Below are 144,179 nucleotides of genomic sequence, written 5' to 3' on the forward strand. Positions count from 1 at the left end.
TCCAAATCACTGCTGTGACCGGATTGCTAATTAATCACGCCTGGAGTTCTGTGTCAAGACAAACAGCAAGAACCTTTGACAGCTGGTCAAACAGTGATGACCCAGTTTATCCGGCAGACCCAGTGCAGTGAGATACAACCGCTCTGCAGCGGAACCCAGAATATGTGACGCTCATCATTCCTCAAGTTTTTTTCTTTTCTTTTCTCTTTGACAGGTGTTGATTCTGTTTCATGGAGGCTGCCTTTTGTGCTGCTGTTGAGCTGTATAGGTCATTATTTATTTATGTGCACTCACTGGCCCATTTGTTAGGTACACCTGCAAAGTATAATGCTGTGCAATGCAATAACCCTGTTATAGTAGTCATGTATACAAAGGTGAGTTTTGAGTGATGCGTGTGTCAGTACGGAATTGGACTTGCAGTATTTGTACTCGATATGTGTGTTATATGTGTTGTATACCGGGAGGTATTTACATTTTTTGTCCGTCTCATGTACAATCATTGTAACAAAAAAGACAAACAAACAAAAATCTGGCATCTTGCAAGGGGAAGTGAGCAGATGCACCAGATTGATTTGAACTACACAAGCATACACAGCAATAACAAGTGATTTAGCACACACACAGTTAGACAGACTTTCCATGTCAGGACTTTACACTAGGCTGCTGAATTTGAAGTCTGTAGGGCGTGTTACTACCCCCCCCCCCCCCCCCCCCCCACACACACACACACACACACACACACTCACAAAAATAATACAAAGACCAGGTTAGATACTGCTGTAGTATTAACACTATACAGAAACGAAAGGGTCTTATTTTTTTTTTCACTTCAATTAACATATTCTAGGAACGGTTATATGTCACCTATAAGTTTAAGTAACAGGTACTCACAGACAGGGGGAAAAACAACAACAACAAAATCCCCAAAAAGGAATAAAAATATTAAAAATGGTGTTCTCCCCAGCTTCAACTATGAGATGATAATAATAACATTTCCCAAAACAAGCCACCTCTTCTGTTTTACTCCCTTTCTGGTATCTGTGTGAGTGGGCTGCACAGTTTTCTGTTACTTCAACACAGAAAAGGAAAAAACAAACAAACAAACAAAATCAACCAATGTGGATTTAAATCAAACGTCAAACGGGGTCGCTAACAACCGGCAGTATGAGATACCTCAGTCTCACTATCCCAGGCGAGAAAGGAAAGGAAAGCGCATTTAAAACCTACCCTTTTCTTTGCGTGCACGGACTTGGTCTCGGCAGCAGCGGTCGGGCGACTTGAAAGAAAAACTATAATAAGAATTTTTAACAATAATAACAATAATTTAAAAACAAAAAGAGGAATTCCACTTGAAATCACAGCAGGGGAAAGCGTCGGAACATTGTTTCCCTCCCTCTGCCCTGCTCGCTCCTGGCTGGGCAGCGCTGAGGAGTCCACACAGGCTGAGCTGCTCCGCTGTAATTGGACGCTGCGAGCCGGAGGAAACTGCTCGCGTCTGCCAGGGCTGGACTTCAGTGCTGATGATGCTCCATTAAGACTTAAGACTCTTGTCTCCCTCCTGTCATATTATTATGCGGCTTTGATTCGTATTCCCCCTTTCCCCCTGACTTTATCGGTTGCTTTCTTCCAATAGTGACCCACTCTTCTAATTATCTCTGCTTGAACGGACTCCCTCCCCCTTCTCTCTCTCTCTCTCTCCTTCTCGCTCTGTGTGCATGAGTGAGAGAGCAATAGAGATGGAGATCCCTCACTCCTTTTACTCTCATTTATTCACTTTCATAACACACTAGGTGATCCTCTTGCCGCCGTCAACCTTTTGTTACAGTTATTTTTAAGTGACAGTTCCACAGCAGCAGGAAGGACGCTAAAGAAAAAGCGCCACGTTACTGTGAAACAACACATTAGCAGGGAGGGAAGCAGAGTGGTTTCAGCACCACGGACAGCGGCCTCGTCTTTTATTGTGAAAGGTTACGGGCGTGTAAAATGTGATCATCCATGGTCTACTGCTGAGAAAGAGACGCTCATCATATATTTCCGGCTGTGACGACGACAGGAATGAGATTCTGAGTTGAAAAAGTCCTATTTCGATCTGGCCAAGGGCAAGAGAATCCAAGCTGAACCGCCAGCCTCTCAATATCCTGAAAAACCACACTACTCAGTCATACTGCAGACACAGTTCATTACCGGCTGTGTGGCAGAGGATGATTTTGAGCACAGGTTACATTCTATTTTGCAGCATTTTGCAGTCTGCTGTCTTGTACTGTGGCACAATACAAACAACTTTAAAGCTACTGACAGGTAAATAATGTAAATCAATTTGTTCTGCTCCTCTGACAGGTGCCATCCACTCAACAGCAGCAGTCGTTCCCAGCAGGAAAACGTCCCTGCTATGCTGTTATTAATGGCAATTTTCACAAACAGTTATTGTATTAGAACACCAGTAACAGCCCAAGGCCTCCAACATTCCCAGATCCCAGTCTGATCAAGTTTGTATGCGACGTGCAAGAAGAAACCAGATCCATGGAGGTCCCACTCTAAAACCCACAGAACTCAGAAGGTCAGCTGCCAACGCCCTGGTGTCAGAGGTTCTCTGTTCATATCCTGGAATGGTGGGGACCTACAAAATATTAGACAGGTAATTTAAATATGGTCTGATTAGTGGACAGTTCTCATGGAATTTGGCATTCCTTAAAGTTTTCTTCCCATTGCCTTTCCTTAGGAAAGGCTTATTTACAGCCACCCTGGATCGCCATGGAAACAACACTGGTCCATCCTTTGAGTTAGGTTCCATATTTATTCTTAAACAATCATAGGTCAGTGTTAGGTGACCTAAAAAAATTCTTTGAAAACACGGACCAGACTAAAAAATTGGTGAAAACGCAACCAATGTCCAAAGAAAAAAAATTGAAAGACATTCAGAAAGCCTACACAACTATTTCCTTGACCGTTTCACTCATAGTGGTCACTACAGTGGACAGCTATTCAAAGGGTGTTTTCTTGTATTTGCGTCAGTGTTGATGGCATACTTGCACATAAACCACTACATTGGACTGATGTGACGCTTCATACCCTGCCACCCACTGGTCGTTTAATGCTACTATAGGTGTATAAAGTGTTTCACTGTAATTATTGTTATTTAACACTGTCATGCATGAATTATGACAACCTCAATCAGGATTTTTTTCTTTATTCATCTTTTCATGCCTAAAGAATAAAAATACTTAAGAAAAAAAAATCCTGATTGAGGTTGTCATAATTCATGCATGAAAGGGTTAAAACCACTTTTTAAAAATAACATGAAACTCTGGCTTCTTGGAAGGAAACTGTAATGAATTGAGGGGTGGTTCAAAACCTTTGCACAGTACCGTATATTGGACATATTGTGTCCTACTCAATGAGCTCCCAGCTCCTGTATCAACCATAGACTGTTTATAAATGATAGACATAGCCACCGTGGAGTTTGGACTGTAAAGTTAGCATTTGGAAAAGAACCATGACAATATTGTTTTTTAGGAATCAGATGTGACCATATCTAGATGAAAGGTTGACATGCATATTTGCCAGATGACAAGCTTTGTTAGCGATCTGATGAATATCTGCTAATGAGTGCTAACAGTCTAATTGATACCAGTTATTTATGTTCTAGAATCGATTCTCATATTAAAATATCGATATTTTAGTAATTTGGGGTAAATTTGTAGTTTATCATTAACAGGAACACAGTGGAAAGAAACTATATCATTTGGAAGGAACTACTTTCTCTTACAGCTGTATGAATGTGTGGCAGCCACTTGGCATGTGCACTCACAACAGCAGCTGAGCATAAACGGAGTTGTGTGTAGACGTATATTTCCTCCACAAACAGCCAAGATGCGGTTTGCGATACATGTGGCAAGACAGTGAGGTGTTGTGGCAACACTACTAACCTTGTCAAACACCTCAGAGTAAATCATATCACAGAATATGACGAGGCGAACTGAAGAGGAGGAGAGGAGAGGGACAGGTGCTGCTAGGGTGAGGCAGACGTCTCTTGGAGTCCTTTAGTGCTGCAGGCAGGCAGCGTGTTCAAATAGCTCACAACTTCAGGTTTTTTTTATTTCTATATGATAATTCTGCATTATTAATAATAATAATAATGGATTGCATTTATATAGCGCTTTTTGAGACCCTCAAAGCGCTTTACAATTCCACTATTCATTCACTCTCACATTCACACACTGGTGGAGGCAAGCTACAGTTGTAGCCACAGCTGCCCTGGGGCAGACCTATTAAACAATAGGAACAAGTAGTCTGATGCCCTGTAATCATAATGAAGCTATAATTTGAAATACAATAAAACATTAAGTTTTTGCACAAAGTATCGGATCCGTATCGTCGATACCACCCTGAATTTTACTTGGTATCAGATCGGAAAGGAAATCAGTGGTATCGTACATCACTAGTAATTCTAGTTATTCCAACTGTTTAATGGTTAAAAGCTAGATAAACCTGCTTTTAGCTGTTTTAACTGAACATATTACCTACTAATTTAAGCTAGCAGTTTTAGTCATGCTAATTATTTTAGCTATTTTTTTGATTACTTTTAGGTAAACTATCTTTGACACTCCGTTGTTATTGTAATTCTCTTAGTTAGTCTTTGTACATTTTTTTCCCAAAATCTTTTTATATAATTTTACGCTAGCAGTTATATAGCAGTTAGCTAACAGTTTACATCACTTTCTTTACTTGCTAGCCAGTTTCACACTCTTAGTTACAACAGGTGGCATGCCTTTAGGTGTTAGGGCGTGTATTTTTTATTTTTTTTAAGTACTTATGCTGCACTGTAATGTTACCATAAAACCCACTGCCACTGCTCAAGTCCACCTGGTGTAAGCTGTAGTTTCCAAACCTGGTTGTGAATCAAAGACACACATGCTCCTGTGTGTCTTTGATGTTGACTTGATCGCACGCTAATCACACAGTATTTAAATCCGTGCTGACCCATATTTAGCGTTGCTTGATTGACAGCTTGTGCGTGCATGTTCGAGCACACACGCATACGCTCATACTTAAATGTGCACTGATGCATAGCCATATGTGAAAAGGTTCCCATGCCTAAGCAGGTATATTAGCTGGTGCCTAATTGCGTGTCTTTGTGATGCTGAGCGCGCCGTACTGTGTGTTTGGGCTTGGATTTTAATGATCTCCTCTTTCCCCCTCTGGGCCAGGATGAGCCTATTTCGACCCACATCTGGATAATTAACATCACACTCAAATGTCTGTACGAGCACAGAGATCCTTTCACCATCTTCCTTGCTGCTCTTAACTCATCTCTCTTTTTTTTGGCTCACAGGAGAAGCAACAAATGCTAAATTACAACCCGCTGGCTATTTGTATGCATGCAAAGTCCCATACACATTTTATTTGCACATTAATTGCTCCATAAACTTCCCCAACAAGTTGTGTTTTCCAGCCATAAAAACCAAAAGCGCCTTATTAAACAGCTTAATGTGAGACAATCTGGCTTATGTCATAGTTGCCAGCATGAATCCCCGGATCTGCAGGGAAATCACTCCACTACACCCACTCACTATATTGCTCAACTGTCTAAGTGCACTTGAACTAGTCACACTTCCATTAGTGCTGCTCTCAGTCCAGCCTTAGAAGACTGAGGTTCTCTGGACTGTCTCCAGGTATGTGGGCATGTCTGTGTGTGTGTGCTTGAATAAAAACCCTTCATCCCTTTGCAGCTACTCCCACAGGGATTGACTGTAATTAGGAATGTTCTCTTTTCTCAACTTGCCTTGTAAATGAAAACACCTCTATATCAAAGGAGCACGTTGGATACAACCCTGCTACAGAGGTTTTCCCACCTCTGATCTTGCAATGACAGGCCTTTGTAGCTTTTTGCTTCCTCTGTAGTCGAGAAAATTCAAGTAGAAAAATGAAACATTGTTTTTCCTTTTCCCTCACAGCATGCGGAGGAGGCTTAAATTAAGACATGCAAACTGGCACAGAAAAATACACAAGCTCTTTGTCACTGCAAGAAAGATAATTGTGACTGAATCATTCATCTTTTTGTTACTAAAATTGACAGGTTTGAGCAATTTTCAAAATGGCTGGCAAAGATAAAGTCTGACGAATCGACTCACAGTCCGACAGGCAGATGGAGATGGAGCGATACAGACGAAACCAAATTACCAGTGGGGCAGTATAATTTCCATTTACATATTTTACGGAGCATTATAAATGAGCGCAATTTCCATATAAATGCGGGGAAGAAAATATCCAGGTGAGGAAATCGCCTTTTTGTTTGTGGTGTGGTCTACAAAGGTTAGAATCAATAACATGCACAGAACAGATGCCGGGATAACAGCAATTTAAGGCAGACCTGCATGCACACACACACACACACTCACACACACACACACACTCTGCTGTGTAATGAGATGATCTCCCAATGAAAAACATGCAAGACACAAGAGCTTTACAAATGGCCGGCAAAACAACAGTTGTAATACGACAGGCAGATATTTGTTCCACTAATCACTTAGGGGATTGTCAAATGCGACCGAATGGAGGCCAAGAGAGTCTTATGATATTAGGCTCTGCAGTCGGAACGCCACAACACAAACATACATGTACATTGTTGACAAGTGTGCAGTCCGTCATCCCTTGCCTTGGCCCTCACACCTTAACAGCTGTCAATGATTTTGACACGTGACATTACAGAATAAGGGGATTACACTGACCGGTGGAGAAAAGGAGAGCTTCAAGCAGATACATCAGAGAGCATGGGCTACACATCAAGTAAACAGCGGTGGATTGTACAAGCTTGCAGATTAAAGACTTAAACCTATTTAAATAAAATAAAAAACTAGTTATAAGGCAACAAAATCGAGTTTTCAACATCGTCAAAGGACACATTTCATATGCTATAACTTGTTTTGACCAACCCCCTAACCCATATGGCGATATGAGCCTTGAGCGTTTGTCCAGTGTGCAATTTTTATAGCTTTTTTCCAGTAAATTAGCAGAAACATTCATTACTCTATGACACAGGCATTGAATCGGTGCCGTTTCATTCTTGAAACTATGATACTGATCCTCAAAGTTGATCCTAGAAAAAATCTGTGCTGAACAAAAAACTAGAAGGCAGTTTTAGATTGTAAGACTTTAAACAAATGTCATCATCAGAGGCTGTAAATAAGACTTTGTAGTTATGGACCCCCTGTCCCCCAAGTTTTTGTTAGACTCCAATGGCTAGTAGTGCAATAAGAAGAACTTCTCCTTTTCGGTGTCCACTAAGGAGTGTCTTCTTGCCTTGAAAGCTAGGCCATCTAAAGTGCATCGGTGCATGGTTAAGTTTAAGCAGCTAAAACACACTTGGCTAAGATTTTGGTAAAGGTCAATGTTGCAATGAGCACATTGCAACATGAGGCAATGCATGAGGTTTTGGGGTACTCAACCTCAGCTTTCTCACCATTTGGTTATATTAATAAGCTTATTACAGAGCACATGTCTACCACTGACTCTGGATTAGGTTCCAAATTTTCCATTTTCCATTTGTGAATTAGAAACCATGAGTCTGGAGCTCTAAGGAGCTTTAGTCAATTCAAGGCGAGCTAGAAGTGAGCACCTAATGACCGAAATATTTGCTCACGGGCCAATGGCCAAAAACAGAAAAAAATCAACAAATGATTATTGCACTAACAGAAGACTGACTCCAACTGAAGGCTAAAGGAAACCTATTGAGTTTAAGAAGGTAATTATCCTGTCAGCACTACAAGATAGGGTTCGCTTCCAGTCTGGTAGATTTAGATTTTTCATGTTATGGAAAACTGATCCCTTAATAGGTTTATCTATGTGAGCACATTATTAGACAAAATGGTGCTGCCTGGCACTCACACATCCAAACAGATAACAAGGTGCTAACAATCATGGGAGCAGTGTCTCCCATCTTCCTCGATATCCCCTGATGCCTTTTCATTTGTGATTTCAGGAAGTCCATTACTATTGCAGACGGGTCGTGCTTCTGCACCACAATCAATACTCTTCCATTAAGGTGATGAACGGTCCGTTTCTCCAACCTTCTGCAGTCCAGAATAATTCGCAGGACCCACTGATCCGAATCAGTCAATGTGGGCATGACAGCCCAACACCTCGGCAAAGGGAAAGAGAATGACTGACCTGGGAAGTCTAAGCAAGTTCTCAGTTTCCACATGTGGCCTATGCAACCCACTCCCCCGTCAACCTAAACCTTAATGCAGTTGACTTAAGCACTGTCAAGGCTTTCTCAAACTTCGGCCTAGCAAATAAGTTAATTACTTTACTAGTGGGTGTTTACCCCCAAAAAGTTGGGAGGTAACATCCACCAGACCATTGCATTGCAGGGTTTTTGTACAACATGAATACTTATACCCACAAACAACAATATTCAGAAGATATCAAGATGTTAAGTGGTTTAAATGTTCTTTTTGTATAAAATAATAGGTCATATGAGCAAGAAAAACCCTAGGAAGAATTATTTTCACTCTATTCTGGCATCAGAGGTTTGGTAACAACAGACTTGGCACATGTGGGGTTTAAACGCTAATGCAGTGCCAAGAAAACACATTTCCCCACATGCTCTATAAATATTTGCATCAGCACCAACAACAACACTCGCTGTTCTTTAATTCATAAGAGATATGCTGAGTCACCCTTCAGGAAACAGGAATTAACTTTTCCTGAGATGGACATATTGTGAAAACCTTGGCAAAGACAACACTATGTTAATTCAATAAAGTCTGTGTTGTTAGCTTACTACAGAGACTGTTTTCCTTCAATTTAACAGCTGACATGTTCTACTATCTTTTGGTAATCCGAAAAGAAATACAGAGTGGCAAAGCAATTACTGGGAGACTGACAGGTTTGCGGCTGAACATTCAGCTCAGCCAACATAATGCTCAGACAGTGTTCAAATCTGTCAGCAACACAGACAGATTGAACAAGGCTACACTACATTACTGAATGAATCAGACAAAGTAAGTGCTACGTCAATTAAATCAGTAGTTTTTACCAATTATAAATACAAAGCAGCTAATTAAAAAGAGGCAAACGTAATGATCAAGTGCAGTCATCGGGTTGACATGTTTACTAGCCACAACTACCAAGCTTATGAAAATGGACGTGTGGTCATTTGTAAAAAATAACAAGAGAACAACAAAGTTTTTGAGATCGAAATATTCAGAGCCAAAGCTGGAGTGTCTTAAACTTGTATTCTTTTAACAACCATCAGGGGGCGACTTCTCTGGTTGTTAAAAAGATTTCTGATTGTAAACAACAAGTCCCTGCCTTAAGAGTGTGGAGTGTCCTCGGTTTCCCAGTCAGATCTACGCCCTTACTTCTCACATGTGGTTTCAAAACACCAAGATGGAGGTAGCCAGAAAGTCAATATTGGGGATTCAAATATGGATTTCACAAGGTAGTCATGGTAGCCAGTACATGTTATTTTTTTTCTAATATTTTATTTATTCTAAAACTAGATTTATCTGAGGGTAGGTTTATTTTCATTTTAGCTTGTGAGAGTTCAAAAAGTTCAAGGCTTTAAATATAATGCAATTAATTTAGGAAAGATATTGCCATGTAACAAATTATGACTTAAAATCAAATGACAGATCAGCTATTTAACAGGGACTTGTTTCATGAACAGCTCAATGAAAGCAACATTCTTGTATTCATAAATATAATTATGTATTAGAATCACCAACTACAGTGTTTATCCTTGAGCCACAAATCACTGATGTCATAGTCACTGATTTCTGTGTCGGTCCACAGTAATTTAGGTCATAATATTCTTAAGGGCTCGAAATGAAGGCAGCTGGACTTCTTTTTGGTCCAAAATATAATAAATGGGCCTGTCAACATTAGTATTAGGTGTAATAGGTATAGGTGTAAATAATTAAAAACCTTTCCATCTGTTAAATCTCTGAACTTGAATGGTTATTTGATACTTTCGCATCACATTTTCATTGCAGTAACATGTTTTTGTTGCAGTTGTCTGTAAGACTTACTCACTTTTACTACTGGAGAATATATAGAATCCCTTACATCAGTAATGTCATCTTGTCCACCACATTCTCCACAGCAGGATCTTCTCAGCATACCCTGATCTCTGGTAACATGTTGTCATAGACAACATCACAGAACTACAGCAAATTTGTCTTTTTTAATAAATTATTAAGTGAATAAATGAGCAAACATCATGCATTCCCATACTAGGTAACACAGTGATGCAGCAGTTAGCACTCTTACCTCACAACAACAGACCACTGGGTTCAAATCCACAATCTAGAGTTTGCATGTCCTCTAGGTTTCTCTCCTGGTCCAGAGACGTACATGTTTCACGATAGCTAGGCTTAAGCCCAGCAGGGATAAATGGCATTTCCATATTCATTTCCACCTGGCCACTTTTTTGTACATAAAGAGTCGTGTCCCACTCTGGAATGCTCGATTCTAGACCCCTGACCTTTTGTAACCAACAAAAAGTTACAAAATCGGGCCAAAATGTGGTGTGAGCTTCATGCTAACTTCATGCTAGCATTCAATACTTCAGTATTCAGTTCCTACATCAAGCTGTAAAACATCAGCTAAACTAGTATAACTAAGCTTTCTATATTCCTCCCATATGTCATATTTGTGGAACTTATTCTGAGGTCAGCAACTGCTGCTAATCAACAGAATATATAACTATGCTAATTAGCCAAGGTTAGCCAAGGTTTTTGAAATAAAAAGGCTCATAAAAGAGTTCTCTTTTAAAAAAGGAGAAAAAAGTTGCATGCTTTTATTTGACAAATGATTTAAAGAATGGATCCATTATACAAAATATACTGTAGGTTAACACTTAAGGTTGAACTTACTCATGTGGCCCGCAGTATTATAAAGGTGTCACAGCAGTGGGTATGTCATATATTACTCCTGACAAAGGTGAAGGACCAATAGCTTGCTTGCCTGTGACCCTGAATGAAGGCTGTTTTTCTCGTAAGATGGATTCCCAGAACTAAAGTCACCTTTCAAACAACAAGCAACAATAGACCCACAAGCAGCAAAATTACTTTCTGTCAAAAATGAAAACCTCAGTCTGGGAAATGTCCTTCAGCCACCCCTCAAAACAAAGGCTGCAACACTCCACTGCTGTTCTCAGTAGAATATGGTAAGTATTCGTGGATAACAATCAGCAGTTACGCCTCCACAGTTGTCCTCTGTCTGTTACTGTCCAGAAAGGTACTTAGAATTCAGCAGCTATGAGGCACTTCATTGCATCATGTTGTTTTTCTAACAAAACTGCTGTAACTGATGGGATTCTGGAACTTATAAGCAGACCTGATAGTTCACCAGCAAAGAGAATAACAAGCCTTGTGTGTGTGTGTTAGCGGCTAACAAGCCAATGACATCTAGTTGTGTTCATTATGTAGCTTAATCCTGTAGTCTGGTGGTACTCATGATGGATGTTATGACCCAGTGATAAAATAGCTTGGCTGCAGTTGCTGTGCCTGTAAAAGAGTCTGTTGGGTCTTACAGTCACACTCTCACTGCCCTTTTCTGATTACACTTGATGAAGGACCTGAACATTTTAAGGATGATGAATCTGATGTGTCCATTCATCTATCCTACGTGACATTTCAGCCACTTTAGCCCAAATTGCTGCGGGGTCCGGCAGTCATCAGTCTCAGTCGATGATTCCTTTGGATTTTGGTCTCTTAGCACAGTGGGGTTAATGCTTTTGGTCTGCGACAAGATGCCTCACAAATGAAGAGAATGTGCTGTCGAGGTTACATGCTGCACCTATGGTGACTACTGGGCTGCTTATCTCAGAATCTTGTCTGATGTGTACAAAAAAGATTTGATATTTATGATATCTTGATGTGTTACAAAGGTTTTGGAAGAGGACAGAAGCGGTGGATGTATCTGATATAATGCAATGAATATCAGCATAAATATAAAAAACATTTTGGAAGCATTCACACTACAAGCCTTCATTTGGATGAAAAGGCACAAACTTTAGCAAAAATGCTGAAACAGAATCTAGAAATATTACAACTGAGCTATTAACTGAGGGTTTTTTTGAAAGGTTTTTACTGATGACTATAATGTAATTAATTTAACACTGAAGAAATCTTTATATCCTCAGGCTAATTCTGAAACCTTACAATCCCTGAGCCATTAATCAGTTACGCACTGTACTGTGTTTATGAGTTTCCTTAGATCAATGATGAGATATTTTTATGCCAGTGAAACAAATGGATGAATGAGAACTTAGTAATACAGGTTATATATCAAGGATGGTTTTTGGGGCTGTTGTACCAGTGAAGATAAATAAGACAGAAGGCTCTAAAGGCATCTCTTTTGTATCTTAGGTGTCGATGAACATTACACCACCACGCATGGCTTCATTTTAGGACTCAACTAAGATATTAAAATATCCATATCCAAATAAAAGAGAAGTGAAAGCTACAATCTTTCCCCCCACATGAATAAAAATGTGTCTTTTTGTTGCTCATCTTTTGCTTGTACTCTTCACATCAGTGCTGACTAAGAAGGGTAAAGCTTTGCCTACGTGTTGATGATTTTCTTTTATATTTACAGCCATACTGCCCTCTTCTGACTCCACATGGGTAGTGTGATCATTACGTCCAGCATCCAGGACATACAGTGGAGTAAGTGATCACCTGTGCAGCTTCATTGGCATGGGTGCATATATGTTGAATCACTGTACATGCACTATTTAAAAAGCGTGAAGAAGAAAATGGATCTAAGCTTAGCCGTGTTAAAGAATTAAATGTTAAGAGGTTAGCAAGACTGAAAATTTTGCTTAACAGTGGAAATTACAGTTTAATACCCTTTCCCTTTAAAGTCCCTTTATTTCCCAAGACTTTCTTAAGTCACCATGTTTAATTCTAGGCATTGTATTGTAAACCTTGACCCTTTGACCCATAGAGTGAGGAGAAGATTGGTTTGATCCCACTCAAAATAATTACAGAGCAACCCCTTATTTCCTGTGATGAAAGTTTTCATCCTGATACAAGTCCTCTGTTCTTAAAATTGTAACATTGTTTTACAGTTTTGCCTCAGTACACCTCCAAAGTGGATTTTAAATCAAACAGTTAGTGCAGACTTTCAGCTTAAATTAAATGGGTTTTTGAACAACAAAAAAAAGTATCAAGTGTTTAGTGAATTGCAGCAATTCTTTTACATGTTAAGAGGCTGAAAGTTAAAATTTAGGGACAAGTAGTTTCATGACCAGGTTAGATCTGTGACCTTTTACTATTTCATGAAAAATAAAGCAAACATGATATCTCAAGTTGAATCAAAGTGTTGATTTAGGAGCTGTACACTGTAATTTTAAACACGAAGGCTCTATTCAATTCAATTTTACATATATAGCACTAAATCACAACAGTTGCCTCAAAGCGCTTTATATTATAAGGTAAGACCCTACAATAATTCAGCAATCAAATGACCTCTATGAGCAATCACTTGGTGACAGTGGGGGGGAAAACCCCTTTTAACAGGAAGAAACCTCTAGCAGAACCAGGCTCAGGGAAGGCTAGTGTAAAATTATGATATTATTTTATGCCATGTTATACCCCTAATTAAAGATTGTGAATTATTATGTAGTTTTAGTTTGCATTATTCTCCTGAATTAGAAGAAGCTGATAACTATTGCATTAGTTAAACTGATTTGCATTACATTAAATTGCTGACTTGTTGTGAATGAATGATATTGTTTTATGATGCATTATATTGCTGAGTTATAAGAAATACTGTTCGCAGAAGGTTATTGTCTAATTTGTCTGAGTAGAAGAGAACAGAGTGTGCTGGAGTTTTCTGCCCCATTTCAGCAGGAGCAGATAAACAGGGAGCCAAGGTCGTAGCTTAGGCGCTGTGTGAGAGAGAGCATGTGAATGTTTAGGCTTTTTATGATAAGGTGGAGGCACCAGAGGTTATAAAAGTTTGAGCAATGCTCCACCATTTTGAGATTTTGAGGCTGTCTGCATCAGTGTCCATCTCCCACGTGTGTGATCATTAAATCATCGTTTGACTCAACCCGACCGGACCAGTGTTGTTATTGTGGTTTTTCTCTTGTCTCCATCCCCAATATTTTGAACCTTAACACTAGCTATATACTGCGAGAAGTTCAAGGATAATGGAAGGAAGATTTAAGTTTTGCTGTTGTGTTCAGAGACTTAAAGAAAAGTTGGTCGGCCATCTGTACATCTTCAAAATATGATGCAACAGGATGAGCAGAAACAGTGTGTCCAAACTAATTGTCAGCAGAAAGATGTAAAACTAACATTAGTCCTAATACAGTGTATCAAACTGAGTAAAGGTGCATTTTACACTGCATGCTATCAACTTTAACTTTAGTCCATATTGCACAAAAGGATGAGACTGCGATGGATTAAGTGGAGACTGCTCCAGGCCAGAAAAATCTAGATTAAATTGTTAACATAACTTCGGCTCTTCACAAGCATCTGTACAGACAGCATGCTAACGCTAAGCTAGCCAAGAACATCCATCTGGCCAAGAAGCCAGAGTGACGTTAAAGCTGAGTGATTGGTAAACCCAAGCCCAGCACAGTTATAAAGTGAGCCTTCATTTGCAGTGAAGCGGATGAGCAGTAAGGCTGCAGCCTGTTTCTAACTGTTCATGTTTCTGCAGTAGAATCACTGTGACGATCGCTTTAAAGTTTGTGTTGTCGGCTTTATGTTCATACCTAAATACTAAGGGAAAGATCACAGGGTTAATTGGTAATTATGAGACAGTGTGTTTAAGATCATTTTACAGAGTAACATGAAAGTAACGAAAAAAGTAGTACAACGAATGTCTTTTTCCTTAGTGTAATTAAATAACGTACTGCATTACCTTTAAGAAGAGCGTTCTGTATAACATGTGTAGTAACTGTTTTGAGTAATAACCCCAACGCTGATCACAACAAAGAGGGGAAATACCTCCAACATGTTCAAACATTTGACCACGCAGCATGTAATTCATTTGTATGAATGCCTTTGATATGCTGGTGACTCTCAAAGTGGAGCCAATGAGAATCGATAAGGGAATTGATAAGGTATTGAATCTTTAAGCGATATCAATAATAGAATCTGAATCGCTAAATTCTTAGCAATTCCCATCCCAACTCGCAAAAAGATGTGAACATTTCAATCTTGTAGCCTCTGTACTGTGATTTGTGTGTGTGGGAGGTGGGGGGTTGTAGCTCAAGTCATTTCCATACATATAAAGTACGTGCATTATTTTAATGCACGTGCATTAAAATCAACAAAAGTTTAAAAGACAACACCGAGCAGTGATCTTTAAAATAGATTTTATTTATCATTTTGTAACAGTTTACGATACACAGCTGACAGGACTAAGACATTTCAATGAATTTTGGCCCTAAAGGTTGAAGAACACGAAGAACAGACATGGTTAGATACACAGACAGATATGATAGAAGGTACCAGAAGAACTGTGCTCTTTTCTTTTCATTTTTTCTTTTTACTTGTGCTTTTTCCCCCTCCACTCCACCCATGAAACAATTCACATTGGCATATCAACAACAAAGCAATGTCCTTCAGCCAGAACACTGAACGGACATGATTTACTTTTCTTGTTTTGTTTAATTTTTAAAAAAAATGGACGTTTGAGTTATTATTGTAATTATATATTTATACATTGTGTTGCTTATATAAACACTCATGATCTCTTTAAAGTGCTGTGACATGACATTATGCTTTTATGACCAGTAGTAAGAAATACAAGAGGTAATGTTTTGTAATTCACAGAGAAAGCAATGCAAAATGCAAAAAATGTTTTGTTTTTTTCACTACAGTGGAGCAGTTGTCCTGCAAACCTTTGCCTAGCTAATGTTCTTCATCAACACCAGTGACTTTCTGCACAGCCGCCAGCAGTGGAAAGCGATGGTAAGTAGTCAAGTTTTATCTTTCTATTCATGCAGTTATCAAGAAATCATAGTTAATCAAAACCAAACAATAGATGGACCCATTTCTGAAACATATGCCATGTAATTTGCCTACATTTCCACACAAAACAACATTACACGCAAGAATAAAAACTGTGTATTCCTGATGCCGATTCCATCGTGGTTGCTGAGTAATTTTGGTGTTTTGATTTCATAAATTTTTTTTGTTTTTAAGGACTACACAGAAAAAAAAGCAAACTGTTCACACTGAGGGCCACAGGATATTAAAAGTAAACAGTGATGTATGACTGTTGGCACTGCACAGATGAAAGTCAATGTAATACTGTTAAACACACACACATACAAAAAACAAAAAAAAAAAAAAGCATTGTCATGTAGTGGCTGCCACTGTCTACACCAGAGCACACAGTAAAAACTAACCACTCTTTTGTAGTTCAAGTTTCAATACAAAGCTTTTTGTTTGGCAATGCTTTTGTTAATACCAGCTGGCTTCGTCGGAATTTCTCTGTGGATACAGTGTCAAAAACCAACAAAAAGTTGCGTCACTGAACGTGGATAAACGACAGTTAAAATCAGAGGATAAAATATGTACTTGTCCTTCTTTTAGTACAAAAGATAGACTGTATATGATTAGCAGAGTAGGACTAGATTAGAGGTACATGGACATCAATACTGACACTACGCCTGCTCTACATGCAGGCTCAGCAGTTAGAGCTAATCCACTACACGCAGTACACAGTACACTCGACATTTTCTACATTACACTACAAATCAGGGGGAAAAAAACAAAAAAAACAAAACAAATAAAAACTGAAAACAACAACAACAACAAACACAACAACAAAAAACCTCAGTCGATATCTGCCCCTCAAGACCCAACCCCCCAAAAGAAAGAAAAGAAATGAACACCCACCCCAGAAATAAAAGCAAAGTAAAACACGCACAGTCTGATTATATATGTTTTTCTTTACATTACTGTACAATGTGAGGAGGAGATGCGGGGGCCAGCAGAGGTGGCCAGGGTTGAAATATATAGAGATAGCATTGCAGCAGGCTGGCTAATCTTCACTTATTACAACATGAACACAACGAGGCAGGCAATCACAGACAGGACGTGGTCTGAGCTACAAGCTGTCCCGACATACACTGAGAATAATCAAGTTCTTCATCATCTTTTTCAGCAAGCACGACTTTACCTACAAAGCAGACTTTCTAACCTATCCAACGTGGTAGGTTAAGCTAGGTTAGCAGATGGTGATAATGTATTGTTTCACAGAGCACCTGGTTTTGGAGTAATTTAATTAGAAATAAACACTGATCACCCCCCTGCCAAAAAAACAAAACCACATGTAGCCTGATAGTTTAGGAGTAAATCAGAACCAGAGGGTCCAAACAGTCGGCTAACCAACTGAAGTTCATCTACAAGAACAGCTTCCTATCAGCTTTCCTTTCCTGTTCAAAAGCTCCTTAAATACGATCAGTAGAATTGTGCTCATCTTAGAATGATCACTGTGCTTATTGGGCTCTCTTAATGTTTCTTTCAGGATATTTAGCCTCTTCAGCCAACTTTTCCACCCCCCAATCTTGTGCTCCATCTTGTGGATTACTGGAGCAACTGCGCTGATATACTAAAAAACACTTTCTGCTTCTGAAGAAACAACTGTGGGGACCTGAACTTGTTTCTTGACATTTTATTGGTCACAGATGCAATTAATGACGGCTCAGTTCCATTAAGAGTAGAAGTAAGCTGTGAAAGTGCTCTGGCACGGTCAAAAGAAGGCCCTCCAATAAAGCAGTATGTAGCTTTTCTGCGCTTTTCCTAGAGTCACAAGAATATGTGCAAGTCCATGGTGACATTGTGCTTAAATACATCTGATATAGGTATGTACTGAATCATTTACCATTTTTGGGAGTGTGCTTACTCTAAGTTCTTACTGAAAGTTAAAGACTGAATACACTACAGCTTGTGTTAGCTAAGCTTACAGCGTTAGCTTAGGCAACTGTGACTGTGTAGAAAAATTCACATCCTGCTCTTCAAATGGCCACTAATTAAAAATGAATTTGCTATATTTCTTCTTAATATTACTTTTTTTTTTTAAACCGAAAATGAAATAAGTTGCCTGTTAATGACTGAGACACCAGTCAAGGCACAGCGCTGGGCTAGCTGTAGTCCAGTTGTTATGCTAATGTAAGCCAACTATAGCTATGAGATTGGCATCGATATTCTACTCTAATTCTGAGCAAAAAAGTGAATATGGTTTCTACAAATAAATATGGGGAATATAATAGACAGTTTGGTTTATTATACTAACATGTTCACTGCCTGCACATCACAGCCCTCATTTAACCAGTCTGGATAATCTGACAAACTATAAGAACCTGGAGAGACAACTTTGCCTTTCAAGCTAAAAGCATCTCACAACATCTAAGGAGGAGTGAATAGAAAACCCTTGCCTTGTTCTTCCTTCACACCACCATATAAATCTCTGACATCACACTTATACAGCAGTCTACCAGAGGCCTTCTGGTCTCCGGGGAAGCCCGACCCTGCATGCTAAAGAGTCCACTCCCTAATGTGTGTCACCCTCCGACATAACCACAATAAGTCAAGTAACAGATGAGGAATGGTAAACACGGTTAAAGGTGATTCCGTAGTGTCACTTCTTTTGTACAAAATAAACATATGCGGCCGTTACTATTTACTAAGTTTACAAGAATGAGAGGTAATAAAGAGACGTCTAGCGAGACAGTACTATGCAGCTACATGTAAAACTACATCAATGAAAAGGTTTTCCTTCTGGAAAGAAGCAGCATCTTCTCTGCTTTCCGTCTCTGCCAGTTACAGCACAGCTTGGCTCAGAGCTTTTAAAAACAAATGTCTGTAAATACATTAAAGGTTTACACTGACTGTAAGTGACTGACGTTTCAGTCTCTGAGAAACATGTGTTACCAAAAACATGTGTAGGACTCAGGTAACTTAGGAAATGTTTTTGGTAACATGCCTGAATGGGGCAGATTGCTACGACCCATAGGACACACAGACTACGGCACACTTTTTAATACTTCCTAGCCTGGATTCTCCTTCACAGATCACATCTCATGATGAGTTTCACTCAAACAGAATTTCTGGAAGACTTAATAAGAGATGGCACTTCTATATATATATATTTATATACTTGTATATACGGAGTTGCATTGACCTGGTTTGCGTGTATGTGTATGTGTATGCGTTTTTGGACAACAAGGAAAGTCCCTAAAATCTAGAACAGGCCAGCTCAGTCGAAGCAAGGTTTCCACTAGCGAGGAACCACAAAGTTCACCTTCGCTTCGATCCAGAGAATTGGGCACTGGGACCTCTTCTGTTAAAAACAATGATTGCATGTCTGTTTATGTGTGCACATGTATGCGAATGCAGAGTTACAGTACAGTTCACTGATGTTTCTCTGCTTAAGGTTTAAGCAGCTTTAGTAGAAGGAAAAAAGTTACCAGTGGAGAAAATTTCCAGAGAAAATAAGCCCTAAGTGTCAGTTGTCATCTTGGGTGTTTGTTAAATATTTGTGCTCTTTCGATTTTTTTTCCTTTATAAGAAGAAGCAGCATAAAAAAAACAACAGGCTTAGTCTTAAACTGAGATCAACTACGGTTGAGGTCACTGTGTGCTGTAAAATATACAGATTGTATGAGTGTGAATGAGAGTATTCGCCTCTTTTTTTGTCTGGCTAAACAACAGAGCCTTTTACCATCTTTGTCAGACTGTAAATGGCCCGTACAGGCACATTTTACCCTTCTCCTCCATGTTACAGCACCACAACAAGTCTCCAGCTGCCGCTACAAAGTCGCCCATCCCAAACAGAACCAGCTAACGGTATAAAGGAGAACAGTGTGTGTCTCTATGCTGCTGCATGCACAAAAACATAACCATGCAGCATCACAATCTACTGTACCTCTAATGGCATATGAAGATGACGTATACAAGTTTCACAAAAAAAAAAAAAATGAAAGGAAACCCCCCCCCCCCCCCAATATTATTAAATTATGTAGAACAAATTAAAAACTCACTCACGCACATGATGCCATACGCACAAATCTTTTGGGTGATGAGCCAATTTTTCTTTTTTTCTTCCTTTCATTTTGTTTTTCTGCACTTATGTGGAGACAACACACAGATAGATAGAAGAGGTTAGGATAGATATAATAAGCCCTTACAATATGTAAAGGTCTCCAGTGAATGGGATCTCCCCCACAGAGGACTGTGGGAAAGTGGGGTTGAGGATGAAGGAGAAGGGAGGAAAAGGGAAAGGTGTGAGGCTTTTGCCCCCTGATGCCGATAGAGCGGAGTGCCGTCTATGCGCTGGGGTTGGGGTTGTTGTGTGTGTTGGTGGAGCCGTTGCTTCCCTGGATGGTGAGGCTAATCTCATCCTTCCTCTCCTTTCCCTCCTCCTTCTCCTTCTCTTTCTCCTTCTCCTTTTGTTCTTCCTTCAGCTCATCCCTCTCCTTTAAGGGACGGGCCTCCACAGTGTCTTCGGAGGCCATAGGGGCGTAGCGGCCTGTCCGGTGCTCCTGGAGGGCAGGACCCCACTTTGGATGCGCTCGGCACGCTGCCTTCAACCTCTGAGAGAGAAAGACAGACGCGCCTTTTAGAGCAGAAACATCAAGACTTATGAAGTCAAATTAGGTTTTCATTAAGTGACGCTTTCCTTTCTTCAGCTGCTCCCACACATAACCACTGTGACTAAACTCCACTTAACTTTCATTTTCCCTCCATGCTTTTTAGTTCATCTGATAATTTAGCAGCTGCCATTGCACATTCACATCTCTTAAACAAGATTTATGGCCTGTCTAATTGTCAGAAATTGCAGCATTCCAACAGCAGGGCAGCTTTGTGCTGACACACATTATACTTTCTATACTTTCTCCCATTTGTTATTAACAGTTCTGCAGCACTTGTGGTCTTTATAAAACCAAACATGTGGCATCAGTGTGGTTACAATGTCCTCCAAGGATTGTATAAAAAAAGTGCACTGTTATAGCCTGCTCATTTTCATGTGTGTGGGTTTTTTGTTATTCTTGTTCCTTTTTAAAAAAAATATGGCACTTCACTTGCGTTTCTTAATTCAGTGTTATTTATATAGCACAAGTTCACAATAATAATAATTTCCAGGCATTTTATATTGTAAGGTAAGGGTGGTGCAGTATTAGAGAGAGAACATCAGTAGACCAAAAATTCCCCTGTGAGAAAATGCTTGACGATAGTGGGGAGGAAGAACTTCCCTTTAACAGGAAGTGAGCCAGACTCAGACATGCAGAGAGAGAAGGAGAAAGAACGAGAAGGAAGCTAGCCATGTATTCACTGTGAGGTCATATTTTTCTGTTTATATCTCGTCATATCTTCTTGCTTTTTCAGTTTTGTTCATTGTTGCCTGCCTGTTTGCTGCAATGTTTGCATTTAGGCTCTCTACCCCAAACGAAGACTTAACACATGTGGTCCTTCCTCTGTTTTCCCAGTCTCTATGACAACCAGCTTTTCCCTCCTAGTGTAGCTATCGGCAATAAGGATCATAAAATTTCAACCGGCAGTTCAAGTGACGTCATCACTATCTGACACCAGCAACAAATTCTTTCCTCCTCAAACTAATTTGCCAAAAGCAGAGATGCTTGGATTGATATTTAAACGTCGTTTATGGTGTAAACTAATAGTTCGTCTGCTTTTAGAGCTTACGTAATGCAAACGGGCAATTGAATTATGGAAAGAGCTCTTTCCGTTATTCGGCAAACATACTTCAGCTGATATGCAGTTGAGAGCTTTTCAGTTGCTCAGATGATGTTAAAACTTTAAGTGCTTTAATTTGTAGTGCAGCTCTTGCATGCAAAAATGTTTTAACACGTTGACTTTTTTGAAAATTTGTTTAAATGCTTCAGAGGGAAATTTAGCCTTTTGTATTGAACTATAGAGCTGTTTATGTCAGCTGAATGGAGAGGAGACTTTCGGGGGAAGCTGTACCTCTCTAAAGGTAGCTCCTGGTGACTTTGAGATCTTGTAGAGGGCGTAGATGGGTATGCAGACCACCGAGGACAGAGCCATGGCAAAGCCAATAGCCAAGGACCAGCCGGGATACACGTAGTCATTGTAAGTAATGGGTTTGTACTGGATCACTGTGAAGATCAGGATGAACTGCAGGGACAAAGAGAGAATAGAAAGAGCCTGAATGTGTGCAAAATGCATGTATAACACAGTAATAAAGACATATGTCACATGGGTGGGTAAAAGCATGAAAATTAAGCCAGTGCAGGTGAAACCACCGTTGACAGCTTTATTTAAAAGTTGCAGATGATTGGGGCAGCACTCTGTGCAAAAGAAATGAAAGAGAGAGGAAAATGACCAGTAAGCCACAACAATGAATTTCTTGGTTAGCCCAGCAGCTTAGTGGACTAATACGCCTGCTTGGGAAATACCATTGATATCAGCTGCATGTGTCCATTTCCCAGTCAGAAAGCTTTGCTTTTGGAGGTTTTAACTGGAAACAAAGCCAAAAAGATTAGCACTGATGGCAGCTCAAATGTAGGTCGGGTCCATAACAATGCGTCAGCAGCACAGGGAAGTTGAGAACCTTCCACTCAACATCCTGCAGACTATGCAAAATATTGACAAGCTATTTCGTCACTATGTCTGGTCTTAGATCAGTGTGCTTGTGTGTGTTCACTTACAGAGATAATCACAGGCGAGATGAATCTCCAGCAGACTTTGAAGAAGAGAGGAGGAGGGAAGCCCAGCATCATCTCTACATCTTTGAAGTAGTTCCTGTGGCCTGCAAAGGAACAAAAACCCAGCATTCGTCATCATCATCAGCTTTGATTACTTGTACTGGATTATGTGACTAATATTATGACTCGCTGTGGTAAGTGGTATTCTAGTTTTTATTAGGTCTGTTAACTTAGCACTTCAAACTAGAGCTGGGCGATAGAACGATAACGATATGTATCGCGATATAACTTTTACTCGATAGAGAAATTAAGCTATCGCGATAGACCTCGCCGCTCTTGTCATCTTAAAAAAAAAAAAAAAAAAAAAGGTCAGCCAAATTCAGTAGCGCAGAGCCGAACCAATCACAGCCGCAGCGTCACGTCGTGTGACTTGTTACGTACAGCACAAGTGCCAAGCCGCACGTGTGTTTGTTTGGGAAGCAGCCAGCGGGTAATGGAGGAAATGAGTGTGCCGACTAGAAAAATCAACCGAGCGTGACCGAAGAGAAAACAGATGATGGTTCCAATGCCGGAGAGATTGTCGAACGGAAGAGCCATAGAAGTTCCGTAGTGTGAAGGTATTTCGGCTATTTCAAGTCTGACAAAAGACAGAGTAGCGTGCACTGTAAATTGTGCCGAAAACAAGTCTGGAAATACAATAAACTGGTGCATGCGTCACACTGCGCCACGTTATTGTTTCGGTGAAATGAATTTCTACAATACTGTTAATTCTACTCTCTGCAGTGTTTAAATGCTTACACATACACACAGTTACTGTCCCTCCACACATACGACTCGGTTCTGCTTCTATGCCCCAGCTTTGTTTACTTTTTCCCACCGAGGCTTCTAGACTTCTGATTGGCCAACATTTCTGCACGGTTAGGAATCTAGCGCCACCTGCTGCTTTGGCATGTTCATAGCAGCGTTTTCCTTCATTTCTGCCTTTATGTGTGGACGGGATTCTTTTTTAAAACGAAAACGGAAAATCTCCGTTTTCAAAAATACCCGTGTACGTGTGGACGTAGCCTCAGTCTCTGACTGGAAGCGCTAATTCGTCATTCGGCTTTTGTCAGACTAAAGTAACTGTTACAACTGTTTGAAAAGCTCAGCTATACAACAAGGAGAGATTGAGAATTTCCTTTTAGTTCTCAGTTTATTTGATATTGACAAAAGTTAGTCAGTTTTGTCTGTTCTTCTGTAAAACAAACTAAGATTTATTTTTAGAATTAATATTTTGTTTCTAAGTGGAATTGACAATTTAGTAGTCTGTTTCGTTTGTTCTATTTTGAAACTTAAACGCTTTAGCGGCTGCCTTTTGTGTATTTTGCAATATTTGCCTTTTATCTGAAAAAGTCTCATGTTCCTTAAGTACATCTACCCTGTTGAACTTATTATGAGAAATAAATATTTAAATCAAAACAAGCTGCTGATTATTTCACATTTTACTTGTGAGCAACGGCACATTTAAATCTTACAAATATAGTTATTTGGCTTATATCGTGATAGATATCGTTATCGCCTGAAATGAAAAAAACATATCGTGATATGAAAAAATCTCATATCGCCCAGCTCTACTTCAAACTATGGAGTCCAAAACCACTGGGTGACATCACAGTGACCACGTCCGTCTTTGATACTGTCTATAAATGGTGAGTCATAGGGATAAAGGTCAGGTAACTGTTGAATTAGTTGTTTAAGGAGTTCTTTCAAAGCCCTTTGGTGTATTTGGGCTCATACTGAACCATGACCCCTTCTACACACAGATGGAGAACAAAGCCATCTATAAACGATGGAGTGATACTTGGATGGAGTGACCCATGGCCAGTGTTGAGTTGAATCAGGGGGTTCAGGGGGTTGGGAAGCTCATCTTGTAACCGGAAGGTTGCCGGTTCGATTCCCTGCTCTGTCTGTCTTGGTCGTTGGTCGTTGGCCTACTGGTGTTGGCCAGAGGGGCCGACACCAGTAGGCAGCCTCGCTTCTGTCAGTCTGCCCCAGGGCAGCTGCGGCTACAACTGTAGCTGCTTCCACCAGTGTGTGAATGTGAGAGTGAATGAATAGTGGAATTATAAAGCGCTTTGAGGGCCTCCAAAAGCACTATACAAATACAATCCATTATTATTATTATTATTAATCAGTGCAGGTGTCCTATTCCTGAGTAGGCAAAATGCACAACACCTACTACCAGGTTTCACTGTGGGTATGGTCCACTGTGGTATCACTATCTCTCCTGTTCATATTCTGAATGACACCCCACTGTTCCTGCTACTCATCTATAACTTGGATCCATAAGTAAATTAGACCTTTTTCCATCATCCACTGAGTGTTGGTCATATATCTGAGATCAGCTTGAACACTTATTTAGGTGTGTTTCAGTTTGTGCCTGTGTGATTACATATTTGTAAAATTGAACTACCACACTTAGAAAGTGCACCATGTTCACTCTTTTTCCCTCCTTACCGTAAATATACATGATGCAGATGCACATGATGCATGAGATGATCACCAAAGAGAAACTGGCAGCATAGTTGTCCATCAGTAAAAGCCAATAGATTCCTGCCTGCGCGTGCGCGCGCACACACACACACACACACACACACACACACACACACACACACACACACACACACACACACACACAAAGAATGAGTAAAAAACATCAGTCCAGTGAGAGAGTGATTGTGTTTAAGGATGTGCTCTCCATATGTTTGTACCTGTGTCGTTAGCGGCACTCCCAGTAGAAAACCAGCTATGGCCACTGACAGCGTGACTACGGTCTTGTTCTTGATGATCCAGTCTGTACCAATTTCATCGACGATGGCCGTCACTAAGGTCTCCAGCAGACAGAACTACATGAACAGGGAAAAGAATTTGACAGGAGATGAATTCTTGATCAAACTTCTGCTTACATGACGACAGACCAAAAGGAATCTTGACCAAAGGGATAATCCATTGATGAGTAATTGTGAGAATAAAAATTCCTCAATTTCATTGTCCTGTCTATTTAAATGTATTTTTTAATGAAATACAATTGGTTTATTACAGCATTCCTTAAGACCAGCCACATATATATCCACTGAATTTGATCTGTAAATATTCAATATATGGAAGTAAAAATCCACCTCTGAAGCATAATGTCTATATTTTACCAAAAATACGCAGAAAGTCAAATAAATGTCTGAGAATAAAACACCTCTTATTCATACTGGCTAAAAGGTTAGAATAGTACTACAACCCTGATTCTGAAAAAGTCAAGTACACACAAGCAATTTCTACAGCCAAATGTTTTCCTGTTCTACACTCAGTGGCCACATTATTAGGCAGATACTGGTAAGTATCAGGTTTGACCCCCTTTTCCCTTCACAACCAACTAAATTTTTCATGGCACAGATTCAACAAGGAAATACTCAGTGGAGGTGAAGTGGACTCAATTTCATGTTTAAGAAACTAACTGTAAGCTGACTATAGCCACATTGATGGACCACTGTGGCTATAAAGGGATGGACATTGTTAGCAATGATACTACTGTAGGCTGTTGCATTTAAACAATGCTCAGTGTGCGTAGAAGATATCCCCCATACCATTACTGCACCAGCAGCAGCCTGAAACACTGGCAGGATGCTGGTGCCTTCATCTTGTTTATACCAAATTGTGACACTACCGACTGAATGAGACTCAGACTATTTTTCCAGTTCTGTGCTGGCCAATCTGCTGGAGCTCATCTGCTTCAATGTGTTGGCCATTTAGAGACGCTCTTCTGCATACCATGATTGTTATGAGTAGTTATTTTAGTTACTGTTGCCTGTCCATCAGCTTGAATCTGCCCAATCTCCTCTGACATCAAACAAGGGATTTTTGCCCAGAAAGCTGCTGCTTACTGGATATTTTCTTTTTTATGGACCATCCTTTGCAGAGATGCTTGTGCTGGAAAATCCTAGCAGATCTCCAGTTTCTGAAATCCTCAAACCAGCCTATCTGGCTAACAGCTATGCCACATTTAAAGTAATTTAAATGGCCTTTCTTTTCTATTCGAATGCTTGGTTTGAATGTCAGCAAGATGTCTCGACCATGTGCTCGTGCCTAAATGCTGCCGTGTGATTAGCTGATTAAACAATTGCGTTAATGAGCAGTTGGTGCACCTAACAAAGTGGCTGTTGAGTGCAGCATATGTTGCTCCAAACTTGAATATATCCTTTAGCATTAATAGCACTGATGCCACGGTCACTGATTAACTTTACATTGAGAAATGTTAAGGAGGGTGAACGCCCATCTTTACTTCTGAAACACTCCATTTCAGCTTCTTTCCACTCGATAGTTTTGTTTTGCTGGCATCAAATACATCATTCCAGATACAAATTTCCCAGTTTCACCTAAATATATAATGAAGTAAGATGCAAATGGTTAGCAGCAGAAGACCACAGAGCGTGCCACTCCTTTATTTTAAATATTTAGCAGTTTAGCAAGTCCAAACTTGGAATCAGGGTTATGAGAGGTTACGTCTATTAAATTCAAACACTATTATTTAGTGGGACATAATGTTCACCATCTCATTTTAGCAGGAATATAATTTTGTAGCTATGGGGCCACAATCACTTCAAAAAGATAGCATCTAAGTTATACCTACAAACAGCACCTATAGTCTCCCTGAGTCAGCAATGAAAAACGTGGCACACAGGCAGACTAACTGTTGACTGTAAATGACTTGTAAGCTTTTTAGCATTACACATCAGCAGATCCAGATCAGATCTAATCCTGATTTCCCCACGCAAACAATTCCAGTCAGTTCTCATTCCAGTGAGTTTATTTGGTCTATTTAGAGTATCAGCATGGAGGTTCACTCAGCATGCAACAAATATGGACTAAAGACAGCATTTGCACGTTGTTTTGTTGTTTGAAGGTAAACTGGAATTCGGTAGACCGCTCCAGCTGAAAACATGAAAAACAATCTATACTAATGACTGCACATATACAGTCACCTATCTATACGTCTGTCTCCATACACATTTAGTGTAATGTTTAATTAATTATATCCACAAGGTCAATGCATATTAATTACTTATACTGATTACTAAGCTTAATTAAGAAGTTAATTATATGATTTCACACAGTTCATAATGAAATCTTTGAGCGGTGCGTGACGCTGCAGTTTCTTGCTCTCACCTGAGTTCCCAGTCCCAGAAGGATGAGCATGAAGAAGAAAAGCAGCGACCACAGCGGCGAGATTGGAAGCAGAGTGAGGGCTTCTGGGTAGGCCACAAAGGCCAGCCCCGGACCGTGGTCAGCCACCTCTGACACGGGGACGTTGAGGTGGTGGGCCATGAAGCCCAGGATGGAGAAAATGACAAAGCCAGCATAAACGCTGGTGGCACAGTTGGTTATACTGATGATGATGCTGTCTCTGTATGTTGAAAGGAACAAAGAACAAAGCCAATTATATGAATACATACCGAACACATTTTAAATGGTTAAAGAAAAACAAATGGGATCAGCTGATCTCGATCTGTCTGCTGAAATATCAGTGTTTAATAAAACCGTGAATTAATATAGAAGATGGCTTCATTAGTCTTAATAGGCCCGATGTATGAGTCACGATAGTGTTCCTAAGCTCATTTACTCTGTTTACACTAATACACTAGTGCTGGTTTTCTGCTCTTTTTTTGACATCTGACTGTTGCCCGGGAAACACCTTTTCATCTTCTCTTCCTCCGACACAGACTCGGACTTTGACCGTGTTCAGATCTAAACAAGGGAATACTGTGTTTCCACACTGCTTTCCTTTCTCACATTTCCTGTTAAGGTTACTGCAGAGGATGTCTTTGATCACTTTGATGCCAGTCCGTTTCCCCACGCATACGGATTCTGTTCGATCCCACTCTATCTGCACTTCTGCATGCGCACCAACTGGTGGTGTTACAGGAGTGCAAAAAGCATCTCCACCAGGGATGGAGCTGCAGAACACAAGCTGATTAAGTTGCCGTGCAGCTGTGTGCACTGATAGCACAACTTCAAGCTTCTGGCAGAGGAACACATTATATCTTTAGCTTCTCTCCTTAGCCCCCTCCACCGACACCCTCACTCCATCAGCATGTGTGGACAAGCTCAGGAGAGTAAATGACATCGTTTTCCCTCCTTATCTCCTTCTCTGTCCTTTTTCCTCCATCTTCACCTTCTCTTTGGCTTCTTGCACGCTCCCCTGGTGTTCAAGCACATGGCAACCAGCCTCCTAACACAAGTCCAAAAGAGCATTTATCTCTGTGCCCACTTACCTCACCTTCTCTTTTTGCGAATGACTATTTTACCCCACTGCTCATAGTTGCTCCTTAGCTCTTGCTCTGACTCATTAGGTCATCTGATGCATAAACTCAAATAAAGTCAGGCTTTTTTCCCAGAGCGAGTTATACTCAGCACAGCACTCACCACAATGACAAAACCAAACCTATATCGTGGTAATGTTTTTATAGGTGTGCTTTTAAGGTGCTGGCAGTTGGATTTTAATCCCATTAGACAAAGCAAAGTCTTTTCCTCAGAATTTCTTCCTTAGTAACTCATCATCGCCTGGCCCTGAATGTGTATTCTTTTTTATTTAAAGCATAGCTTATAATGAGTTTACTCATCATCTTTACCAACCTGAAACAGTTGTTGTGGAACTTGTTATATGAAGCCATGGTAATGAGACCACCCCAGGCACAACCCAAGGAGTAGAAGATCTGTGAGGCGGCATCTCCCCACACCTACACAAACAAACCCACAAACCGTCAGAGGCAGTACAAAGATGGGGGAAAAAAACCCAGTTCAGAAACATTTCTACATCCAGCACATCTCATTTATCTACATGCTAATGGAAGTGCATACCTTTGCATCAAGGACTTTCTGCCACTGTGGAGTCAGGTAGTACTTGATGCCGTTGATGGCTCCATCCAGGGTGATGCCACGGATGAAGAGGATAGTCAGAACAACATAAGGGAATGTGGCTGTGAAGTACACCACCTGAACACACAGATGATCACACAAGCTGATAAAATCATCCTATACACAAGCGCCTTAAAATGCCATCAAGCCAGGGTGTGTGTGTGCATGTGTGTGTGCTCTAGGCTCACCTTTCCAGAGGATTTAACGCCCCTGATGAGACAGAGGAAGACAACAGCCCAGGATATAGCCAGGCATCCCAGGATAGGGAGACGGACCTCTCCAAAGTTCCCAATATCATCAGAGATGTTCAACACATAGTGTCTGATAGACAGACACACAGACAGAGAAGGTTTCAGGTGCTTGAAATACTTTACATTTACACGTCTGACTAAAGTTGTGCAAGAGAAGAAAACTCTGAAAGAGGAAAAAAAGCCCAGCTTTGCACTCTATCAACAGTCTTCAGCACATAGATAATAGAAAACTTTAAGCAGAGCCACAAAAACCTTGTATCTTGTGATCAAACAGATCCATCAATCTGAAATGGTATTATATGTGGTATTGTAATTAGTAATGAACAGGTAGTCTGTACCGACAAGCTGAGCAGTCCCACATTACATAATCATATGTACCCTCTGTCATTAAAATGCCAAGAAAAGCATCAGGGAGTGCAGTTACAGGGCTGCTCCTTCTGCAACACATTTGAATAAGAGGCAGCAGATAATGACAACACTCTGACTTCCACTTTGATGGCCTATATTAATGCTACTAATTATGGATGTTAAGTGATGCGAATGCCACAGGAACTGCTACACTGGCACAAAAATGATGATAAAATTCTAAAGAAGTTGACAGTGAAATGCTACTGAAAGTACCAATGTTTTTGGAGATTTCTGCAAGCACTAGAGATCCTGTACAATAACAATATGTGGAATGGCAGCGGCAGGTGCAGGACAGGTCTACCTCAACTTTAGTAATTAAAATCGTGATATTTCTCTTACACTTTTGCTCCCTGTGCAACAAACTGTGAGGGCAAAAACTGAAGCCAACGCGGAAGTGCCAAAATCTGTAGTTCCTGGAGTGTCAAGTCAGTCACCATAGGATTAAAAGCACATTTCCAGCCTTTCCCCATCATAACTGTATGCTTAGAGCTGGGCGATATGAGATTTTTTCATATCACGATATGTTTTTTTCATTTCAGGCGATAACGATATCTATCACGATATAAGCCAAATAACTATATTTGTAAGATTTAAATGTGCCGTTGCTCACAAGTAAAATGTGAAATAATCAGCAGCTTGTTTTTATTTAAATACTTATTTCCCATAATAAGTTCAACAGGGTAGATGTACTTAACTCATTCACTGCCATTGACGTCTATAGCCGTCAATTGCAGTGAATGAGTCAATGGGTTTAACTCATTCACTGCCAATGGCTGGCAGTGAATGAGTTAAGGAACATGAGACTTTTTCAGATAAATAAAGGCAAATATTGCAAACTACACAAAAGGCAGCCACTAAAGCGTTTAAGTTTCAAAATGGAACAAACAAAACAGACTAAATTGTCAATTCCACTTAGAAACAAAATATTAATTCTAAAAATAAATCTTAGTTTGTTTTACAGAAGAACAGACAAAACTGACTAACTTTTGTCAATATCAAATAAACTGAGAACTAAAAGGAAATTCTCAATCTCTCCTTGTTGTATAGCTGAGCTTTTCAAACAGTTTTAACAGTTACTTTAGTCTGACAAAAGCCGAATGACGAATTAGCGCTTCCAGTCAGAGACTGAGGCTACGTCCACACGTACACGGGTATTTTTGAAAACGGAGATTTTCCGTTTTCGTTTTAAAAAATAATCCCGTCCACACATAAAGGCAGAAATGAAGGAAAACGCTGCTATGAACATGCCAAAGCAGCAGGTGGCGCTAGATTCCTAACCGTGCCGAAATGTTGGCCAATCAGAAGTCTAGAAGCCTCGGTGGGAAAAAGTAAACAAAGCTGGGGCATAGAAGCAGAACAGAGTCGTATGTGTGGAGGGACAGTAACTTTGTGTATATGTAAGCATTTAAACACTGCAGAGAGTAGAATTAACAGTATTGTAGAAATTCATTTCACCGAAACAATAACGTGGCGCACAGTGTGACGCATGCACCAGTTTATTGTACTTCCAGACTTGCTTTCGGCACAATTTACAGTGCACGCTACTCTATTTTTGTCAGACTTGAAATAGCCGAAATACCTTCACACTACGGAACTTCTATGGCTCTTCCGTTCGACAATCTCTCCGGCATTGGAACCATCATCTGTTTTCTCTTCGGTCACGCTCGGTTGATTTTTCTAGTCGGCACACTCATTTCCTCCATTACGCGCTGGCTCCATTACCCGCTGGCTGCTTCCCAAACAAACACACGTGCGGCTTGGCACTTGTGCTGTACGTAACAAGTCACGCGACGTGATGCTGCGGCTGTGATTGGTTCGGCTCTGCGCTACTTAATTTGGATTGGCTGACCTTTTTTTTTTTTTTTTTTTTCTTGAGGACAAGAGCGGCGAGGTCTATCGCGATAGCTTAATTTCTCTATCGAGTCAAAGTTATATCGCGATACATATCGTTATCGTTCTATCGCCCAGCTCTATGTATGCTGTTTGAGTTTATTTTTTTAATTCATCTTTTTGGGTACCGATGGCTACTGTGACTGATAGTTGTTCTTACACAAGCAGCATCTGCCAGTATAATATATATTATATATAGTACGGTACGGCCTCTAACATAGTAAGAGTCAAAATGCTAAAGTTGAGACAAAATGCAATTTCCAGAAGCCAGCTACTAACCTCATGGTTTATGCACACTCTACAATGCAAACCACCAAATTTCTAGCATTGTCACATCCCTGATAATTGATGCATATACACCACTCTCACTTTTACATAACATAGCAAAGCCTGCACTTAAACAGTAGATGTACCTGGATATCCGCTTAAAGATCTCCTACTTTATGCAGATTTTTGTGACTGTGCTGCACAACAGAGTGCGCAGGGGTATGGTAAACACCCTGCATGTCAGCTGAGATGATGCAGACCCAACACTGTACAGAAACTTCTGCTAGTCCAGTCAAATCTAGTCCAAATATTTGAATACTTTCTGCAAACATGAGGCCTCTTTGAGTCAAACTTATCTGATAGGTCTGAGTCAATTTCGACCTCTGTTAAGAATGATAGGCCTACACAACCAGGTTCTAAGAGGTTACTGGTATAACTCGGCAAAACAAAGTGCATTACAAAACTCAATCATTGCATGAGCAAGCATTCCTGATTTATTTTATATATAGTACTACTTCGCAGAGAAAAACTTTTGGTTTAACTGTATTTTTAGTGTCAGCCTAAGTGCATCATATACTTCCTGTTCTTACTTCCAGTACTCCTCGCTTGGGCTGGTCCTCTTGGTCCGGTTCACTACCTCAGACACCCCAGCTACCAAGCTACTGGTAGCATTTGCCAGGCTAGCGTTCAACTGGTAACTGCTAACGACACCGCTGCAGTCTGGCGTGTTCCACGGGTTGTTGCAGTAAGTCCATGGAAGCAGGTTTGTCATGGACAAGAAAAAGTAGTAGAAGGCAATGCAAATGACCACATTGTAGTATATCCCAATGTAGGTGGACACCACCATCATGCCGTAGCCCACGCCTTAAGGTAGGACAGGATGGAGAGAAAAAGATAACCAGGTAGAGAACATTAGAAACTAAAATGTGAAGTGGATGTAACTACTGCTGCCTAATTAAATTTTCATATGAACAATAAAATCAATATTCACACAAAGACATACACACGCATATACTTACCTTTAAACATGGGGCTGATCTTCCAAACCCCCAAACAGCCCAAGCTGGCAAACTGACCAAAGGAGAGCTCGAGGAAGAAGAGTGGAATGCCACAGAACACAAGCATGATGAAGTATGGCAGCATGAAGGCACCTGGAGGAGAAAATTAACCAGGAAGTCAATTTCTCTGGTCCAGAAAGACTGGGAAGGATACACGAACACATTGATTTAAAGGGACATGTCATATTTGTTTTCAGCTTTATATTTATATTCATGGATTTTGCTAGAGTAGCTTAGTATGAATCCCAGTTTAAATGTGAATCATCTACTGCTGGGCATTGGTGGCCTTATTTCGTCCAATGTCTGGAACAAGCTGTTTTAACTCTGTCAAAGCCAACTGTCTTCTGATTACAGCAGCTGGATGGGCCTTGTGTGCTTACAGTTAGAGCTATTAAGATATATCAGAGAAAATGAAGACAAGCATAACTCGTCCCCTCTGATATAAATGGTGCCCTATTCAGTGTTTTGTTGCTAGCAAACTCTTAAACAGCTAGATGAATGGTCTGTACAAATTACTGTGTTGTTGTGAGAACACTTTTTGTGTTAGTCGTGACAAAAATATCCAAACCTACGAGGCAAACAAAAGTCAGCTGCCTCCTATTCTGTTACCTGACAAAGATAATAACTACCATGGAGCCAGATGAGCATAATTACTGCAGAGATGCCAAGTCCACAGACACCAGCAGACAAAAGAAATCAGGCACATTATATAAGCTGGCAGACGTAGTCTATAAGTATTCTACATAGGTAGGCTCTCCAGCTACAAGCCAGAGAGGCACAATGGACCATATGTTGTCATTAAAAACAGGCTGTGCTATTATACGGTTTAAAATACTTACGTGTAAGCAATGACGTGCAATTTAAAACTTAACCAAATCAAGTCTTACATGAATTGGACCCATGCCATACAGACTTATAACTGAACCTGAAATTATTATTATTTTTTTTTTAAAAAGCAAATGAATTTCATCTGTTATATAACCTCCCTAGAGTGAGCAGAGAGGTCACTAAATGTCTGTTCAGCAGTGCAGCAACTCTCTGGTGGTTCAGACTGGACCAAAAACCAGACGGTCAACTAGAGGGACAATCTGTGCGTGTGTGCACGTGCTAGTATGCTTTCATAAGATACTCCACATGTGAACTATGTTGGTGCAACCAGCTGATACTGTCCAAACCTTTTCACTGCTGATAAAGTGAACGGTCACTGCTGCAGTATCTGCAGCTGTGTGTTGAGCTAATGCATGGCCTCCATATACAAAGTCCTTGCGCAGGAACTCAAGGCTCCTGCATGCATGACACAAATCCAAATATTTGCACTGTAGGCTTATTATCTGCAGCTGGGGTCATGCCAAGGAAATCAAGCACTGAGTGAGGAGAACTGGACCAACACTGCTGCTTTTCACTACACGTTGGTACAATTCTTGCGCATGTTTTCAAAGGAAGATGCAAGGTATTTAAAACACAATTTAGGCTGTTTAATGTTTAATCCACAGCTTTTAGGATGCATCAGAGTAGGGAGCAAAATACTGACAAAAGAGCTTATTTTGCTGTCACGATGTTCTTACGCACTGAATACGGTAGCTTTATTATGAAAGCAGCATAACAGCAGCAGCACCTGGATCTGTTCTATGTGCTCAGACATATTTTGACAGCAATCACAGCCCAACAAACAATAACTGCAAACCTTTATGCCTAAAAAGATGTTTTGCATTGATGTTGAGCACGTAATGTGTGAGCTATTGTGGAAAAAAGACAGCTGCACCGAGTATAGGTCTATGAAATATGTTTGAAACATCCGGCCTGCACAATGATCTGACTTTATATCTCAAACAAATACACACAATAAAAGATCTTGCTAATAATGTTAGCACAAATAAGTAATCATATCTGCTAAATTTCCCTTTTTTTTTTTTTAGATTCTAACCCCAGTTTAACTGTTAAAGACCTATTATTCTTTTCCTTTTTACTGGCACGTATTCAGTGCCGTGGAAAAGTATTTCCCCCTTTCCAGATTTCTCCTTTTTTGTGCATATATGATATATAAAATAAAATGCAGCTTTTAAATTTTGATTTCATTTATTAAGAGGGAAAAAACTATCCAAACTACCTGGCCCTATGTGAAAAAGTAATTACCTTCCCCCCCTTGTTAATCATGAATTAACTGTGATTAATCACATTTGTTTGGAAAGTTAAGTTCAATTTCACGAGCCAAACCAAAGCCTGATAACTGCCAGACCTGAATCAAAAAATCACTTAAACAGAACCTGTCTGACAAAATGAAGCAAGGTAAAAGATATCAAAAAGCAACACATCATCCGAAAGCTAAGAAATATAGTCATTGACATCTTTCAGTCTGGAAAGGGTTACAAAGACATTTCTAAAGATGTGGTACTTCAGGGAGCCACAGTGAGAGCCAATATCCACAAATGGAGAAAACTTTGTGGTGGACCTTCCCAGTAGTGGCAGCCCTACCAAAATTACGGTGAAAGTACACAGATGACTCCTCCAGGAGGTCACAAAAGAACCCAGACCAACATCTATAAAACTGCAGGCCTCACTTGCCTCAGGTAAGGCCAGTGTTCATGATTCAAAAATAAAAAAGTCTCAGCAAAAATGGCATCCATGGGAGATGTCCCAAGAGAAAACTACCCACAGATTAGCTAAAAAAAACAAAACAATTTTTTTTTTTTTTTTTTTACTGTTCCCCAAGACTTGTGAGAAAATATTCTGTGGACTGACGAGACAAAAGTTGAAAACCACCATTTCATATAAAGAACATCATACCAACAGTCATATTTGTTTTCAGCTTTATATTAGGGGCAGGGATAGCTCAGTAGGTAAAGTGGTCGCCCCATGATCGGAAGGTCGGCGGTTCGAATCCACTTAACGGCTACCCTGAGGTACCCCTGAGCAAGGTACCGTCCCTACACACTGCTCCCCGGGTGCCTGCTTAGTGGGCTGCCCACTGCTTCACTGAGTGAATGGGTCAAATGCAGAGAAAAACAAGTAATTTCCCCATTATAATAAAGTATCCATTATTATTATTATTATTATTATATTTATATTCATGGATTTTGCTAGAGTAGCTTAGTATGAATCCCGATTTAAATGTGAATCATCTACTGCAGGGCCTATTTCGTCCAATGTCTGGAACAAGCTGCTTTAACTCTGTCAAAGCCAACTGTCTTCTGATTGGATGCCCCTCATAAACAGAAGGTTTGTACAGCAGCTGGATGGGCCTTGTGTGCTTACAGTTAGAGCTGTATGCTGACAATAATAGACAATATTATTATATCCCCTCTATATGAAATCACTCGGAGCCAAAAGTAGAAAAAACAAAACACAAAACTGAAACTGAGTGTTTAGTGAGTCTACTCAAAAGTCTGAGCTGACCTGATTATTGTACCACTCAGTGGTAGTGTGATGGTCTGAAGCTACTTTGCTGCTTCAGGACTTGGATAACTTGCCATAACTGATGGAACAATGCATTTTGCTCTCTACTGAAAATCCTGAAGAGGAATATCCGGCCATCAGTTTGTTCCCTGGAGCTCCTGCACACTTGGGTTATGCAGCAGGACAGTAAACCAAACCACCTCTGAATAATAATACATTTAATAATACATCTTATTTGAAAGCGCCTTTCAAAACACTCAAGGTCGCTGTACACAGTAGAATAAAAGCAACATAAAAGCAAGAAGTTTACAGAATCATAAAAGCATAAGACATAAACAAATAAAATAGGAGAGTGGAAAGGTTATGTGGGATAAGCTATTTTGTACAAGTGGGTTTTGAGTTGGCTAAAAAACCCAAAATGACATGGAGTGGCCAAGTGAAAGTGCGGACTTAAATCCAATACAGATGCTTTGTCATGACCTTAAACAGGTCAATCATGCTCAAAAACCCTGGGACAAAATTTCTCCATGGCGATGTGAAAGACTCATTCCCAGTCATCACCAACGCACAAACACTAGTTCTTAGGTTTGGGGGTAATTACATTTTCACACAGTACCAGACAGGTTTGGAAAGTTTTTTTCCCCTTAATAAATAAAATCATCAATCCAAAAAAGGATTTTGTATTTACCCGGATTTACTCTGTCTAATATTTAAAAGCGTTTGATCATCTGAAACATGTAAGAGTGGCTAATTTGCAAAACAAATTGGAACTCAAACACTTTTTCTTGGAACTGTATATCCGATTACAGCGTTGGATTGTCATTTTAAACAACACTTAAACAACGCTTCGAACAACGATGTAAAAGTAGTTTCCGTGAGTCAGAACAGAAGGCTTTGCAACCAATTAGAAGAAAATAGGTTTAACCTCCTGAGACCCGAACTCTTTCATGGCATGTATTTTTAATTTCTGTTTGCTATTTGGGCTGATTGGGACCTGTTGAATATAAAAAAAAAAGAATTACGTGATTTTTCTGATTTTTGTTTCTGAGAAAAATGAGATCCACATATAAGGACATTCGCTTTAAATTTCGATAGGACAGTGGCAGTATAACGGCCTCATAAGTGGATAGCAGGCCCTTGTAGAGCAAAATTTTGTATGTTGGTCTAGACAACCCAAAGTGTGATGTCCACATACAGTATGTGGACGCCAGGTCCTAGGAAGTTAAAGGAAGGGGGGTCTTAAAGGGAGAGGAGCCATCTTGTTTCAAACAGAGGATTTCTCAGCAGCTGATAAATTCTTAGTATCTTACTACACTAGGGTTACAACCCAAAATACAAGTTTGAAAACACCCAGTAGTTGCCATGATAGGAAACATATCTATTGAATCCACCAAGAATAAAACACTGTCTAACATCATCTGATTAAATAACAGTGGTATTGCCTCTGAGCGACTGAATTATTTCTAAGTTGACACACACCTGATCATATATACAGTGTAGAGAATATAATGGCAAAGTACAATCTCAATACAACAAAAAAACCAGAAAAAGAACCCTGAGAAAACCCGAACTTTCTCAGTTCTCGACCTATAGACTGTGTCCATCTGCATGCCTATATTATGCACAGGAACCCCCTTTTAACAGAAAGAAATCTCATTCTACTTTTGAATATCCTCTGAACCACAAGTAACTCAGCAGTCGGAGAGCAAACTCCTTCGTTAGGATAACATGGTACTATGGAGGTCTTTAAATATGATATCATTATTCCAGTACTTGTATGTGAGGAGGAGGATTTTAACTTCGAGCCTGTAATAACAGGGAGCCAATGAGGAGCCAATATAGGAGAAATACACTCCCTCTAAAGATATTAACAGCTCATCATAAGTTTATAAAAGTCGATAAACAGAACAATAGTACATAACTGATATGGAAATATTACACCTGCTAGGAAGGTATGAGAGGGAAGCAAGTCTAAAGGTTCACAAGTCTATTTTCTTTTGTTTTAGTTAGAATTCATTCTTAAATTATATATGATATATACATAGTAAGCTTCTTTTCAGCTTCACAGTTTCATTCTAGTATTCCAGTGCAGTAATTTGTCATCATTTAAATGTACAAAAATAAATAAATAAATGAATGAATGCAGCCTGTAAACGATTGCCACTCGTTTACCAGAGGTGTGGACTCGAGTCACATGACTTGGACTCGAGTCAGACTCGAGTCATTAATTTTATGACTTTAGACTTGACTTGAAAAAATGTTCTAAGACTTGTGACTTGACTTGGACTTTTACACCAATGACTTGGGACTTGAATTGGACTTGAACCGGTTTACTTGAAAAGACTTGATATTTTACCCCAAATACAAAATTTAACATGCATATTATATGGAGATTGAAAATGTGACGTCATTCACGGGTAGAACCGCAAAGGATTCTGGGAACTCGTGGCAAGCGGTACTAGCGCACGCAGGCTTTCAATTAAAATCAGTCACACAGCGATAAAAAGAAACACAAGAAGCCGTTGTATTATTAACTGCAATAGCCGGTCGCATGACAGCCACGGGAAGCCGACGGGTAAAGAGATCGGTTGTTATCGGATTACGTCGTTGAAGAGAAATTGTTCGAGCCATGTTTCCGAAGTAACAAAGAGGCGACGGGTGGCCTGGATTGCAGCCATTCAAAGGTCAATTATAACGTCCCAGAACACTCCAGCTCACAGGTTAGTCTGCTCCAAGCATTTACACAAAGGTCAGTGTTTTTTAGTAGTTAATACGTCACTTTCATAACATAACTGGTGATATAGGTTACAAGCAAGTCTGGCGCTGAACAGAAATTGTCGCGCTATGCTCCTTTATTTATTGTGCATAAATAGTGAATTGTCCTGACACAATATTGCGTTTCGCCTCTGTTATTATGGTACATTGACAAAAACATATACTTTTATTCACAGGATAAAACAGGTTTTTTGTATCACTAATTGCCCAGTACGATTACAGCATACAGTATTATTGTCACTGCTACATTTCTGTGATGCTACCAGAAATTATTTCCACTACTAATTAATTACCGTTGAGCTCAAAGGTCCTATTAATAAACGGTTAAGGAATGTGTATTTATGACGACGATTTGTGAGACTGGTAAACTTATGATACGTACGATGGTCTTTACTTTCTACACGGTGCATTTCAAGGTCCTGCACCCATCCGTCGGTAAACTGTACCTGGGCTTGTTGCAGTGACCTGAAGTTACTAAACTTCATGAGTGTATGCACTCACTCCAAGAACCGTATGATTATAAATATGCATATAAATATGCTACGATGAGATAGCTGACTTCATCTAACTAGCAAATGTTTTCCAGGCTACGTTGGTGATACAGTTTTTTTTAATGTGTATGATATTTTTGTCATGCGATTTTAAAGCCGGTCCTACAACCGCATCCAAGAATAACATGCAGCTTATCTCAGAACTGTCGGTGAAAACTATTCTTGGAGCTAAGTTTAATTGAGCTGCATTTTAAAGAGGTGCAATTTCACAATTTGTGTATATTTTCTAAGTTCACTATTTTGTCATGTGTTGAGAAAAACACAGATTTTAAAATTACATGGTCTAATATTTACATTTAGCATAACTGCAACATTATTTTTTCGTTGTTGTTTTTTTTTTAAAGACTCGAAAGGACTTGAAATTCAAAGTTTCAGACTTGTGACTTGACTCGGACTTTTACACCAGTGACTTGAGACTCGACTCTGACTTGCCTGACATTACTTGAGACTTGACTTGAGACTTGAGGATAAAGACTTGAGACTTACTTGAGACTTGCAAAACAATGACTTGGTCCCACCTCTGTCGTTTACATATCTGGACCTCATTAATAGAACAATTATAATAAATGCGGCTTCTGATGTTTCATAAAAATCAGTGTCTGTATCATATTATGAACATGGGTACACTGTAGTTTAGTTTGTCAATGCAAAGATAATGGGCTCAGGTCGTCATTGTGATGCTTACCTCCTCCATTTCTGTAGCAGAGGTATGGAAACCTCCAGACATTGCCCAGGCCCACAGCATAGCCCACACTGGTGAGGACAAACTCAATCTGGTTTCCCCAGTTCCCTCTCCGGGAGTTTTCATCCTTCTTCACTGGCTCTCCTGGAACTGCTCCGTTCTACAACAAAGACACACAGAGAGATAGAGGTGACTTCAGGTGACACAGAAGCGAGTGTGTTCCTGAGATAGTGCTGCTGCAGCAGGTCCGGCAAGTGCACCAGGCAAATGAAAAATCAAAAGGGGAAAAAACCCCATCTCATTTAGAAGCATGAATGGGAAATGGATGCTATGACAGAGAGAAGAATCCTGAGAGCCTCTTTTTTCTACTTTTTTAAAACTTATTTGGCCATCGGATTCAAATGGATTGAAAGGATTGTTAGCAATCATCTTGGAGTGCATGAGTTTAATTATTCACTGCTTGCACTCCCGCTCATGGAATATATTCTGTAAGCTACTATCTCGTCTACTGCAAAGTTTAACATAAACATAAGGTGGGTGCGCTGGAGCAAACAGGATGAGAAGTGAAATCAGTGCCTTAAGAACAGCCGATAAGCTTTCGGTCATGTCGTCCTGATTTGCAGCTTCTCCTCTTCCTCCACTCCCTCCCTGCATCCCTCCATCTGCTGGCATCAGATGGTCGTTCTCCCCTGACCTCCTCTATAACCTCAGCTGTGTCTGGCTGTGTGTCTGTCTGTGGGTGCACAGCAAGGTACTTGTGCTCTTTCAGTGTAATAAATGCTGCTAATTTAGGATGTACTTTATTTTAGTGAAATTTGAGCACTGCCAGAGATGCATTCCTTCACCTGCCTCGCTACGATCTACGAAGTCTTGGGGTTTTACATAGATTTGCCTTCATTCTGGTAATTCAGTTAGACCAGTGGTTCTTAACCTGGGTTCGATCGAACCCTAGGGGTTCGGTGAGTCGGTCTCAGGGGTTCGGCAGAGCCTCCGCCATGACATGCATGGCTCATTTTGTGCATCAGTAAAAAACATATCTATGTCTTGAATTTGAAAAAAATCCTATTTTATTTTTCACTAAAGAGGGGTTCAGTGAATACGCATATGAAACTGGTGAGGTTCGGTAACTCCAACAAGGTTAAGAACCACTGAGTTAGACAAAGGCTTGGTCAGTACAACAACACAAAACTATTAAAAAATTTTGCTAAGTTTTCAAGAGGTAAAATTTCTGTATTTATGTATGGTTCTGCTGGAGGTTTCCTTCTGTTAAAAGGGAGATTTTCCTTCCCGCTGCTGCCAAGGGCTTGCTCACAGTGAGTCGTCTGATCTTTGCTCTGTATTATTGTAGAGGGATTTGGTACTGTATATATATATATATGAATACAATTTTTTGAGAGATTTGTATGAGATTCATAATGTGAAATAAGTGGAAACTTTCTTTTTGATATTGACCTGACAAAGCATCATTTTCATACATCTAAGTTTTTTACCTTTGTGTTAAAAGCAAGATGGTTGGATGGACTATTACATTAGGATTTACTTTGCCAGTTTTTTTATGAATTTTCCTTGTTTTAAGATGCTTTTATACAGCAGTCTGGTTCTGGCCAATATAAATATACGTCTTATAAGCTCTTGCAGTCTGCTGTATGAATGACACCATTCATTCATCTGGACTCCCTGTGTTATCTATGTGCGGCAGAGGCTGCTCTCTGAGACTCGTTGCATGAATACCCTGGTATTTTCAATGCGATTGGCTTTGAATCTGACGAAAATGAGGAATACTGGTCATAAAAACACACCCCCTCAGTGCAGCAGCAAACTGGTAATTCTTCTGCAATGCCATAAAAGTTTAAAAATATATATTTTTATTTCTTAGATTTGCATGTTTGGTTTTAACATTACAAAAATATTTCAGGACACGATGTTCTGGAGAGAAAACTGTGCACAGACAAAGAACCACGAGCCTCACACTTCATGCTTCCAGAATATGGCGAGACATCTTGTTCATAAACAGAAAATTACAAATAGAATTTTTTTAAAGTCAGAAACAAAACAGCAACAACCGCACAAAACAAACAAACAGCTGTGCTATTTTCCCCAAAGCCCTGTAGTTTGTCTTTGAGTCTAGCTGTGCTTGCATGTTAGAAGAGCAAAACAAAGATCTTTTTTTTCCCCTAGCATCCTTGACCTTTCGTCGTGCTAGGCTAAAGGCTGCAGGTGGGACACACAGGAAGATCAGCAAACACAAGTGTCGTGGACAAGGAGCTGTTCGCAGTGAAAACCACGGCCACAGCGGCGTGCAAGTGGAAACCATCAGCGGTGGGCCTGCCAGCGCAGCGTGTCGCACATTATGACATCTCCGTCTGGAGTTGACTTTGGAAGGAAAAGAAACATGCGAGACAGCTGCGTGTTCTTGCTGTGCCTCTTGTACGTCTTTCCCTATTAGAAACCAGGTGTGGGCCTTTAGAAGATACACACAGGCACATGCACACGAACACAGGTTGACACACGCTGTGTGTCCGAGACCAGACAAACATGAGCAAGAGACAAAACACTAGGAATAGTACTGACCCCTAAATCTTAGGTGTCAGCTCTTCAAAAGTTCAACCTGATGTTTTAAGACAGGCACGCACACACACACACACACACACACACACACACACACACACACACACACACACGCGCGCGTGCGCGCACGCACCTCTCTCACAGTGAATTTGAAGTTGAAAACAAGCAGTGGACATGAATCTTTTGAAAAACAGACACTGTGTCAGTGCAAAGTTCATACATTTAAAATGCAAAAATCATTATGTACTGTGAAAAACCTGATTATTCTTGTAGCAATAAAATACATTGGAATGAATTGGTATCCAATTAGGTCAGACCTTTTCTGGGAAACACACTTATTTGGTCACAGTCAGATGAGAAACCTGATACTGCTCTAACGTATGCCATATGCAAACGGACAGCCAGCAGTAGCTTAGCTTGGCTAACTTGCTGTAAACAGGAGAGACTGGGCGCATAAAAACAACATGCTTGGGATTAAATTTCAGAGTATTTGCAGCTATCTGAAACATGCAACCAGACCTGACTGGTTGCTTAGTAACACAACAGTATCATCAAGACAAGATTAAAGGTCACACCTAAAATCACTCTGAAGAAAAAGCAGGCAACTATTTAATCACAGGGAATAGTCCTCATCGATCAGACAGCAGGATAATTATGAGGCACCATCTTTCTTTTGCATCATGAGAAACTATTTTTCATGCAGCAGTCTCCATCCATCCAAGTCCACCAATTCATATAAAAGTTGTGGGAGCATTTATAGTTTTAACTGGGCAACTTGAACTTTTATATAGTGTACCTTTATCATTTTGAATATAAAACCCTCCCAAAAGTAACATTAAATGTCAGATGTCACCATCTTAAACTCTCAAAAGCTAAATTAACCATTTGAGAGCACTTAACATGTAGATGTTTAGAGGTTGGGCTTTAATAGCATACATTTTCCAGACTCGTTTGCTCATTTAGATGCAGTAAAGCCTCCTTCATCTGCTTTGTTGGGTCCTGTGGCTTGCTGGATTTGTCCAGAAATGGATGCCCAGCAGCAGCAATTGTTGGATTAACACTATGTGGAAAACACAACATTTGTTTGAAGATGTGGACGAGCAGACTGAGATACGTCACTTTAAAAGTGCTTTATCAGAAAACGTATAAGGCAAATGTATAGTGTTTGGAGATCATTGTTGGGCTTACTGAAGCTGACTTTAGGCTCACTTTGTGTTTTTCATGACCCCCCTTGCTTCCTTGACTGACCCCAATATCTGTATCTTTCCATCCAGGTGTTGTAGCCTTCGGTCACTCAGTCAGATGCACAGATTCCGCTCTCTATTTCCCTCCACCCTTCCATGTCCCCATCATGCGCTTCCCTAGAACCATCTGGGCTTTATGTAAGACCCACGCGTGCCCTCTCCCCGTGGCTCTCCTTCTGTTTCGCTTTAAAATTCTCTCTCTTTCCAGGGTCTCTTTCGAGTGACGGTGACTTCACTGAGACTCATGACTGTATCATCTCAGTTGCTGCTTCGGTACTCCAAACTGCTCATAAAGACTTAAAATGAGAACCACTAAATTTTGTTCAGCTTAAATCAGTTCTTAAATCGTGTCACATTATGCTTCATATAATGAGTGCATTTCCTGACCAGGGTCACAAAGAGCGTGCTGTACCAGAAACCTCCTTGTGACTTTACTTTGGTTGAAAGCAGATTACTGTCGTCGCCCGCGCTGTATGTTGAAGACGCCGACTTGTCTGCAAACATTTGCCATTTACCCTCCGAGCCCTTGCTAAACTTCAAAAAGCGTGATGCAAACCAGAAATTGCCTTCAAAGAAAAGATAGTTGGCAACTTTTACTTTGAAAGTAAATAATTTCCATTTCTGTTTTCCAATGTACATTTTGAATTTTCACTTGGAAGCTTGCGAGCATCTGCAGACAAGTTATCATTTCCCATACAAACCACAGTTTGTAGTCAAACCAGTCACAGGGACGTTTTTGGTGCAGCACCTTCTGTGTAACTAATTTCACACTAGAGACTTCAAGTAATCTCCAGCAACCACTTGTCAACCGGTCTGGAAATATGCTTTTTTCTTAGTGACTGGTTGTTTGTCAGGCGCTCACTGACCTGATGTAGGCCTCCCTGAACATGGCTTTCACAATCGATTTCACAGCAACCAACAGCAAGCATTCACAACTGGTTGGGGAATACACATTTTTTATTGCAACTAGTGGTCAGTTGGTCACCAGCTGGGCTTTAAGCCTGTGTGACTGAGGCCCATTACTATCATTATGTCAAACAAAGAAGACAGGAAGTAGATCTGACTAAGAAACCAAGGGACGGTGAACGCTCATAGGCTAGTTACTTGTCAGCTACAAAGAAAAGCATAGCTGATTTATCCTCCTATTTGACTCTAATGTGGAACCAAAATTTACAACATCAGCATTGTGTTGTATTTATTAAGACATTAAACTATTGAGGGAACTGCAGAGTCCCATAGACTTCTGTACAACCTCATGTTATGTTTAAACCAGAGGTGTCTAAGACATTTCCATAATAGCTTCATTTTTACAGCCTTTGTTGTTAAAAAACAGAGACTACAAGAATAACAAATTATTATTCAGCCTCATTGAGGAAACTGACTCGTGGAGTTCAAAATATCTTAATGGAGTTTTATAGCAATAGTTTAATGAAACATAGACATACAAAAACATTATTTACATTTAAAAAAAAAAAAAGTAATCTACCCTTAAATATAAAAACTACCAAAAAAAGATGGCAACCAAACAGAAACTAAAATACAAAAATATATTTAAAAATGACTTTGAACCATTGACACACTGAACCTGTTAGACACATTCAGTAAAATATCAAATGACATCATTTGTGGCTGCACAACACAAGTTGCATCACTATCATTTTACTAAATGGTTTACTAAACAAGGTGACAGGAAGTGTGATTAGCTGAATGCTCTGCACCAGCACCAAATAAACAGAATAGATGGAGCTGGGGCAGGTTTGTACTTTTGCTTTCACAAGCTGAAATCAAGTATTGATTCAGCTTGTGTCTGATTCATTTCTGATTAGCCAGTGTTTAATTACATTCAGAGCCTGCTGCATATGGGCACTTAGCAGTAACAATTAGAGATGGCACGATACCACTTTTTTATGTCCGATACCGATACCGATATCATAAATTTGGATATCTGCCGATACCGATATGAATCCGATATAATGTTTTTTAATCAACAAAACTGTTTTTTAAAATATCTTGCTGCATTTTGCAAGTCTGCAAGTTCATACTCAAGTTTAAAACAACAACTACACTAAAGCTATTCTGTTATACCTGTATGCAAAAAAAAATATTTCATAGTTCAGCAATACTGATCAATCTAATAAACTTAAACCTGCACCATCCTCCCTATTCTGGTATTTTAAAGAGTACTTAGCATAAATATTAAGCAACCTAACTAATAGGGTTCCAACTCCCAGCAACAACAAAAATAAATAAATAAAAAATAGGGAACCACCCCTCACGCTCCACCTCATGATGCTTAATCGACGTAATCAACCTTAATTTGATGCAGTGTGAAAAAAAATGCACAGAAATCAATTATTTTTCAAGAAATAAGTCGGACTCGTTCCTGGTGGGTGATGGGCTCCGCCAAGGCTGCCCTTTGTCTCCGGTTCTGTTCATAATTTTTATGGACAGGATTTCTAGGCGCAGCCAAGTGGCGGAGGGCTTTCGCTTTGGTGGCCTCAGAATCTCATCTCTGATTTTTGCGGATGATGTGGTTCTGTTGGCTTCATCGGGTGAGGGCCTCCAGCTCGCACTGGAGCGGTTCGCAGCCGAGTGTAACGCAGCGGGAATGAGGATCAGCACCTCCAAATCTGAGGCCATGGTTCTCAGCCGGAAAAGGGTGGAGTGCCCACTCCGGGTCGGGGATGAGTTCCTGCCCCAAGTGGAGGAGTTCAAGTATCTCGGGGTCTTGTTCGCGAGTGATGGGAGAAGGGAGCTGGAGATCGACAGACGGATTGGGGCTGCGGCTGCAGTAATGCGGACGCTGCACCGGTCCGTCGTGGTGAAGAGGGAGCTGAGTGTAAAAGCGAAGCTCTCAATTTACCGGTCGATCTACGTCCCTACCCTCACCTATGGCCACGAGCTGTGGGTAGTGACCGAAAGAACGAGATCGCGGATACAAGCGGCGGAAATGAGCTTCCTCCGAAGGGTGGCTGGCCTCTCCCTTAGAGATAGGGTGAGAAGTTCGGCCATCCGGGAGGGGCTTAGAGTAGAGCAGCTGCTGCTCCACATCGAAAGGAGCCAGCTGAGGTGGTTCGGGCATCTGGCAAGGATGCCCCCTGGGCGCCTCCTGGGCGAGGTGTTCCAGGCATGTCCCACCGGGAGGAGGCCCCGGGGCAGACCCAGGACACGCTGGAGAGATTATATCTCTCGGCTGGCCTGGGAACGCCTTGGTATTCCCCCGGACAAGCTGGAGGAGGTGGCTGGGGAGAGGGAGGTCTGGACCTCTTTGCTTAGGCTGCTACCCCCGCGACCCGACCTCGGATAAGCGGATGAAGATGGATGGATGGATGGATGGATGGAAATATTAAATAGATTCAACATCTTTCTTCAACAAAATTGCAGACTGCACAGATGGTACCTTCCCAAAGGAAAAAGTACTATAGCTTACTAGGGTATATATATTAGACGTAATAGTTACTATATACAGTAATTGACTTCTATTCATTTTACATCAAATTAAAACTTTGGGTGTCAGATAATTATTTATTAAAAGCTAGACATTTTAAATGAGAATAAGAAAGAAAAGTATGTCTTTGTGCCCCCTTTTCCCAGTTAATGCCCTATCGGCCCCCCTGGTTAAACTTTGCTAGATCCGCCCCTGCACAGTTACCAGCGTCAGCTACGTAGAAAAAGATCCTGGAGTAGAAAGTAATATTAAATACATTCTAACAACAGCTGATCAAGCTTAAACGTGCTGCTGTTGTTCAGCCGCTGGTTTCCTCTTTCTGGTGCAAAGTGGGCCAAAAGCAAACTAGAGACACGGACTCGCGACAGAAAAGCCGATCAGCTGATCATTTAAGCAGTTTCATGATTGAAGTAGCAGCAGGAGAGGCAGTCGTTTGTTAAGCTTAACGCAGGAATGCTTTACAAACATTCAGAGATGGACTTACACACTTGCTTTACTTCTCTCGGGGATAACTTTGTCGGAGATGAAATGCCGGGTTGCTAGCGAAGCTCCACATGCTATCCAGACCACCTACAGGTCCCGCATGCCACAGCCGCTCTATCACGTGATGCATACTGCTCCGACGTGCTAACTTCTGAGGTGAGTTACGGCGTGTTGCAAGTTTTGTGAGGTGCTTTCGTGATATTTAATGGATCGGATTACATTTTTTATTTTTCTCCGATATCCGATCCAGTAATTTAGGTCAGTATCGGACCGATACCGATACGTAATATCGGATCGGTCCATCTCTAGTAACAATACATCGATACTCGCAATATTACCATTAGTTACCTATTCTGCAAAAGTAATCTCACCAGTGGGACTCCAACATTTTGTCAAACTGCAGCTGACAAAATAAGACCATCTAACTCTTCTCTCCCAGAAGCTTAACTTGAAAAGACTGTCAGCTCAGTGCCTGAAATGTAAATGAAACGAGAACTGCTGATCTGCATTGTGCAGGCTTAGAATGGAAAGTGACATAAGGTGGAATCAGTGCGATTTACACAAACATGCGTAACTCTAAAGGCTTGCAGGTGTTCTGTGAAGAGAATAACTGCTCTCCAGTAGGACGGATGTATAGCCCTTCAAAAACTCACTAAGATGTTTTTCACAGCATGTCACATGTCTGCTGCAGGTAATGCTTTATCAAAAAAACAGAACAAAAAAAACATAGACGTGTAAATAAATGAAAAGCATGTTAGGATGTATCACATTCAACATCAGTGTCAAGTATCACCGCCTGCTCGTTTTGGAAACCCGTCATAAATATTAAATAAATGTAATAGACCTTATTGGTTTGTGTTCTCGCTGCAAAAGTAATTCAGTTTTATCCCGCCGCTGCACCTCTCCCCTCATGTGTTTCCTCTTGAAGTTGCTGTTGCTCATCCTCCCTCCTCTCACAGCCCACAGAGAGCACTTCAGCTTTGTGGACTATACACAATATCACACACACACACATGCGTTTAAATGCACACACTGGGTCAATTTGACAGACAGCAGCACAAACCTTCAAACCGACATCTCCTGACAGCTGCAGCCATGTTTGTAAGAGATACTGTCCACTGGAGTGTGGCAAGAACAACAAAATTCCTTTCAGCTTATGGAAACGCACATGCACGCACACACGCACACAAAATTTACTTTGGCTTCTACAACCACAAATGTGGTTAGGACACTATGTTCTTAGAGCACAGTGTACTGGCGCTTCTCTTATTTTGAAAATTCCCTGTACTACTTCCATCTCTCTCACACACTTCAATAGTCACGGGGAGCACAGTGCTGGGCTCTGCAAAGACTTGATAATCTCTCCTAACAGAATGTGATTTGTTAATATCGTGCAACTGCTTACTGTGCGTGTCATTTCCTATCTGAAAGAAATGTATTTTTGAGACGTCTCCTGTAGAGCGATGGCATTTTACCGACAGTTCAGCGGTCTCACATGGGAAGCTGGTTCTCCATGCACATCTGCAAGTTCCATCCAGTGAAAGTTTAAATGGCTTCTTTAAGCAAATAGTTACATCCATGTTCATTTTAGAGACACCATCAGTTGTGTGATATGTATATTCAAGGACAGAAGTGGTTTAGTAAGAAAAACAATTCAACTAAATAGGATTTGATAATAATTTTTGTATGCCATAAACTGGAATCATCCTGCTAATAATTCATATGTGTATGACATGTAACAGCACTGTGGGGCGACTGTACCAAAGGTTTCCACAGTAAATGCAAAGCTCTTTACAGATGCCGTAATGTAGGTGAGTAACAACAGCTGTTAATTTCACACAGGCACTGATTAATCTGCCTTTTTGCACGTGGGGATGAGTTTACAATGTTTGTCCTGTTGCCTAATAACACTTGTAGTTTTGGGTGTGACCTGAATAAAAAACAGCCACAAATCGAGATTCATTTGTAACATAAAATGTCTTTTAAACGCTCATAGACGCTCGGGTTACTTATGTGTGATTGTAGATGTTGTGACCGGAATCTCTGTTTTCCTCTTATAAATCCAGATGTTACTATTCGTGGTTGTAGTTGTGCTCTGCAAATCATCCTCCAGCGCTTGAAAACACTACATGGGAGGGGAACTTTATGTTACAGTGTTAGAGCCCTACAGAAAGCACACATTCGTTGTGGTTACGCATGAAGGCATTAGGGGTGGGGGAAAAAAATCGATACTGTGTAGTATCGTGATATTTTGTTTGCTAATAATGTATCGATACAGGGACAGCAGAAATTGATATTTTGTTACAAAAAAAGTTTTTGTGGACTGGAACTCTGACTTCAGAGCATGTTGATCAGCTCCTTTTTGTGAGCAAGAATCCTGACATTCCTTCACTGTCCAAATGTGTTTAACTTGTTTTTTGGCAGCAATAAACATGACAGTTTACTTCTTTTAATTTAAGACATGTTTTATTTTAATTAAGTTTAAAACTTTTATTTAATGTAAAATTATATTTTGTTTTAATTTACTTTCAAATTCTTCAGTTGCTGAATGGGCTGCATAGTTATCATAAATTGCATAGTTCAGAATAGCTATAATTGTACCAGATGGTTGCATTCAGTTAAGTTGGACTAGACTGTAATACAAACTGTTCAGTTTGTCAACAATAAAACTGACTGAAATGAGAGAAAGACTGAGTGTGAGACTTTGATATTAGATAAAATGAATATTGATAAAGTTTACCTTTATGTACAGAATCTGAATATCGCAAAATATTTTTAAATTTTGCAATAATATCGTATCGTGCGTTAAGTATCGTGATAATATCGTATCGTGGGATATATGGTGATTCCCACCTCTAGAAGGCATATTTCAAATGAAGACCTATCCTAGGTGCCGTTATTAGCCTTTTTAACGAAGCACTCATTGAAACAAATTGCCAGAACATCAGTCTGACTGCTTTTGTCCGTTCAAATCTCAAACAGATCTGAAGCAGTGGTAAAGATTGAGCTTTATTACAGCAGCCAGTGAAAGATGGCCTTTTTACATGTGGGCTTTGCCTTAATCAAACGTACCAGATAGTAGCTGTGATTATTTTACTTACTTTATTTGTTTGTGACCATTTTTGGTCACCATTTCATTACATACTGTCATATATGTGAGAGAAAACCCACACAGGATCCAATATATAATTAGCATGTGCACACCATGCTGCTGTATTATGTACGTAGATGCTACTTTGTGATATCCAGGTGTTATTATTAAAACAGACCTTGTTGTTTCGTGAAACTTCAACTATTTTAATTCAAATTGGGTCAGTTAGTTCTTAATACCTCATTTGGGTTTATGAACTTGAAGTGGAACTGGATAAGGGAGAAAAATAAATGTGACAGATAAAGGAAATGGAGACTGGGAATAGGTCTGTCTAAATCAGTGTGCATATGTGGGTTGATTAAAAAAAAAAAGTCAAGGTTTTCTCCTAATCCAGTTAAAACTGTATAGATTAAATTTATCATTAGCGTTACAGTCACTGACTCACCAATCTGGATTCGACCAGCAGTGCAAAGAGAAATAAAATAGCTGTTATTATAAACATAAATTGTATGTAGTTTTTGCAGGTTTAGTGTAAATAAGAGGCACAGCTAATGTTAAAGTGTCCTTTGACCTGTCATTGTGAGTTCTGTGTTTAAATTCAATCAAGGAGGTAAGCAGCCAGTCTGCAGTACAGCCATGTTGCATCATTATATGATGAAATGGTGAGTAAGAAAAGAATGGCTGTGATAAATCATAACAGACAGATACAAAGAATAACGAGGCTTCAAGGTGGATGAACATTCATGTAAACAAAATCGCCTTAATCAAGTGTAATCATTTTCAATTTTATAACCGTGGAGGGTTTGAATACAGACTGTAGGCTGGATACTTTCAGCTGACCTGGTGAATATCGTGCACTTAGTTTCATCAGAGTTTAAAACAGCTTTTGTCTGATGAAAAGATTTCTGAAATATACTGTATCATAAGCAGACTGTACATGTGCTGATCAAGGAAGGAGCCAGTGGCATATAAAATAGTGTAATCTACATAAAAATGTACATTACAGTTTTGGGTGGCAGAGATAATATTGTTTGTCTACAGAGTAAATAAAAGAGGTCGAAGAAACGATCCTTCTGGAACATCTACAAATGCTTTAGCTATTTGCTTTACCTGAAGAGGGTTTGCTTAGTCGATGATTTTTACTCAATCAGGGAGAGAAACTTTTATTATACCTCAAAATGCAATGAAAACACATTTTCTTGTTTCTGGAGATAAAAGTGAAAATTAGACCACATAACTGTCTCACACACTATTTGTCAAATCGGTAGTCAGGTGTATTTTGTGTGCAATCTCACAAGCAGCTCCAAATGTAACACCAGATCTCTAAATCACTAGTCTTGTATTTTGGGCACTATGTAGAGCTTTCAGTTAAAGAGGACCTCTAGCACCAGAATGGCTTTTTGATGTCGGTACTTCTCTAGCACCAGAATAACTCACTCAGTCTCTTGAAATTAAAAGCAAAGGTCAAATGTCATTCAAAGAGGAAAACTAGAGAAAGTATTCAGTATATTCATGACCATATAAATTCTATGAGAAATCAAAGGCTATTAAATGTTAAAAGAATAACTCTTCAAGAAGGATTTAACAGTATATTCTGTTCCTTCCCATCAGTTCATTGTGCTTTTCATTCAATCTTCTTTTACATTTAAATAATTGTACAAATTTTTTGCATACCTATGTTAGTTCAAGAAGATCATGCTCAATCCCAGCAGATCAACAGCTTATATGTAAATGCTGGCCAACACCACCTGGGGCCTCAGCCGATTCCATCTGTGCATCCTATTTTAGTCTTACAACAAACATGCTGCTTAAGATACTTCAGTATGTATATAGTTCCTGCCCCACTGCAATCCACTTTGCAACCCAACATGTTGCTCACCATTTTACATATACAGTCCTGATACTACTAGTGAAATAAAATGTCAACACCAGTTCTAGGTGATTAGGGAAGAAACATTATCATTTTCCCAGACTGTCCTTCAGCCAGTAATCAGGGCCCTGGTGTTTGATTGTGGCACATGTAATCTCTCTCACTCCACCTATGCAGAAGCTTAGTAAACATGTCTGTCTGCAGTGACTCAATCCAATTGGTTATTATGGTACAAAAAGCCTACCGGATCCCCCCGCAAAAACAGTCTGCTCAAAGCTCTCTTTATGAGTGGGCTGTGAGGTGAGAGTAATAGGCCTAAAGACACTGCAGACCGTGGCTTCTCAACCTGCTACCATTGGGGCCACATACCAAAGAATCCCACTGGGCAGGGACTGAATAAATTCCGCTCCATGGCTGATTAATTGAAACCAATGGATGGGGTGTTGGGAGAAGGAGAGAGGAGGATGAGAGAAAACCAAGCACTGTCAGATGAACGGTGGATAGATGGCTGCCCAGAAGCTAGGGTCACCTACAGGTTACGTTGCTGAGTGTCTTTCATAAGGTCAGGCATCTCTATTTCACTTTTAAAAAGTGCTGATGTATTAACATTCAGCTTTGCTTCCAGGTGCACATATTTAGGAGTGACACGTTCACAAGTGAATGAAATTAAGCACAGTATAGATTAAGAGGAGTGTATCAAAATATCACAACAGCTAGTCAAAGAGTATGAGCAATGGCATAGTTAAAGCCTAACCTACTACAGCCTGTCCAGAAATGCTATATAGAAAAATAAAAAGGAAACCTCCTTTCATGATCTACAAAGCAAGTGCTTGGCCGATCAGTAGGAAGCTCTAAATGCATGTTACTCTTCCCAAAATGCATTAAACATGAGATCTCAGTGATTAAGCTGGTTAGCGATAGATTGATTTGAGGTGTCATTTGGTAGGCATTTCTACAGCACTGAAAACCCATTAGAAAGTGTCTTGACAATTCTGCTGAACATACCTGGATAAATTTAAAGCATCAGCATGCTTCTTTTCAGTTTCACAACTGTTTCCAAGTTTCCAACAAATAATGTGAGAAAGGAAGAATGTCTGTGGGATTTTTTTGTAATTCTTTGCAATTCTGACATATGTACAACCAAGTACAACACCATAAATATGTGGTAATGCTGCCCATAAGTATGTGCCATCATCTTCCACTTGCTGTCTCTACCCAGTATATCCAATTTCTGAAGAATCAGGTTGGCAGATTGTCCACAGTATTCCACTCTCACACAGTCCAACATGACACTGACCTGTTTTAGAAATGTCTTTTTTAGCTGCAGCAGACATTTACATTCTCACATGAATCGGTTTAGAGAGGTCTCTTTTTTAGTTTACCTTTCTCGAGTCATTTACACCCCCACCCCCCAAAAAACAAACAAAAAAACCCAAAACTGTTTCTCTCTGACGTGAGGTAATGATATTTGGAGATCAATTCTGCTTCAAACATATTACAAAGTATAAGACGGTGTGTGCAGTTGCTCAGTGTGTCAAAGAAAAGACACCGTAAATCCTCAGGTTACTCTGGAAGGCGTTTGTGAAATGGTTTGCTTGCTAAAACAACAACAACCAAGTCAGCCACTTGGTGATTGGTCAGTTGATTGGTAAGATGATATCTAGTGAACTGCGTGAATAGAACCACAAAGTAGAACCATGTGGCTGTTTAAAAAAAACAAGACCAGCAAGTACAAATCTGTACTCAGTGGCTTTGGGAGAAGCTTGGCTGCTTCTCCCAAAGACAAGAACTAACAGACTTAAAAACTCCTTTGTCCCACACGCCATCAAACTGTTTAACTCCTCTCTGGAGGGGAGAGGGAGGGGAAGCAGGAGGACAAAGGAGGGGGGAACAACTAAGCTGTAGTGCCTCTTCACCTCACTGTGCAATACCTTTTGTGCAATACTTTTGTAAATAGTCAACAGTGCAATAGACCTCAATACTTGAAATGTGCAATTCACTTGTATTTTTTATTTTTTATTCCTATTTATTCTATTTATCCCCTTCGTATATTTTATTTATATTGTCTCTGTATTTATATATATGTGTGTGTGTGTGTGTGTGTGTGTGTGTGTGTGTGTGTGTGTGTGTGTGTGTGTGTGTGTGTGTGTGTGTGTGTATATATATATATATATATATATATATATATATATATAAAACACCCAGCACGCCCCTGCGGGCGGTTTATCCTTCAAGCTCGGGTCCTCTACCAGAGGCCTGGGAGCTTGAGGGTCCTGCGCAGTATCTTAGCTGTTCCCAGGACTGCGCTCTTCTGGACAGAGATCTCCGATGTTTTTCCCGGGATCTGCTGGAGCCACTCGCCTAGCTTGGGAGTCACCGCACCTAGTGCTCCGATTACCACGGGGACCACCGTTACCTTCACCCTCCACATCCTCTCGAGCTCTTCTCTGAGCCCTTGGTATTTCTCCAGCTTCTCGTGTTCCTTCTTCCTGATATTGCTGTCATTCGGAACCGCTACATCGATCACTACGGCCGTCTTCTTCTGTTTGTCTACCACCACTATGTCCGGTTGGTTAGCCACCACCATTTTGTCCGTCTGTATCTGGAAGTCCCACAGGATCTTAGCTCGGTCATTCTCCACCACCCTTGGGGGCATCTCCCATTTTGACCTCGGGACTTCTAGGTTATACTCGGCACAGATGTTCCTGTACACTATGCCGGCCACTTGGTTATGGCGTTCCATGTATGCCTTGCCTGCTAGCATCTTGCACCCTGCTGTTATGTGCTGGATAGTCTCTGGGGCATCTTTACACAGCCTGCACCTGGGGTCTTGCCTGGTGTGATAGACCCCAGCCTCTATGGATCTTGTACTCAGAGCTTGTTCTTGTGCTGCCATGATTAGTGCCTCTGTGCTGTCTTTCAGTCCAGCTTTGTCCAGCCACTGGTAGGATTTCTGGATATCAGCCACCTCCTCTATCTGCCGGTGGTACATACCGTGCAGGGGCCTGTCCTTCCATGATGGTTCCTCGTCTCCCTCCTCTTTCTTGGGTTTCTGCTGCCTGAGGTATTCACTGAGCACTCGGTCAGTTGGGGCCATCTTCCCAATGTATTCTTGGATGTTCCTTGTCTCATCCTGGACTGTGGTGCTGACACTCACCAGTCCCCGGCCCCCTTCCTTCCGCTTAGCGTACAGCCTCAGGGTGCTGGACTTGGGGTGAAATATATATATATATATATATATATATATATATATATATATATATATATATATATATATATATATATATATATATATATATATATATATATCCATCACAGTGGCAGATATCCAAGAAAGGGTCTCCAGTATGAAGAGTTGGACAGCACCAGGGCCCGACATGGTTCACGCCTACTGGCTGAAGAAGCTAACTGCACTCCACGAGCGTCTGGCAGCACAAATGAACCAGCTGCTAGTTAACGAGATACACCCGGAATGGCTAACTGAAGGCCGGACGGTCCTGATCCCCAAGGACCCCAAGAAGGGACCGGTCCCCTCCAACTACCGACCAATAACCTGCCTCAGTACTACATGGAAGCTCCTGTCAGGCATCATATCGGCTAAGATGAACAGGCACATGGGTCAATACATGAGCGGGACACAGAAAGGAATTGGCAAGAATACCAGAGGCGCAAAACACCAGCTACTGGTAGACAGAACAATCAGCCGAGACTGCAAGACCAGACTGACCAACCTGTGCACTGCCTGGATTGATTACAAGAAGGCCTATGACTCAATGCCCCACAGCTGGATACTGGAATGCCTAGAATTGTACAAGATCAATGGGACCCTAAGAGCCTTCATCAGGAACTCAATGGGGATGTGGCGTACAACACTAGAGGCCAACTCCAAGCCCATAGCACAAGTCACCATCAAGTGCGGGATCTACCAAGGAGATGCTCTGTCCCCACTGCTGTTCTGCATAGGCCTGAACCCCCTCAGTGAGATCATTAACAAGACTGGCTACGGATACCGACTACGGAACGGAGCAGTTGTCAGCCACCTCCTGTACATGGATGACATCAAGCTGTATGCCAAGAGTGAACGAGACATCGATTCACTGATCCACACTACCAGGCTATACAGCAATGACATCGGAATGTCGTTCGGACTGGAGAAGTGTAGTCGGATGGTAACAAAGAGAGGGAAGGTAGTCAGAACTGAGGGGATTGAACTACCAGAAGGCAACATTGCAGACATAGAGGACAGTTACAAGTACTTGGGGATCCCGCAGGCGAATGGGAACCATGAAGAGGCCGCTAGAAAAGCTGCAACCACCAAGTACCTGCAGAGGGTCAGGCAAGTCCTGAGGAGTCAGCTGAATGGTAAGAACAAGATCCGGGCCATCAACACGTACGCCCTGCCCGTGATCAGGTACCCTGCTGGGGTAATAGGCTGGCCAAAGGAGGAGATAGAAGCCACTGACATAAAGACAAGAAAGCTCCTTACCATGCATGGAGGGTTTCACCCCAAGTCCAGCACCCTGAGGCTGTACGCTAAGCGGAAGGAAGGGGGCCGGGGACTGGTGAGTGTCAGCACCACAGTCCAGGATGAGACAACGAACATCCAAGAATACATTGGGAAGATGGCCCCAACTGACCGAGTGCTCAGTGAATACCTCAGGCAGCAGAAACCCAAGAAAGAGGAGGGAGACGAGGAACCAGCATGGAAGGACAGGCCCCTGCACGGTATGTACCACCGGCAGATAGAGGAGGTGGCTGATATCCAGAAATCCTACCAGTGGCTGGACAAAGCTGGACTGAAAGACAGCACAGAGGCACTAATCATGGCAGCACAAGAACAAGCTCTGAGCACAAGATCCATAGAGGCTGGGGTCTATCACACCAGGCAAGACCCCAGGTGCAGGCTGTGTAAAGATGCCCCAGAGACAATCCAGCACATAACAGCAGGGTGCAAGATGCTAGCAGGCAAGGCATACATGGAACGCCATAACCAAGTGGCCGGCATAGTGTACAGGAACATCTGTGCCGAGTATAACCTGGAAGTCCCGAGGTCAAAATGGGAGATGCCCCCAAGGGTGGTGGAGAATGACCGAGCTAAGATCCTGTGGGACTTCCAGATACAGACGGACAAAATGGTGGTGGCTAACCAACCGGACATAGTGGTGGTAGACAAACAGAAGAAGACGGCCGTAGTGATCGATGTAGCGGTTCCGAATGACAGCAATATCAGGAAGAAGGAACACGAGAAGCTGGAGAAATACCAAGGGCTCAGAGAAGAGCTCGAGAGGATGTGGAGGGTGAAGGTAACGGTGGTCCCCGTGGTAATCGGAGCACTAGGTGCAGTGACTCCCAAGATAGGCGAGTGGCTCCAGCAGATCCCGGGAACAACATCGGAGATCTCTGTCCAGAAGAGCGCAGTCCTGGGAACAGCTAAGATACTGCGCAGGACCCTCAAGCTCCCAGGCCTCTGGTAGAGGACCCGAGCTTGAAGGATAAACCGCCCGCAGGGGCGTGCTGGGTGTGTTTATATATATAATATTCTGTAACTCTGTAACTTCTGTCGGTGCTGTGCGTTTTTGGAAATCGAATTTCCCAGAGGAACCCACCCGAGGGATTAATAAAGTTCTATCTAATCTAATCTAATCTAATCTGTACTCAAAAGCACAAACTCTAACAAAAAGCAGTGTTTAGTCTATCAAAGTAAAACCTGGATATTACTAAAAATAATCTTTTTGGGAACCTATTTTACCCTTACATTATTTCAACTGTTTACCCTAAAGCTCAAATTGATTAGCCACTCTTGTATTAAACAACTCACATGCGTAGCTCATTGAAAACTGAAAAGGACCTCCACGTTTAAACATCCGGACTATGTCATTCACCTCCTTACCTTGAGATACGTTTTCATGGTGGGGGAACTTGGAAAAGCAGCATGAGCCCCTCAAACGCTCCCAACGTTCTTGTGAATGGCCAACTTCTCTACCTCTGTGATACTTATAGAACTAAACTTACCATGCTGGAATCCCCAAATGGCTTCCCTGGGGGACAAGGAAGGTGAGGGGGGGCTAGATGTGTTGACATCTTTATAAGTATGGTGGGGGCTGGGTCTAAGAAGGGGCAAGGAAGATGGGTGTGGTCAGCACAAAGGTTAGTGCACTGTCATTATGACTGACTGCACGAGTTTCTAAAAGTGAATGCTAGTGGACCTTTATATTTTCATTTATGTGCCGCACATTAATATTACACATGTATGTAGTCAGTACAGGTGATGTGATCAGAGAGTTTTATTTCAGGAAGGAGGACGGAAATAAACACCAACTCTCCGACTGTCTCCACATTTTCAGCCCTGTTTGTGTATCTCAGCCACATGCCGATGCATGTAAATACCATGAAAATTTTGCGTGACCATTACCATCTCACGCAAAGCCCTGATCTGTTGAGACAGTCTGTTTTACGGTCCATTATTTGTGAATATGGGATGACAGTACCTTGTCAAGACATTGTGAGGATAATCTCCCAATCCAAATCAGAAATAGGCTGTTCTCTAATAAAACAATAGTATTACATGAGCTGAGTGAAGGAGAGAGATGGGAAGAGGCAGACTGAAATAGAGTCGCATAGCGAGAGCTCTCTGAGAGGATAGAATGACAGAAAGGGAAAAGGAAAAGAGGGGTGATATGCGCAGACAGGAAGGCAAGTCTAGCAGGGGCTGCTGTAGCCATGTGCACCTACACACTCCTGCCGCTACCCTTCACCCATACCCACACCCCTCCCTTGCTTGTTCACTCATTTGCTTAACAAGTTCATTTGTGCATAGGACTTCATCGGGCATGGCTGTCAAGTGATGCGCGAGACTGGCCTGCGGAACTGTTGGCCCTTGCAAGCTGTTCACCTGCATCCATCTCGCCCCCATACACCCCCACACGCACCCACACACACATGTAGGGACACACATCCTTATGCAAGAGCACAGACATGGCATCCAGTGATGCCAGTAGTGTGAGTAAACAGTGTGTTCAAGTCGGAGTGTTTACTACAACTTGGGCTGCAGGGCAGTATTGTTTTTGGCTTGCGTTGCTGAAATGATTCCCAAACAGTGAAAATTCACACATGGCTACACTTATCTTATATTTCTTTGATTTAAATTTGAATACCTTTGGATTTTGAGAGTTTATGATGGGCTTATTTCTTTACAGAGTTCACTAAACAACATTTGGTCAGTTGAAAATTCACAGATGATGGTTTAGGGCTTCGTAACCCTGTTGAGTCACCTGAAGTAGAGTTATTTGTGACATTGGTGATACCTGCCATACATTTGCTTAGGGTTGTACTGTTTGATATACTGTAGACTACATTTAAAGACAGTTTTTAAACAGCCACAATAGAAGATCCATGTATTGTTCTTCTAGATTAACCTAAAATTCAAATAAAGCAAAGAGATTTTAAAAGTAGAAAGCTAATGGAAAAAAGGGGGTCAGTTATTCCTAGTCAACATTTTATGCCACTTGAATTTCCTGTTAAGCAAATCAAAATTTATTTCTGACATATTTAGTTGATTTTTGGCGACTTATCATTTTGTGCCATCACTGATGGATGCATCGCTGACATTTATCTGCTTTTCTTCCTCCTTTTCAAAAGCAAACGCTCATCAAAATGCCGGGGCCAATCTTGTTCCGTCTCTCTTATTTGCTCTTGTTTTCCATCATTGCTTTGGCCCTCTTCACTTGAGGCAGAATTAACAAGCATTATCTCAATAGAGTCGCCCTCAATCCTCGAACAGCACAGCAAGTGTGCTGCTTCAACAAGAGTGTGCATGGACAAAATCACACACGCACACACTTATGCAGCCTCAACAAGCATTATCAGCCCCAAACCCTCCTGTGTTTCCTTGCTAACACGGTGAACATGCTGCCTCAACGAGCCCCATCATCAGCTCTTTTCTCCCCTGGTTTTTGCTTCCTACAAATCCATGACAAAGCTGATGAATAAGCCTCATCAGCCTTTTCTCCTCAGCCCATTTCAGAGTTTTGCTTGAAACTTGCTCTTCTTTCTGCAAGTTGCAGTGCAACGTAATGTAAATGTGAAGCATGTAGGTTACAGCAATGCACCTTCCACTGCTGAACAATGTGGGCTTTTGCAGTAAATACATAATTTAGTTCTGATTTCTTTTCTTCTTTTTTTTTTGCACATTTTCTCACACTTGCATGTTTCAGATCGTTGAACAAATTTTAATGTTAGACAAATATAACTTGTGTAAATATAAAATACAGGTTTGACAAACGTGAGATGAGCCTTTGTGTTCTTTTTGGTCAGCATTAGGGTTCGTGTTTTTTTTTTTGTTTTTTTTTTTTTAAATCATCTCAGCCATTGATGCCATTTTTTCCCCCAATCTCTGTCTTATTATTGAATTATAAACACTGCCAATAACTTGAGTTCTTTAGATGTTGTTCTGGGTTCTTTATGACCTCCTGGATGAGTCAGGAGTCACTTTCACAGTAATTGTGTAGGCCACTCATAAGATTCACCACTGTTCCAGGTTTTCTCCATTTATGGGTAATGGTTTGGTTTAGAAATGGCTTTTTAACCCTTTCTAGACTGATAGATGCTGATGACTTTATTTCTTATTTGTTCTCAAGTCTCTTTAGATCCTGGCGTGATGTGTTGCCTTTTGTGAATCTTTAGACTACTTCCACTTCGTCTGTTTATGTGATTTGTTGATTCAGCAGGTCTGACAGTATTGTCTCCTGATTATTACTCCTGATTGGGACTTTCTTTAAGTCTATGTACTTCCTTTATTAGTTGTTCCTGATCAGCTCTGAGTCAAATACCCAGACAAATCCCCCTCCCAAAAAAACAGTAACAAGTCCTTCATTATTCTTTTTCACTTCTCTTTAAGTATGAGTACGACGTTATGAAATATCATAACCTCCACCTCCCCATTTATGTGTTCCCTCATCGGCGTAACTTTGTGCTGAACATTCGGGGGGGGGGGGGGGGGGGGGGGTAGGGGTTCAGTAGTCTGAAGCATTGCTTAATCTGATGCTTTATACTTTTACTACTATCGATATAATAATGAACTTTTTCACTCAGTTTTGTAAAAAGCTGCCAAAAAAATGTATGTCAATATACTGAGAATTTATATATTTAGATGCATTTAGATAGATACATTTGTAAAAATCCCTATAGCAACATTACAGCATAACCATTAACAAAGAAAAAGGCACCACTACAGTGTGATTTGGAATATAAAGTTGTCACACTGACATTTAACTTTAGTAAGGGCGTAATTATACCTACAGAGAAAATTGAAACATTGTTCTTCAGCTGTTATCCAAAAGATATTGTTTTATTGTTTTAGTCTATGGAGGGAAGAGTTGCACCAGCTGAGAATGGAAGCACATGTGGTCTGAATAGGAATTAAATATGCGCTGCAACTCCTGCAGCCACCGACTTGCTGTTTTGTAAGTTATTTTGAAGAAAGAAGAATGACTGTCTGGACAACCCAAATTGATGCAACACAGAAGAGGGTAACTAATGTTGGAGTGTTTTTTGTTGGTCACTTTGGTGGAAAGGCTATGATTCTTAATTACTTTAGAAATGACTAATAAATAAGGAGGCATCTGGATGAATTTACAGATAACTGTAATCTTATCTCAAATGAATTATAGAGCCGTTTGACTAACGGCTATTGAATAGTGCAACTTAAGGATGGGTGATTCTGCCCAACATACGGTAGTTGTTGTAATAACCAGCCAATCAGGACTGTGGGAAAGAAATAAATGCTTATGAGGAATACGTAGGGAGGCACATCCCACAGTGAGACATCAAAACAAATGCCTTTCAAAATTAAAAAAATAAGACCAAGCTAAACTGTAAAAAGTCCTAGGATGTTGCATCACATATGTGGCAAATATACTTGATATATGGACACATTAAACTGGACGTCCAATTTCTTAACATAACAAAGATTGTCCTGGACAGAGATGCTGGCAGCAAATGCTAAATAAATACAAACTTCTAACTCTACCATGTTGCCTGTGTGGTATTTTAGAGAGCATTTGTTAATCAGCTGCATGTGAAGCAGTAAAAGCGCTGCATAAGTCTGATTCTCAGCCTGACAGACTGTAAAAGCATCCGTCACTGTTAACTAATTATCACAGCAGTCGAGATGAAAAGGAGCTTCCATCCTAATTCCCCAGAATGACAAAATTAACGGTAGTACCTGATTAGCCTGAGACTGACTTTAACCAAAAAAGGCAGATTTTCCCCACAATGATCCAGTTAATTCCAGTTTGTATTAAAAACTTGCATGAACCTGAATAAATCAGTGGTCACCACAGTGTTGTACAGTCCAAGGTCAAGGGCTTCTATGGCTTCCTGAAAATGTGACCATGTGGACCAATATAATGATAATTAGTCAAAATCAATGAATTCAAACACAAAAGGTACAAAAACCCCACAAACATCTTTTAGATTCAGTCTCTATTTTTTTTGGCCTAAAATCAAAGGCCAACGATAAATATCAATGCTACCATAGGACAAAAAAAGATTTATGTCAATCCCAATGGCTAAAACCCCCAGGTTGAAAGGTGCTGACCAGTGACATTAAAAGCTTCAGGCTTTTTCACCCTTGCCATGACCCCAACATTCCTGAATAGGGTGTTTTTGGAAGAAGATGGTAACTCTAGCAGGGCTAACTTGAGCAGGGCTAACTGACCCACCTATACACACATTTTGCTCCCTACCCTTTATTAAAAATGGTCAAGAGTGCATTTTCACATTTGAGCCCCTTTCATCTATCCATCAATACTATTTATAACAACTTTAAGGATGATAATAAAAGATCACTTGAACTGACAGTATGTCTACGACATGGCATGACGTCGACAAGTTTTCACAAAGCAGGAGGGAAAAAAACCTGACCACTTTTAGAGATAGAATTAGATAATAAGATAATAACTACAACAAAATGATCTGTGTTTAAGCTACCTTATGGTCCGGCCCCCTAGGTCAAAGCCTGCTTCCACCTTTCCTTTTGCCTCAAGCCCAAACCCTGTCATTTTAGGTATCTCTGGCATGTGAAACACATTCTAGAAAAAGTCTTCCCAGAGTTTCTTATTTCAGCGGTTTGGCTTCTGTGAGCAAAACTTTGGGTTTTATGACACACAAATCATTGCAAATACATCTTGTAATGTTTGAGCCTTGTGCATATTAAGTAAGGTACATAAGAAAGAAATATTATTTTCCCCCTTTTTCAACAAATTTTCAAAAGAAATTCCAAAATTGCCATATAATTTGTACCACAGGAGTTTGCATGGAGGGACAAAGTATTTAGCTGTAGAATCAGGGGCGAACAAGCTAGTGTTGCCCCAGAGACAGATGACCCTAGTGGCGTCAGGAAAGGAATCCGGTGTAAAAATCTGTGCTAAATCAAATATATGGAGGCTTTTCCTGTGGCAGCCCTATGGGAAATGGAAAAAATGCTGTGAGTAATCAGTGAGTGTTAACCTAGGTTCACATTGGAAGTAACATCAGACAACCTGATGTGGAGGGGAAGAATTACAGAGCTGTGACTGCAAAGGACTGACCGGCAGTAGAGGCCAGTGTGATGCTTGGAACTATTAACAACTGCTGACCAGCTGACCTAAGCATTCAACAGGGTGCAACAATATGTAACATCTCTGACAGATTCTTAGCATTTATAAGTGAACTAAAGGATATGAAAACTGGGTCCTTAACTGCAGAGGTATCCACTGGAACTATGCCAGAGTTGGTGTAATATGAACATATTTTTCTTTGTACCACTCAGGAGCCATAGTAGCAGCAACATTGTGGACTAACTGTAATTGATATAGTAGTGCTTTACCCACTCCACTGAATAAAGAACTGCAATAATCCAGTATGGCTGTGATAAAAGCATGGATCATCCCATCCCAAGATTACCAAAGAAAAAGAAGGATTTGACTTTAGCTATCAAATATCAAATACTGCTTTCCTGCTAAGGAAAGTTATGATCCCCCCAAAGTCTGGTCACAAACTGTTGGAGCCAAGTCCAGGCCAATATTTTGCTCAGTTACATCATGCCATATTTAAGTATTTGTCATGATCTTTAAGTTTCTATTATAATCTTGATCATTTTATGTTATAATATAATAGGCTGTGCTCCGGGGGGGGGGGGGGGGGGGGGGGGGGGGTAAAAGGTTAGGTAAGGAAGCAGGACGTGGAGCAACAGTTTTCTGACCGTCGCCGTTTTAATGTTATTTTTTGTTGTAACATAAAGGGAATATAAACGGAGCTCCCACCAGAGGCATTTGTTTTGTACCTTTCGATTTGTATGGAAAATAAATGTTTTGCCCCTTTTTTCCTTCGCCTCGTTTTTTGCTACCGGAAGGCATCCAAGCGACTTAACAAGAGCACGAGTCAGAAACTTTACGTTCTGCAGAAGCGGCAAAGGAGGACCGAAGGTTGCCGCTATACAAACTTTGAAACTCTGTGGCACTAAACACTAAGGAGAAGCTATTACACTAAATTTTACATTCATGAGTCAAATTGAAGTCAAAGCACAAACTTGTAGTAAATTAATGTGGTGCATTTTCCATTGTTATACCTCTCGGACCTGTCTTCCCCATGTGATGTTTTGTGTAATGTATGTATGGCCGGAGGGTAAGATGGTGCCGCCATTGCGTGCAATAGGTCGGCAGCCTTATAAAATTTCCCCTTGTGGGACTAATAAAGGTATATCATATCAAATCAAATCAAATCAAATTTAAAAAAAAAAAGCATTTCATTTTTAAGCAAAGAAACAAACAAAAAATGAATCTATTGTGTGAATTTATATATCTCAGCATGAAAACTGGACTTGCACGTTAAAACAGCTGAGCAATAACAATTCCCCACAGTTCTCTATCCCTCCCATCAGTTACACAGCTCTCCTTTTAGCAAGCCAATCACTTACTATCCATCATTAATTCTTCTATTCTTCTGTTGAACCATGCATGTATCATCAGTTTGCTGTGTATGATGCAGTATGAGGCTGTGCTTCTGCAAAGCAGCTGTGAGCCCGGAAGCCCAACTTAGTGAAGTCAGAATGAGACCGAAGGTTAGAGCCACCACAGGGAGATGGACAAGGGGCACACGCACACTCACTCACACACATACATTTTTTTTAAATTTGTTTCAGCCTCTCTCGTTTCTCGCTTCCACATGTGTCTGTTCCCTTACTCGCTAAGCCTTGGTGCGGTGATTGAACACGGCTACTTTGCACTTACGCTCCATAAACTGCAACACCTGCCCCCAGATGGGCAGAGTTTCTCTTTCTGTGTGTGTGTGTGTTCATGTGTGGGCCCCTGCTGGCTTCCTACGCTAGATGTAATGTACTGAACTGTATTAGCAGCAACCATAACATTATATGTGACATCCAAAGATGTTTCACAGTTGATTCCATTCCAATATGGTTCTTAATTCCTGATAAGGTTTATTTTTCCAATACTGTGGCCAAAAAAAAAAAAAAAAAAAAAAAAAAAAAAATCCGTTTGTGATGTTTAAGCTAAAAGGGTTGTTTTAGAACATCAACTGGCACTAAAACCGTGACCGCCTGCAGGGCAGACAGGCTAAATATGTCGACGTACGCCCGTGAAGGCAGACATAAACAGAAAAGGTCGGTGTTGGAGTGCAGCAGCGCTGGATGAATGCCTCCACAGTGGAAGAACTTTTCTGCACAACAGCGCTTCTTGTCAAAGCACTGTGTGAAAATCTGCAAAGCAACAATCTGGGTCAGCTGTTGAAGCTATAAATGCACTCTGAGTTATGAAAATCTGAAACAAAAAAAGTTAAGAGACTCAAAAGCCTCAAAAAAAAGTTGCCTTTGAGTAATGTGATTACATGCAACTTTGCTATACAAGTCTAATGTAAAATGGTAAATTTGACAGAATTTATCAGATGAAATTTACTTGATTAGCACGCGCATATATATATATATATATATATATATATATATATAATTGATTGCTAAAGTAACGACAGGCTGAATCACTTTCTCAAAACAATATGAAGTCAAAGCTATGACAGAGCACTCAGAGCCATTTTCGGGATATGGAAATAGTTTCTGATCTATCTCATCTCTTCTTTCACTAGGATGTGTGTCAAGACCAATCACAAGCACTCACTTAGCAATTACCAGATCCATCTGAACTTCTTATTATTGCAATTATTAGTCAAGCGTGCCTTGAAATCACACAAGACCTCAGCGGTAGATCGTACTTGCCGTGTTGGGACAATAGTCTATGAGGAAGGACGTGACCCGTGTAATGACAGCGGAAATGAAGGAGCACAGTTTTGATCGAAGCTGGGCAGCCACGCTACTTTTGAGACAGGATATTGGATGATTTTAGAAAATGGAGAAGTATTTGAAGACTGTGATAACGATAAGGAAAATGGCAAGGGCTGTGCCAGAACAGAACTCTTTTTTTTTTTCCTACATGCAGACTGTCTGGAAGTGAGGAAATCCAACGACACTGGTTTCAGTCACGAGTTTGACTAAAAGGCACCTGGACCAAAAAAAAGAAAAAAAGAAAAAAGGAAAGCCAAATAAAATCAATGGTGCCGTTGGATGAATGTTAGGTTTGAAATCAAATATTCAAATAAAGCTCATGTAACCCATTTTTTAAAAATGTAACTTTAAATTAAAAGGAGTATTATTTTTTTTCCTTTTTAAAATAAAAGCTATAACCTTTAAGTTAACTAAAATACTTTGCCAGCCTATTGTTCCACTTTACTGTTTGTACACATGTAAGAGCAGCTCAGTTCTTCTCATACCGATGCTCTTAAAGGCCACTGAGTAGGGGATTGCAGTTGGTTAAACCATTTACTGTTATGTATGATCTCACTGGTGTCATGCCCACGGTGCATCACTCTTTTCTCTCCTGTGTCAGAAATGCCCTGTTCTGTCTTTACCACATAATTAGTGTTAGAGTGGGTGGATGTCACATCACATGATTCATTCATCGAGTCACTGCCCTTCAACATGACTGACAACAGGTCAGAATAACAAACTATAGCAAAGATGAATATAATCTCTGGGATGCACTACTTACTCTTCTCCTCTCAGATTGGACAGAGGTGAGAGGACGGTTGGATTACATAGTTACCTACGAGTACCTGTTGAGATTACCTAGTTAACATGCAAACTTCAGTAAATATGTCTGTAACACAATCCACAGATGCCTTTGCCAAATTTAGCAGATGTTATTTGTTTCATATTCTGATCGTGTCACACTGTGTGTGTGTGTGTGTCTGTCTGTCTCATGAACTTTATCAGCTCAGCCAGCACTTGAATCTTTCCACAGTAAGCAGCTCAGACAGTACCGGCACAGAGATTTCCCTCAAACCTCCTGATTATATCCTTCACCTCTAGGGGAAAAAAAAGCAATGACTAGTAGAAAACTGACACATAATTTATATTAAAAAGCCAACTACTCTCTCTCTCTCACTCACACACACACACACACACACACACACACACCTCAAGAAATTAAAAAATGACTTAATCACGCATCAGAACTTCGTGAATAAAAATTTCAAATTGAAAATCTTTACTGACATACAAAAGGAGACAGTGTTGAAAACAAATCATCAACCCTTTGAGGGCCGAATTCAAAATCACACCCAAAATGAAAGCAAAACCTGCTCATGGTTCAAACCTTCCTTCAATTTTTTGAGCACTATATAATTAACACTTATAGCATGACAAGCATTTACAAGCTGGTAACACAACCTCAGGTTGTACATATTGCATATATTTTAATAAGCCTCAGGCTATAATAATGATTTAAAAAGTTACATACATGCATAATCTTCACAGGAACTACAAATACCCCACAATTTATGGTGAAATGCGGGAATGTTAGCGCTCCAACACCTGCCTTCCCAAATACAGGGTTCAGGTGAGGGAATGGTCACCAAGTCAGTGTGCGAAATAGCTTGTAACATGTGTAGCACCATCTCTGAATGGGTTTTAATGAACATTTTGGTGGATATATCCACAATGACATGGTCATTGTGCGAGCACTGAGCTATCGCTGCCGTTTTGCACATGCAGACAGCTCAAGAAAGCACCACAACTTTGGTGGTGGAGGCTGCCTTTGCAAAAAAAAAAAAAAAAATCGATCTCCTGAACACTGTTAATAAACTACCATTAACAGGCTTTTGTTCGTCTTTTAAAATTTAATCGTCCATTTCAGACGTTACCTTATACAAGATAAAATACTGAACATCACATTCAAACAGGTTTTTTTCATTCGTAGGCTTGTTAATTGCTGATTAAAAAAAAGAATGAAAAAACCCCAAACACATTTGCTCCAATGAACAGATACCATACTTGTATTTTATTCATTTTTGGGGGGCTTCTATGAGGTCACGGTTGTTGTTTTTTTGTTTCATTTTTTTTTCAGTCAACACTCAAACCACGTCTCCTCAGCTTTTATTGCAGACAAAAAGCAGCATCTGCAAACTCTATTCAAAAAGAAAAAAAAATATGACAGTGAGTCTGCCATCAAAACTGAATGAATAATTATAATTCTCTTCAAATGTGAGCAGGCAGATCTGCAAACATGCACAAATTAGAACTCTAAGAGTTCAGTTCGCACTCCACGGGTAATGATGCCAGCATTTAACTTCGACGGGCAATGGAGTGAAATCTGCATTTATATGCACAGGCAACCCTACTTTGGAAGTCCTGAAAGATCCAGTAAGTCCTGTCAGTCAAAGCTTTGGGAGAAATGTGGCGCTTGTGCTACCAAACCTAAACTGTCCAGAATCAGTGGATTAGCATGTGGACTGCTGTCAGTTGTGGATGCCACTTCAGGGAATTGTTCACAGTAAGAACAAGCAAACACACACATCCACCCAAGTAGCCTCCACCTGCATACACATACACACTGTGACGGTCCAGATTTCTTCAGAATTCTGATCCAAAACCTTACACTCCAGGATTTTTCCTTTTTCGTGGATGTGTACGTGAGTAATTTAAGTACCTGTTTGAATGAGAACACATATAACTTGAAACATTTGTGTGCATATGCCCGCAGGTGTGAGTCTGTATGTGTTTTTTTCAGCGTGTGTATTTGCCTGCACAGCTACAGCAGGCTGAGTCAGCCTTGACAGCAGCAATCGGAAACAGGAGACAAGGACTTGGCGAACAACACAAGCCAGCAGCAAGGTCAAACGCTCACACACATGCACACAAAAAAAACAAAAAAAAAAAACAAAACAAAACACACACATCTTTTTTTTCCCCGTCTTTTTGTCTCTACCTGCTGTAAGAAATAACTGTATATCTTATCTTAAGCAGATCCGAGGATTTAATTGTTTCAAAGTCAGCCGAGAGTTAATAAAAGGAAGCGGAGCAAAGGATGTATGTGCCAAAGTGTGCAATTAAAGGCGCTTTCGAAGGAGGAAAGGGGGGCTGCTGGGGGCTGGGGGGTATAAATATCGTCCCTTTCTGGACGCTACTGCTTTTCCACTCTGTCACTCTCTTTCACACACACGGCGGACCAGCCCACTTCCTTACCAACCCCATCTCTCACAGCGCTAGCCCGGACTTCCCACTGCAATTACTTATAAAACTTTTCAGGGCTGCCACACGTGGTCGGGTTTTTAAAGAGCTGCGTCCCCCTCCTCACGTGGTGCGGGGGGTATTGAGTCGTCACAGACCCCCTGAATGATCACCGAAAAATAAGGCGGCGCAGACAATAGCTCGTCTTGATGAATTCAATTCTTTCAGGACCCTGTACCGTTGTCCAGGCAGCTCCGGGCAAAACAATCGTTGCTTTGATAGTCCAAGAAACACACACTCACTCGGTTGCTCTTAGAAACTCCCTCTAACTACTTCCGAATTAGGATCTAAAGATAATATACATCTGACCTGAACCTGTGATTTCTTTTTTTTGGGGGGGATTCAGCTTTTGTATTCCTAGCGGTCTCCTTCCGCTTAAGCGTCAGGTGCACCTGATAGAGAAGAAACATCCGCGTGCCCGCTTCTGTTACAAAATTTTTAAAACAGAAGAAAAAAAAGAAGAAATTAAAAAAAAAAAAAACAACCCAGAAAAAACAACGATAACTTGAACTGACCTGGTCCGCAGTGGAAGCAGCAATGGTGTTCGACTCGGACATGATTTGATGCTGTGACCCAGTGGTGCTTCTCTGCTGGCCACTGTGGGCTCCTTCATTCACACCTTGGCTTTCAGTTCCGCAGCGAAAAGGGGGGGGGGGGAAACACAGTATACCCTCCCTTTTGCCCTGGCTTGATTAATGCCTGAATTACTTTCACCTCATTTCATCTGATGGAGCTCCGCTTCCTCTCCGCCTCTCTTGCTCATTCGGCATGGTAGCCCACTCTCTCTCCCTTCTCCCTCCCCCCCCACCTTCCCACTGTGAGTCCAGCTCTGCCTCCCCTCCATCCACCCCGCTCTCCCTTCCTCCCTCGTTTTGCGCTCTTACTTTAATTCACCCCTCCCTTTCTTTCTCCTCTAACTCTTTTACTTTCTCTCACTCCCCGCCTCCTCCTTTTTCTGTCGTACTTCACCATTTCAGGAATATGCCCCCTCCCACCTTCTCCTCCGCCATCCACTGCCCCCCCCCCCTCATCTCCCACCATCACCTCCCCAGAAAAAAAAAAAAAAAAAAACAAAAAAAAACCCACGCACAGGAGAGATCCACAGTCTTTTCCCTCTACCTCCACAATGAATGGCTCGTTGTCACTCCAGCACCTAGGCTGAATACAGAGCAAGTAAGTGGGAGAGAGGAGGACCCATGGTGGTGGTGATGGTGGAAAGGACAGGGGGGTGTCGAACTTCTAGTTTAGCTGGCCGGAGTAAAGTTGGAAAGGGGGGGGACCCGTGGAGGTCCCATTGGCTTTGGCCAAGCACTCCCTCTCTCTTTCTCCGAACAGATTAAAGCCAGGAAACAAAAAAAGGAAAAAAAAAAAAAAAAAAAAAAAAAAAGTGAGGAGCCCACAAGTGAAGAGCCCACACGGCTTCCACCGGACCCCCACCCCCCCACCGCCCCCACCCTGCCAACCCTTTCTCTCTGTCTCCCTTATTTCTTCCGTTTGTTTTCAGAGGCAGCTGCTGCAACTCTGCAGACCACCAACAACTTCCCTTTCAGCAGTACTTGACTCTTCCAAATCCTCGTCCGTCTCTACACCCTGACACTGCCAATGCCCACCCAGCCTCCAGCCCCCCCAAACCCACCAGGTCACACCGAGAGGCTGGCCAAGCCAAAGCCCTCCTCCTCCTCTTCTTCCGCAACATGTTCACAGAGTAACACCCTTTCAATTTTAAGCGCTTCCCTCCTAAGCCTCTGTTTTGATGCGCGCATTGTTGCACCATATGGCTAATGGCTACCCACAACAAAAAGAGGAAGCAGAAATGGGGGGGGGATAAAAGTGCATCCAAAATGGGGGCGTGATTGAGAGGTCGAAGAAAACATCACTCATGCGGGAGAATAAGACGGTGTCTTTAAATAAGTCACTCAGCATCAGTTCAACCTCCGGATGTGGTTTAACATCAAAATGTGAAGTTATGTCAACAGCTGACAGGCAACTGGCCCCCAGCCTAATGGGTGTTTGATAGCCGTGGACAATAGTAGACCAACACCACTTGAGTGGAAGCCCTCAAGTTATATTTAACACATGACAAGCACTGCAGACAGGATGCTGTTCATTCATCTATCAGTTCACAGCATTTGAATCTCCCCTGGAATAAAAAGAATGAAGGCGATAAAAGAGTCATTAGCATAAACCCGCCCTACTCAGTGTGCTGAGAGGAAGTATTAGCAATAGTAGCAGTAGAAATTGACTCTGTAGTTTTCACATTTTTCATTGTTATTTTATAACTGACTTTATTTAGAGAATATGGTGGAATGCTATGTTCTCAGCTTGTGCTAGCATACTTGTTTAGCAACTTAAATCGGTAAATTGTAACGATGTAGCGCACAGAGACCGATACCTGGTAATATGTGACAGTAAAAGGCAAAGAAAATTCTAGGACTTCACTCAGACTTCTTGAATCAATTCTACTACACAATAAATCTTTGCTACACTCTCATAAATTCTATTAAAATGCTCTGAAATGTTTGAAATTAGCTAGCTTGCTAGCATCTAGCCGTGGTTGTTATTTTCATGTTTCAGCCCAGAGGTTGCTCCTAGTTTGCTATTTACGGCACTTTTTAGCACCTTGTAGAGCAACTTGCTACTTTTGTAACCACTTCCATGGCTAATGAGTGTGCATAGATTCACAGTAGCTACCCCAACACTAGACAGAAATTTATAAAACGCATTAAGTCTTTGTACAGGTCAGACTTAAAGTTATAAGAGACATATTAGATAACATCACTATCTGTGATTATTCACAGGGCGAAGACAGCACCAGCTCAGGAAGCCTGCTCAGTGCAATCTCTACATTCTCGAAATGCAATTATTTCTCATGTTAATGAATACAAAGGCTCCGGCTTTCTTTGCAGCAGCTATCCAGACGAGCTGGGAAACATATAATTAAAGCACAATACAGCCTGTCAGTGCGACCCACTCCTTTGCTGCTGGGGTGGTCCGACCACTGGGGAAAAATCTGATATATAATCACAGTTCTGCATCTGAGGCACCTACAGTGGGACTGCTCTACAGTGTGGTATCAGTTTGGCTTTGTGCAACATGTAGAATGCACTTCTAGTTGTAAGAGTCACATTTGCATAGATAATGCCTCACTGCTTTTATGCAAAGAGGTTTTTTTATGACGGCAAATACTAGTGGAGCAGGCAATGGCGGCTGGTTTTTCCAAGGCAAAAGTTTCAGTGTGTGCATGTGCATGTGTCTGCGTATTTTGGTGTTTGAGCCAGTGCTTTGTGTCAATGTATGTCACAGACCATTTTTGTGAAAGCAAATTTTTTGAAATTGTGAAATATGAGATTACTGGAGTGAATCTTAGTATCTTTTATGGGGCTATTTAAGGGATATAACAACCTATTGTAACAATATGGATGTGTGCATGTGCATATGAGCGTACTGGGTATTCAAGCACGCATTTGAGGCCAAAACTACGGCCAATCATTAGTTCCTCCACAGGGATCCAGCCACTTCTTACTAGCTTTGCCTCCAGAGAGTCTGTTGGCCTCAGATTAAGTCAAAGAAAATGAAAAGCTTCACAAGTGCACCCACCCACACGCATACTGACACTTAACTACACATAAATCATGCAGGCAGTAAGTGTCGGGGTAATCAGTGAAAGAAAACCCAGTATGAATCTGGTGGGTCAAACAGATCTCAAAACAATTGTTTGTTGTGGCTGTAGCTGCAGTTTGTGGAGGGGAGGGGGTCCTTGTTTCATTAACTAATTGCCCCATTATGTTAGGTCATTTAACTCTAATTGGAGAAGCACAGATGCTGCATCTGAAAATAATGCCAACTTATTAAACTGCACATTTAATTTCTCTGTTTGCTTGCTTCGATTGCAACAAGTCCAAAGAGAGGATATCTTTCTTTGCGCAAACAGATATCTCAGTGCAGATCATAGAGAATAAACCCTGTAATGCCAGCAGAGGGAGAAGAAGCAAAAACATCATACTTTAACTCCAGATGGAAGCAGTTGCCAAAAAAACTAAATGAAAATAGCTCCCCTGCCTGAGACCTAGTAGATTAATTCATTCAAACTTAAGAGAAGTCTGGCTGGAAACCACTGGCATGGATTCTAGTAGCTTTCAAATATAAGCAAGGAAACATCAACGGCCAAAAGCCGAAAGTCAAATAATGAAGAGGGCAGGCAGCAGAACACTGATAAGGTCAGAATGGATCTCCTTTTTTCCTCAAGGCTGTCTATTTAGCTTCCAAACACATGCCAGCTTCTATTACAGGTAAGTCTAATGCTTTAACACAGACACTGATCCTGGACTCTGCCATTAAATGTTTAAAGCAAACAATGGAAATAGAGGAATTACTTTAAAGCTCCAGCTCAGCCAAACATGGCTTCACACCGAATCTCAATTAAACAATATGCAGTAATTTGAAGATTAATGTACCCTGGGTCTTACGTTTCTTTAGGAGGCTTACTAAGCAGACTTTGTAAAGCAGGTACTAAAATGTGCTTGCTGTGTTATTTTAAGCACATCCAACTCTAATAAGAAAGCAGGTTGACTTTGGGCCACACAAAGAGAAGTGGGGGAACATTTTACAAATGAATCATTAATTTAATGCATTATTTGATTCATTTTAGGTTAAAAGAAAGAAGAATGTGGGCTTGAGATGGCATGCGTGTGTGGTGTGTGACTTATCAGCATTGGTTGTTTACACATTGTTCTTAATAGTTGGCAGCTGGCAATGACATAAGACAGTACTGTAGAATATACTATAAGAGGATGCTATAGAAGATGTAAAGTATTGTACATGTACAAACTGTTGCACATGGATTTGGGTTTATGACCATGCCCTCAAGCATTCAGCTGTTTTTATCTGTCCACATGTTATAATCATATGGTAAAAAGTATTAATGTTATTATCTTAAGGTCTGCCCATTGGCAGAATCTGCTACCCTTCATCTACCAGCTCACTGATTTGCTCATACTATTTCCCACTATTAAGGTTTGCTCAAAATATCCATATAGCAAGACATATGTTAATGTTTTGAAAGAAATATCAGTTAGCTATTAAATGGATCCCATTTTCAGTTAGACTTAATAGAAGATTAGTAATAGAAGATATTTTATGTCCTGCAGCTGTAGCATCCAACCGGGTTGGGAGATGAAAGCTTATAAGTTGGAACAGCAGGAGAACTTTGGTTTACATTGGCCACTTGTTAAACTAATCACATATCAGGAAAAAACTACTTAGCTAGTACAATGCCTCTGGTATTACACACCCTACAGTATACTCAGGATTATGTTCAAATAGGCAGTTCCACTTAATCACAATCAGGCTTGATGCTCCTGTCAAACCTTTCCTTCTCTTGTAGCTGTGAAACTCTAAGCACTGATGGGCGTTATTTGGGGATTGCACCCACATGCTATTTTGCCCTGTTCTGACATGGTCCTGGGTCTTTTGACCCAGCGTTTTAAGTTTGAGTTTATTTTGTTCATTAGGTTATCTAAGTTCATTTGGTTATTAGACTCCTTGTGTTTTCTTCCCCTGTATTTAAGCTTCCCCTCACCCTTCGTGTTTCATGCTGCGTGTCTTATGTTATCAAGTTTGTATTATCATGCCTAAGTGTTTCTAGTTCTTATTATTTCCCCCTCCGTTTCCAACCATGTTAAATCTCCCCTGCTCTTCATGCGTTTCATGTCTGTGTCTTACGTTGTCAAGTTCTGGTTGTCGTGTCTAAGTCTGCATGTTTCCCGTTTTATTTTGAAAAGGGGTCTTGTGTTCTGTGCTCATGCGGTTAGTTTTACTCTTGCCTGTGCATCATTATGTTTATCCTAGTCAGCTGTTTCCTCATGTGTCTCCACTTCCCCTAATCACCTCCTGTGTATTTAAGTCCTCTGTTTTCAGTGTGTGATTGTCAGGTCGTCTGTTGTCCATGCCATGCTTCCAAGTTTCTTGTCTAGGTTTTTCTTATTGTTTGTTTAGATTCCCCAGTTTAGGTTTGTGTTAATTTTGCTTCAGTTTGCCTTGCCCTTTGTTTGTACCTTTTCTACCAGCCATATTAAACGGCTCACCTTTTGTTAACATTCAAGTTTTGTTCCCTGTTCCTTGGAGTCTGCATTTTGGGTCCTTTTTTCAATTCATACAGTCTGCCCTCACCAGACTGTGACATGTTCAGTAAGTCTGGCCATATGTTTAATCCTAATATTAATCAATAACACCAATTCATAGCTTGAAAAGTTCACCTAATTTTTATGTAACATTATTTCTTATGGAAAATCTTTTTTATTTTTTTTTATTTCAGAAGATCAAATTTGACAAAGACCATTTAGTGTAGTCTAACAGTTATGGTTACTGTGGTAATGTTGTGTATGTTAAACTTTGACTTTTGTAATGACAGAGTTCTGATAATCTCCCAAGTATAAAGGAGAAAGTTGCTTTGACAGTGGAGGGCACGTGATGGAGGAAAGTGAGAAAAATGCACCACTTGGACATGAAAACACTAGTGTGAAGACAGAAATAATCGCTTTCCATTTGATTTTGCTTTCCATTTCATCTCGGCAGTCATGCTCGTCTCTCCTTTTTGAAAGCCCTCTTATCTGCACTGACAAATAAACTCAAATATCACTGCATAATCATGACAGATAACTCATGCCTTTCTTTTGTTGGTTGAAAAAAAAAAAAAAAGCTTTGTAATCCTAAAGGCCAGTCAACACAATTGATATTCAGCTAAAAGTTACTAAACTGCACAGTCACACAAAATGTTCTTTCACTCAGGTGAGTTGACACGAGTTTCTGATATCAAGTTATTTTTTTTCTAAAAATTTCCTGGTTCAACTACATCGTCAACTCAAACAAACGCACAACTTGTGCAACGTATCTACTTTGAACTGAGTTGACTCAACCAAAACTGTGGTACACAACAAAAGGGATGAAAAGAACAAGAGAAAAAGAGCAAACTCCAAATGCAAGGTCAAGCAAACACAGTTGGTGATCAGTGGCTGAACTCATACAGTGGTGCAATCTTAATACTAAACTAGTGAGTTTGAGAACAAACACACACAACAGTGCACCCTGATGAAGGCAAACATTCAATAAATAAAGCACTATTCTAACCATATTGGACATTGTAGCTACAGTGGGGCAAAAAAGTATTTAGTCAGCCACCGATTGTGCAAGTTCCCCCACCTAAAATGATGACAGAGGTCAGTAATTTGCACCAGAGGTACACTTCAACTGTGAGAGACAGAATGTGAAAAAAAAATCCATGAATTCACATGGTAGGATTTGTAAAGAATTTATACGTAAATTAGGGTGGAAAATAAGTATTTGGTCACCTCAAACAAGGAAAATCTCTGGCTCTCACAGACCTGTAACGTCTTCTGTGAGACGCTTTTCTGTCCCCCACTCGTTACCTGTATGAATGTCACCTGTTTGAACTCATCATCTGTATAAAAGACACCTGTCCACAACCTCAAACAGTCAGACTCCAAACTCCGCCATGGCCAAGACCAAAGAGCTTTCGAAGGACACCAGGAAAAGTATTGTAGACCTGCACCAGACTGGGAAGAGTGAATCTACAATAGGCAAGCAGCTTGGTGTGAAAAAAATCAACTGTGGGAGCAATCACCAGAAAATGGAAGACATACAAGACCACTGATAATCTCCCTCGATCTGGGGCTCCACGCAAGATCTCATCCCGTGGGGTCAAAATGATCATGAGAACGGTGAGCAAAGATCCCAGAACCACACGGGGGGACCTGGTGAATGACCTGCAGAGAGCTGGGACCAAAGTAACAAAGGTCACCATCAGTAACACACTACAACGGCAGGGAATCAAATCCCGCAGTGCCAGACGTGTTCCGCTGCTGAAGCCAGTGCATGTCCAGGCCCGTCTGAAGTTTGCCAGAGAGCACATGGATGATACAGCAGAGGATTGGGAGAATGTCATGTGGTCAGATGAAACCAAAGTAGAACTTTTTGGTATAAACTCAACTCGTCGTGTTTGGAGGAAGAAGAATACTGAGTTGCATCCCAAGAACACCATACCTACTGTGAAGCATGGGGGTGGAAACATCATGCTATGGGGCTGTTTTTCTGCCAAGGGGACAGGACGACTGATCCGTGTTAAGGACAGAATGAATGGGGCCATGTATCGTGAGATTGTGAGCCAAAACCTCCTTCCATCAGTGAGAACTTTGAAGATGAAACGAGGCTGGGTCTTCCAACATGACAATGATCCAAAACACACCGCCCGGGCAACAAAGGAGTGGCTCCGTAAGAAGCATTTGAAAGTCCTGGAGTGGCCTAGCCAGTCTCCAGACCTCAACCCCATAGAAAATCTGTGGCAGGAGTCGAAAGTCCGTGTTGCTCGGCGACAGCCCCAAAAAATCACTGCTCTCGAGAAGATCTGCATGGAGGAATGGGCCAAAATACCAGCTACTGTGTGTGCAAACCTGGTAAAGACCTATAGTAAACGTTTGACCTCTGTTATTGCCAACAAAGGTTATGTTACAAAGTATTGAGTTGTATTTTTGTTATTGACCAAATACTTATTTTCCACCCTGATTTACGAATAAATTCTTTACAAATCCTACCATGTGGATTCATGGATTTTTTTTTTTCACATTCTGTCTCTCACAGTTGAAGTGTACCTCTGGTGCAAATTACTGACCTCTGTCATCATTTTAGGTGGGGGAACTTGCACAATCGGTGGCTGACTAAATACTTTTTTGCCCCACTGTATATAGCTCGTGTAATTTATATCTGCACATGGAACTCATACCTAGCGCAGTACTGTAGGTACACTCAGGACCCTGTTTGTTAATCCCAACATCCCTCCATCCTCTCTGTAATGAATATATAATATATAGAGAGCATAATGCCACTTGCACTTACTTGCGATGACAATAAACATCACTTTGACTTTGAACAGTCATCATCTGTCAGCTGGAGCATACTAGCCCAGCCTGACACTGTGCCATTTTTATATTAAAACGTGCATTCGAGTAAGTTTTAATCTGCAGCCACAAAGTGTAGCTTCACTATTTGCACTGTATTGGTCAGCTACTGTGCCTACTAAAGCCAGTGCTTGGGAGTCTACCAGACAGACCAGAGCACGCTTTGGAAGGATCTCTCCAGTCCATGTAGTCTAAGTATAGGTCTATTTTTGACTTGCACTGCTTCGAGCAGCACAGAGGAGATGAGAAGAGCAGGAAGTTACACAAAGAAACAGCACAGACCATCAAGTGAATTTTTAAGAAAAAAAAAAAAAAAAAAAAAGGGCTCTGTGCTGACTCAAAGATCCACTTCCGAAGCCTTCGCTGTGTCCTTTGAAGCCACTTGAACGAGGAAACAAAACCACACTGGAGACTTTTGGTCGCAAACCCACATCCAGTGTACCCTGGCGCTAAGTACTGTTTGCAATCCTAATATATAGGTAATCTTTCCATTATATCCATTAACCTCCTAGGACTTGGCGTCCACATATGTGGACATCACATTTTGGGTTATTTAGACCAAAATACTCAATTTTGCTCTACATGGGCCTGATATCCAGTTTCAAAGGCATTATACTGCTACTGTTCTATCAAAATTTTAAAAGAATATCCTCATATGTGGTTCTTATTTTTCTTAAAAAGCAAAAATAAGGTTAAAAAAAAAAAAAAAAAAATCTGGTAATTCTTTGTTTTTACATTCACCGGACCCCAATATGCCCAAATATCAAAGAGAAATTAAAAATGCATGCCGTGGAAGAGCTCGGGTCTTAGGAGGTTAATAAACAAAAAAAACCCTCAGTGTAACTATGTGCTTCTGGCAATTTGGGCTTTAGCTAACTGAATAAATACCTTTTTCACTGCCTGACAGCATGTCTCCTTGCCCTTTAGCATTCACAGATCAACATGCATTCGCACTGAACCGCTAATCTCACAGGGAGCCAACATCATGTCAAGACTTATTACATCCTCCACAATCTATATATCTGTCCCTTACAGCAATTAGGTTAATATCTCTTCACCTCTCATTAGCTCAGCACGCCTGTGATGGGACGTCTGACTGTGATAGAGACCTCCAGCTGAAGCATCGATAAGCCCAGACTTTCTCTTGCCTCCTGAGCGGATCATGTGACAAGTATCTGACACAGCGTTTAGGCCCGAGCGGTTGTGAGAGAAGACGGGATGACATAAGTGCACGGAAGAGCAGTGGGGAGAGAACTTCACAGGGTTGAGGTTCACAATAGGACAAGCGCTGCAGGAGCCGCAGAGCAGGGATAAAAGGAGGAAAACACAAAAAGATCAGTTTTGCAACAGCACTTTGGCTTTGTCTGGCGCCACAAAAGACAAAATGTGTTGAAGCGCAGTCGGAGGGAAAATCAACCTTTTTTTATTCAGTCCAAAACAGCTAGCTCTTTAATTGGGGGGGGGGGGGCAAAAACATCAGCTGTGGAGAAAAAGAAAAAAAACAAAAGTCAAGCGGGGAGATAAAGAAAACATAGAAGGGAGATGGGAAATGGAATAGGGTATTAGTGAGTGATGTTTGTCCAGCCGTCCAGCTGACCTGAACACAAACTGGCCTAGCCAGCACCTGAGAACCCAGGAGAGAAACACAAATGAAGGAAAGGAAGAGAGAGTTAAAAAAAAAGAAAAAGAAAGAGGGAACAGAGAGACATTTCCAACGGTTGGTTTAACCTGAAGTTTCCATGATAAATTCTCCACCCATCCCCCTGACCCCTCATCGCTCTGCTTTGGCTGGGAGGGCCCCAGCTGTTCGGTCTGTATAAATAGCGTGAGGCTTTAGCTCGGACCCCGGGGGAGCGCGGGGCTCATTGGAGAGAAGGCACGGGAACAAATCGGGCCGGAAAAAGCACACAACATACACATTTTGACAAACATATGGGACCATTGCTGGGGATGAAAGTGCGAAACATGTGAGTGAAGTTGGCCTCACGTGGCAAAAGTCACTGTCGCGCTTAAAATGTGGCGAGAGAGGAAGAGCGGCAAACGGCCAGGAAGAGACGTGACATCTTCACTCGCTAAAAAAACGTCTTCGAAGACAGCCACTCGAACAAAAAAGGCAAACATGTTTCTTTATGGCAAAAGCGTATGCACACTGTACACCAACTACATATTCTACTCTGAGTCTATAAGCAACACAAATCTTTCAGAAATGACTTGAAGATTAGAGCATTAGAGATTAAAGCCACCTTGACTACCCTTCTATGAGCACCTGTGGTTTGAGGGACAACAATAGCCCTCCTGTTATTCATTATGCTTTAAAATAAGCTTTGGCCTTGTTGTAATGTATTGTTCATTTGCTTTTTGTTCTGTTTCACTGCTCTATTTAATACTGCAAAATATTAGAGAGAGAACCCTATTGATTTGACAGTCCCCTATGAGCAAGCGCTTAACGACAACGGGAACGAAGAACCCCCTTTTAACAGGAAGAAACCTCCAGCACAAGCAAGCAGGTTCAGACAGGATTCATCTACTGTTTGATAACATGTAGTAGTGGAAGATGAACATATTTGGAGGAATGAGAGGGAAGTGCAGGAGAAGAGAATGTTCCTTCAGAGCCTATTGCAGTATAACTTCGAGATGATTTAGGGTCAAGTGATCAAGCTTCAACTAAAAAGCCTTACCAAAAAGGACTGATTAAGCCTAATCTTAAGGCAAAGATGGTGTCTGACTCCTAAAGCTAAACTGGGAGCTGTTCATTCAGGACTTTGTATGCAAGGAGAAGGATTTTAAAGTCAATTCTTGATTTAACGGGGAGCCAATAAGAGAGGCAAGTATGGGAGAAAAAGGACCTGTCTCTCTCCCTCTCTCTAGTCCTCATTAGTACTCTCTGTGCAGCATTTTGTATCCATTTAAGACTTTTCAGGGAGCCATTAGGACAACCTGATACAGATACTAAGCAAGAAGCACTCCGAGAGCGCAATCTTCTCGGAGTGCTTCAGCATTTACTTTTAAGGGAACAGTATTGTATTTTGTGCAGTAAAAAACAAACAAACAAAAAAACGGATAACAGCAGCATGACAGATGATAATTACACAACATTATGTATGAACAGATAATGAATAATAGGTATTGATTTGTAAATAACTGCATATGAGTAAATTGAGCATTTATTTATTATTTATTTATTATTATACTACAGGATATCAGACTGACTAGACTCTTTCTCTTAACAATACTTTCTTTATTGATGTAACAGATTTTAGGGTCAGATGTGACATGATATTTGGATTCAAACTATAACGGGATATTCAGAATACCTCCTATACATTATCATTTCGTTAATGTTGCCAATCCAAACAAAAGGCATTAGAATTTTAAACATAGTTTTTAAGGTAAAAGACATTTTATGAAGGTTTGACCTTATTTGACCTTGAAGAGGTCAGAGGGCTGAAGTGACGGGATATTTAGCGTCCCCATATATCATTCGCTGTATCAATATATGTTGTCAATAGAAACAAAAGAAGAAAGAAACATAGTTTTAAAAAGCTCTACATGGCATTATTATCACTTTGACCTTCAAATCATTCTGTTGACCTTCAGGTAGCGGTCAGAGGTCAAAAGGGACATTTTATATCTTTGCTCTGATATGTTAAAATATGTGATATTTTAAATCTTTATACGGTACTTTCTATATGTTGACAATACAAACCAGCCATCCACCATCCATCCCACTGGTGACATCATGGCTAACACAGATGGCAGTGATGGAATGCACCCAATGATACTATAGATTCCATCCCATGAAAAGGGGTAAAGAGAGGGGGAAACAAAGAAATGAAGAAAAGTGCAGAGGGGTGGAACCACGCATTAGAGGGCCATGCAGAAAAGACCCCCCCTTGGGGGGTCAGGTTGGGTTCAAGCGCAACAAATTACCTAAATATGGTTGTGAAAAGGCCTTAGAAAAAAAGGTTTTGATGGAAACTGCAGAAAGTGATAATAACGCTCAAAGAAAAAGGGGGGAAATTTAGGGGCTCTGCTGTGCAGACACAATGTCACAAACCTGTCCATAATTTCACTGACTACAGAGGATAAAAAATGGAAAAAAGTGTTAAGTCCCTGCTTTTTAACTTGCTCGTCCCTTTTGTGCAGTGGGAGGGAGTGGGATCTATTGAAGGAGCAGAAAGAAAAAGTGGAAGAAGTGGAGAGGAAGAAAATCAGAATACGAAATTTTCAGCCTGAGTGGTTTTTTCCAAACGAAATCTAAAAAGCTCTGAAACACAATGGAGTCCCCTTTCCCCCCCTCTCTGCTATGTGTGTGTGAACATACATAGGAGGTTGGTTGGTGGTGGGTTACCTTTTCAAGAGTGCCCAGCAGTGGACGTGTTTGGCATTTGCGGCCCTTGTTGCTCAATTGTATGTTCGCCACAGCAGCTGAATCTGGGCGCCGCCTGTGACCCGTGCGGATGCTTGTATTTATTTTTTTCCCTCCCAGTCCTCATTCAGCCGATCAGTTGGAGGGTGGAGTGAAATCAAAAACAGAAATGTCTGACTTCTCCTCCACCCCGACCTGCCTTCAGAGATCAGTCTCTCTTAGTTCACATCTGTTTGTTGGCCCTTCGCCCCAAAGGCAGTCAACACGGTTGCTGAGCACTGCTGTTAACTAAACCGGCTGACTGGCAACTCAATATGTTTCTTACATAAGTGGAGAAAAAGAAGGAGAGAGGCTGTTTCACCTGTAATAAGTGTATGAGGAGTATGCGGCGCACATGGTCAACATTGTACTCACAAAAGGCAGCTCCATGGGGCGGAAACTACAAGAAAAAACAACATTTAGCAACATTCACAGGCTCAGGCACATGAAGCAGGGCTATTAACAAAGTGATGTGCCAGGAAAAAAAAGAAACACTTCTTTAAAAGGCTCAGCACATCCCTGCTAACTCCCAAATATATCCTCTGGGCTTGCATTTATTACTTTCAGACCAAAAGTCACAGCCTGGTCGGCCTTTACTCCACACACAGAGGAGAGCCATAAAGACTGGATGTGTGAGTTTTGTTCTGCGTGTGTCAGTATGTACAAATACCCAGATTGTTTGTGGGTGTGCATCTGTATTTATCCAGGTGGTGGTAACGAGTTTCATATCTGAGCGCTTGCTCACATATCTAAAATATGTTTATGTGGTATTCTAAACTGTGTCAGTGCCTCGTGTGTGCGTGGAGGCATGCGTGTGTGTTTGTGTGTATCCTGACCTCAGGGAGGTTATGGCTGTGGGTCCCACTATTTCTTTCCATTTAGTTTCCACTTCACAGCCTATAGCACACATTAGCCTCACAACCCCTGGGAAATGGCGCGCGCACAAACATAGTGAGAAACAGACTCTCTCTCTCTCACACACACACACACACACACACACACCCACCCCACTCGGGGGGCACAGAGAAAAACACATTCCTGTATAATAAAGTGACATAACTTTTGTTGCATGACTGATTAAATGAGTAACTGTACATGCCAAATGTATGTATGCGTATATAACTGTATAGGCCAACTTTTTACATTACTGGCAGTATAAATCTGTGTAAAGAATGCAGTGGATCAGGAAATAACTTGTTCCAAGGACCTTCTGTGCTACTGTCCACATCCCACACTAATAGGAATTACAGTCTATAAAATGTTGCAAATTAGCAGCATTCAAACACATTAGTTACATATACAAAGAAATATGTCTTGTATGATTCGGGGTAGCATTGCATCTAATTTCATGCAGTTTTTCATTGCCTTATTTTTCTGTTTTTTAAGTTTTGTCAGAAGGTAAAACCCTTTGTTTGAACCTGTGCATGTGCATCCTTAAATGCACAAACGTGGGAGGCATTGTTGTAACCTGGAAATCACTCCTTTATGTTCTGTAGTTTTTGGTTACTTCGTAACTTAAACTAAACATGGATGAAAAATAGCATTTAAAAAAAAGAAATCTCTTGACAATTGCATTGAGAGCACATTGTAGCTTCAAGAATCTGCTGCAACAAACAATTTGACATTAAGGACTTAACATCATCTTATCACAGAGTGCCAGAAAGTTTCAGTTTTGAGGGAAACACAAATTCTTATCATGTAAGAATGTCAGGATTTGAGAAACTGAACTTAGAATCACTGATAATCCCTCCCAAGTCCAAATGTCTCAGCAATTATGGACGAAAAGTAACAAGCAAACTCTTAAAGGCTTGCCAACATTAAACTCTGATCAGGAGCCAGTCCTCGCTGACCTTTTCCTCCTCCTTTGGCCTTGATGGTGATGGAGGGCCAGCTCTGGCCCAGCACGGCCAGACATATCAATACAGCGCCCAGCAGAAAATATAAGCAAAACCTCAGTCCAACTCCTCCTCCTTCCCCTCCCTACTCTCACATCCACATACATACATCTTAACAGCAGACGCTTTAAGGAGTAAAGACAAAGAGACAGCTATCCATGCGACAAAACCTTGTGCCAGGGCACCATCTGCTCATCCGCTCAGTGGAAGTGGTAACTTCCAGGGCAGTCAAAGACAACGCAGGAAGATTGAGGAGACGGGGCTCCCTTTTGACCGCTGTGAAAGAGCAAGGGAGTAAAGTTTGAAACAGAAAGAGTCCCGGCAGAAGGCTACCAGCCGAGCCAAGCAGTAGCAGGAAGCGAGCGCCTTGTGTGTCCTGAGATTTACGGTGACTGGTCCATCCACCAACCACCTGGACCTGCATAAATAAATTTAACCAGACAATTCAAAAACGGGTATTGCTGAGTGGAATCAAACGATGAAGGAGGAAAGACCATTTCCGCCCTCTGAATAGAGGCAAAGATGAATAGACTGAGTCACATGATAAATAACTGCATAAATTCAAAATCATCTTCTGGATGAGAACATGGTCTAACACGGAGAGACGGAAAAAAAAAAGAGCTCAAGGAGAGGGAGGGAGGGAGGGAAAAAACACAAGTGACAGTTGGCGATGGGAGAGCAAGATACACACACACTTATCTGTTGTTGCCATCTCTAAGACACAATTGGCATCACTGTCCACAAATGCTGAAGACAACAATCCCAGCCATGAGAAACTGTGTGTGTGTGTGTGTGTGTTAGCTGCTGTCTGCCATCACTGCTGCAGGTGGCGTACGATCTACCTGCAGCTCTGTGCCTCCATTACGCTTTTCAATGTGTTAAATCATCATAAAGAAGCAGTTTAAGTAAAGCACTCACTGAGCAGTACAGCAGAATGGCTTCAAACGCTTTGGGTCGACAAAATTCAGTTTAAAGATTACAAATGATAGAATTTTAACTTCTCTCAGGTGAGATGAATAGCTAAAGCCTGCACTGAAACAGTACAATATCCTGAATTGATCCATTCACTTTACTTTATTATTATTAGCCTTCAAACCGCTGCTGGCTGCGAGGAGTAACTACAGAAACACTTGATTGATACTTCAGTTGTTTCCTCTATACTTGCCTGCTGTGTGCGTGAGGTCTGTAACTTCCTAGTGGCCACAGTGCCACTTACATCTCAGTTAAATGCAGGCACATGTAGCCAAGAGTATTCACATCTACCTCTTGACACAATCATTTAAAAATCTCCTGTTGAGCTACAGCCAAACACACAGAACTTTTTGGTTTTCTTCCCCCCCCACAAATACCCGGCAGTGCCAAAGCAATCAAACAACTGACTGGCTATCTGTCACTGAGCTGTAAACTCTCCAACACAAACAAACAATTTTTGAAAGCCAAAAAAAATACAAAATTATATCTCCATCCTCCAAGCACCTTCAAATATTTGTGCGGGAGAGACTCTGATAACGGCGCCCTCTTAACTTCAGACGGTGTGTTTGCATTTTAGCGGGGATATACATCTTAAAAGGATGCGGCAGTGAGAGAGACAGAGAGAGAAAAAAATGTCAGCGGGGAGGAAAGCAAGGCTTCAAACAGGCAAGAATGTCAGATGAGAGTTGGAGCTCAGTTATCGCCGTCTCAAGACGGACTAAAGGGAGAAAGCCAGAGAGAGAGAGAGAGAGAGAGACGGAAGGAGAGGTGACCGGACTGCCAATGACGCCAAACCTCTATTTAAAGCTTCCCCAACAGTGTAGGCCTGACACTGACACATTTACCTCTTGGCCTCATGTTTTATCAGCAGCCACCTCCTCTCCAAAAACAAAACAAAACAAAAAAAAGTGAATCCACTTTTACTGTTTTCAGCTCTTGCAGAGATCAGATAGCTGGTGAGAGTGTGCTGAGAGGAGAGCTTCTATGCCTGCAAATGAACTTTGGGGGCTTTTGGGACCGTGTTTAGTTGCTAATGTGTAGTTAAGCAGTGCCATTGTGAACAGCAGGGGGTGACAGCTCCGTCTCCTGCACATAAACACCGACAGGATAATCACCCTGTTGGGGAAACTGCGGCCGTTTTTTTTTTTTTTTTACTCAGCGAAAAACCTGTGAATCCTAATCCCAGGTTACAAATTTCAACATAAAAACGGGAGAAAAAGTAGGAAAGTATGAGCACAACAGCCTACTTTTGAACACATAACAGGTTAGAGTCCTGTGAATGATCCCCTAGTGAAATGAAGCCAAACCACCTGGCCTCCAAAGGGGAGCCAGAGGGTGACTCAACTGGTGGTCCAGCAGCTGCATCCCACCAGCGGCCTACAGCTGAGATGTGTTTGCATCCGCATGTTACTGCTTTTAAAAAAAACACGAGTGTGCGCACACGTGTTTACTGAACAAAAATGAAACTTACCAGGATCCCAGCAAACTGCTTCTCTTCCATCCTTCAGGACCTCGTCGGCAAAGATCCCCTGCCTCTCTCTCTCTCTCTCTCTCTCTCTCGCGCGCTCTCTCTCTCTCTCCCTGTGTCTGGGATGGACTCGTCTGCCTCTCGCCCAGCAAAGTTTGGAGTTTTCTGAGGTGGTGGAGGTTCGCTGGAGCGTCTTCACCCCCGTCGCGTCGCTCTCTCCGTCTCTGTCCCCCCTTCTTCTGTGCTGCTTGCAAGTGTAGCTGAAGTGGCGTCGCTGCTTTGTGCTAATTCTGCCCTAATCCAGAAACTTTTCTATGCTGTGAAAAGAACACGTGACAGGCAGAGAGGGGTGGAGGGAGAACAGGAGTTGGGGGGGAGAAAGGGGTAGGGTAAGTGGGGAATAGGGGGGGAGGCAAAGCAACACTTTTTTTTAGTTTCTTGTCCCCTTTGGCCATGTTCAAAACAGTTTGTCAGTCTTAGTACATGACCTGCTCTGAGGTCAAAATTTTTAAAACCACACAACTGTTTATGGTGAGAGTTAAAGAAAAGGTGGGAATGTAACTGGTAAAGCGTCAGTTAGTGAGGATGCAGGCAAACAATTCAGAAAACATGTAGTGACAGATTTGCTTTTTTTTTTTTTAGCAAAGCAGCTGCCATAACAAAGTGCCCTTTTGTGTAAAGAGATTAACTGTTAGGGAAACGTTTAGACTGCCCACTGACTACTGCTGTATGGAAGCCAGACTGGGAAAAGAACACTCAGCCTGGATCTGGAAGAAAAGTGGCCGAAAATACTTTGGATTGAAAAGTTTCTGAAATGTGCATCTGGGCACTTACCTTTCACTGCATCCCTGCACGCATGTTGAGAGCAAACAACATCAACAGTAGTTTATAATAGATATACACCTATAAATACTACAGCTACAGATTCATCTGCAGCTGTTTCTGCTCATGAATTAATTACTGATTTGGTCTACCAAACCTGAAAAAGCCAGTCTTCCCAGCAGCTTATATTTCTCCAACAGTCCAAAACACAAACAGATATAAACTAGACATCCCTCAAATCTGAAGTATGTCTCCCTTTATTTGGCTCAGGGAATAAAAAAAAAACTTCAGTATACTAAAAGCGCTCGTGAAAAAAGGAGAGAAAAGGTGGCCAAATATAGCCACTCTTTACTGTTACAGGCATTAAAAAAAAAAAAAAAAAAAATCCCCCACACATGTACACATGTCACATACACGGGAGCCTACAGGGACTGGAAAAAAATGCCTCCCCCTGGGGTCAACCATCATACGCATCATGATGCTCACTGATAAAAAGATGGGAAGAAACAAAACGAGGTTAAAAACGGATCCTTACCATCCACAATATGATGTCTGAATAGAGAAAAACCACACAACCAAAACACAACCTTGTACGTGAGGAAAAGGGCTAGCAGCTCGGCCGTGAGAAACTCACTGACACAAAGGCTGAAGTCTTTGATCAAATCACCGTGCTCTGGCTCCTTCTCACTGGCTGGGTAATGTATGTACATAAGGTAAGAGTTGAGCCAAGCCTATTGGGCAATCCGGGGAGGCGTGTCAGCAAGAGGTTACGTCCAACTTACTCTGAAACCTGACGTGTCTGTTGGCCCTTGTGAGGTAAGTAGCTTCCAAGCACAGACTGCATAATGTCCCACGGTACCGCCTTGTCCCTAACATGAAGTAATCTTATCAATAAAAAAAAAAAAAAAAAAAATGCCAAAAACCGTCTGATTATTGTAAATGTGAGAACTTTTTATTTATTTATTTATTTATTTTTTTACATGAAGTGTTTTCTGGTTTTGAACTTTATATTACTTTCCACAGAGGAGCGGATTAATGGATTAACTGAGAATGAGAATTATGTTATTTCCTGCCCCATTCACCACTAAGTTGCTTGTGAGGGGAAAAAAAGCAGAAATATCCATAACCAATGAGCTTGGCAAGAGGGGCTCAGGAGGTGAATCTTGAAGATAAAAAAACAAAACGTTTTTGGTTTGGAGAATTTAGAGAATTTAAACATTTCCCTTAGTAAAAAGACAGGCTGCAGACTGAACACTAATACGTGCCCCGACTACACCACAAAAGGCCAAGGATGATGCAAAGTATTTTCAGAGCCGACTGCTTACACAGCATTAATGATAAACCCGGTAAGAATGAGCTCCTCAGCCTCTGGTTACCTCTCATTTCTTCCACCCTTGTATGTAAAATTACTTGGACATCTAAGGAATATTAAAAAAAAAAAAAAATCAGTTATAATGATGAATATGAGCTTATTGTGCACACTGACATTTTTAATTTGAGGTTATTCACGACCAAATTAGAGGGAGGGTTTAGGAATTACAGCACTCCAAAAGTAATTGGAAAGTTGACTGAAAAGCCATTTCGTGAGCAGGTGAGTGCTATTGTTTAGTTATTTCTTCATAAATTAAACAGGTCAGGAGTTGTTTGCAGGATGCATCACAACATCAAGTCCAAATAAAGAACACTCTCTAAGAGTTCGACATATCACAATCCGAGTCTACAGTACTGAGATGTTGTATGAAGAAATGCATAGGAAGTTACTATAAAGAGCAAAAGAATCAAAAGCCTGCAGAATAAAAAGGGGTCAACTTTATAAAACATAAAAAGAGATCATTTCTGGCACAGAATTATCTGTAAAAGCTGTTTCAGTACCATTCAAACTGATCTGTATGCATGGCCATACAGATCAACAGCTCTTAGTTTGTTTGTCGGTTTCCAATACATGGTTCCTGGTTGATTTCTCAAGGTTTACATTCTCAGGTTTTCCTATTTTTGCAATTGAGCTTTGTTCCAAGTTATAGTTTTGTTTATACTTAATTTCTTAAAATCATTTTATATTTTGCATTTTGGCCTCTATCAAATAAACTGTTTCCCTTTTGTAGAAACCAGCCTGCATTTTGGGTCCTCAACTTCACATAGTCTTCAGGACCTACAGACAGTGACAGTATGGTCTGACCAGGCACAGCCCCAGCAGACACAACCTGTTTACATTAGAGGAGTTCTTCTGTTAGGTAGCCAGGCTCCATGGATAATGGTTTTCTACATTCACCGCCCAAAAGAAACAAGATGTTCAGATCCAGACTAACTGGGTAGTTTGTGCTACTCCAGATTATGTGGATAATCCAGAGTCTGTGCAGGATGCCTCCGAGACTGTGCCTCAGCTGGTGACTTTCATTTGTCCCGAGCCTCTGGTGTATCCGAAGCCTGAGCAGGAGCTGCCAGATCCCGAGCCAGTGCAGACTGTGTGCCCTGCACAATCCCAGCCAGAGGAGACTGTGTGCACTGTGCAGCCCCAGCTTCCAGAATCTGAGCCCAAGGGAATTGTGTTGTTTGACCCCGAGTCTGAACAGACTAAGATTGAGCCAGGATGACTCTTTTGTGAGCGGCTTCCAGCTCATCCACCTGACAGTCTCCTTTGTTGAGAGTCATCTGCTGATCATCTGTTTGGCCTCCAGAAGGTCTCTTTGACCACTACTGGACTTCAGATGGTCCCTGCCTCTGTTGTTAGTATCCTGCCATGAGGGGGTCACCCTCATTCGTAAATGCCAGCCTCTATAGGGTCTTCGTCTCCATCACTGGCCACCTGGCCAGAAGTGGCGATATAGCCCCCATAACACCTCAGTCACCACTTCTGGCCACCTCTGGAGAGGTCCCTCTGATGCCGCTGCCCACCTGCGGGCCAGCCTCCTGAACTGCTTGGTCTTCAACGCTGGGCCCCAAACAGACCCTCAGAAGCATCCTCCTGCTCAGCTCTGCATTTGGGTCAAACTCCTGAGCGAGTACTTACAAAATTAAAAGTCTTATTCGATTTTTTACAAGGCTACTTTTCAGTTCTAATAGAGTTTTTTTGTGTTCATATTATTGCGTGAGTAGAGTCTTTAATCAATGAAAACATGAGTAAATTAATAAGTAGTTAATAGAGGTAGAAGCTGAGGATGGACACTTTTCAGCGACGGCAACTACAAGACCCTGGTGAGTAGCAGTGTCAGCCCGTCTCTCCAGTCCAGAATAAAATACCTCAGCATTTTTGCTGTCAGAGGATGAAGTCCAACGTTTCTTTTTTTGCAAAGATTAGAGAAAAATCAAAGATTTTCACACTTGTGCCCAAGTACATGCACTACTTTTATGTTGAAAACAAATGCATGCTAATACATGAAACTAAGATAGCTAACATGATTAACAATATAAGAAAAAGAATCTGGATTTCATTGTGAATCCCCAAATGTAAAAGAGTAGGAGGCTGCCTGAAACTGTGCAATATATAGTTTGCCTTAAAGCGTTGGGTTGGGACAAAATCCTTCTCAAACAAAACCCGACACTCTGGGCCTCTCCTTGCCTTGATTTATGACCTCTTGACTTTCCATATCTTTAAATTTAAATAAGTTCATAAAAGTGACAGACGACTTATGACAGAGGTCATGGCAAAATAACAAGTGAGTAATAATAAAGAGGGTTCAAAAGTCAAGGCTCAGGGTTTGCTCTTTGCTTTCAAGTTAATTCCATCAAACTCACAAAGCAAAAGAAAATGTAGTTAATATATTTCAAAGTTAATCCACCTATCCTAAATGCTGCATTAGAATTATGCTGTTTATCAAGGTGGGGGGGAAAAGCCATGATGGCCCTGGATAGTTACACATTAAACACTATGCATAGGCAGTTTTCTTTTTTTGTTGGGGCCCCATTGATCTGGGGATAAAACGGCCTGCTGAGTCAAAGAATTGGAAGGAACGAGGTTCACAAATGACAGATAGTTTGTTGTAATTACATTTTTGCTGAGCCATCGCTTCAGCAAATAAAAGAGCTAAGGTGGATCCAAGAAGAGCTCATGAATTACTTTCCTTTATTTACCAGACAGATGCACCACCAGCCTCCTGCGTGAAACAGTCACACAACCTGTACTTGATTTGTACACATCTACACTGTAGCACTGTGAGACACGACGTACAACGCAGTGGATTTAAGACAAAACAGCACCCATTATTATTGTTTAGAATGCATCATATTTTTGCAAATCGGCCGTGTTTACTTTCAATAAAGTCAATATGCAGCAGAATGATTGGAGCTCCACAAGCTCTGTTTTGTCATAGCAGGCAGTCTGTTCCTCACAACTAAGACATTGTGAGGGTACTCAAAACAGCGGTAACTATGCTTGGGCCTTTGTTCAGCATCCAGTAAATCGAGCCAGCAAACTATGCATTACTTGTGGACTGCAGAAAAAAAAAAAATAGGGATTCTCACAATAAGGCAATGGCATTGGGAATGAGAAGATATGGGATTTGTGAAGCACACAACGTGATTTATTATTTCTGTATTGTGGCATTTAAATTATATCGTCTGCTGTTGCACACTAGTTTGAGTGGAAGGAGACTGCTGCAAAAACACAGAAACATATCATCAATAGGAGCAAATCTCCTGCCAAGACAACAGGTAAAATTAGTGCTAAATATAGAAATGCAGATAGCAGAGAAAACCTTTTCTGACGACAATCAGTGAGAAGCAGCTGGTACAATAAAAACACACACAGGCATATACATACCTGAAGAGGGCCTGACCTCTCTTATCTTAATGGAATGGAGACTTTGGCCCAGAGATAATAACGATTTAAAGGACCACAAATACACATCGCTTTACAGACATATGCCACAAAAGAAAATGCTCACATGATCTCATGTCATATGAGAAAGGTTGTATCAGTGGGTAATTAAATATCACTCTAATTACTGTGATCTATTAAGTGTCTTTAAGGTACACTTATTCCAGTACAGTAAAGTATAAATTTTATGCCCCTTTCTCTAATTCCCTTGATTGTGAGGACTTTAAAATATCTCATCATTAGCATACATGTCTGCATCAAAGGATTTGGGTAATCTGGAGAAATCTTGGTGTGCAAGAGGTAATGCCAAAAATCAGTATTGAATGTTCATGATCTCTGCACCCTCAGGTGGCACTGCATTTAATAAACAAACAAACAAACATGATGACTGAAATCACTGCATGGGCTCAGGAACACTTTCGCTTCATTGTTTGTGAACATAGTTCACAGTGCCACCCACAAACACAGGTTAAAGCTCTAACATGCAAAGAAGAAGCCATATGTGAACATGATCCTGAGACACTGCTATCTTCGCTGGGTCAAAGGTCATCTAAAATGGACTGAAGAAAAACCGGAAAACGGTTCTGTGGTCAGATGAATTAAAATTTGAAACTAGAGATGGACCGATCCGATATTACGTATCGGTATCGGTCCGATACTGACCTAAATTACTGGATCGGATATCGGAGAAAACGAAAAAATGTAATCCGATCCATTAAATATCACGAAAGCACCTCACAAAACTTGCAACACGCCGTAACTCACCTCAGAACGTTAGCACGTCGGAGCAGTATGCATCACGTGATAGAGCGGCTGTGGCATGCGGGACCTGTCGGTGGTCTGGATAGCATTTGGAGCTTCGCTAGCAACCCGGCATTTCATCTCCGACAAAGTTATCCCGAGAGAAGTAAAGCAAGTGTGTAAGTCCATCTCTGAATGTTTGTAAAGCATTCCTGCGTTAAGCTTAACAAACGACTGCCTCTCCTGCTGCTACTTCAATCATGAAACTGCTTAACGATCAGCTGATCGGCTTTTCTGTCGCGAGTCCGTGTCTCTAGTTTGCTTTTGGCCTATTTTGCACCAGAAAGAGGAAACCAGCGGCTGAACAACAGCAGCACGTTTAAGCTTGATCAGCTGTTGTTAGAATTTATTTAATATTACTTTCTACTCCAGGATCTTTTCTACGTAGCTGACGGCTGTAACTGAGCAGGGGCGGATCTAGCAAAGTTTAGCGAGGGGGGCTAATAGGGCATTTTTTATATATATATATATATATATATATATATATATATATATATATATATATATATATATATATATATATATATATATACACACACACACACACACATATATACACACACACACACACACACACACACCCTAGTAAGCTATAGTACTTTTTCCTTTGGGAAGGTACCATCTGTGCAGTCTGCAATTTTGTTGAAGAAAGATGTTGAATCTATTTAATATTTCTTGAAAAATAATTGATTTCTGTGCATTTTTTTTTTTTCACACTGCATCAAATTAAGGTTGATTACGTCGATTAAGCATCATGAGGTGGAGCGTGAGGGGTGGTTCCCTATTTTTTATTTATTTATTTTTGTTGTTGCTGGGAGTTGGAACCCTATTAGTTAGGTTGCTTAATATTTATGCTAAGTACTCTTTAAAATACCAGAATAGGGAGGATGGTGTAGGTTTAAGTTTATTAGATTGATCAGTATTGCTGAACTAGGAAATTTTTTTTTTTTTTTTTTGCATACAGGTATAACAGAATAGCTTTAGTGTAGTTGTTGTTTTAAACTTGAGTATGAACTTATACAAAATGCAGCAAGATATTTAAAAAACAGTTTTGTTGATTAAAAAACACTATATCGGATTCATATCGGTATCGGCAGATATCCAAATTTATGATATCGGTATCGGTATCGGACATAAAAAAGTGGTATCGTGCCATCTCTATTTGAAACAGAGGCCACATCCTCTGGACGACGGGGACAATCTGTCTTGTTATCAGTATTCAGTTTAATAGCCTGAATCTCTAATGGTATGGACGTACATTAGAGCAGCGGTCCCCAATCCCCGGGCCATGGACTGGTCGAATTTTACCGGGCCGCGAGAGTTGAGGTGGGTGTGAAATTTATGGTTTTCAGGTTTTTTATTGTTATTTTTTTTTTAAATCGTTTTTATTGTTAATCTTCTTTTTCTTGGTACCGGTACTAGTTTTATTTTGTTGTATTTATCCGTGACACCTTAAAGGCCAGTCCATGACAATGTTGTCGGACATAAACCGGTCCACGGGGCAACAAAGGTTAAGACCGCTGCATTAGAGTCTGTAGAATAGGCAGCCTACACATCTGGTGGATAGCCACTGACAATTAATGCTGAAAGTTATATGCAGGTGTTAGAGCAACACGTTCTCATCCAAATTACTTTTTTTTTTTTTTTTTAAGCGAAGGCTTTGGATACTTCAGCAAAACAATGCTAAACCCCATACAGCACCCATTAAAACAGCATGGCTTCAGAGTCGGAGAGTCTGGGTGCTGAACTGGCCTGCCAGAAGTCTAGGCCTTTCACAGCTAAAAATATTTGGATTATCATGAAACAATAATTATAACAAAGACGAAGAACCATTGAGCACCTAGGATCTTTTATCAGACAAGAATAGGAAAACATTCCCCTCCCAAAGCTCCAGCAAGCGGTGTCCTCAGTTCCCAGACCTCTATGGAATGCTGTGTGTGCTGGGAGGTGGAAAATGGTGGAGCGGCCACAGCGTTTAAGGATTGGAGGAATGGCTGTTACTTTTACTATACTATTTTTTATTAGTCCTTTATTTATCCAGGTAAAAAAAAAAAAAAAAAAAATCTCACTGAGATTAAAAATGTCATTTCCAAGAGAGACCTGGCATCATACTAAAAGATAAGAACGCAATGCTGAAATGGAAACTGCGTCAAGGACGGAAACAACTGCATTATACTGCTGATACAACTTGAACTCCTGCCTCTGAGTTGTCATTTTCTGAATTTTCAGTTTGTATCTCTTCTTGCGTCATCTGTGTGTTTATTGGTGTAGAGATATTTGTAGCAACTGTAGCCATCCTTACTTACTCTGTCAACTGTGTTTTGTCATACAGTAACTATATGTTGGGACTCCTTGTGATTGTACATCTCAAGCAGTTTATGATAATAAATAAACTCAGTCTCTACTACTTCCCAGCGTAAAAAGTGCTTCAAAAAGTGCTTTAGTCTGACTCCTGAATGAATGAAGGTAAATATTTTACATTTTGATTGTAGGAGATGCACTGAGGCCAGGTGAATAAACAACTCACTTGCAAACATGCATTAATGAACAGGAACACAGCACAGTATAAAGGTGAAAGCCCTGTTGAATTAATTTGTGATAAGCCTTGAAACATCTTTCTATTTGTTATATTTCTTCTACAAGCTGCACTGAATTTAGATGAATAAGAAGGGTTTTTTTTTTTTTTTTTTTTTTTTTTTTTAGGCGAAAAGGTTTTACATTATTAGGAATGTTGCGCAACATGAGTGTGAAAGCAGTGTTATCCTTACATGAAAGTGTAATAAAAAAAACAAAACTGTAAAATAATCATGATCTCTATATTGATCAAAAATAATCATTTTGGTCATAATCGTAAAGCCCTACCTACTGACCATCAAGTTCTCTGAAAATAGCATCACCATTCCTGGAAAACCCCTCAAACATTAGTGCAAAAACAGTAAGTCTTTGTTGATCCCTCATGAGTGGATGAAATATACAGGGTTGGCCATTTATATGGATACACCGTAATAACATGGGAATGGTTGGTGATATTAAAGCCCTGTTTGTGGCACATTAGTATATGTGAGGGGGCAAACTCCTCAAGATGGGTGGTGACCATGGTGGCCATTTAGAAGTCGGCCATCTTGGATACAACTTTTGTTTTGTCAATAGGAAGAGGGCCATGTGACACATCAAACTTATTGGTAATGTCACAAGAAAAACAATGGTGTGCTTGGTTTCAATGTAACTTTATTCTTTCATGAGTTATTTACAAGTTTCTCTTTGTTCACAGCCATCGACATGTTGAACAGGTTAACACGTGAGGAGCGGATCGAAATTGTGTTGATATCTGGTGAACGCAGTAACCGGGTCATTGCAGCAGATTTCAATGGAAGACATCCTACGAGACCACCCATCTCCCATGCTACAGTTAGCAAACTGCTTGCTAAGTTTCGTGAAACTGGTTCAGTGTTGGATTTGCCAAAATGTGGACGCAAGAAAACTGTCACTAATGAAGAAACATCAGTGGCTGTCCTAGCTTCATTCAGCAAGAGCCCACAGCGTAGCACTCGCTGCATGTCACTGGAGAGTGGCATTAGTCGAACATCCCTTCGGCGGATATTAGCTACTCACAAATGGCACCCTTACAAACTCCAGCTACTGTAGCATCTCAACGAGGATGACCCAGATCGGCGCACAGAATTTGCAGAATGGGCAAAACAAAAATTGGAACAGGACCCTCAGTTCACGCAGAAGATTTTGTTCAGTGATGAGGCAAACTTTTATGTGAATGGTGAAGTTAACAAACAAAACCACCGCTATTGGTCTGACACTAACCCACATTGGGTGGATCCCACCAAGACTGTTGGAACAACAAAAGTGATGGTTTGGTGTGGTATATGGGGTACAACGATAGTGGGTCCATTCTTCATCAATGGAAACCTCAAGGCCACTGGATATTTGAAATTGCTACATGATGATGTGTTTCCCTCTTTATGCACTGAAGCTGGCATGTTCCCTGAGTTTTTCCAGCAAGATGGTACACCACCACATTATGGGTGCCAGGTACGAGCATTCCTAGATTAACAGTTTCTTGGAAAGTGGATTGGTCGTCGTGGGCCAGTTGAATGGCCCCCAAGGTCTCCCGATCTGACCCCCTTAGACTTTTATCTTTGGGTTCATCTGAAGGCAATTGTCTATGGTGTGAAGATACGAGATGTGCAGCACCTGACACTACAGATACTGGATGCCTGTGCTGGCATTTCTCCTGCGGTGTTGCTATCAGTGTGTGAAGAGTGGGAGAAGAGGGTTGCATTGACAATCCAACACAATGGGCAGCACAATGAACACATTTTATAAGTGGTCAGAAACTTGTAAATAACTCATGAAAGAATAAAGTTACGTTGAAACCAAGCACACCATTGTTTTTCTTGTGACATCACCAATAAGTTTGATGTGTCACATGGCCCTCTTCCTATTGAAAAAACAAAAGTTGTATCCAAGATGGCCGACTTCTAAAATGCCACCATGGTCACCACCCATCTTGAGGAGTTTGCCCCCTCACATATACCAATGTGCCACAAACAGGGCTTTAATATCACCAACCATTCCCATTTTATTATGGTGTATCCATATAAATGGCCCACCCTGTATATCCTTTGATGAAACTTTATTGCTTGATTTGATGTCTTATCAGCTGCAAAAATTTGTATTGTTACATCAGCATTTTTGAGTAAGAGATTGGGGGTTCTGTGTATCTGAGTTCTTCTTAGCACAGAGACCTTTGATGTTGTGTCTCGAATGAAGCTTTAGAGGTTACAGCTCCGAACACTCCTATTACCATTGTGACCACCTTGGACTTCCAATAGTAGCTGAATAGCGTAGTGGCATTACTCTTTTTGGAACAATAAGTCAGCGTTTAAATTCCAGCCAGGGCAGGGGTCCACAGACTAAGATCCCTCATGCTAGTTGTGCCTCCCTCTGCTCATGAGTAAGAGATAGAAAAACTAAAGCCATCGTGACTCAGATATCACCGAGCTTAACAGAGTTTAGGTCAGATGTCAGTGAACCAAGGCATAACAGGCCCAGTTATAATCTGGACACAAGTTCAATTGAGATTTTTTGGCATAAACAAGCCAGTTGTGCTCAAAACCTGTCGAACATGGACAAATTCTGCAAAGAAGAGTGGAAAAAAATCCAAAACAGTGTAAATTTACAGTTGCTGTCATTTCAGAAAGAATTTTTTCTTTAAAATGAAAAGTAAGTCAAATTCTTTTGGAAGTTGAATAAAATATGCAGGTTTTTGCTGTGGATTTTGTGAAAATATGTCAGTCCAGCAAAAACTGCAGGACATAAGCAGGGTCGCCATAATTAGTAATTTCCCCCCCACTTTGAGCTGCCTTTGATTTCCTTGCAGATTATTTTTGCACCAGATCCACTTGGGCTCTGTACAAAAAACACCTGATGTTTTTCATGACATGATCTTTGAGGACAAATACCACAAAGCAAGAGTAAAGAGGAACTTCGGTGCCCCCTAGTGGTGGTAACATATATTGTGGCTAGAATCCATCCACCCTTTTAAACCAGTCCAGTGTCATCTCCTCCACTTTAGGGCGGAGTTTAACAGAAAGCTTTTATGCATTACTTAACGGTACCATCAATTACTCATTTTGATCCTACTTCAAAGCAGCTGCAATTACAGCTATTAATTACAGAGATCTGTGACACCACAGCTAACCCGCTGATGTTGTGTTGCTACTTCTCTGCATACCTTTGCTCAGTTTTCTTTTGTTTTTGTCTTGATGTCTTTCAGTGCGTAAAGCTCATCTTCTGCTCTAGTTGTCTGGGCATTCCAGACATCTGGACATGTCCGACCCAACGCTTCACAAAAATAACACTGAAATATCTGAGAGCATTCTGTGAAAACTGTCTGATGCAAGCCATGGGAAAAATTCCACAGTTACAGGTATTCAAAGCTATAGACAAATGTGTTGCAAGATACCTTAAAGCACATGAAACCCTTCTGTGACACATGACTGACATCTGGACTGATAATCAGTGCCAAAGGATACAGTTTTTCTATAACTTGATGATTAAGTAACAAGGTGAAACATGGATGATGATTGAGTGAACATAGATGAATGGACCACAGACTTCTCAAGCTGTCACACAGTTTGTCAGATAACATCCAAAAAGGCACCAACATCACCACGGCAACTAACCAGTTTTTGGAGCCAGCCCTGCTCAGTTTTTATAACCTACTACAATGCAGTTCTTCTGCAACACTTTTAACCCCAGAGTTACCATTTAGTTAAAGATTAAGTGAGCAACAACATGTTTTTAAAACAGAGCATTGACATATTATCATAACCTTTTTTATGGCATACGTGTTAAGACTTAACTACTTCCACATCCAGCTGACAGTTTCTTTAATTCATGTTGTCTATTTCATTCATATTGTGCCAAATCACAACAACTGTTGTCTCAAGTAGAGAAAACCTAAACAATCAGACGACCCACTATGAGCAAGCAATTGGTGACAGCAGGAAGGAAAAACTCCCTTTCAACAGGAAGAAACATCTGGCAGAACCAGGCTCAGGGAGAGGCAGCCCTCTGCCATGACCAGCTGGGGATGAGGGGCAGGAGACAGAAGAAAACACATACTGTGGAAGAGAAATTCATAATAACTAATGATTAAATGCCGAGTGGTGTATAAACACATGGAGAGTGGTAAGAGGCGAGTGAAGAAAAAAAACACTCATGGAAAGCCCCCAGCAACCAAGGCCTAATGCATTTAACTTTGAAACTGTTCTTTGGATGTTGGCATTCCAATTCCAGACGGGTAGGATTTCCTTTTCATATATGAAAACATAAGGAACCAATGTGACAACTTACAGGTAGGGTTTAACTTTACAGAACCGGTGATGGGGAACAAATTTTATCACTTATAACTTTATGAACTATTTAATAAAGTAGGAAAAATGAAGGCTCGTGTTAACTATTGGTAGCTGGTTTACCACTTGGCAAATGTTAGAGCTTCCTCCTACACTACCACTTCCCCTTCAATGTTCAACAAGAAACTTGCAGGTAAGCCACTGAATAATAGCTTAAGTACACAAAGCTATTCATTTTAAAGTTTAAATGTCCTTAATTAAGCTATCAAAACAGGTTTGTCAGCCCTGTTTAGACCCCTTCTCCACTTTGTATAACCTGGATTGTTCAGATGCACACATGTTTTGTAGAAAACCTGAACTCTTTAACAGAATGAGACTGTGTGTCAGGAAGTGCATTATGAAACCATGTGAGCAAGAGCAACTCACTGATGTTTTTCATGTAAATGGTTAGATTTGACAGTTCAGTAGTCACTACCTATAAACATTGTTATTTAGCTATGAGGATGTGTTGGAGACATAACAAAGTTGGAAAAGCTTAATTTTCATTTTCTAGCATTAAATTACCACATTATATTGTTGAAATAACACTCTTATTGGTAATTTACTTTTCACTAGCTTTTAAAACACTCAAAGGAGGGCTGGACTTGTGATCACGGTAAAGGAACCCATGTGGCCTAGAGAGCAGTGCCTCGGGAAAACAAATAGAAAATGTTAAAGAAAAGTACTCTTTTGTGGGAGTAAAGATTCAATGGAAAAGGGTGGCATGTCTTTTTATAGTGGGCTGGACTGTTGTTAATGCATGCACAGTCTCTGTTGACATACTACACATTTATCATTCAGCCCAACAAACAATTTGAATAAGTTGTGACGATGCACTTGAAGCATACAGAACACATTAATTCTTTACTGATCAGTGGGAAGCTTAGACTGCATTGAAAAACTAGAGAATCACCATTGATGACACAATGATTCATTTTATCATCAATGAAACAGCAACTCTTTATTTGATGTTTATCTTTGTTTATGTAAAACTGAAAGTTGTCTCAATTAACATCATCAGGGATTTGATACTTTTAATTTTCTGTATAGAAATTCTCTGTAAATACTACTACTGCTACCACTAATAATAATAATAATAATAATAATAATAATAATAATAATAATAATAATAACAATAACAACAACAACAACAACCTGGCTTGCTGTAATATTACAAGAAATGCATAATTTTGTGATTTTCAGGCCATTACAGCATTTATCATCAGTAATAACACTAGAAGTTCAATAACCATTACTTGAATTAAATAAATGTAACATTGGCATCTTACCTTAGGTACATAATTTGTTATTCACTTTAAGGTACATAACAAATCATGTAACTAAAAGTGAAGTTTTCAAAGAAGTTCACTATGAGCACAAGCAATTTTCAGATATGTAATGGTAGACAGCATCAAAGTAAGAAAGGAAGAATAGCAGCAACAGAGCTGTCAGGAATGATCAAGACGGTGCCAAGAAAAGAGTCTGACCGCTGCACTTGATTCCCACCCACTTTGACAAAGGCCACAACCATGTCACCGCAATGTCATTGCATGAGAACAAAAAAAATGTGTTTGATCAAGTTGGACAATTGCTGATTGAGGCCAACTCTAAACCTATCTAGCATGTTAGATCGCTACAACTAAGTTTCTGTAGTTCAAACGTGGGCTTGTTTGATTTCATTCAACAGTGTCTCTGTTAGTGATACAAGCCTTTCACCCTTGAGACAAAGTATCTGACAGGAAGAAAGGGGAGAGGACGTAAGAACATTCTACCGCGGAAATCCCCCTCCCTCCTCCTCCCCCTTCAGTTTCTTTATCCCGCCCCCAAACACCACCACCACCACATCATCTCCAAGCATCCCCCCCAAAATGCTCCCTTTCCCCCTTCAAGTAGTAACAAGGAGGGTTTACAAGCAGTGCCACGTGTTCCCTGCTGCCGTTAAAATAACAGCTCCTCAACATCACTTAGTTACCAGAGCAATCATCACCCTTACTTCAAACCGAGACCGCCGGCTGTACGCTTTGTCTCCCTTTAACATCAGCCGCTCGATGCGCAACGAGGTAAAAGACAAAGTTGCTCCTTAATGACTCCGCGTTAAAAGACCACTGAGGTGAAAAACTGAAACACAACCTACTTTTTCTTTTGCCGGTCGTTAGGAGATCTGGCCGTGTAGAGGTGATCCTGCCACCTGGTCGCACTCTGCACTGTGTACAAGTTTTTCCGCCAGTTTTGGCTTATTGGAAGTTGCATCACCTTGGTTTTGTCGTCCACCCCCCGGCGTCTGTCACCGCCTGGCCAACAGCAGCTCCTCCTTTTTTTCTTTCTTTCGCTTTACTCCAAAATCGGCGACCATGTGGGGCACACTGACTGAACAGACCTGTCAGAGGCTCTTATTGATGCGGGTTACTGCGTCAGTTTGGCGGTGCTACCCTGTATCTGCTCACTGTAGTGCATGGCCACCTTCAGACACTCACCAATTACGCGTTTAAGTATCGATCCCGAACAGCACGTGCCTTTTCTATATATGAATACAAGCCCTTATATGGTGACTAGAAGCCAAACTTGGGTGCCATGGAAACATTGTAGATTACTACGGGAGCATTTAAACTGCTGTGACACGATGTAGGTGCCTGTCACTCCCTCCCCCTCTACATAATGCATAATTAGTGAAGCTACACGTGTTCAGCGGTGTGCTGAACGCTTTCTCTTTTGTTACACTGCAGCGGTTCCTCTCGCAGATCAGTGTGATTGTGACTCACCGCATGTGCGTGTTTTCTGACATTTTGTATGTCCGGTATGGGTTAGTGTGCTCTGATGAAGAAGCGAATTGAGCCCAATAAAGGCAGAGGTAATGAGTCCATGCGATGCCCCAGACAGGTGCGGTAGCCTATAGGCTGTGTAGTGCAGTAAGCCACTGCTGATAGAATGAAGCTTCTGGGCGTCCACAGAAAACATGATGGGTGTGTGGCGGATGATAAGACGCAGCTGAAGAATGAATGATAATACTCCGGAGGGTTTTTTTGAATGGCATGCAGATATGGGCTTTACCTTCTACCTTGCTTCTGGAGAGATCAGATTGGAGGCTCGTTAGGTTTAACGCCGAGGAGAAAGCAGGCACGCCGGCATGGTGCTGGTCAGAGGCTGGAGTGAGAGGAGGGAGGTGAGGGTTTTCCTACAGTCGGGGTGGTAAACAACATTTTGGTGAAGGTGTTCATGTTGAACGCCGTATAATAATGTCTATCTATAATGCCAATAAAGGTATGAAAGCAAATGGATCCACAAATAGATGCTTACATTTTTCTTTCTTTCAACACTATATAATCTAGAAATTAATAATATGGCAATTATGGGGATTCGGAAGTTTTTCTTTTAATGTATAACAAAATAGGATTGTGGAATAATCTCTGTGGGCTTTGACAACCTCTAAGCAACTCAGTTACCTCAGCTGGCTCTTGGGTAAAGTTAAAGATAAGTTTGAAGTTGACAATTTAATTTATCTTTATATTTCTTCCAGAAAATCAAATTGCTGAATGAGCACTATGGACATAAACCTTAAACCTATGGAAATAAACAATACACATATTTACCCATAAGAATATATAAATATATGAACATCTATTGCATATCAACAATGTACTGATAATATTACAAAAAATATTCTTTTTAGTCTTGCAATATCAAGAAAAAGTAAAGTACTGGACGACCCCTCATTTCTTTATAATTTGCGTCCAAGGAAACACATTTTATTATGCATTTTTTTCCAAGTACTTTTGAGCAGTAGTTCTTCAGGTTTTCGAAGGTTTCAATAATTTTTCTTTCAATGCTGACTGCTTTGTGCCTAACCCGTTTCAGAGGAAGCCACCTAACACTGAATTATTCACAAGAGCCTGAAAAACTATTCCTGAAGACCACTTAAAGAAATTATAAGAAAACCAGCCAAAGAGACTTCAGGCTTTGTTAAAGAATAAAGGTGGTCATACAAAATCTAGTCTTTCAGCCGTGCTAGAATTATACAAACAGTTTCTACCGTATACACTGTATTTCCATGTATCTTGTAAGAAGTTTTGAAAAATTGCTGTACTTATTTCCCATTGTCCTTGCAAAATATTTTTTTAAATGGCAGTGAGTGCAAGACTTTTGCACATTACTGTACATGAAGTTATTGATTTTCTCCATTTGTAAATTGTGATCTGATACATTTGCAGATTTGGTCTGCTCTGCTCTGGTGGCCTGTTCTGCTAAACATCCAGTTGTGTGTTTTGAGTCTATATTACATATTCTATGCATTTCTATCTTTGAGACTTTTCAGCTCTATGATCATGAGCCTTGTAAAATAGATTTTTGGAAGATATGGTTCAATCAGCAGGTGTGATGTGTGAATTAGACTTGAGGCTTGCTAACTCCTGAATTCAATTAGCCTTCATGTCTTTAGCCTAGAGATGTAAATATTTTTAAATCTATACTATGTAGATCTGTATGTAATGTGGACAAGGATAGCACAATTTTTGTCACTCACTTAATATCACCAATCTCTAAAGCCCATTTGAATAGTACTGGACACTTTGTATTTAAGTACAAACAATTTTGGACTCATTACTCAAGACGTACTTTAAACATGCATTAGAAAATATGTTTTGTCTATCGACTAAAAAGGTTCTTAGAAATAAATCTAGTAACCTGTCGATGCAAACACGTGTGAAATCACTCAAACCGAAAGAGGAGGAAAGAGAGACTTCTTGCTTTGTGCTTCTTTTTTTAGGGGCAGCGTACTTTACAATAAGAGGCTATAATTCTGCAACAGGAACTTACATAAAACTCTACAAGATGTTACAAGAGGAAACTTTTCTGTTCCATTTCTTGTCTATCACAGTTCCTCAAATTTCTTTGGTCTAATGTGCTTTTGAAGTTGTTTTTTTTGCTGTAAAGAAACACGCCTTCCGTAGAAATGGTTGTTACATAGCTTAAAATAAAACCGGTTACATATGTTAAGAATGGGGAAAAAAGTTATGTCAGGACATTTAAAGCATTTCTATTGTCTGTTACTTTTAAAAAAGAAACTGGAATCGTGCAGAGTGCCATTTTATTTATTTATTTATTTATATATATATATATATATATATATATATATATATATATATATATATATATATATATATATATTGTTAAGGTTCAAAATATTGGGGATGGAGACAAGAGAAAAAACCACAATAACAACACTGGTCCGGTCGGGTTGAGTCAAACGATGATTTAATGATCACACACGTGGGAGATGGACACTGATGCAGACAGCCTCAAAATCTCAAAATGGTGGAGCATTGCTCAAACTTTTATAACCTCTGGTGCCTCCACCTTATCATAAAAAGCCTAAACATTCACATGCTCTCTCTCACACAGCGCCTAAGCTACGACCTTGGCTCCCTGTTTATCTGCTCCTGCTGAAATGGGGCAGAAAACTCCAGCACACTCTGTTCTCTTCTACTCAGACAAATTAGACAATAACCTTCTGCGAACAGTATTTCTTATAACTCAGCAATATAATGCATCATAAAACAATATCATTCATTCACAACAAGTCAGCAATTTAATGTAATGCAAATCAGTTTAACTAATGCAATAGTTATCAGCTTCTTCTAATTCAGGAGAATAATGCAAACTAAAACTACATAATAATTCACAATCTTTAATTAGGGGTATAACATGGCATAAAATAATATCATAATTTTACAATTCCCCCTGATGAGGTCATTAGAATAATGACCTCACAAACACCCTGTAGCCCAGTGTGGCCGGGTTCATCCCTCCTCACTCCTGAGGTCCTTTGTCCCCCTGAGGGGCAAACCATATGTAAGATGACCTCTGTGTTTGCGCAAGTCAGGTGCAAGACAAACTATTACTACAAGGATAGTAGGTCCAGATGACACTCCCCTGTTCTCCCACAGCTTTATTTGGTGTTCCCTTATACCATTCAGACGTAGACTAGAACCTCTGTCCGAAGAGCTCTTAACCTTTATTTTATTGCTGCAGCTACCAGTGTCGTCCATTTGGGTGATCCTCTGCTCTTAATTCTTCAACCTTAGGGGTTAGACAACCCTTCAGTCGTAACACAGATCAGGGGATTATTCTGCTCCGATTTCAAACAACGATCTGTGTATTCTCCAGAAAAAGGAACAGGAAGGTGTCCCCTTTTTGCCCAAAAGCCTCTCGAACTTCGTTGGTCTGGTGTTCCCGGATTTCCGCCAACCCCTTCATGGTTATTGCTGTGTTTATGGGATCCATCCTTTTGTGGTGACTAGCTGGAGCCCAAACGCCATGACCCTTGGACCCAGTTGATGTCTCGGCAGTCACTGTGTCTGACTCTGCTACGGAGGATCCTCGCATCTCTGTGACCTCGTCTGGTGTCTGTTCCTTTCTCTGTAAGAGACAGAAAACCAAAACACCTCTCTTCCTAACCCTAATAATCTAATGTTATTATCTACTGACCTTCTAGTGATTCAGAATTGGTCTAAAACATTCAGAATGTCCCAGGGACTTATTCTAATCATATCTTATGTGTGTGTAAGCATGTTTGCATTTAGCCCTCCGCACTCAAGGCATTTCTTACACTTTATCAGTCCGGACAGTCACGCCAAACGAAGCTTCTGACCTTCAAAAGGCCGAGTGCCAACTCGTTATAAGCACATTTGCAAGGTGTGTCTGAAAATTATTAAAACCCCTCTTTTTAACAAAAGACAAAAAATTAACAAATCTTCTAAACGCTATTCAGTTCATTTCAATGAGTAATGATTAAACATGAAAGTGATAGTTTATGCTTTTTCACTGATTCTCTAAAAGGTCCGTCTTCTCGGACCGCTATTAGCTTAAGCTTTACCATTCCTAAATTATTAAAAACACAAATGAAGTTATAAAATGTTCAAATAATCCTGGTTTGATGTTAAAGCTCAACCTTCCCCCCCTTTTTTGACACATTCCAATGTGTCAAATCAACGGAGCTAGAACATTCAAAAAAAAATTTGGCAGCTACAAAGTTTCCCAGACTCTTAAGGTGATCCGCGTGTAACGTTCTGACTCAGGTATTTAATATTTTAATAAATCTCGTTTAATTAACTGCCACTATTTAAACTAACCTTAAAGACATAATTTAAGAAAAGATCACAAAGAATAACATGATATCAGTGTTTTGTAAGCGCGTGCGGCCTTCTATGCTCGAAGCCTTTTCCCTCAATAGATCAGTCAGACATTCGCGCTGACTGTAGCTTTTAACCCTTATTAACTTGAGCACAACTCCACAATGAGCAACAAGTTGCAATATGTATGAAAATGATCATGGTTACACCTGCAATGAAAAATTATATCATTATCCTAACACCTGTAAATAGAAGATTCATCAGAGGTTATAACAATCACAGGAACACAGATGTTAGTATAAGGTTAAAAGCTTCAATAAATGATCATCGATGCAATGCTTGTTGCATGATTCTCATACAATAATAATGCTGACATTGAAAATAACAGTATAACACCCCCTTTTGTCCCGTTTCACTTGACACCTAAACGTTTATAAATGCCTCTTTAATTCTTGATTTTATTTCCCCCTTTTCTCCCCTTACTGACCACAGCAGGGGGATCTTAGTTTTAAATCAGCCATGAATCCAGCTCACCTGATTCATCAGTGAGCTCCACCATCACTGGCGTCTGACAGGGTGGTGCTGCATACTCTTCCTTTAATATCACTATTTTCAACCTGTTAATGAGAGTGTTTAAACCTGAAGTCGACTACGTCCACAACAAGTCAATACAGCTGTAAATGTGGCCAATTATCAATCTATTACCAATCAATAACAACAGATAACTTCTATTTTATGCATGCTTTTAATCAACCACTCACCCAGAGGATCTCCAATCCCAGGAAATGCCTTCTCCTCCTTTAATGAGTCTGTCCTCCTTCCATGCCCTGGTAACTGGTCCATCCAGAGCCATATGATCTCAAATATACATACAACAAGCCAAACCACACCTTGGTCACACCAACCCCCTTTCCACCCCCAAGATGTCCAATGCCATCCTAGTATGGACTGTCAAAAGTGGCTTTAACGCTGACTGTCCTGACAATCCATCTCATACTTTTCCTGGTCAGATTTGCCAATCTCTGCACCAGAGTTTTAAACGTTTCGCCATTTTCATTAGGTTTTATCTTTTATTTAGTTTCGACTCCAGATTTTCAATTTTTTGCCAGTTGTAATTAGTTTTTACCAATTCTTTGCTAGTTTAGTCTAGTTTTTATTTTCTGAAAATCCTTAGTTTCAATTTAGTTTTATTTGTGTTTTGCAAAAGTTAAGTGTAACAAAATCTCAGTTCCATCATATCAGTCATGCTCTTCTAATTATCCTTGGGTGTTGAGACTAATAACTATTAATTCTTGCCACACCGAGTGTTCCTAATTTTGGTTGAAGTCAATTGATAACCTTTTGAAGGCGATTGTTTCACACCTTTATTTAGATGTCCCAGTCCTGTTGTCTCGGGATACATCACGCTGCCTTATCTGGGGTTAGCTGTTTTCTTGGGATGCGAGTTAAGTGGGTGAGCTCTTCAACGAGGGGGAGCGTGCTCCCCCTGATGAGGTCTTCTAGGTAAGCTAGGTTAACCTTCTTGTGTGAGCTTTTCAAGTGCACTTTTAAGGTTTGTGGGATTTTTTGTTTTATAAATGTCCCTCAAGACCCCCTGATGACCCAGTAATTCATTTTTGCGCACTGTAGTACACATTTAGTTTTTTGCTTGTAGCTCTCATACTCTACTTGCCACTCCTCTAAGTCCTGATGTTTCTTAGAGAGGACAACAGTACCTTTAAAATTATGTCACATGTGTGGGGGTGTGGCCTTGCCAATTGTTTTTCCCACCTTTTCAAAATGGCTGGCGTGCCCACAAGCACATTTTATGGAAGAGAGAAAGGTAAGCTTGATATTTACATTTAAAATGTTTTGTTAAACTCAGATTCTTATTTTATTCAAAAAATAAACATCTGGTAAATAATTTCAGGGGTCTTTAAGAATTAGGCTCATTTACTTTCACAGGGAACATGACTAATTTATTAATGTGTGCTCTACACATTGGGACTTTATATTTATATTTATTTCACTTTTTCCTAATACCCAACTTTTGACAAAGGCGGAGAGAATTCTTAACACAATTATTGAGGGAGATTCAAACATAGATTTTTCAAAATATGAGAGGGTCAGGACCCACTAAAAGCCACAGAGAAGATTATCGAGATGCAGTGGCAGATGTAATAAAGAAAGACACAGGGCCACCTGAAATCTGTCGTCCTATCTGGTGCAAAACCAACATGTAGTAGAATCTGGAATTTTGATTTTGAGTTAAAAATAAAATATGGGTAAAATGCAGAAATCTTTTCCAGTAAAGTAAAAAAAAAAAATAAGTGTCGCAATTATAGTTGAATCCATAACACCTAATTGTTTCTACGAGATCACGTCGTTGCTGAGAGTTATCAGTGATCTCAATGTGTGAAAAGAACTCACAGTATCTGGGGTTTAAGCTCCTCTTGGCTGAGAAACCTGGGACAAACATGTGAACAAGACCTGAATAATACCAGTAATGAAGACTTCTCTCCAAAGATCAATAAAAGGAAGCCCCAATCTGATGAGAGTCTAGCAAAATATGGTTCACTCCACTTGCCTGAAATGGTTAGCAGTCCAAGGCATTTCAGTTGTAGAATGATTGGGTACAACAATGAAACAGATGTGAGATGAGGGAAGTGCCAAATGTTCCTTTGTGTCTCCAAATAAAATCAGTACTTCCTCAGATATCCTAAATAAATTGACTTTTGTGAAATAGAAAGTTCAGTGCCATCACTTATTCCTAAACCAATAGTTTACAGCTAGTGAAGTGTCAGTGACTTCTGGGTTGGTCCCTGATCTTCATCTTATGAGATTGTTATTTTAATAACACTTGATTCATTTAAAAGAAAAAAGAAAAAAGAAAAAACGAAAACATTTCTCCCTGTTTTTTCTTCTCTGGGTCTCAGGAGGACATTATGTCCCTCTCCACTACAAGACTCTTGTTATGTCTACAAAACAGTCATATTAAAATCATCCTCAATTCTATTCTGGCGCTGTCTCCCGACTTTTCCTGACCTGATTCTGCGCGTGAACGGAGCAGCAACACAGACGACTCGACTAACATACTACCTTAATTTCACTATAGGGCACGCACACATCAATGCAACCAAACACATTTTGCTATAAATCTAGTTAATTTTAGTTAGTTTTGTGAACATTCAGTACAGTTTTAGTTAGTATTTCTTTTTTTTTTTGATTTTATTACCGTTAACGCAAATTTTCCACTTCTACTTTTCGTTATTTCATTTGTTGTCTTTAATAATAATAATCTCCTCTGCACCCTTGAATAAACACCATTAACATGATCAACCTTTTGCTGCTTGTTATTTCACCATCTTATTGAATCAAATACTTCATGCTTATGTGGTTTACGACATTATATTTATCTAAATCTCCACTTTGTGTCTAAATGTTTGAAGAATTTTTGAGGGTCAAATTTTGAGAATTTGACCATAGTGAAAGTTATGGCATTATCACCCCCTTTGGGGATTACCTTTTTCCAGTTTTGATGATATTCCTCCCCGTTCTTTATTTTTTCAAGTACCCCTCTTCGGTGGCGAGAAAATGTTGGTGTGATCAAGCGGGTGCTGTAAAAACAAAAGCTCAGGACAGAACAGTCACCAGTCATGTACTTCATTCAAAATTAACAAATATCAAGCTTCATATTGATCCTCTGAGTGTAATGGTACATTTTAATTTGCACTTCTAAAAACAATATTTTCTTTATTTTACTCTTGTTCTTGTGCAGCACCACCCCTCAGCACATGCCCCTGTTATTTTATCTTACTTTTAAATTGTTGACTACTTCAAGAGAGCGCCCAAAAGACGGGGACCAGTGTTTATCATTACATATCTCCATTTTGAGTGTGGCTGTCTATCATTCCCCTCTTATTCATAGACCTCGGTGGAGGGTTTTTTGTTTGTTTTTTCTTTATTTCTCTAAAATTAATTCACTCTCTACATTGACCCACTATGGTTAATAATAACATGCTCAGTCATGAGTGGGATCAAACCTTTTCTTCACTTTAGCATTTAATATTCCCAACAATATAATGTGATACCTTAATTAAAACACAGCTACTAAAACACAATTTCCTTAATGCAAACATCAGTAGCTCAAAATTAGCAACCAAAGGGTTCAGTCTGCAGTTCACACTGCTGTGAAGCTACAGCTCTTTAGTCTCTGTCATTCTTCTGTTCTTGCAGACAAAACAAAGCAAAACAAAACATCCACCCTTCTTTTACAGGCTGGGTGAATTGTCTGTGGACATTCAATAATCCTAAAGTCGGCACCGTTTTTGTCTCAGTATCAAGTCAGTTAAACTTTTAGTCGTCAGTCCATGACTTTTAGTCGTCAGTCATATGCATACATCCACACACATTCATACCAAAAGTTGCTGATAATGGAGTCTCACGCGCAGCCTATTCGAGGCTCCATCACCAGCAAGATGACGTCATCATTTTAAAGGAAACAGCTCCTTGTTTGTTTTTCCTTCTTTGGACTGGATTGACTCGCTGCAATCCTTTTAGGCTTCAGGATCAGTGTCCCATATAAGTCAATTTTCTCCCAAGCTCATTATAATCATGGAGAAAAATACTTTGCGACTGTTTTCAATAAGAATATTTTATAGGGCTTTAAAGTTCAATCTCTCAGGCCTGGATTAAAGAGCTGATTTGTTAAATCAGGAACTCACAAAATACCAAAATATCACCACCGGTGGATCACACCTCTCAGATGTTCTTATCTCAGTGCACTGTAACAAAAGCAAAAACAAACGTAAACAATAAAACACTCATATAATAACAGATACTGGGGCCCATTGCAAACATGTCCAAAGTTCAAACCATCTTTCTCTCTCTTAGAGAAAGAGAACAATCCAAACCTCACTGATAGAATCAACCTAGTATCAAACAAAACCCAAAGATCAACCAAAACTCCTTTTTGCACCAACAAAACATGTTGGATTTACTTGACTCAATAGTGGACACTAGTTACACACCAACTCTTTACCTTGGCAAAAACGTAAACAACTAAGTTGAATCAACACAACCTTTTCATAATCTCTTCGAAATAAAACTCACACCATTCATTCATCATTTTCGCTCTGTACCACTGCTCCTTGTTAGACTGTGTGAAGCACAGTAAACAATTCAGTGGAGGCTTTGAGCCATAAACAGACATCACGCACAGACATTGTTTTCATTATCAAAGTGCTTCAGACCATGTCCTCTAAATCTACACAAATGCCCTCTGCGTGGCATGAAATACATTTAAGCAATAAATAATCAATCAGTTCTTGCTGTTGTAACCAACTCCGTATTTGGATGTTTGTGTGCAGCATTTGTTAGTAAAGCATTCTTCATTGCATCAGCGTGTGTGTGTGTGGATCACTTCTCAGTTCATTGAATCAACATTTTAATTTGTGTGTGTGTGTGTGTGTCATTTCTCCCTCAATCAACGAGTGCATATGTTCATATGTATGTTTCTTTTCACTCTGAGTCGGTGCATGTAGATGTGTGTGTTTGTGTGGGTGTTTGTGTTCATCACTTTCCTGTTGTAGTGTTCTGGGTAAACCACGGCCTGAAGCGTGCCCTGGGTCCTGCCCTCCTCCTTTTCAGTCTGTTTGCATCCATTGGTGCTGCTGCTCAGAGTTCTGTCCATACTGGTTCTGGCCCCCAATTGAGGCAGTCCTTTTCTCCAGTGTCCAGCATCTTCTCCTTATTTCGCTCCTCCTTAACTTGACCCTTTTGCTTCGGTCTTCCTTCAGGGTTTTGATACGCAGCTCAATTGTCTGGATGTCCGTTTGTTGCTTGCAGAAGTGCGACTGCTGTCCGTTTGTTTGCAGGTGGAACGGCTGACATCCACAAGGTGTATAGGAGAGTCTGCAGCTTCCACCTCCCCAGTGGAAGACCTCAATCTTTGTTCTGTTAGTTTTACACAGGCCTCAAGGCTCTCTGGGATCCCTTCTTGCACTCTCAAGCCCACGGCTGAGGTCGTAGTCGTGGTCCCATTCCACGGGAATGGAGTCCATGGTTGTTTGGGTGTCTCGGCCCGAGCGTTCAGTCCAGAGCTGGGCAGCCCAGGACGCTGAGCGATCGGAGGACGGCAGAGGCGACAGGAAGCCATCCCCCTAACGTTCGCTCCATAGCAGACCGGACAAATCACACTGCTCATCTAGCTCCAGGATGCTCCGGCCTGATTTCAAGTCCGGTGTCTTGGACTCCAAGCCTGATGGGTTCGATTTTCAGCTAGCTCCTCCTGGGCCATGCTCAGTTTCTGCTCTGATGCCTCGAGGTCTTATTGAGGGCAGAAACCTCAGAGTCTTTTCCGTAGAAATCAGATTTAAGTCCATTGATGTTTTCCTTGCTTTGCTCCACGGCCTTTTGCGGCTCTGCTGTTCGGCTCTTCTCAGAGGTCAGCTCCTGGCCGAGCCCCGACACCTGTGCCTTCAGCTTATTTTCTCCTGGTGTTTTGTCCATTCTGAGGTGACCTCAGTTACTCCTCCTGTCCCTGGCACGCCCTTTTTGCTGCCCGATGGTCATTGTTGGTCCGTCACTGTCCTGCACAGTTTTAATGCAGAGTGGTTAAGGTCAGCATGGTTTTGCTCGGCCTCACTTTTCATCTGGGCTTGATGGGCGTCTCGTCACAGCTCTGTCAGCTGAAGCTGTCTTTTTCCATATGGCAAGAATGTAAAGAGTGTGTGAGAGGGGTGTGTCCAATCAGGCACAATGCTGGTGGCTTTGCGAGTGCCTCGTTTTCCAAATCCAGATGTTTCTTTGTCACGTACACAGCAACAGAGAGAACAGTCTGTTGTTGGGATGGCTGAGGTCTTTCACGATCTTCCTGGTCTTGGTCCAGCACCGCCTGCTGTAGATTGAGTGCAGGTCAGGGTGCTCGGAGCGGATGGTGCGCTCAGCTGATTGCACAACCCTCTGTAGTGCTTGTCTGTCCGGCATGGTGCTGTTCCCGAACCAGACAGTGATATAGCTGCTCAGGATGCTCTCAATAGTTCCTTTATATAAGGTGGTCAGAATCGGTGGTGGGAGCCGGGCCTTTCTCAATCTTCTCAGAAAGAAAAGACGCTGACAGAAATCTCCCCGTGTAGTGAAACGGGCCTTGGATTATCGCTCTCCGTCTCTGCTGCATGAGATCATTTTCCTGCAGCACTGTTGACATTTTCAAGTTGTTGTTGCGGGTTCAGCTGCTTTAGCATTTAGTCAGGGTCACATCAAAGATGGTAGAGGAGAGAGCAAAGATGGTAGAGGGGAGAGCAGGAGTCCAGGGTCAGCCTCGGCTTTTCCGGGCCGACAAAGCAGCCTGTAATCAAGCATAAAGAGAAAAAACAAAACAAAACAAAAACAAAAACAAACGAACAGGAAAATCATGTTGTATTGGCTGTGTTACTCAGAGAGGGGAAAAACAACGGGACCAGGCCCTGTGTCCCGTTCTCTCCCCCTTTTTTTTTTTTTTTTCTCACCATATAATCCTCTCATAACCCACCAAGCTGACAGGACAACACAGGTACATGTTAAAATTCTTAAGATCATGTTTAAAGCACAAAAATGGAATTTTCTTTCATTCAGTAATCACTTGTATTAATCAATCAGAAGAAAACATGTCACAGTTTGACTTTTATTAACCACTAAATTTGTCGTGTTATCACTGGTTGTGATTTTTTTTTTTTTTTTTTGAAGTTAAGCTGTTGTCCTGCAACCCAGAGGGTTTATTTGTTAGTAGTGGATAAACTTTATTGTGTAACGGCGGGTGTATGTTAAGTTTCACTGCTTTAAACTTGCTGGAAAATCTTCACGTGTTCATGGGTGTAAGCTGTTTCTTCATTGCGTGTATGTGCGTTTGTACATGGGCTAATTTAACGTTTTTTCTCAAACGAGGCATTTCTCTAGCACGTGCCTCTCTCTCACATTTCTCTGCTTGTGTGTGTTTTTGTTTCACCTTCTTGTTGTGATGCTCCAGGCGCCTTCCCAACCTCCACAAGTCTGTTGGCCGCAATTTTATGTGTAAAACTTCTCTTAATTTCTCCTTTAATTCTCTGCTAGCTGCTGTCTTTTCCACAGCTGCTGATTCTTGCTGATTTTGTGTCCATTACTATAATTTTGCTTCGGCCGCCGTGCTTGTGGGGGCAGTTGGTCCAGCCCCATAGCCACCTGTATCAACACACTGAGAGATTTATTTAATATCATTTTCATCACTGTTAAATAGACTAGCAGGCAAGACGCCCACCTTTGCACTGCAGACTACATGCCAGTCTCCCAACACACTCCTCTCTGAGTTTCAGCTTTAAAACCCAACATCATTCACACCCTAGTCATTCAACACCTTATTTGTAGTATCATAATCAGCAAAATCAGCGTTTTACTTACAGGCATGTATCATTGTTTGCAAATCAAAATTATAAAACTCAAAAACACGCTAAACAGGAAGCAAAGTCCTCTGTGCGCGTCACAGCTCATTTGCATGTTCACACACCGTCTAAAAATAGCTCGCAGCGCTGCAGTGCGCTGTCGTCACACACAGGGTCACACAAAGCTCAGACAAAACTCTTCTATTTTATATTACAAAGACGTCTTATATTTACAATCACTGACAGGCCTGACAGATTCAGCACCTAACAAATTTCGACAAATTTAAGTTAACGGGTCCAACCGAAGAAAGCTTCACTTTTTTGTAATCAATTAACCAGTATCTGTTTCCTCCAGAACAGCCTATGGCCTGATTTCTAAAATCCCTAACTCAATTTAACTGTGTCCAAAAAAGCACATCACACCATTTAAACGGTGAGGAGATTCTAACTCCTAGCTTATTTCGGGATGCCCTGTACCCCACAGTTAAAGCCAAACTGAACTACCCCTGTTCGCCGACAGGTCAAGACCGCGCGTCCACGGCCAGGAGGGAGCGTAACCTCCGGGCTATGTGCTTCTTAGCATCTTCCAGTGCCGTCCTATAACAATTTTCACCTAAACAATTTTGACAAATTTTAACATATCAATTAAACAGTATCTGTTACCTCCAGAACAGTTTCTGACCTAATTTGTAAAACTATTAACCAGTCTCTGTTTCCTCCAGAACAGTTTCTGTCCTAATTTCCCTACCAAACTACCTGAGCCTTCAGCTCAATATCCAGGGACTCAAACCCAACATTATATCTGTTACCTCCAGAACAGTTTCATATTTCTTCAACTTCATTAAACATTCTTAAGCAACTTTAACTGCATAACACACGGTGATTCTCATCAAAATCAAAACAGACACTCTACCAGTAATTTCAGTGAGTAGACTTTAATTTAGTCATATCCAATTTGGCACATTTTGGAAATAATTCAACAGGTAGTGCCTTACCTTTAGATAAGCCGGCTTTTGTCCACTCAAATCAGACCACTGGCTCGTGCCTGTCCGTTCGACAACCTCGGACCGTCCAAACTTTTAAATTCCACCCCAATACCACAGGACGAGCCCCCAAGCTGTTAAGGTTCAAAATATTGGGGATGGAGACAAGAGAAAAAACCACAATAACAACACTGGTCCGGCCGGGTTGAGTCAAACGATGATTTAATGATCACACACGTGGGAGATGGACACTGATGCAGACAGCCTCAAAATCTCAAAATGGTGGAGCATTGCTCAAACTTTTATAACCTCTGGTGCCTCCACCTTATCATAAAAAGCCTAAACATTCACATGCTCTCTCTCACACAGCGCCTAAGCTACGACCTTGGCTCCCTGTTTATCTGCTCCTGCTGAAATGGGGCAGAAAACTCCAGCACACTCTGTTCTCTTCTACTCAGACAAATTAGACAATAACCTTCTGCGAACAGTATTTCTTATAACTCAGCAATATAATGCATCATAAAACAATATCATTCATTCACAACAAGTCAGCAATTTAATGTAATGCAAATCAGTTTAACTAATGCAATAGTTATCAGCTTCTTCTAATTCAGGAGAATAATGCAAACTAAAACTACATAATAATTCACAATCTTTAATTAGGGGTATAACATGGCATAAAATAATATCATAATTTTACAATATATATATATATATATATATATATATATATATATATATATATGTATATATGTATATGTGTGTATATATATATATATATATATATATATATGTATATGTGTGTATATATATATATATATATATATATATATATATAGGTGGCTGTAGCTCAGGTGGCAGAGCAGGTCAGCCACTAATCAGAAGGTCGGTGGTTCGATCCCAGGCTGCCTCCTCGCTGCATGCCAAATATCCTTGGGCAAGATACTAACCCCGTGTTTGCCTACTGGTGGTGGTCAGAGGGCCCGGTGGCGCCAGTGTCCGGCAGCCTCGCCTCTGTCAGTGTGCCACAGGGCAGCTGTGGCTACAATGTAGCTTGCCATCGCCAGTGTGTGAATGTGTGTGTGAATGGGTGAATGACTGAATGTAGTGTAAAGCGCTTTGGGGTCCTTAGGGACTAGAAAAGCGCTATACAAATGCAGGCCATTTACCATTTACCATATATATATGTATGTATATATGTATGTATGTATATATGTATGTATGTATATATGTATGTATGTATGTATATATGTATGTATATATATATGTATGTATGTATGTGTATATATATATGTATGTATATATATATGTATGTATGTATATATATATATATGGTAAATGGTAAATGGCCTGCATTTGTATAGCGCTTTTCTAGTCCCTAAGGACCCCAAAGCGCTTTACACTACATTCAGTCATTCACACATTCACACACTGGCGATGGCAAGCTACATTGTAGCCACAGCTGCCCTGGGGCTGGGGCTGGATAGCGTAGTGGTTAAACTACACGCCTTTGGAACAGAGGATCGCAAGTTCGATTCCTGCCTGGGGCGTCTGTATCCAGTAAGGGTCCTAAGGCTAGACCCCCTATGCTAAGCAAGCCTACCGCAGACATGAGCGAGACAGATAAATATGAAGGCATGCCGGCTCGGACGTCGCCCGGATCAACAAGGTCCGCGTCAGGTGTTGAGGAACCAGGGCACCCTGACGAAAAGTGGGCTACTGGAACAAGAAGGCATCGGTGGGCAAGGGACGAAAACAGGGCGTTGTTGGAATGCTACTACGCATCGGAGCACTAGGTGCGGTGACTCCCAAGCTAGGCGAGTGGCTCCAGCAGATCCCGGGAACAACATCGGAGATCTCTGTCCAGAAGAGCGCAGTCCTGGGAACAGCTAAGATACTGCGCAGGACCCTCAAGCTCCCAGGCCTCTGGTAGAGGACCCGAGCTTGAAGGATAAACCGCCCGCAGGGGCGTGCTGGGTGTTTTTTTTGTATATGTATGTATGAAGCGTTTAGAAAGTGTCGATGAGTGACAATATTTATCTGGATATTTCATGAACTGCACTAATGGGTTAATTTAATGTTGATTTTATTTATCAATTATCTAGTTATGTGATTTTGTGAATTTGCCACTGTAAACATACTGCCTAGTGCGGTTTTACGACCTCAGTACAGCCACTAAATATTCATTGATTTCTACAGTGCAGTTTTTTCAGCTGACAAATAGAATGCACAAAATAGATTTAGACTTTTTTTTTTTGTGAGTCACTTTGAAAAGTAAGTAAAACTAAGCTGTTTTTCAACTAGTTAAAACTGAAAGTTATTTTGACTGAATGGTGCAGAAGGATGAGTCTTCTCATGACCTTTGACCCCAAAAGATAGCATCTAAGTGTTTAAGGAATGGCATGTCTGAAAGGAAACCCTGTCAAAAAGGATGTTTTCAGAAAATACAAAAATAAGTGACTTACAACTTTTTCACTGCTTCAATAATTTCAGGCAAAGTGTAACTAAAGGTGACATAAGATTAAGTAGTCAAAAATTTGAATTCATTACCATTATCAACCATTTCCTGCCTAGCATTTGTAGATGGGTAGTGACTTCTGACCTAGTGACAGTTGACAAGGCCCAGAATCCCTTGGGTTAGATAAACAAAGCCAGAGATGTATACATAGTTTAACCTCCTTGACAACACTCACACAGAATGCAAATATTCCACTAAAGTGAACTAGCAAGGAGTTGTGTTACAGAGTGGCTCAATACATAATATTGTTGACTCATGTTTGAAAAACGAACCTATAATTAGTGAGACTGACTTTAAATACATGATCGTTTATTTCAAAACATGAGGACTTGCAACACCATACATTGCTCCTTTTGAGCATATCTTTCTTTATTAGATTTATACAGTTATAAGAGCACCCTCGCAGGAAGTGTATCATTAAGTAAATGGTCCTTTTTTTTGCTGTAGGTTATGGGATTCTGTTTATAATTAAATTCATTCATCAGTTCATTAACTTTCTTCCACTTATACAATGTTGGATCATGGTAACAGCAGACCGAAGGTTACCCACCCATCCCTCTCACGATGAATATTTTCAGCACTTTCTGTGGGTGTTCTGTGAGTTTACCAGTCAATCTCTATCGAGTTTGACATGCCCCCAAAAAACAATGATAGAAGTCTTTTATCTGGGATCTGCAATGGATGCCCACAGCTACTTTGAGCTCCTTCTGGGTGTCTGAGCTTCTCACACTGTTTCTGTATGGGGTACATTGCAAAGTCACTATTTTGGTCACTACCAAAGCAACGGTAAAGTAGCTTCTAACCTTAGTGTAGCTCAAACTTTGGTCTCACTTATGGGCATGGCAAAGTTTGGAGATTCACCTGAATTCTTATTAGGGATGGATCAATCTGATATAGAGTATCTGTCCGATCCTGACCTAAATTACTGGATCGGATATTGGGGATATTGCTTTCACACTGAAAGCACCTGGAGCCTCGCTACGTGCTGCCAAACCAGCGTTACATCTCCATGCAAGCTATCCCAGAGAAGTAAAGCAAGTGTTTAAGTTCATCTCTGAATGTTTTTAAAGCATTCTGATGTTAATCTTAACAACCGATATATGGAGCTCGGAGGTCTGTGCGTTGTTGTTGCTAAGTCTGACCATACAATGGATAGACTCAAGTTATACTTTGAAAAAAAATGTGCTGCAGGCTATACAGTTTTGTGGTTCAGGAAAAAAAAACCTATGAAAAACACTTTTTTTTTCATACTTGTGTTAAGTTTTGTATAGAAATTACACAAAATTCAGTCTCAGGTTAAATGTGATAGAAACAGCTTACACTGACATCCATCTTGATAAAAGATGAGTGTCATGAAGCTGTTTTCTCATTTATTTGCACTGCTTTCCACTCTGGATGTCTATTTATGTTAAGCTTTAAGTATAAAAGGGTCCAGTCTACAACTTGTTTTTTTGAACTTGTTGAATATAAACATTTTGTGCTGATATTGCACTTCTTTTTTCAGAACCAAAGAGTTTTTGAAATCAGTATAAAATTGCATTTTAAATTACTTTTTAAATACTAAGATTTAAAGTTCTCCTAAAGGTTTAAATAAAAAGATCAGTATTGCTGCAAAATATTTTGGGTGCAGTGTATTTTTGCATACAAGTGTAATAGCATAGCTATTACACTTGTGTTTTGTCTCTTTAAGCTTGAGTAAACAAAATGCAGCGAGATATTTTAAAAAAAAAACAAAAAAACAAAACATTTTTATTGATTATAAAATAGACTATATCGGATTCATATCGGTATTGGCAGATATCCAATTTCATGATATCGGTATCAGTGTCGGACATAAAAAAAAAAGTGGTATTGTGCCATTTCTAATTCTTATTTGTGCAAATTAGCCTCTATGTCATAAATTCCTCTTATGTTTACATCCTAAGACAGAGGGATGTTTTATAGCCCATTTCTCATATCTCAACCTAGTGTGGCAGCAGAATTTTTTTGTTATTGTGTGATGTTTCTTCAGCCTTACACTAAACTCCACTAGCATATGCCTTAGCTCCATCTCCTTACCCAATACATTCAGTCAAGCCAATAAGTGGTTTAACAGCCTTTTCGGTTAGTTTCATCCCCCTTCGAAGTTTGATTTCCAGGTACTGCTTTAGCTTGTTTAGTGCATTGTTAGCAATAGCCAGATTTTTCCAGAAGATGATGCACTTGAGATGAGTACTCCTTTCTGGTAGCAGGGTGCTGTAATAATTCCCACGATTCACCAACCTCTCCAGTGGACCTCTGGAGACTCTGATTTGGATAAGCAAATTTAGATAAATAGACAGTATTAAAAAGAAAGGATCTTATGTATGATAACCACCTTAATTCTTCAACACAGTCTGAGCTGTCTTAGGCACCTTTCTTGTAAATTCTTTAAACAAATAATCCGCATGCTGACTTAATGCAGAGCGACAAACATACAAAAAAATGTGTGGTCAAAATATTAGGACTTCCTCGTTTTTTGGACACACTACCGATAAAAATGATTTAAGTATTCATGTTTATACATGCATAAATACATTAAAGCAAAGCGTCACAGTAAGTCTTTAGGTACTTTAACCAATCCAGTGATTGACTCCCCAAAACAAACAAAATTCATTATTTTATTTAATCACAAGAAAGTGGAAACAAAAGCAATAAAGGGTGGATCTAAAATGCATGAACATAACTATTATGCATAATGAGTTATAAAAGGTTTAAACAAGAAGCTAATCTGATTTTTAAATATAGTACCAGTGGTCGGCTACTTGTGATCTGCAAACAAGAAGGACAACTAGTGAGGAACCTCAGGATTTACAAAGAGTTTCACAATGCAACACGAGCACTGGAGCACTGGAGTTGGACGAAGGGTATAAGACTACAGTTCACTGCGTCTTATGTCTCGTTCAGCCTTCGATACAAGTCAGCCTGCGATATAAATCTAATGATTAGCAGTTATCTGTTGACTTTTCGCTCTCACCAGATTAGTGTACATGTGATGAGCTGCAAGTTGTGGCTTTTTGGATAATTGCACACAAGCATTAGTTGAATCCCAGCATGCCTTTTCTCTGTATAACTAGTCTTCTTAGTAACATGGGAAAAGCAACAACAAAAGTAAACACTTCAAGTAAAAACTTGAAGTGAAGTAGCTAACAGTATGTTTGATACACTGCCCTCAACTGGCAGTAGCCTAAAACAACACAAGCACGATGCCCAGACGTTTGTACTGGGGTTACTTTCAGTATTCTTCCTGCATACAAACACACATTACATGGCTGTGCAGAGAAAACCCTTGAAACTGAACTACAGTTTGGATCAAATTCATTTTTATTTTTTAAAAACACAAACGATATTAGTAACATGGATTTCTGGTGATATATTTTAGGTATTTGTGAGCTGCTGGAAATCCAGAAAACAACCTCATAGCACATAAAATTTCTCTACTTTGTTATGCACCCATTATTATGGTAATGTCCAGGTGGAAGAATCTTAAGAGAAGTTCGACTCAACACATGACAAAGTAATTTAGACTTGGTCATTTATGATCTGAGGAAAAAAAATCCAATAATACACAACTGTGAGAGGCTGCAGTGTATGAGCCTTTGTTTTCAGAGTGACTGCAGTAATAGGTTCAGCTAAACATTAATTTAACAGGAATTTCAGCCTATCCCTCTCTACAGAAGAGCTTTTGGGATACCAGTGGGTTTTATCACGTGCTATTTATTTCAAGTACACAACATTCCATTGAAAGACGGTTCATGCATATATTACTTCGAGGCTGGACTATTTTAATTTATTATTTTCATGTTCTTCTAGAAACTTTGTGAAAAAACTTCAGTTGTTCCAAAATGTGACAGTACTGTCAGGGATTAGAACGAGACAGCATATTTCTCCCATATTGGCGTTTGTTCATTGCTAGCTGTTAAATCCAAAATCAAATTTAAAATCCTTCTCCTCTCATACAAAGCTCTCTATCAGAGTGCTGGTTTACTTGTTGTTCCTAGAGTAGTTAAAAGTAGAATGTGAGGCAGAGCCTTCAGCTTTCAGACCCCTCTTCTGTGGAACCAGCTCCCAGTTTTGATTCAAGAGACAGAAACCCACTCTACTTTTAGGATTAAGCTTAAAACCTTCCTCTCTGATAAAGCTTCAAGTGACCCTGAATCATCCCTTAGTTACACTGCAATAGGACAAGTCTGCTGCGTTTTTCTTCTTCACTCAGCCTTTTTGATGATGATGATGATGATGATGAAGATAATCTTTTATTTTGGACATATAAAACAAACAACCAATATATACATAGATAGCTGCATATGTATACACACATACACAGATATATGCTCAAACAAAATAAACCAAATCTCAATGACATGAAATAACTCAATCATGAAGTCCGAAATGGTTTAGTTCTGATGGGTGAGTACTGTGTGTTAAGGACCGAAACATTGTTACCTCCTAAATATGATGTCAGGTCCTCTAACAAAGGTGGTGGGATTACTGACTGTTCGGCTGCACTGTCTAGCCACACTGCTAGAAGGTGTTAACCTCTTACAAACTACTACTATTACTACTGTTTGTAAGAGAAGGAAATCACGGTTTATGAAGAGCTAGCGGGAGAGCTGGGATCTTGTAAAATTTATTCTAACATGCCAAGTGAAAGGAATGACGTTTCCCATTCAGGTTTGTAAGAGGTTAACACCTTCAAGCAGTGTGGCTAGACAGTGCAGCCGAACAGTCAGTAATCCGAAAGCAATTATAGATGAGAGGGATTGTGATTTAAATGACTGTACTGATAATGTGTCTGCAGAAAATGGTAGAAAGATGAGTAAAACAGGAGTGTAGCAATCAGTTTTGTTAGTCTGAATCTCTCATCCTGAAGCCCCTGGTCTATGATATTCCCTCCAGTGACATTCTTTTATGTTTTGATTTTTCTGTTTCTGTGTTTGACTTCAAAAACAGTTCCCCAGTTGACAGGGAAAATCTTACCCCTATTGTTCCATGAAGATTACTCATACACCTAAAACTGGAGTTATCAAATCTGACACTGAGTCTGCTATGTTGAAATGAAGCCATTCTTCCCAGTATTTTTGCAAAGTCGTTTCACTTAGTGTGTCTGCATGCTGACGCCCTCAGCATCATTATATCAGTGTAATGCCCTGGTGGCAAGGGTTATTTGTCAGGTAGAATGTGTAACACTCTGTGTAATTAATGTTACAGTTATGGATTTAAAGAGAACTAAAGAAGGAACTAAAGACAGAGAGAAACAAGCAATTTAAAAGTACAAGGAAAGTAAAAGTAACATCATAAACAGGAAGCTAAGGAGCTTTAACATGCTTTAAAACCAAAAAGAAGTCACAAACCCACAATAGGCAAAATGAATCTAATGATCTTCATAAGTTTGGCTCAGAACTAAAGGTAGAGAAACAAAGTGGCAAAGGGGCTTGTACCAGGGATCAGGAAAACAATCATGCATATGAAGTTTGGATTGACAGACTTTCCAAGTATCCTCATGTTGTATTTAATGATAAATCATTCTGTGTGAATAAACCTTAACACTAGTTAACAACTTTACATTCCTATTTCATTATATATCTCATTAGGTTAGATGGGGCAGTTAATTCTCCAAACAAAGCTAACAAAGCTGGACTTGCAGCAGTGATATTGCTCGCTGGGAAACAGATCACTTGTTAAGAACTCATTTCAGGCACTCCTAAACTGGCAAATGTTTACAATGCTGACATGTGAGAATCACCCTTCAACACTTTCCTTAAAGATGTAAAGCACGGGTGCTTGTGGGGAGAATTTGCATATGCATACCTGTACAATGCAAAACAGGTTTTATTGCATGGGGCCTGAAACAGAAGGAGAACCTAATTCTAAGATGTTTCCAACAACATGAAAAGTACTAACAGAGCTAAAAACTAGTACTTTTTGTTCCTTTTAAAACCTTTAACAACTGTTACTTTCGTGGTAAATGGTAAAAACAGTTTAAATGCACGTTGCAGTCAAGTCTTATGGCAGTTGAAATTGGCAGCAATTGCAATGTATAAACTTGTGACTCTTGTTTGACTGGTTTATTTATACCTAGACACTTTCTCTGATCCATAATGACTAAAATGATTTTTTGTGCAACATTTGCTTTAATTATACTTTCTGCTGAGTGTTTCTTGCTACACTTGGTGTTGGCTCTCACTGTAGTACTGTAGCTTAATCCATGTAGGTTGTTTTAATTATAAATCTTTAGATAGTGACTTATTTCATAGTGTAATCATCACGTTTTATCCAAAACAAAATTTCTGATTTCCGAAATTGATTTCGGGAAATTTTTGAAATTTGTGTGTCGTATGCTTAAAGATTTTTGAAATCTTCTGAAACTACAAATGTGAAAAAAAAAAACCCAACTGGGTACCCAGAAATCTGGTGAATAATATTTCTGGCAGTCTAAGCACAAATACCTTGGTGTGAAGCTGTTCATTAGAACAAATGGTTAATCTGATAAAACTAATCTGACAAAAGGATGCACTACAGGGGTCTTTAAAAAATTACTTATGCTTTGGCTAATTTACTCATATGAACAAATGGATGTTTTTCATTGCACTGTCTCAAGCGCAAGGATGAGGCTTTTCAAAGATGCCTTAAAAAGGAGAGCTCAAACCCCAGCCTGCGTAGACCAGCATTAACTAAAAAAGACACAAAGATGAACAGCAGGAAACAACACTGGAGCTGCACCTATCAGACGTCTGAGGGGGCCTATGGATGAGCTTAAAATTAAGAAAACCCTTCTCTGTGAGAAATTAAAGGAAAATGAGGCTGAATGGGAAACCTTGCTTCAGGTTAGCTGATTGTGTCACTCCATCATAATGTCATTTTTGGTCTTAACATCTTTTTTAGACTGAGTTTAACAAAATAATTTGTAGTCTTTCCACCCAGGAGCTTGCACCCAATGCCAAACATCAGGAACAAACCCTAGAAACAAGTTCTCGTGAGGAAAAACTGGAAAATCAGAGAGGCAGAAGAGGAGGAAATGAACAAAGAAAGAAAGGACAAAAGAAAGCAGAAAGGAAAAGGATGAAAAACGAAGAACAGAAGAAGAAAGTGAAGAAAACTTTGAGAGTGAGAGAAAGATGTGATGAGAACATAGAAGATCAAAATAACAGCTGAGAAGAAACGAGAAAAGGTGGCAGACGCAAAGCAGCAAGAAAGAAGAAAAGAGATTAGCTCGAGCAGAGGATCTAAACCCCAACCTCTACCCTCTCTCCTCCTTCCAGTCTTACCTGTGCTCTCACTTTCCCTACTACTATTTACCCTTGTTTTGCAAACATGTACAGTGCACCAATTTCGGATGAAATTTATTGAACTATCGTGTATTCATTTTAAAATAAACAGCGGTGCTCCAGTTTTAGTCTTTGCCTACATCATTTTTCATCAATAACAAAAGGAGGAGGGGGCTCCAAAAGAAGAAAAGCAGGTTACATAATGTTTCCCCCAGTCCCCCTTTGGCTCTGTCTTTTTGTCTGTGTAGTATCATCTTCGAGATAGTCACTTACTAGTTGTGTATATTCTTAAACAATTTGGAAATACAAATTGTTAGTGCAGAGATTTCATTTCTTTTTTCCTCTGGAGTGAGGGCAGAATTCACTTTAATCTTTCAGTTTGTTGGCTTAATACCAATCATTTATACGTTTTGTTTTTGTTTTTCATTGTCCTGCAGATATATTTGAGCTCAGTTTTAAAAACTTTCAGAAGAAAAGTGTAGCACATAGAATATTTATACAGATTTCTTTATTCTGAATTATGTTTTAAATGAGTAAAAAGACAATTTGTCAGAAACAAGAAATCCATTTCACACCGTGCCTCCTTACTGGGATCCTGAAAATAATTGTTAGCAACATTATTTCTTGGTCTTGAACAAGAAAACAGTTGCCAAACCAGAAATAATCCACTAAGTAATCTGCAGGCAAAGAATACAGATTCATATAATGCATGATAAGAGTATCAGCGATGTGAGAAATAAACATTACAAAAATTCCTTAGCTTATTATCCAGGTAAAACATTTATTTTAAGTCAGTGACTTATTTTAAAGAGTGTGAGGAAATGTCTTAATTGCAACTAAAGTTCTGGTACACGTAGATTTTATTTGAGTTATTAAATTTTGTATTTTCTAATGAGCTTTTATTCATATTTCATTTTGACTTTTTAATCTGGTTTAGTTTCCATAGTTGATTTTCTTGTTTCACTCTGGTTTTTATGAACGTGTTTACTTTCAGTTTAATTCCTCTTAGTTTTAGTCTTTTATACACATCAGGAGCATGAAATGAAAGCAGTTGGCTCACAGTCAACACAGTAAGCATGTTTATTGAGACTTGTAGAGTGATAACAGATACTAAAACACTTTATTTTATTTTATTTTAGTTAGTTTTCAATTTGTATATTTTTTATTCTAAAGTCTAGTTTTTATTTTTAATGCGATTAACTTATGTTACGTTTTTCCCACATCTAGTCTTAGTTTAGTTTAGTTTGAATGAACTATAATAACCTTGATTCCATATGTGTAAAATCCCTCAATTTAGCAATGTATGATTCAAAACGACAAAGGAGAACAATTAATAAACATTTACAACAGAAAATGAATTGTGTTTAATTAAGAAGCCCAAAAATCAGTCCGTGAGGGCTAGGTGGCATAACTGGCTCTTTGCTAACATTTTTACTGAAAGGTTATTAAAACAGGGGACGAGTGAGACAGTCAACGGGCGCTGTTGTTCAACTGCCTGATGTGGGAAAACTAACAGCTTGGCTCCTTTATCTTCGCCGGCAACCTTTCATGGTTTAAGTACCATTTCCCATTCACAACCAACATTTAAATATTTGTAGTAAATGGCAGTTCGTCGCATTTCGCCCACAAACAGATGGAGATTATCATATACATTAACAATAGAGGGCAGTGTTGCTTAAGCAGACATGAAAAGCTCGTGAAATGTCCGGGTGTGGTGACAGTGCGCCGGCGCCTGGGATGCATTTTTATTGTAGACGGTTGGTTTTATTATCAGGAAATCGCTTCACAATAGATCCCCAGTTCATACATGGGCAGGTCCGCCTTCCTGTGTAGGAGGACCTGTGAGCTGTAAAGCACGGGTGCTTGTGGGGAATTAGCATATGGATACCTGCACAGTGCAAAACAGGTTTCTCTACATGTTCCAGGGCAGACAGAAGCAGGACCCCAGTCCCCAGTGTTTTCACACGGTTAATTGATCAATGAAACTGAGGTGGAACAACAAAGCAGTCCTCTTTGACCGTTTGGTCCTTTATTGCTCCCACGCTAAGTAGTGGTCCGTTTGAATGTTGGTTGTAAATTGAACACGTTGAGCATACTGTTGTATATCAAGTTTCCTCTTGGCAGAAGCACAGTGCTGTGACTGTCCTGGCTGAATTTCTGTCTCATGATCTACTCTGGGTTCTCTTCATATCTTTTCAACTGACTCTAAAGTCGTTTCTAAACATAATTTTCCTCTGGGATTAAAATATTCTGATTCTTAAGTATAACAGTGATCACAAAGGAAAGAGAAGTCATTGTATCACAAAGCAGTGTGGAACATATTCCTGATTCCAGATTTCACCATCTCTAAATAAATATTAGACAGATGAACATTACATACATGCAAGAGGATAGTTTAAGACATTGAACGCCCTGTTAAAGAGAATGTTATTATCTGAAATGACATTAGATGGCAGTCTTTCATAAGTAGTGATCCAAAGCTGTTTGAGTCATTAATCCTCTATGAAAAGTGGCTTTATTGTAGTTAGAAATTTTGTGATTTCAGGTCTCAGTACAGAGCATGTCAGGATATCTAAGCATATAAAATAAATGAAAGCATTTCAGTTTTTTCAACTTGAAAAATATGGTAGCAACATCCTTGTTCAATAACATGTGTTCTGTTATTACAGGAACACCTGGCCATTAAGGGTAAACCATGGTTTTAAACTGTGGGGTTTGAAGCCAGGAGACAGGAAGTAAAGCAGAGTTAAATGAGTACATTTTGTGCAGGTAAAGTAAAGCAACAAGAGCTTACTGATGCTTCTACATCCAGCAATTTCAGTAAGATTTCACCTTGATTCTTATTTTTTTGTTAATGTTTGATGGGATGTTAGGCACAAACTTTGTCCCCTACATTTCCAACCATGGACTAGAGTAACACATGCACCTACTAATATTTTGCCCGTTCTTGGGATTGTGGGAACACACAAGCCAGAAGGAAGGATAAAACACCATGACCAGACAAACCTGCTTCTGGAGAGATTACATGAGTGAGAAATGCACAATAACAAACTTGGTGCATTTGTAAACAAACTTTTATTTTGGAGCCCTTGAGCGCAATTTAAAACAACTGCATGTTAGGAGAATGACACTTTTCAAGTTCACCAAATCGACCATTGGTTGCAGTGGATTCTTTCTCACAGCAAACATAAAAACATAACAAAAAACAAAACCACAGGGACAACTTTGCCAAAAACTCTCATTAACAAAAAAAAAAAAAAATACATTTCACACTGCACCAGTTTCTTGGGATCCTATAAACAATTTAGTACCTGAATCTTTGCTGAACCAGACTATAAAGATCCACAGCAGTCTACAATGCTTAGCAAATGTTTACAATCTACGATAAGAAAACAGAATACCAAAAAAAAAAAATAATAATAATTACCACCCTGACTGATTATAGTATCAAAGATACAAGATGTAAACATTACAAAAATACAAAAACTGCTCAGGATGAGCAGATAGGCCTATGTAATTCTGGTAAGGCACTCACGTCAATAACTTATTTTAGAGACAGTGTGAGGAAGTGTCTTAAATACTACTGAACTAGAATTTAGGCAGTGTTATACATGTATGCACAGATTCTGTATGTACAGTAACCACCAGAGGCACTTAATTTGGCAGTATACAAGTGGTAATAAAAAAATAAGAGTGGAGTGGAAGAGGACAACTGCAACTGTCTGTCAGGGGGAAACAGTTCATGCTACACTGATTTTGGACAGTCCAGCAGGGAGAAACCAAGTCGGTCCTCTTCTGAGGGGTGGATTCTTATGGATGCAAGAGTCCAGAAGAACTGTGGCCTACATGTGCCTCTTCATGTGGAGAGCCAAGTGGTCTGAACGGGAGAAGGCACGTTCGCAGAGGTGGCACTGGAAGGGTCTGTGTCCGGTGTGCTTTCTGAAGTGGCGGGTCAATTCGTCTGATCTGGCGAACTTCCAGCCGCATCCTTCCCAGTTACAGTGGTAGGGCTTCTCACCTGAAAGATGTAAACAGAAGCATATTAACATATTTTATATGACATGTTCACAAAACAAACAAAAAAAAGCAGAAGAAAACAAAAATTATATTAGATTTTAGATTCTCACCTGTGTGTGTTCTCATGTGCGCTTTGAGATGGGAGCTCTTTGTGTAAGTCTTTCCACAGCCGGGGAACTCGCAGTTGTGCGTGGCAGCGCGTTTTCTAGCCCACGATCTGCGGGCTCGTTTCTGCTTCATGCACCCGGTCTCATCCTGCGAGTAAAACTCGAGCAGAACCGGAGAAGGAGAAGAGGGAGGAGTGAGCACCATCCCCTGCATCGACAGTGGACGCTGCTGCTGTTGCTGCTGGTGAACGTGGACCTGCTCTCTCTGCGCGTTGTAGTGTCCCTGAAACGATGGCACACCCTGGTGTGCGTAAATCGAGTGATATGGCGCGTTCATATATTGACCCTGGAGATGGCTTTGATTACTGGGATGGTGAGAGCTCATGTGCGCGTTTAAGTGGTAGTGTGCCGTATGTCCGTGGGATGCAGCGTGCTGCATGGGATGCGTGCCGTGAGCCTGCAACCCACCATGAAATGCAGCCTGGTGGTGCGTAAAGGTTACTGGCTGCATTAGGTTTTTCTCGTGAACGTGTTCCATAAAGTTCTCACCGCTGGCGGCCATCATGCAAGATGGACCCCCAGACTCGGTTTTGATTTTATATCCAAGCGGGATCGGTGCGGTGGCAGCTGGGCGGTGAAGGGGAGCCGATGGAATTGAGGCTGAATTCAAAGCTCGCAGTTCGGTGAATTCCCGGTCATCTCTCTCCTTGCCCGCGCAGTCCGGTGAAGCATCAGCCGGGTAACCTATCTCAGGCCTGAGAAGCTCCACCATAAGACTGTGAGCTGGGCTCGACTTTGCGACGTTTGCAGTTCCGTGGCAGCCCAGGTGAGAGGGAGGATGATCGCTGCACTCCGTCACAGCACCACCGCTGCAGCTTTCCGGCGAATCCGGGAGAGAATACATGCAGTTCTGCTGCTGCTGCGTTGGTGGGATGTTCCCATTGCCGTCGCTGTCGCTTAGAGCATCGCGGCCGATGGTGTTGGACAAAATAAAATCAAGATCCAAAAACTTTCCCAGTTCGTCGTCTTCTTTGGAGGGTAAAGCAGGAGAACGCACCATGTTGAACTCCACTTCCCACGGCGGGTTATTTGCATCACCTGTTGCGCTGTTCTGCACTCCCTCATCCACCTTTTAGAAATGTAAAGGAGCGCAAAATTAAAAAAAAGTTAGAAGAAAGCCAAGCTGCATAGTCGGTCAACAGTGAGAAATAGATCTACAAACATATTATGATAACACACTAGAGTTACCACAATGTGCCATACTTAAATGTTCTCTACTTACATTATCCAGTCCTTTGAGACTCGGAAACGAGATTAAGGCAGGCATCACTGCTTCAGCCACAGCCATGTTGACCGTTTTTAAAAAGAGTTTAAAACGCCGAAGTCCTGCAGATGCTGTCCTCCGCGTCCGTGTGCTCTCTGAGTGAAACCAGGATTCAGGATATGAGTAACAGCCCGACTGATGGACTTTTTATAGTGGTCTACGGTTGAGCATACGGAAGTGTGGGTTAACCCCTCCTCTTGCGCGCACACACGTACACACCTCCCCCATCACCTGCACATTCACACAGCAAATAGTGCAAACAGGTTAAACCAAGCACGGGTTCGTGTCAGGTAACCGCTGCTATAAATGTAAAACAGAAAGAGGAAAACAAATAAGATGAATGAAAACTTAAATAAATTCCAAAACCAAAAATAATTATTTTGATTGAATTGACTGGATTTTATAATTTTTGATTTAATGTGGTGAATATGTTGGTTTGTTTTCACTCATCACAAATATGCTGGTAAATAATGACGAGGCTTAATAACAATAAAACTAACCTTTCTCACTGTGCTTGTAGATTATTTATTTATTTATTCTTCAGCTTTCTGCGATGACTTTCCTACTTGAACATAACATAAACGCGTGGAAAAGCATCGAGTTCACCTCTACAGCAGTAAATCTAGTGTATCTCCCAGGGAAGCCGAACATTTCCCGTGAGGAAGCTACAGAGGGCAGCTTAGGAATGGAATTTTAACTCTGTGTATCAAATATTCCAAGATATATTTGGCATATATGCTTTGCTGAGGTGCCCTTCAGTACAATGAAGTGATTAAAGTAATGTGTTTGTGTGTTTTATAACTGATATTGTTGAAATCGAGAACAAAACATTGAGTGCCTTTAAACTCAGCAAATCTGGCATCTTACCAGTTTCTTTCCAATCTCTGACATACTTATTTGTCCTACATTGATCTCTGCGTGTGAAGCTGCTCATTCCCGAGGCCAGTCCGAACAACCGGTTAATCTGATGGTAAACAAAGGGCTACATGTTTCGAAACGGTCTTCCCCCGCAAAAGGGCACGATACGGCACCCTGCAGTCATTCTTATGATAATGCACAGGTTGACTGGGTTTCGTGGTGGGAAAAGCAAAAAAAAAACAACAACTGAAGACTCCAAGAAAAGAAGGAAAACAGATCCATGAATAATGACCCCCCCTCCAACCACCATTTGTCTCTGTCTTTTTGCATGCCTGTTATCACCCCATTAGAGTAATATTCTATGGCAAACTAGTTGCATACTTTCTAAAATAATGTTGAGATACAGATTACAAACGATATACACACATTATATTCCTTTCCCTCTCGAGTGGGAGGATGAATTCACCTTTCAAACTTTTAGTTTGCTCTGCAGATATATAGAAAAGGAGTTCTTGTCTACTGAAAAATGTTTTTAAAAAATGTTTTTACATTTTTGTATTCAGTTTTGTTGTCACTGAGCAGAGAACTGATACAAAGCCAATGAAATTTACTCAGTATTTAAAGAAGAAACGCACAGAAAGAAGAAGGTACAGCAGTATGTTCAGTGGCTGCATGCGTCCGTTACAGTATGTCAGTAAGTGTGGAGACACTTATAAATACAGACTGTATGCATAGATTACATTACATGATTTGATGTTAAGATAACAGTAGTCTAATATTCTTACAGATAACTGATATTGCAGCACAACATTTCACTTGCCCGTATCTCAGATATTGGGTTTAGTTTCTGTAAATTCGTAAATTGCAGCTAAGCCACACAAAGCAGTGTTACTTTTGTTCCACCCCTCTCCGCTCCTGCAGGTGTTGTCACAGGCGGCGTCCTGCAGCACTCTGCTTTTATACTCTGTTATTTTTGACCTGCTGAGCTTACGCAAAACAAATTCCGGTTCTGTCTGTGAGCCAAGTGGAAATGGACTCTGTTTCCTGAGGAAAAACTTCACACTTGCTTCCCTTGCTTTCACTCTCAATCACCTTCAGATGCTTGAAAGCATACAGACGTGTTGAGGTGCTCTGGGCCTGTTGCATTTTAAACCACTTATTATGTTCCTGTGCTGGAAAAGAAAAGTATGTCTGCTTTACTTTGTGTTTTGTGGGATTATGATAGATGTTTAGAGGTTTATAGCTGATTAATATAACTGAATTTGTCCATAACACTAACACACTGAATTCTGCTGAATTTTGCTTAAGAAAAACAATAAAAAACAAACCCACACGATGTGCAAAAATCAGCGATTTACCTTGGGTCCTCAAAGACCTTATTACAGTCACGTCATGAAAAATACAAGTAACAGAGACTAGAGAGACAGATACAGATAAAGAACTGCCCTGGGCTCAGGTTTCTCTTTTGTCACGGTTTTTAAAAGGGAGGAAGTCTTTCAGTTTGAGTGCTTTCTAAACACAATTACTTAAGATTACAGTTGAGCAGACAGACAGATCTTACCCTGGATGCACAAACATGTTAACTCGGAAAACACAAAAAGCTGTTTCACTGTCAGCTCTTTGCGTTTCTAATTAAGTTCAAAGCTGTCCTCTTTTCCCTTTGTTTGTGTCTGGTTTGTCATGTTACTTGATTTAAAAACATTGCTAAAAGATGGATATCTCATTTTGTTTGTTGTCATTTAGAAAAGTGTTTTATTTTGTTGTGGTGTGGTGCTGTGGGTGTGCGTCCTTTAAATACACATAACAGACTATTTTAATTTAGTTTTGTTCATTTAGTGCCAATTCACATCAACAGTCGCCTCAAGGTGCTTAATATTGTAAGATAGAGCTCAAAATAGAAAATTAGAGGGAAAACCTCAACATCATATAACTCGCTGTGAGAAAGCGCATGGTCAAAGTGGGAAGGAAAAACTCGCTTTTATCAGGATGAAATTCCAGCAGAACCATGACGGGGGGTTGGGGGATGACACATTATGGAAGACAGCCAGAGTTGGATAATTAGTAATGATTAATGCAATAGTGGTGTATGTGAATGATAATGGGTTAACTGCTCAGTGCATCATAAAGCCACCCAGCAGCCTAAACCTATTGCAGCTAGTTCAGACTCACTTGTTCCAGTCCTGACTATAAGCTTGATCTTTTAAAATTAGTTAGCAAGCAAGGAACAGCATTAAAACAGACAAACATAGCAACTGTTGGCTCTCAGTTTGGGTAAAATGTAGATCGATTTGATAACAAATTATCGCTAACTGCTAACAAGCAAAAATTGTTAAGATAGTCCAGTAAAGAAACCACAGTTCTCGCTAGGAGTAGTTTCACTAAATTGACAGTGGAAGTAACTCACTGAAAGTAGCTCCATTGTTAACGATCTGCAATAACTAAAGGAACTGTGTTTGAGCTAAATTGTCACAGTTAGTTAAAATGTCAGTCGATACAGTTGGCTTGAATAAACTGATGCATGGTTGCAATAACTCTGAACAGCTGTTTAATGCCACAAGTAAAGGATTTAACAACAAGAACAAGAACAAGAACAAGTTAATAGCTGCAAAGGATAACGTTTCAACAGTAAGTAAAAGACCAATGTAGATATGTTTTAAAAAAGAACAATTATTGTTAATTTTGTGTGACATAAAATCCGAGAATTCAGAGAATGACATGTGCCAAAAGAATACTGAAGTTCATCTTTGATCGACAGCCTATGGGGGATATGTTAGACATAGATTTTCAAGATCATATCAAAACCTGATCCTCTGAAAACATTTCTTCTATGCTATTGAGTGCAGTCAGGCTTGAGACAAAATATGTTTCACAATCACTGTCATTTTCTCATTTAGAGGCGCACGCATGACCATAAATACACATTGTTTTTCTGTTCCTGTCCAAACAGTAGCTGTGTTCAGAGCAGCCAGGAACAATTTACTTATGTAGTCTTTGGGGACACACACACACACACACACACACACACACACACACACACACACACACACACACACACACACACACACACACACACACACACACACACACACAAACACAAACACAAACACACAAGAGGGAGAAAGAGAGAGAGAGAGAGAGACAGACAAACACACACACTAACAGCAATTATCCTCCATCACCCACAAACTGAGGGGAAACCCAGCTGTTATCTTGGATAAATACGCTGCCATGCATGGCATGAATAAGCAACAAAGTGGTTAGAGAGAAAAAAGAAAGCATAACGATAGCACAGAGACTGGCTAGTTATATTCTAGAAAGATATCTAAAGGAGTCGGGGAGGAGAGGAAATAAGAACAAACGCAAACCAACAAGGAGAATCATGGGAAAGAGGTATGGCAACAACATTGCCCCGAGACCCTCTAATCTTTAATTCTGCTCTTCCTGAGGCCAGACACTGACGCCTGTTGGCTTAAACAGTCTGATTACAAGGGTAGAAGACTCTTTACCTCTGACCTGGCTAGACTGGGACTTTTTAAAGTACCGTAGCACCGAATCCTTTCAAATCCAGAAACACAGCAACTCTAAGATGACACAAACCTAAACTGAAAGAGTTTTTATATTTTGTTACAAATCTGGAAATGCCTGAATCGCATGTTCGGCCCAGCATCACCCCACTTAGGCACTCCTTATGTGAAACAAAAGATTACATCCCTGCTGTATTAGAGTATTTAGCTACCAGCAGTGCTAAAAGGTTTACTCACACTCATTTTAGCTAAATGGTTTAGTAGCATTCAGGACTAATGAAGTCATTTGCATCAAGGTGACAGCCTAATGAGATAAGGGTGCTCCACATTTGACTGCTCTTGAGTAGATTATTGGCTGATTACATATCTTTTGTGTGTATTCAGGATCAGATGTAATGAGGAACTTGAGGAGTAATGATGATCCGCTGATCCGTGATATCACAGTTGACGTTTCTTTCATTAATCGTGGTTTAATTATCAGTCCTCTGATATTGTGGAGAAAACGGATCCAGCTCAGTAGTAACTGAAAGCTTCTGATTTCTGTGGAACTTTTGTGGTGTTTAAAAATCTTGGACACAATAAAAGGAAAAAAGTTAAAATTCTGAGACAGAAAGTTTTATCTACTTTCTGAAAAATGTGAAAATATTCATACGATTTATGAAAGAAACTAATTGTATGGAGAGACTTCACAGTGAGTCTGATTAAAGAGGATAGGTTTTGATTGAGTAACTAAATTGCTGACTTAAAGGCTGGCAGGTTTTATTTAACGTCATCTATAATCCTCGCATTTTTATTCATGTGGGATGGGAAGAACCGGTCTCACTTCTTTTCGTCTTAGTTTCAGGCTGATGTCTCTCAGCCTGTAACAGCAGCTGAGTGTCAGCTACCAATTCACTCAGTGCCTCGAGGGCAATTCACCCGTTCCACCTGTTGAGATCACTTTTGTGTAAAGTCATGCCAATCAGAATCAGTAGGCTGTATGACATGTGTTAAAAAATACAGAGTTTGTGGTATTTGATAAGATTATTGTTTCTATGAATATATTATATGATTATTTCCTTTTAAATCTATTGCGGTGGTGTTCTGAGCCAAAATTATATATATTTAAAAAAAAAACCTCACAGTCACTCCCAAAACAATATAACTGTACCAAAAGCCAACACTGTGAAGTAATTCAGCAAATGTGTAAATAGGGAATGATTCAGGAAAAGTCAGTGGCAGTAAAACTAAAAGAGTTTCTTTTTTTGAATAAGCTTTCCTCTGTGTTTTTAACTCCTGATACTTGTATCTACCTCAAGCATCTTCCTGGTATGTGAGACAGGAAGGCAGCCAGGCTCTCAAGCTGTCCTCCAAGTTGTCTGCTGGCTTTGATACAGCTAACATATCAAAACCCAGATCAGAAACCACAGAGAACGTTACTGAAACTCATCATTTATATATACATTTCACCCAGTAGTTACGAAGTTCAACTTTTTTAAACTGTGAGACTTACTTTCCCTTTGTATCCTAAATGTCTTAGCTGGCTTTGTAGTGTGCTCCTTTACTAATCCAAGAAAATGATGGTTTTATTATTAGTTTTATTATCATTTAGCCAATATTTTTACATTACCATAGCTCCTGTGAACTATTTTGGTCTCTAAATGTTCATGTCTATTTTTTTAGGTTTATTTCCTTTTATGCTAAGATTAAAATATTCCTACAAGTCCTATAAGGATACTTAATTCATAAACATAATAATAATAAATGATAACTTCTTTACTTATTGACTTTTATGGATCTTAAACCAAAAAAACTTTTGTTCTCTTGCCAAAAAACCCAGTTTATATCACTGCGTTTGGATTGGTGTTCAATTCACTTTCAATTCAGTTTTAGTTATACAACACCAAATGACAACAACAGTCGCCTTAAAGCGCTTTATAGTATAAGGTAGACCCTACAATAATACATACAGAGAAAAACCCAACAATCATATGATCACCTATAAGCAATCACTTTGGCGACAGTGGGAAGGAAGAAAGTATCTTTTTGTTAAGCAGTGTTAAAAACTAGAGGCAACCTTGCAGTCCAATCACACCGTTACATCGTCTCCCACACCTTTCAACTTTTTTTTATTTCATGATCAAAATAAAAATTAGTCTCCATGAACCCATCCATCCATACTCTTAATCACTCATCTAATTCTGTGTGTCAGGCAGGATGGAGCCCATCCCAGCTGTCACAGAGCGAGGGTAAACTGAGCATCTTAAAACTGTTCACACTTGTTGCTAATGATGTGATGAAACTGATATAGGCCAGTTCAGAGTGCTCAACCATTCAGGGTGAGTGTCATGGTCTGTGAGTTTTGTTTTGAGTCTTTAGTTTAGATTTTTCAGTCTGACCTCCTGATTAGAGCTTTTTGTGTTTCTTGAAGACTTTTACTTTGGCTTTATTACGCTTCCTAATTTTATGATTTATGACTGGTTGATTTTGATGTCATTTCCACGATTATTTGAACACAATGAGTGTTGTTAGTACACTGAGCTATTCATATTTATTAATATTCCAGAGTGATTTGATGTATTGTGCTAACCTCCCTAGTCTTTTTGTGATGCCCTTTTCTCTTTGTTCAGTGTTTACCTGTTGAGTTACTTCCTGTTTTATTTTGTTAGTTCCCTGTGTTGATTTGATCAGTTTCATCAATGTCTCATTATCATCACGTGTCTCCTTCTTTTTATTACATCATGTGTGAGTGTTTAAGCCCTGCCTTTCACTTTAGTATTTGTCTGAGTGTCTGCTCCTCTCCTTTGTGTGTTTCCTGCCTGTGGTGGAGTCCTTTGGCTCTTATCTGTGGGTGAACTTTTGCTTTTCTCCCAATTTTGCAATCAGCCACAAACTAAAGGATTATTTTTGTTTTCTTTCAGTCTGTTTATTAGTCTGCAACATTATGAACCTCTGATCAGTAGTTTGTGCCAGTGTTGGTTATTTCGTTCATTAAGCATTGTTTTGTTCAGGAAACAACCTGAGAGGCAGGGGGAGAAGTGCAAGAGCAGGAACTTCAGTTTAAATCTGAGCAACGGTGACATAGAAGCATGTTTTCCTTCTATTTCAGCTTTTCCTTCAGTTTTTTTTTTTTTTTTTTCAGTTTTGTCAAACCAAAGCGCTGCAGTGCTCATTAGCATTCATTATTTTAATTGCACGGTCTGACAACATGATGTGGTTTTGAGCACAGGCAAAGTAGTTGAATGCAGTTTGAAATCTTTCAGATTTAAAGTTTTTAAAGTTTTTAAAATAGAATGGAAGGTTTCAGGAAATGTAATGGGAAAGAACATTTATTTTGGCCTCCACAGCATGCCGGTGTAGTTATGTCTGCAGCTTGTAACACTGCGGTGTTAACAAAGACAGTGCACACAGGTGTACAAACACCTGTCAGGTCCACTTTTTAGCATAACGACAGACACTCACCAGGTGAAAATAATAACAACTACGCTACAGCTACATTATTGCTGTTGGTAAAATAATAAATTGCATTTGGTAAAATAACGCAATTAAAGAAGTTATATGAAAATATGAAAAAGTGCAAAACGAGAAGATGGTGTAGTGTTGCTGTTGATGCATATGTGATATGTTTAGGTGCAATCACTGTGCTCTTGGGTAATAAGCGATAGTTCATCCAGTTTGCCTGTCCCACTTAGCTCGTCTTTCTGTAGCTAAGCTGGGTTACCTTCCTGTCCAGCAATGATACTCTAGCCGGAGACATGACAAAAGGGACAAAATTACACCCATTGTTATGTTCTTGAAAGAGGCATAAGAAAAACATATGATGCTTAAAATTCCTGGTTATTATTTGACACATCACAGTGTTGATTTCGTTTGAGAGAGTATTACGGTAGATTACAAGATGCTGATCCACTGTTTGTGTAACAGTTTCATATTCACACCAGCAATTTTTTCTGCTCTGACATGAGGCATCAGAAACCAAATTTGTGGGTTTGTGTTTTCACCAGAAATGATTCATTCAACCTGATCAGCTTCAGTGTGATGGATGTCAAGTGGTGTAGTGAGAACTAAAAAAATTCAGGTCTTTGCCTTCTGTCACGGCCAGTGGAGAAGCTAAATAAAGCTGGTGCTCCACAAGGGCGAGTGAGAGGCCAAAGGGTGATGCATTGTGTGTAACTTTGTGTATTCAGTGTCAGTATAGTGTCTCATGGTAACGTGCTGATTTTGTTTCCCAGTGGGGCCACCCATGCAGACCATAAATCTGTGAGAAAAGAATTTTGTCACTGCAAGACTCTCGTTGGTATGAGTTTTGACAAAAAGCAAACAGTGCTGTGCTTGTTTTTAGCTATACTAGCAGTGCAGCTATGTTATCAGGCCACTTCCTTGGTGCGTACTAAAATGATGGCAAAAGAATTGGGACTCACTTAATCCTGGAATTCAGTTTTCAGTCCCATTGCCACAGGTGTATAAAATCAAGGACCTAGTACAGTAATGGGATTCCTCTGTTATAAGAAGTCAGTCTGTGAATTTCTTTCTTTTCTAAATATTCAACAATCAGCTCTAAGTAGTACTAAGAAGTGTTTAGGAACTATAGAAACTCAGTCATGAAGATCACATAATGTTACAGTGGAATCTTTAATCATACTGAGGCACATAGAGCCGAAAGGTGACAGAGGTTCTGCTGACTCAGTAAAGAAATCTGAGCTACATGGCATGGGTTTCCATGGCTGAATAGCTCCTGTAATTATAATGTGTAGGCTGCCCAGTACTTGTGTCCATATTCTATATCAGTTCTGTTGGCTTTATGATTGTTCAAGATGTTCACAGTCCTGAGAGGATAAAAGTTGTTAATTGTTAAATTATGCTTAAAATATGATTATTGTGGCATTATAAGGCTGACTGGGCAACCATGTTCAGTTCAATTTCATTTATATATCAATCAAGTCATACCAACAGTTGCAAGGTGATTTAAATTGGCCTGCATTTTTGTATAGCGCTTTACTCAGTCCCTAAGGACCCCAAAGCGCTTTACACTACATTCAGTCATTCACCCATTCACACACACATTCACACACTGGCAATGGCAAGCTACGTTGTAGCCACAGCTGCCCTGGGGCGCACTGACAGAGGCGAGGCTGCCGGACACTGGCGCCACCGGGCCCTCTGACCACCACCAGTAGGCAAACATGGGGTTAGTATCTTGCCCAAGGATCTATTACAGCCTGGAGGCAGCCTGGGATCAAACCACCGACCTTCTGATTAGTGGCTGACCTGCTCTACCACCTGAGCTACAGCCACCCAAGGTAAAGACCCTACAATGAAAACCCAACAATCAGATGACCCCCTGTGAGCAAGCAGGAAGAACCAGGCTCAGGAAGGGGCAGTCGTTCTCAGTGGCTGGTTGGGGGTGAGGGAAAGAGAAGAGAGAGCTAATGACTTTGGTGATCTCCTGACTTCTCGTAGCATAACCAGGATTACATTTAAACACTGACCATATAGACATTAATTTTTGTTCCAACATTCAAGATTTCCTGAGAATGTACCCAAATGACGGTGATGAGTTTTTGAGAGGTTTTTCCTTTGGCATCTCCACAAGAATGGTAATGGATATTTTAGCTGAAATGTCTTCACATCTGTGGATGGTTTGCAATGAGTAACGCACGGCCCATGTTAAAGTAAAGAGGGTGAACACTGAGCATTTTAACTGTTAAAGAGTCACTGACATGTATGTAAGAAACTATAAACAAACCCAAACCCCAGTGATTGTTTGTGCATTTACACAGTAACTCTAAAACTACAGCATCTCAGAGAGATGCAGGAATGCTACTAAATAC

At 40.4% G+C, this 144,179-nt stretch overlaps 3 protein-coding genes across 4 annotated transcripts in view; all 3 read right to left on the reverse strand.

The window, feature by feature from the left end:
* LOC146688292 (leucine-rich repeat-containing protein 24-like) overlaps nucleotides 1-1,284 on the reverse strand; it is a 16,023-nt gene extending 14,739 nt beyond the window's left edge. The window contains exon 1 of the mRNA XM_085438816.1: nucleotides 1,228-1,284. The gene's annotated coding sequence lies outside the window, so the exon portion shown is untranslated. The remainder of the gene's footprint in view (nucleotides 1-1,227) is intronic.
* An 18,694-nt stretch (nucleotides 1,285-19,978) lies between these two features.
* slc6a9 (solute carrier family 6 member 9) lies at nucleotides 19,979-104,769 on the reverse strand. Of its 2 annotated transcripts, XM_085438065.1 has the most exons (14): nucleotides 104,391-104,769; nucleotides 88,913-89,226; nucleotides 40,886-41,042; nucleotides 33,443-33,574; nucleotides 33,014-33,287; nucleotides 29,796-29,928; nucleotides 29,551-29,685; nucleotides 29,326-29,429; nucleotides 27,859-28,096; nucleotides 25,413-25,547; nucleotides 25,159-25,258; nucleotides 22,666-22,766; nucleotides 21,962-22,132; nucleotides 19,979-20,571 (listed from the first exon to the last, which is right to left on the reverse strand). In XM_085438065.1, the coding sequence occupies exons 2-14, from the start codon at nucleotides 88,940-88,942 to the stop codon at nucleotides 20,305-20,307; spliced, it is 1,977 nt and encodes a 658-aa protein (XP_085294191.1). In that variant the 5' UTR covers nucleotides 88,943-89,226; nucleotides 104,391-104,769; the 3' UTR covers nucleotides 19,979-20,304. The 2 variants fall into 2 exon arrangements, with proteins under 2 accessions (XP_085294191.1, XP_085294190.1); XM_085438064.1 differs by lacking the exons at nucleotides 88,913-89,226; nucleotides 104,391-104,769 and adding an exon at nucleotides 71,713-71,967.
* Nucleotides 104,770-131,595: 26,826 nt separating this feature from the next.
* Nucleotides 131,596-134,122, reverse strand: klf17 (Kruppel like factor 17). The gene is made up of 3 exons (XM_085439658.1): nucleotides 133,946-134,122; nucleotides 132,667-133,792; nucleotides 131,596-132,557 (listed from the first exon to the last, which is right to left on the reverse strand). Exons 1-3 carry the CDS (start codon nucleotides 134,009-134,011, stop codon nucleotides 132,382-132,384), a joined length of 1,368 nt encoding a protein of 455 aa, XP_085295784.1. The 5' UTR covers nucleotides 134,012-134,122; the 3' UTR covers nucleotides 131,596-132,381.
* Between the last annotated feature and the right edge of the window lie 10,057 nt (nucleotides 134,123-144,179).

The sequence above is a fragment of the Copadichromis virginalis genome, linkage group LG18 (genome assembly GCF_057382275.1).
Source record: "Copadichromis virginalis isolate Kocher_CV1m ecotype Utaka linkage group LG18, C_Virginalis_male_GT1.1, whole genome shotgun sequence".
Classification (NCBI taxonomy): domain Eukaryota; kingdom Metazoa; phylum Chordata; class Actinopteri; order Cichliformes; family Cichlidae; genus Copadichromis; species Copadichromis virginalis.

Coding starts and splice junctions, on each gene's coding strand:
- slc6a9 (XM_085438064.1), bottom strand. CDS start 71,754: ATGTCCGAGTCGAACACCATTGCTGCTTCCACTGCGGACCAG. Junction 29,686..29,795: donor GCGTTAAATCCTCTGGAAAG/GTGAGCCTAGAG, acceptor CTGTGTGTTCAG/GTGGTGTACTTCACAGCCAC. Junction 25,259..25,412: donor GAGTGCCGCTAACGACACAG/GTACAAACATAT, acceptor GCGCACGCGCAG/GCAGGAATCTATTGGCTTTT.
- klf17 (XM_085439658.1), bottom strand. CDS start 134,011: ATGGCTGTGGCTGAAGCAGTGATGCCTGCCTTAATCTCGTTTCCGAGT. Junction 133,793..133,945: donor GTCTCAAAGGACTGGATAAT/GTAAGTAGAGAA, acceptor CATTTCTAAAAG/GTGGATGAGGGAGTGCAGAA. Junction 132,558..132,666: donor GCACATGAGAACACACACAG/GTGAGAATCTAA, acceptor TACATCTTTCAG/GTGAGAAGCCCTACCACTGT.